Consider the following 144,179-nt stretch of genomic DNA (forward strand, 5'->3'; position numbering starts at 1 on the left):
AAGGAGCATGAGAGGACGGTGGAGGCTCCCTTATAGCCCATCGCGCTAGCCTACATTTCTTGGGGCCAAGACAGTGATCCAATCAGATCAAATCCAAAAAGCCCACATGAAAGACCAGATCCAAAGAGTTTTTACAAATAGTTGATTTAAGAGAGAGAGAGAGAGAGAGAACAATTCAACAGTTGATTAAACTTCTTGAATTCTTTTTTCCTTACTCTTCTTGAATACTTTCATTAAACTCGTTACGTTATTGAATTTCCAGTTGCTTTTTGTAGGTTTTATTGGCAAGTAGTTTACATAAATCAAGCTCTCTCTATTTACATCAGGTGGACACACATGGATACGTTTGATTGCATCTCATGTAATTTGTAATGGCGTGAGATGGAATGAAATGTGATTTGAAGTCATATGATTTTAAATCGCATATTCCACCATGTGATTTGGTATTCACTTCAAATGTGATTTCAAATCACATTCCTTTTCTGATTTGCATGAGCTTCCAAATCACATCACATGTTTGGTTATCTGCGCAAATGGCATTCGTTCTCTCATTCCAAACATACCTTCATGTCATTTAATTCACAAGGCACTCGCTTTTATTTTGTCTTTTAACTAGGCTAAGGGAAATACCTTCTCATCATTGACATGCATGCTGACAAGAGTAAAACCAACTTTGTCCTTGCAACAAGAAACTTCTCCCGTCGGTTTCGAACCGCAGTCATCTTTAGCCAGGAATAATAAGCCCATGTGAAAAACCATCAATGTCTGTTTCCATCCATCACCTGTGTTCTTTGTTTAAACAAGTGAAGCCACATTGATGCCAACCCTTGATCGCGTAAACAGACGATGACGATCTTCGAACACCAATAGATTTGGGAGATCATTTAATCTAAGCACGGCACTTGGGACCGTCGCCTAATATGATGGCATGACCCCATTTGTTGGCTTAGGCACGTGGGATGGCATGTTTTTTGCAATGTTGTGGGTATAGGCCGATACTTATCGTATCGATACCATACTAACCTGAATCGGTTTTTTTAAATAAATATAAAAAAAAATGTTTAAAATTACTTTTATAATATTATTTTAATAGTTTTAACACGTGTCATATTTTGATTGACACAACATATTTTTAAATTATTTTTTAGCCGATACAGAACGATTCACTTGAGAGCCTATTCACTTGAATCGCTGGCCAAACCATTCAGGTTGACAACATTGGTTTCTTGCATTAAGCACAACTGAATGAAGGGGCCTATACATACACCTAGTTAGGTGGGTCGGCTTAAGATGTTCAAAGCTTAAGGACGTTGAGAGTTTGATACTTGGAGTGTGCATTCTTGGCCACAAGGCAAAAGCAGCAGACTTCCTGTTAAGCTAAGGGTTAGCCGGGGATGGTGACCATAGCTCAACAAGACTTTCCATCATAGCAGGCCTCTCCGACTGGATTCGGATCCTCAGCCTAATAAACCAAACAAAAAATAGAAACCAAAGATGATACTTTGTAAGCGTGGCCAAAATTAATACGCTTGTGCTATGAATGGGGCCATGTAGATAAGGAAGGCCCTTCTTTCTGCCTTTCTTTTGGATAAAAAAAGATTGATAATTACCAAAGTACCATTCAAAGTAATGCTTCACTCAAAGAAAAGTGAAAAAGAGATGGCTTCCTTTACCAAAAGAAAAAAAAGTGTCAAGTTTTTAATTATACCGCAGTAAAAAAACGTCATTTCATGGCATTGGAAAGATGTTTAGGTCATCTAAGAAATGCAAAAAGTAGAATTAAGGGTGGCCATCGGACACCCGACTTGGGCTCGGGCTGCACTTTGCAGCCCAAGCCCCAATAAAGTCGGGCCAGGCTCCATCCTAAATACGGGTCATGTCCACCCCTAGGTAAAATACACAATATTAATTTCAAATTAGCATTCTGGCAGTTAGAAACTTGGTCCCCTCTTGTAATAATGTTAGATCATGGAAGAGAAGATTACAAGGGAGAATAGTATCATAGACCAACTACCTAACTGCTAACGTATAGCCAGTGGGATCTAGAGGGGTGGGACTTGAGATAGTAGTGTTGTCATACGAAATACTATGAAAGCAGGAATAATCAACTTTTTTTTTTGTTACCAAGTTACTTTTTGCGTAAGAAACGGCAGTAGCAAGTACCAACGGTGCGATGAGTGCATCAAACGTCTCTATTTTCTCTCTCTTGGTTGGTTTCGTCATCACATCAACAAAGAAACATGCAACGCATATAAAACGGAGAGTAGTGGGAGTGTGGTGCCTCCCCTCAGTCCAAGACAATTTATGGGTGTAATCGTCAAGGCTGTTGCGCCTCACACTCTCCCCTCATCTCCAAGGGCCACCACCACTCCCCCTCCTTCCATCTTTCTTTCTTCCTTACCCTTCTACCCACATTGCATACCCCAATGTAATTCTCCTAACCTAAGACAAATCCCCCATACCCCATTTCGTCTCGCCCAAAGGAATCACTAGAAAGAACTACCACTCATCTCTCTGTAACCCCTAATGGAGTTCCATTTCCTTCTATCGTTCCTTCTTATACTGGGCATCTCTAGAGGTAAGCAATTTGATGGGTAGTAGTTGTGTTCTCTTTTTCCTTTTCTTTTTTAACAGGTTTTGTAGATCCAACTCTAATGCTCCCTCCCCATCTGGGAATTTTGGTTTGTAGGGGCACAAGGAGCAACCTTCACGCTGGTGAACAGCTGCGACTACACGGTATGGCCCGGGATCCTATCGAACGCGGGCAACCCGAGTTTGGGGACGACCGGTTTCGAGCTCACGAGTAGCGGGTCGCACTCGATCCAGGCGCCGACGGGCTGGTCCGGCCGGTTCTGGGGGAGAACCGGCTGCGAGTTTGACGGCTCGGGCAAGGGGAGCTGCCGGACTGGAGACTGCGGTTCGAATCGGGTCGAGTGCGACGGCTCGGGCGCCGCTCCGCCGGCGACGCTGGCGGAGTTCACCCTGGGTGGCGCTGGCGGCCAGGACTTCTACGACGTGAGCCTGGTGGACGGGTACAACCTCCCCATGATGGTCGCAGTCTCCGGCGCCGGCCGGTCGGGGTCCTGCGCGGCGACCGGGTGCGCGGTGGACCTCAACCAGCGGTGCCCGGCGGAGCTGAGGGTCGGAGACGGCTCCGGCGCGGCGTGCAGGAGCGCCTGCGAGGCCTTCGGGCGGCCGGAGTTCTGCTGCAGCGGCGCCTACGCCAATCCCAACACCTGCACGCCCTCCCACTACGCGTCCATCTTCAAGTCGGCGTGCCCGAGGGCTTACAGCTACGCCTTTGATGATGCCACCAGCATCTTCACCTGCGCCAACGCTGACTACACCATCACTTTCTGCCCCAACAACTTTTCAAAGTAAATATTCAGAGGTTCCAATCACAATCACCACCATCATTACATTTGCTGCTTTTTTTTTCAGCAGTTGGGGGACTTTGGGTATTGGTAGATTTTTTTGGATTGTTGGTGAGATGTCTGAATCAACATGGTTGAATTAAACTAAATTTTGTGAGAGGGGGTTTGGCTTTTTGGGTCTTCTTAGAGCATTTACTAATGCTTCTGTTCTGTGTCTGGCGAGAATTTTTGGTATGTGTGAGCAGTGGGTGATGGTGTTGAATAGGTGGGGTGGCCTTGAATTATTGGCCAAATCAAGGAGTTTGGCTTCTGAATTCCCATCTTCCCTTACCAAGAGTAAAAACTTCTGATAGGAAGAAAAAATGTTTGTTTTCCAACACCAAACTTACGCACCTAACTTTGTGGCCTAATGATTTATGGGGACATAAATTAGGTGTGATATCATTAAAAATATGTCATCTTAGATCTGTGCTTCTGATTCGGTTTAAGTGATGTTTATTTCTTTAGTTAATCATCGAAGTTGAACTTTTCTTATTACGCCAGTCATGTCAAAATCTTAGGACTCATGGTTGGGGTCACCGTGAGATCTTATGGGGATGATGGTTTGGACTGATTAGGGGCAGTATAAGTCGTTTTGCAGTGTTAAAAGACCATGCTTAAAGTAAAGAAACTACTAGTCAATTCATTCTGCAGTTAGTTTACTTTTACTTTGGTTAAATCAAATGCAGCAATATAAAAACCCATGCTTATGGTAAAGTGACTACTTAGTTAAAGGATTCTGCAGTTGGTTTACTTTGGTCGAATCAAACACTAAATCTTGTGAACAAAACAAACTATTTTGCAGTCAGAAATCGTCAAGGGATTCATCATCTCCAAGATCAACAACGACAACAACAACAGGGGTGATTCTAAGTGATGCGGGTTGGTTAGCAAGCCTGGCTACTGCCGACGCATCATCAATCCGAGTCGTGTCATTGAGCTGCTTTGTCTATATTGCTACTGCTGCAATTATTAGTATGGTGGCCAACATGCTCTTGTAGAGGGGGGCTCACGTATTATTCTTTTTCCAAATCAAGAGGAGGATGGAGTTGAAACTTCTCCTTCTGGTGATGTGTGAAAATGACTCGGCAGCGCATGATGAAACTTCCCCAGCTGGCAAGGACTGGTGGCCAGGTATGGTCCATGAGAACCATGTACACTCATGAAACCATGTAAGGGAAAGTTAGGAGAAATGTAAATTATGTAATGGTAAGAAAATATAACAGCAGCTATTAAAAGCATTGTCTCAATAACAACCAAACTTTTCCTTTGAGGGGGGGGGGGGGGGGGGGGGGGTTGGTTGATTGGTATAATGTCCACTTCCTACTTCTGTAAGACTCATAACTTGCTTGGTAAAGGAATAAAGGGCGCCTTGAGACATTGACATAACCTCTCTCTCTCTCTCTCTCTCTCTCTCTCTCTCTCTCTCTCTCTCTCTCTCTCTCTCTCTCTCAGGGGTGTTTTGACATGAATGTGTAGCATGGTCAAAATAGTAGAAATGGTCTCTTGGAACATATTTTCAACATAAAACACGAACTTTTAGGGTTAAAAAATCGGCATATTATAGGCCGTTGATTTTTCAACTCCTAGAAAATCCCATATATATGTCGAAAGCATGTTTCAAAGGTCTTTTTCTACTAAACCAAACATGTAGATCTGGGAGGTAAGATGAGCAAAAACACTTTAAAAAAAATACAGTTTTTCTTTAAGGGTTCCTTACCGACGAGGTTAGCGAACATTATATATATATATATATATATACACACACACTATTGTTTACAGTAAGTACAATCTAGTTGGGAAATCATAGAAGTAAGTTGTATCCACTCAATCTGACCTTACAGATGATGTATTCAGCATGTCTTGTTCGCTATGTAACGTACCTTTGATCATATTTTTTCAATACAAAAATATGATTTTTTATTCTTGAAAAATTAGCACATTGTGGGCTGTTGATTTTTTAAGCCCTTGGAAAACCTGCTTACCATGCAGTAGATGCATGATCTAAAACCTATTTTCTACTAAACCAACTATATAAATCACATCTATAAGGTTAGATCCACAAAATTTGCAAACAAGTTGAGAAAAACGGTGTTTTCTGCTAGATTGTACGCATAAATGACTACAGCAAATATATATGAAAACTAAACATATTAGGCTCCTTTTTTTCGTTAGGTCGCATAGTTTGAAGTGTTTTATGATAGATTTGGACCGTTAGATGTGTTTATCATGCTCGATTTTAGTAGGAATCTATACATGTTCTAAAGTTTGATAAATGCTACAGTAAACACTCATGTTTGCATGGATTTTGTTACCATATGTTGGATCCAAGCATACAAGTATTTAGCATTTTTTAAAAGAAGAAAAACACCCGTGCAGGACAGTTGAGGATGGATTCACAAGCATGCCCCCTCAAGAACTCTCTCATAGATGTAAAACCTTCGAGTATTATGTCCATGCTCACCTGGAACGTCTCTCTCCTACTTAGCCTTGCAATGAGGGATGCACACCCCGGTATTAGACATTCTTCAAAGTGGAGCGCCCTAAGCTTAGCCGCTTAGCCAGGTGTGTGCAGCCCTTGTGAATGTTTAACATAGTTTATTTATTATGCTAGTGTTTAATCATCTCTAGTGTGGGATAAAGGTTCAATTGTCATGGTAGCGAAAGATAAACTCATGATCCTTGAAGACGAGGTTGATTTTAAAATAGCCCAAAATATCGTGTCGGATTCAATGCACGTGAAACTGGTAAACAGAGCATCCTAAACCAGATTCAAAGGTCAGATCTTACTTTTGCAGATCAGATATATGTAAACGAAGAGAACACCGCAATAAGTTATGGTGGTTCGGTACCACAGTTAGGGGTGTCAACGGGTCGGGTTTGGTTCGGACCCAAGTGGAACCAGACCTAGCCTCGATTTTTGGGTATGGTATCGGGTTCAGACCTGGGTCTAATCGGACCCACCATAAGAGAAACAATATCTGGACCCGATAAGAACTACATGAACCAGACCCGGGCCATACCCCGTAAAGCCATATTTTTTTATTATTTTTATATTGAAAATGTGTTGGTCTTAATCGGAACTCGGGTCGGGCCTAGATCTTGTATAAAAATTCACAAACTATACCGGGATCCATGTATTAATCGGACCTTCAGGTCTGAACCCGTGTCATAATTGGGTCTTCTTATTTATCACCATACCCAGACCCTATAAGGTTTGGTTTGGGTCGGGTCCCTGGTAAACCCGCTCCGTTGACACCCCTAATCACAGTAGACACGCAAAAATAAGGAAATATGGTTTGGCTTTGACATCAGAGACTTCATTATTTTTGTTTACGTGGTGTCAAGTTGAAATGTCTTGAACTTGCTATATGCCGGTTATGTATTGGTGATTGACATTTCAATTATTGTACAAGAGAGAGAGAGAGAGAGAGAGAGAGATTATGTTAGCTAGGGACATTTTGCTGATCGTTTTGATGGCAACATTTGTGGTACCATTTCTCTCATTCAATCGTTCTTTTTCCCCTGTAGCTTTGCAAGATGAGAGGCCTACTTTTGGTACAGTAATGAATTTATATTCCAATAAGCAATAGGTCTTAGGCTAAGACGTTTTCTCCAAAGTTCCTTGTCGGCACCTAGTTTTTCAAAATCACTGCTATGGTTTGGTCGTCCCATTATGGGTCAAGAGGTGTCATGTTGACCATGGATACGAGTCACCGTCCGCAGTGCAAACTGAGTACCTTCTCTCTGCCCAGCGGAACTAGTTTATCATTTGGCTTTGGCCTTGTGGCAAAAGATGCAGACCCTGCTTATCGAACTCTTAACCCCTTGCAACTTCAAAACCTTAAACTGACCAACCTAGCCAGACGTGCAGAGCCTCCGTGAACAGACTCGGCCAATTCTTATCCTGAGGGTCCAAAATGAACCGTGTGAGACGGCCAATAATTATATAAGTTACGTCTTGGCCTGTTTGGGTGCAGCAGGAGAATCCCATAGGCAACCAAAAGGCAGGCATTTGTGGAAGCAGATCAGGTCATGCTGAACATGAGCGTTTTTGCTCATGCTCACATCGTGGCCATCCGATTTGCATTTTAAAAAGCTCAAAAGTCAACAAAACCACGTGGCATTCATCCAAAATGCAAACAGACGACCACGATGTCGGCATGAGCAAAAACGCTCATGTTCAGCATGACCTAATCTGCTTCGGACATTTGTGGGATTTTACCACTTTCAACCGTACAAAATCCTCACAACCTCCTCCAATTTTGGAGGTCAGCAGTTATCCGATCGGATAAGTCATGCAAATTCCACCAAAAACAAGAAGTCGGTGGCATCCAGAGGCCTGCAAAACTCTCTCTCTATCTCTATCTCTCTCAAGTTTTGTCCTTTAGCATTTTTACCTACATAAAGACTAGAATGGAACACAGCATCTACTTTTAGCAAAGTGCTCAGCACCACTTTATACCCCACCTTGAATAGAAGAAAGGAGAATCCTCATATCTGCAAGCATATCTCTCCATATCCAAATCATAATAAATGTCAAATAGAACACATTAGTTAGGCTTAAACAAGTAGTTGTGGCAGACAATCTCCATTAGCAAGCGAATCCCTTCAGCAGTGTCCTAGGATGCAAACAATCTTGGGATCGAATGTGAAAAAACAAAGGAAAAATGTCGATTCCAACAAGCATATAGAGGTGCTATGCATCTAGAAGTTTAGGTGAATATATTTTCCTATATTAAATTGAATCTATTTCCGTATCAGCAGAGGCACTACAAGTTTCACATCTACTTCCAACTTGACAAAAGGCAAGTTCTCATCAGCTCAAATTTAGAAGGTTATCCGTATCATCAGTGGGTAACAGTGATCTGCAGCATAGTTGGGCCAAGAAGAACCCTCACCATTTAGGAACTTTTGATGTAGACCAAAAACTTTGCTGTCATAATTCTCCGCCACATGAACTTCTAAGCCCAACTTCCTCACTTGCTCTAGAAACATGTCCAATGTATTGCCTCTCCTGGGGCTGAAGAAAATTGCCTCAGAATTCTCTGAATCTTTTAACAAGCATCTAACTGTATAAGCAAGATCAGCATGGAACTCCTTAAAAAAGGTGCTGTAGCAAGACAAGGAAAAGAGTAACGATGTGTAAATACACATGCAAGCAGTAACAGAAACAGCAAACGATAATTTTATCCAGATAAAAGCAACATATTAGCAATCAAATATCTGTACCTATTTAGATGGATGAAGACATGAAACCAGGAGGCTTTGAGCAAGCAATGTGCATGCAAAGGACATGTTCAACACATCTAACACAACATATCTAAGTTAAACTGTTATGAAAATTTTTAGCTAAGAAATAAAAATAATTAGGCAGAATGGTCTTCACAAATGGAAAAATGCCAGATATAAATGGTTTTACCCCTCCACCACCGCGCAGATCACCTGCGTGGCCAGCGGGTGGTTGTGAAAGTGTTGAGATGAAGGTTCCCGATCAAACCCAGCTGGCACACAGGTGTGTCTGAAGCTTTCGAAGGTGGGCCATGTAAGGCAGGTGATTGTGGGCCCCACCCAGGGCTCGCCTCGCTAAGTGGTGGGTCTATTGATTGACTGGTTATCGGTGAAGATTCCTCATCATAAAAAAAAAGTTTTACCCCTCCATCGCCAACCATTTTAAATCTTTACCAGTTATGGCAACTACAAAATCTAAATCCAAAGCTCGTGTACACAGTCGGTGTTTGGGAATTAACAGAAAGAAGAAAGGAGACTTTGGGGAAATAATGTCACACCTTTACATGGGGCAGTGAATTCTTGTTTTAGCTAGATTTCAATCACAAAAAGCAGTCAAGTAGATCCCCTGTCTCTTACAATGGGAGATCTTGATAAAAGGACGTGTTCCAATAAATAAAGGAATTCTCCTAACATCTTGAGGTAATATGTACATGCAGTGACCTATTTTGTGTCTCATTTAGATGTCATACATGATCATTGTTTTGCAAAGAACTAGTTGAGGTGCCATTCAAGGATCCTGTTATACTGGAAATACCTAATCATATATACCAAAAACCATATTATTATGCACTAAAACAGCTTTAGCACATCCTCAGTATAATATGAATGAAGGAAAACTGAAGAAATCATCTTCTATTAGAACTATCTGTATGGACGCTTAATGGCTGAGTTTTGTGCATGCAATATGAATTATCACGTGGCCTTATCATGATACCCTGCCAACATGAAATTTCACCAAAGTTTATCAGGCATCAATCACACACATACACGCACATGCACTCACATTCCATGTTACAGATTGTCGACAGCATTCATAATGATTTTCATATAAAATTGTGAATTCAGACATCTCTAGTTCTTTGATTTGTGCATGACAGAAGAACCAATCAATCACTTGTGGAATAAAATATAAGATGCATGATGAACCTTCCAAAAGAAATGGAAATACCAGTCACTAGCAATGATGATATCAAAGTGGTTGGATATATCTGCTGCTTGTTTTTTACCCCAGTGCAATACCAATGATTTTACTATAGTATCACCAAAGCTATTTGAATTGGCACAGATATTACACTGGATATCTGTATGCAAAGGACTAAGGATAAACAAAGGATAATATTAACCATTTTTAACAAAGATTCAATGCAATAACAGGAAGTAGGCTTGAGCAAGCAGACATTCAATATAACGAGAGCAAGATCATAAAATGAGAGAGAGAGAGAGACTTTGAACCAGAGTTACCGGAAGCGCCTAGGTAAGTGGGGAAGCGCACTTCCCGGAAGCGCGAAACGTCGTGCTTCCGAAACGCGCGGGGAAGCACCATTTTTTAATGGGAAGCATGCTTCCCTTTTATGGGAAGTCTGCTTCCCAATGTTACCGGAAGCGCCTATCCAGTAGGGGAAGCGCGCTTCCCCGATACACATTTCAAAAGCACGAAACGTCACGCTTCCGAAACGTGCGGGGAAGCGTTTCCTTTTTTTGGGAAGTGTGTTTCCCTTTTATGGGAAGTGTGCTTCCCTTTTATAGGAAATGCGCTTCCCTCATGCTTCCCCCTCGCTTCCCTCTTTTTTTCATTTTTTCCCATTTTTTTAAAATTTGTTTTTCGCTTCCCCCTCGCTTCCTAGGTCGCTTCCGGTTCGCTTTCGAGACGGTTCGTGATTCGCTTCTAAGTCGTCCCACGCTTCCCACTTCCTAAATTTTTGAAAGTACCTCGCATCCCGCTTTCGCTTCCTCGACTGGCAACCATGGCGCTTCCCATCACGCTTTCCCGCGCTTCCCCATTTTTTCAATTTTTTCGTTTTTTTGTTTGTTTTTTTTCGCTTCCCCCTTGCTTCCTAGGTCACTTCCAGGTCGCTTCCGAGACGATTCCTGACTCGCTCCTAAGTGGTCCCACGCTTCCTGCTTTCTAAAATTTTGAAAGTGCCTCGCTTCCCGTATCGCTTCCTGCTCCCGCTTCCTCGACTGGCAACCATGCTTTGAACTACAATAATAATTGGTGGTTTACTCTTGTTTGCATATATCAAGTAACTGAAAACTAGATCTAACACTTTAGTTACATTTGCATGGCCTATGCAAGCAGGCATAGACCTGATTTTGCCAATAAGCTAGAAAGTAAGAAAATAAATGGCCCACACTAAACAAAGATAATCATGGTTCATAAATAGCGCATGTTGTCTTATCAACCTTAGCACAGAAAAATAGGAATGAAGTCATGCCATAGATGTATCAAGGGCTAGTTTTGGCTTTTGGTGATCAGATTCATGAAAACGAAATGTGGACCATGAACATGTATTATTGCTTAGCACCATAGCCAAAAAATTATGTTATTTGAAAAATAATTGAACACTAATATCATATTTTCAGATACCTCTGGCTCTGGTTGTGAATCATGAATTAAACTCCAGTTTTTCAAATATTGCAATTTCAACATGTTAAAAAACGTTTAGTTGTTTTAAACAATTGTTGTGTAGTCTTTGTGTACACTCTTACAACTTATCATAGATTCTCCTATTTGTATATGTAAATTTTTACTATCATTCTAAGTTCTAACCATTGCTTACACATCCATATACAGCATTATTATCAAATAGATGATGTCTTCAGACGAATTCAGACCAGGGAAAGTTCAACTCCACAAAAAGTTTTGCTCTTGATTCACCTCATCTCATGAGAAACTGATCCACTAAAAACAACTTTTACATAACCATAAGAACACAAATTTTCTTCCTCATCCACAATTAGATTATTAATTTCAAGATGATCAAAGGTTGTATTACCTTAGTGTTTACAAATAAAAACCTTAACTCTCCTAGACTTCTCAAGAATACTCATTGGTGGATAAAGGAAACAATAATGAAAGAAATTATGACGGTGTAAGTGATGCCAAAGGAGAAGGTGGCTGCTGCAAGAGTAGAAGAAAATTGACTGAGCTTCAAAAGCTAGAGTTTAGTACATTTGGACATTTTCAAAGAGATCACAAACTTTGAAAGAGATCAACTTTATCATGGATATTTAAATAGAACAAATATATCATCCAACTAGAAATTAATGATGTAACTAAATTACACTAAACTTTCCCCTCACTTTGTAATTGAAATGGTCAAATATCTGCAACTATCCTTGAGAGAGTTTCAAACGAGATGGCTGGATAGAAATGTCATAGCATCTTAGCCAAGGAATGCATATTTCAATCATATCAAGGGACTATTCTCCACTCCATCACATTATATCTGAACCTAGCTTGTTGTGTACCATAGCAGGTTGATTTTGTAGTTCATTGTCGAGTGAAGGGAATTAGTGGGTTGAATAGGGTGGTATTTTCTTTTCACTAAGACTGAAGGGTATATTATTTTACAAGAACAAAAAGTAGCATAATGGAACCAAGAGATATTTTCTTTATGTATATGCTACTAGCAATCAAAACTTGTTCAAGCTTAACTAGTATTTGATCTAGAAGTATGATGTATGATAATTTTCCATCATCATATTCATTGAACTTGAAAATACAGACTTCAAGATCACCAAGCAAAATACCTAGGTTTCCATCCTATTATGATAATTAGCATTGACTAACTGATTGAGAGTATCTATCATCAGCTGAAAGATCATAAAGTTTAGAAGCAACATCATCACTAATAAAACCTCCCCAGATTGCCTAAAGTTGTTTCACCTTTTCTCCCATTTTTTGCAGCAAACCTCTTAGGAGCAAAAGAATAGTTGTACCAGACTGAAGAATTAACAGGTTCTAAAACCATACAAGGTAACATGTTTAATCTGGCAATCCCGGTAATCAACTTCTAACTGATCCCTTACAAAAGTTGTATCTAACATCCAATCACTGTCAGTCAATTATGAGGATACAGTCAACAACTTGAGGATTCCCATCAGATATGATAACTTCATATGCATCTGTGCTTGCTGCAACAGCTAGTCCAGCTAATCCATATCCTGATCCAAGTTCCAGAATTCTTTTAGAGCTGCATGATTTTTTATGAAGAAATTAAACTAAGTTGAATGCTAAATGGAATAGCATAAAAAAGATTATCAAACAAGGAGAGGATATTTAATGAACTATAGCCAACTGATAAGATAGCATTTACATAACCATTGGCCCACCTGAAAATATCTGCATGAGTCAAACAATAATATGTTAGGACATCCTCTGATGGCCAAAGACCTGAAAATATCAATAAAGATATCAAATTGTATTAAAATAAATCATGATTCATTTGGATTCAAGTGTCATGGCCATCACACCACCCAATATTTTGTATCCATAATCTAACCCAAGAACATCATTTTCAGCCTTGACCAAACATGTGTCTGTAGTATCAATACCATCAATCAACTGTATGAGTAGATTTATAATCCATGAGTTTGAAAATCCTGTAACTTGAATATGCATTTTCTGTTTGTAATTTATATCTTTCTGTGGACATTGTTATTACTATTGCAGGGATACAAGATTTAATAAAGAGGAACAGCAATTGGTGGTGACCATATCCAAGTATCTGGTTTTGATATGAGGAAACTTGATGATCAATATGCAAAAACACTAGTGAACTTTGAAATCAGCATTATGCAAATTTACAACAATTAATGTGGGTGAAGCAACTGTGTCTGAAAGATTTCTGTTGGTTGATAAATCCAGTTTGTACTGTATCACAATGTTTAAAATCAGGTGGCTAAGTGTTACACATCAGTTAACAAGATTTGAAGTTACAGAAAGTTAATCTTTCTCAAGAATGTTACATACAGCTAGTTTGATAGATGTTAGGATGGTTGAATCATTTTCTTGTATGAATCATTAAAGATATGTATGAAGGAGTAGTAACCAATGTCCGCACTTGTGGAGGGGTGACAACCAATTTTCCAATAACGGTTGGGTTACATCAAGGATCTGCTTTAAGCCCTTTCCTATTTGCGATAGTGATGGATGAGCTTACGAGATCAATTCAAGAAAATGTACCGTGGTGTATGTTGTTTGCTGATGATATTGTTTTGATTGATGAGTCTAGAGCTGGGGTTAATGCTAAGTTAGAATTATGGAGACAGACATTGGAAGCTAGAGGTTTTAAGTTGAGTAAGAGTAAGACTGAATATATGGAATGTCGGTTTAGTAAGCAACGAAGTAGTGATGGGAGTGTAGTGAAGCTTGGTGAGCAAGATATACCGGTGAATGATTATTTCAAATATTTGGGATCCATCATTCAAAAGTATGGAGAAATTGATGGAGATGTAAATCATAGGATAAAGGTTGGGTGGATGAAATGGAAAAGTGCTACTGGAGTGCTGTGCGATCGTAGAATGCCATTGCGGTTGAAGGGAAAGTTTTATAGGACGACTATTAGACCCGCTTTACTATATGGTACGGAATGTTGGGCTGCCAAGAGACATCATATTCAAAAAATGAGTGTAGCTGAGATGCGGATGCTTAGATGGATGTGTGAAAATACAATAAAAGATAAGATTCGGAACGAAGAGATACGTAAGAAGGTAGGTGTTGCACCCATTGAAAATAAGATGCGAGAGAATCGTTTACGGTGGTTTGGACATATTCGGCGAAGGCCTAATGATGCTCCAGTTAGAAGGTTGGAGAAATGGGAAAATATATTAGTTAAAAGAGGTCGGGGTAGGCCTAGGAAGACTTGGATGGAGATGATAGGAAAGGATATGAATGCTTTGAACCTCACCAAGGACATGGCGTTGGATAGAAATGATTGGAGGAAAAGGATTCATGTGGAAGACCCAAAATGAATTTCTTTTTTGGTTCATATCGCTGACCCCAATTGTTTTGGGATGAAGGCGTAGTTGTTGTTGTTGTTGTTGATGATGCAGAACAGGCTGTACCAGAGCAGGTTGAACCGCGCGACCGTGGCACGGCCAGGGAACCCGACCCATCACAGGGAATAGACGATTGGATCCAGCAGCAGGATCCGCTCACAGGTGAGGGGACCCGATGCAGAGATGTAATACGCACCTATTCCAGAAGAGGGAAGACCCGGTTCCAAATTGAAACGGTCTCGGGTCCGGATCCGGATCTGGACCCGAGACCCGGACCCGGATCCGGTGATCAGCTTTAAAAACCCTGTCTAGGGTTGCGTGAGGGGACCTTTTTTTGAAGAATAAAAAGGCAGTTTCTTTTCAGCAGCATTCCTTTCTTTTTTTTTAGTCATTCTCTTTGCTTCCCTGTTACTGTCAGTATTTGTCTTTACCTTTCATTTTATTAAGTACCTAGTTCATTGTTATTGAGATTGAAATAAAAGGAATCCAGCCTCGCCGTCGTGGTTGGGCATTGTTACTCCAGCCAGTTTAGTGCACAATCGTGTGGGTATTACCTTTCACAGCCACCATCTGCAAACGTGAGGGCTGAAGACTGCATCATGTGGTTGTGCCTTCGCTACCTTCGGCAAAACGCGTGAAGGCTGCATCAAAGTGGTATCAGAGCCGGCGTCCACCTTCATCAGCGAGATGGCTCTTGAAGCAGGGACCGATCCTGCACGAGGCGAGGAGCGTGAGGAGACTGGCAGCGAAGATCCAATGCTGCGCGTGATGGACGTGCTGACGAAAATCTAGGAGAATATGCTGCAAATGAATAGAGACATCGCCGGCCTGTCAAAGCGACTGGACGGGTTTGATGAGCGTCTAGAAGCCCTTGAATCACCCAGGGAACAACACGCAGCAACAGGCGCAGATCTGGTGGACGGCACGACTGCAAGTTTGAGCCCCAAATTTTTTTAATCCTGTCAACCGACGCAACCCCAGCATAGTCGTGTCGCTGCGCTCTCGTCGGCTACGATGCCCACCACCGATCCGGGTATTCTCCAGCTGCACCAGGGAGTTTCGATAAGCGACACCTCCCTTGTGGGGGTACCACAACCAAGGCAGCGAACCCATGTGGCTGCGTCACAGGTCGGACCAGCCCTGCAGGGGCCCAGCGTCCTGCTGGGTCCACCTGTAGGTTCGGGCTCGGTGTATCAACACCCTCCGATCACGTCGCGGGTCGGCCCGAGCCAGAGGGACCCCAGCATTACGCTGGGTCCACCTGTAGGCTCGAGCTCGTGGCATCCGGCTGTACTTCAGGCCAGGTCGGGACGACAGGGCCCCAGCGTCATGTTGGGTCTCTCGTCGAGCCCAGTTCTGTCGGCCCAACCTGAGAAGGAAATCTTATACCCCCCTGACTCAGCGCGTGGAGGCCCAGTGACAGTGTACCCGCGCACTGGAGCAGGAGGGCCCCTTTTGAGTGGGTCGAACCCAAGAGGGTCCGGTCCAGCCTTCACGTCTGCAGGGCACAGACCCAAATCGCTGGGACCATCCATTGGGTCTCAGAGAGCGGGTCTGGGCGTAGAACCCCTTCACCCGGCTTACCCAGTTGGGTCCGGTTCGCGGGCTGCCCCGAACCAGATCCAACCCATTATTTTTTTTCCCCAAAATGGATCCAATGCCGACCCAGACCCATATCAGACCCGGACGGAGCTCCAGTTTGGATTTGAGTCGGGTCACAACCAGACCCATAACCATATGGATCGCAGGTCGAGTTCAAGCCAAGCCTCTTATCCCCACAACTCGATCCTCGATCCTCGATCCAACCTATCCATATCTGGGTCCGACAACTAGTCTAGGAATAGATCCACATCCCATCGGGAGAATCAACCCAACAATATCCCAACCAGACCCTGTACCCAAACCCGAACTAACCCATCAATCCAACCCTAACCCAGAATCCAATACCATACCTGATCCAACACCAGTATCCTAACCCAAACCCATATTATGCCATTCCTACTCACCTAGAACCCGCGGCCCACCAAACCCATCCACCTTACCTTGGACCTCCTGTCATCCCGGTGCCCCAACGCCGGCCGCAGATGGCTCCCGCCCACGGGCAAGCCAGACCGAGGCAGAATCAGCAGGGACCGGCTCGACCCAAGCACCGACCACCCATCGGTGGAGTTCGTCAGCATCAGTATCCAGGTGAGCAGTACCGCACAGAGGGCGATGAAGCAGTATGGGACGACGATGTTTTCTGGAACGAGTATCCTACAGGAATGGTGGAGACTCGTCAGCAAATAGCACCCTTCCACTTATGGGGTGAAGCTGGATCTCCCAGAGTTTGCGGAAAGGTTCGATGCGGAGCAGTTTTTCGATTGGTCTTATGTCGTGCAGTTCTTTTTCGACTACCACACTGTCGTGTCTCTCTAGCGTCTACTCGGTTGAGAGGCCTAGCACAGACATGGTGGGTGGAGCTGCAGCGATCGAGAAAGAGGCAGGGACTCGAGCGCGTACAATCGTGGGAGGAGATGCAGAGATTAATACAGTCAAAATTTGTGCCTTCAGATCACGCCGAGAGGGCCTACAAGGAGTACCTGACCCTGCGTCAAGGCACCCGAACTGTGGCGGAGTACACTGCTGAGTTTCATCGTCTTTCCCTACGTGTGCAGGTTGAGAAAACTGCCCGCCAGCAGGTCACGAGGTACATCTCTGGTTTCCATTCTGCTATTTCTTACGATTTTAATTGTATCACAGTTGAGACGTTAGATCAGGCAAGCAGTTATGCCATGAACGTCAAAGAAAAGTTAAAAAGGAGGCAGGAATATAGGACCTCCAGTAGTGACCAGTCCAGTCGACCTAAGTCGAGTTTCCCAACCAGGGAAGCAAAACCTAGAGCAGACCTTAGCAAACCAGACCAATCAGGACCTGCATACAATACCCGGTCCAAAGTCAAACCTAGTGAGTCGATCATTCGTTGTTTTAGGTGTCAAGAGTTAGGACATGTCGTGTCTAAGTGTCCCACTATGAGCAAGAACACCCATCTCGTAAAAGGTATTGTGGAGTCAGCATCTGAGAGTGAGAACGAGTCTTTGGTTGAGGACGAGAGGGAAGTTGTAGAGTTCGACGGTAACGTCAAAAAATTATTGTTCATCCGTCATGTGTTGACCGCACCCCGAACATCGGCCCCATCAAAATGGTTGAGGAATAAAATTTTTAGAACACGGTGCAACTGTGAGGGTCACGCGTGTGATGCTATCATTGATACCAGGGCATGTGAGAACATGGTGTCCGAAAGCGTAGTGACTACCTTGAAACTCAACACCGATAAATTGTCCCAACCCTATAAGATGGCTTGGTTCAAGAAGGGAAACGAGGTCCCCATCACCCAACGATGTTTAGTCCAGTTTTCCATGGGAGAACACTACCACAATGAGGTGTGGTGTGATGTAGCCCCTATGCACGCGTGCCACATCCTTTTAGGATGTCCCTGGCAGTTTGATCGCAAGACAATTCACGATGACTGCAAGAACACATACTCTTTTATCTTTAAGGGCCATAAAATAGTCCTTCTCCCTATCAAAGAGACCGGTTTCCCCACTGTGGATAAGCCTGAGCGAGTCCCCAGGCTCGTGGGCCTCTCTTACCGATCTTTCTTAAACCATTGTCAGAAAGATGGCTATTGTTATGCCATGGTGGCTAAGCCGTCGATGAGTACGTCTTTGTCCGTTCCCGCGGACGTTGCCCCTCTTATTGAGGAGTTTTGCGACATTATGCCAGATGACTTGCCTAATGGGTTGCCTTCGATGAGGGTGGTCCAGCACGCCATTGATTTTATGCCGGGATCGAGTCTTCCTAACCTCCCCACATATCGCATGAACCCCTCTGAGCATGCCGAGTTGTTGAGGCAGCTTCAGGAGTTACTGCAAAAGGGTTTTATTCGTGAGAATGTGAGACCTTGAGCAGTACCCGCCCTACTCACCCCTAAAAAAGATGGGCCCATGCACATGTGCGTTGACAGTCGTGTGATCAATCACATCACGATCAAATACCGTTTTCCAATCCCTTGCTTAAACGATATGTTTGATATGTTGTCCGGTGCCTCCATTTTCTCCAAAATAGATTTAAAAAGTGGGTATCACCAGATTCGTATCCGGGAGGGGGATGAGTGGAAGACGGCATTCAAGACACGTGATGGGTTGTATGAGTGGTTAGTCATGCCCTTTGGGTTATCTAATGCCCCAAGTACTTTCATGAATACGATGACCCAAGTGTTGCGTCCGTGTATAGGAAAGTTTGTTGTTGTCTATTTTGATGATATTTTGATTTATAGTTCGTCTTTATCAGATCATTTGAGTCACATGCGCCAGGTCTTAGAAATTTTGAGAGAAAAATTGTATGTAAATGCAAAAAAGTGTGAGTTCATGACGTCAAGTGTCGTGTTTCTAGGTTTTATAGTGTCTTCTGATGGAGTTAAAGCAGATCCTGCGAAAGTCCGTGCGATCATAGATTGGCCTACCCCAAAGACTATCGGAGAGGTCCGTAGTTTCCACGGGTTAGCCACTTTATACCGTCGTTTTGTGCGAAATTTCAATACCCTCATGGCCCCTATTACAGAATGCCTAAAAGGTACTAGTTTCCATTGGACGTCTGCCGCAGGAAAAGCCTTTACGATCATCAAAGAGAGAATGACTAGTGCCTCTATCTTGGTTCTCCCTGATTTCAATGCAGTCTTTGAGGTCGAGTGTGATGCCTCTAAAGTGGGAATTGGTGTTGTCTTAAGTCAGAATCGCCGACCTGTGGCTTTCTTTAGCGAGAACCTGACTCAAGCCAGGTGTCAGTATTCCACTTATGATATTTAGTTTTATGTCATCGTACAAGCCCTTCGTTATTGGAGGAATTATCTCATTTATAAGGAGTTTGTTTTGTACACGGATCATGAGGCATTGAAGTACCTGAACAGTCGGAAGAAGCTTAGTGCCTATCATGCCAAGTGGGTCAGCTTCTTGCAAGAGTACACATTCACGATTCGTCATCAGTCGGGTACTCTGAACAAGGTGGCTGATGCTCTTAGTAGGAAAAACAACCTTCTGATGACTATGTCAGTGCAGGTCATTGGGTTCGAGGAGTGCAAGGAGTTATACCCGACGGATCCTTATTTCCAGCAAGTCTGGGAAGGGTGTCTCTCCTCAGATTGCACCATAGACCACCGTTTTAGTATTCATAATGGTTACCTCTTTCGTGGGAACAAGTTATGTGTGCCTGATTTTTCTCTTAGACTTCAGTTGATTTCTGAATTACATGAGGGAGGGTTAGCTGGGCATTTTGGACATGATAAGGCGTTCGCTCTGTTAGATGAATGATACTTTTGGCCCAAAATGCGCAAAGATGTCAAGTTCCTTCAAGGTTGTCATGTGTGTCAAGTGTCTAAGGGTCATCGTCAGAATAGTGGGCTGTATACCTCGTTACCCATTCCTGAGCGACCGTGGGAACACGTGTCCATGGATTTTATCGTGGGTCTTCTCAGAACTCCACGTCGTTTTGATTCAATTTTAGTCATTGTTGACCGATTCTCCAAAATGGCTATTTTTGTTCCGTGTAAGCGAACCACCGACGCTTCATTAGTAGCTTCCTATTACTTCAAGGACGTCGCCCGCTTCCATGGTTTACCCCACACGATCACCTCCGATCGTGACATGCGTTTTATGAGCCATTTTTGGAAATCCTTGTGGGCCTTATTGAAAACCAAGCTTCAATTCAGTTGTGCGTACCACCCACAAACTGATGGCCAAACCGAAGTTGTAAATCGCACCTTAGGAAACTTGTTACGGAGTTTAGTAAGGCAAAATGTCAAAACCTGGGACCTATTCTTGCCTCAAGCCGAGTTTGCATATAACAGCTCCATCAACAGATCCACGGGCAAATCTCCTTTTCAAGTTGTTTATGGTCGGTCGCCCACTCATGTCGTAGATCTAGCTCCAGTGTCCAGGCTTTCCGACCCAGCCACAGACGCCTTTGATGTCGTTGAATACATGTGTGATATACATAGGCAAGTCTGAACCAAACTCGTTGAGAGTTACGAAGCGTACAAAGCTTTCGTTGACCAAGGTCGTCACGACAGCCAGTTTCAATTCGGTCAGTTAGTTTGGGTTTACCTACGTCCAGAGTGTTTCCCAGTCGATACTTATAATAAACTGAGCCCTAAGAAATATGGCTCCTTCAAGGTCCTCCGGCAATTGGGTCCAAATGCCTACCTCCTTGAACTGCCCGAAGCTTGGAACATTTCTCCGATTTTCAATGTGTCTGATCTATATGCTTACCGTGGGGACAACAAGTCGTCAGAGCCGACTTCTTCCCAACCAGGGGAGAATGATGCAGAGCAGGCTGTACCAGAGCAGGTTGAACTGCGCGACCCTGACACGGCCAGGGAACCCGACCCATCACATGAAATAGACGATCGGATCCAGCAGCAGGATTCGCTCACAGGTGAGGGGACCCGATGCAGGGATGTAATACGCACCTATTCCAGAAGAGGGAAGACTCGGTTCCAAATTGAAGCGGTCTGGATCCGGTGATCAGCTTTAAAAACCCTGTCTAGGGTTGCGTGAGGGGACCTTTTTTTGAAGAATAAAAAGGCAGTTTCTTTTCAGCAGCATTCCTTTCCTTTTTTTTAGTCATTCTCTTTGCTTCCCTGTTACTGTCAGTATTTGTCTTTACCTTTCATTTTATTAAGTACCTTTTTCATTGTTATTGAGATTGAAATAAAAGGAATCCAGCCTCGCCGTCGTGGTTGGGCATTGTTACTCCAGCCTGTTCAGTGCACAATCGTGTGGGTATTACCTTTCACAGCCACCATCTACAAACGTGAGGGCTGAAGACTGCATCATGTGGTTGTGCCTTCGCTACCTTCGGCAAAACGCGTGAAGGCTGCATCAATGGATAAGGGCACCAAGTTGTTAGCTACAATGGGCACTATTAGGTATCCAACATTGTAGGCTCATCCAGACTTAGCTTATGCATTTTTTATTTGATTGTAGATATAAAACTGATCTTAGGGGTGAACACTAATGGTAATTAATTGTGTCTCTGACATGAAGAAAAAAATTGGACATATTTTGGGTGCTTTTAACTTTTCCAGAAAGGAATTTTGATCCAGACACTAAATAGCCCATGTATGTTTATTTTTCCTTGTAGGAGATGCTTTCAAAAGTTTGAACCATTACAGTCATTGAAAAATATCAAAGCTTAATACACAGAATGCCTCCATGAATCGGAAAGGGGCTATATATGGAGACCCAAATGATATTTATCAGTTACACTTTAGTATGAAGGCAACAAGCTTTTAGATATTCACATCATAACTTGAAAATAGACCTCTTCGAAATAGCAAGCCAATATAGGTGAAAAGTAACACAAGAATTAAGTACAGCTTACAAACAAGTCCAGTGTTGTCAACATCATGTATGTTAGAGATCTCAAAATCCTGGAGTCCCACACGATATTCTAGCCTTTGGCTGCAATCAAACACTTTGGCTGTTAGCAGCGGCTGATGATGACAGTGAACATACATACATACATAGGGCCACTAGAATATGAGAACTAGAGTGTGAACCGAGATTTTCATGGGTTTTTTTTTCTTAAATCTGACAGTACACATGTGATTTACTGTGAAAGATCCTTGCCAATAATGAAGTTTTGAAATAATTTGATACTTCAAATACTCAAGACATATGATAGCATAAAATAGCATTTAAATGCTTTACACCACAAAAGAAGAGAAGTGCAACAAATGCACTGTTTTTATAAAAGGAGACAAAACCCCTCTATGTTATTCAGTTACAAATGGGCTCACACCCTTATTTATAAAGCCTGGCAACCTATGTCACATGGGTGCGGGTGCGGGTGCGACACGGGTGCGGCACAATTTTAAAATTTTTGGACACGGGGACTCGGCAAAATATATATATATATATATATATATATATATATATATATATATATATATATATATATATATATATATATATATATAATTTTATTTTATTTTTAAAATGCCACAGCACAGTCTGTGTGACTGTGCACAGTCCTGTGCACTGTGCACACTGCACAGACTGTGCACAGTCTGTGACTGTGCACAGTCACAGTCTGTGACTGCAGCACAGTCACAGTTTTTATATATATATATATTTTTAAATAAAAAATATAAAAATTTGGTTTTTTAGGGACATTTTTGGACTCGGTCAAAGTTGACTGAGTCCAAAATGTGGACGGACTCGGCCTGGACTCGTTGACCGAGTCCGACTCGACGTTGACCGAGTCCGGGCCGAGTCCGAAGCCACACCCGAGTCCGCACCCGTGTCGGGGCGTGTCGACTCGGGTGCGGCACCTCCTTAGCTGAGTCCGTGTGACATAGCTGGCAACTGTGTACAAACTGTTGTACACCTAACTGTACAGAAATAGTACATAAAAAAGATAAAAATGAAAAGTTACAAAAATAAGAAAAATTGAAAAAAGGAAGAATTACAATCATATTCAAAAACATGAATATGCATAAAATGTAAAAATGACTAAAATGCCCCTACAGCTAATACAAAAAAGAAATATATATTTTATATATATAAGAGATGGATACATGTACATGTATATGAAATATATATGTATATGTATTTTCTTTTATACATATAAAATATATATAGAAAATACATTGTCTTATGAATTTCAATTTAGTACCCCCCTCAAACTTAGGGCATAATGACCGAAAGTTTGCCAAGAAGGAAGTTGAATCGCGGAGAGCATAACGATTTGGTGAAGAAATTTGTCAGCTGATATTCTGAAGTTATATATGGAAGATCTATGATTCCTTTCAAATATGTGTCTCGGACATAGTGGCAATCCATCTCAATGTATTTGGTCTGCTAATGAAATGTGTAGTTTTTGGCAATATAAATTGCATTCTTGTTATCGTAACATAGCCTGGTGGGCCCTTCTACATTAATCTCCATATCTTTTAGTAGCTGATGAATCCATACAATCTCCATGATAGTAGCTGTTATGGCTGGGTATTCAGCTTAGGTAGAGGATAACGATACATTTTATTGTTTCTTACATCTCCATAAGATTAGTAAGTCTCCTAAAAACACACAAAAGCCAATGATGGAGTGACGGTTATTTGGATCACCTTCCCAATCAGAATCAGTATAAGCTATTAAATTTAATTCAGAGAAAGAGGATAAGAATACCCCCTTATTCAACGATCCCTTTATGTATCTGATGATCCGCAGAATTGCACCCATATGAACGAATGTTGATGCATGTTAAAATTGGCTTGCAGTATAAACTGCATGTGAAATATCTGGTCTAGTAATATTTAAATACATTAAGGAGCCTATAAGTTGTCTGTAGGGAGTGGGGTCTTTGAGAATAATTTTATCATCAATTTTCATTTTGGTTCCTACTATTGCAAAAGTTTCACAAATTTTATCATCTGTAATACCTGACCTGTCAAGAATCTCAGAAGGAAGTTTAGTTTGAGATAAAAAATAACCTCTATATGAATATGTAACTTCAATTCCCAAAAAGTAGGTCAAAAATCCTAAGTAAGACATTTGAAATTTATCTTTTAAAATAGATTTTATGCTCTTAATTCCTTTAGAATTGCTTCCAGTTATTAGCATATCATCGACATATAGAAGCAATATTACTAGTCCTACGTTGAATTTTTTAACAAATAAAGCGGTGTCGGTAAAACATGAGGAGAAACCATTTTTCAACATTACAGAGTTAAATCTATCATACCAAGCCTTGGGCGGTTGTTTTAGTCCATAAAGTGCTTTCTGGAGACGAAGTATTTTTCCTTTAAAAGTCTTCATTCCTGAAGGAGCATCCATATACACTTCTTCATTAAGATCGTCATTTAAAAAGACGTTTTTAACATCCATTTGGTAGATGTTTCATTTTTTAATAAAAGCGATAGTAATGAGGCATCTAACAGTAACCATTCGTACAACAGGGGCAAATGTTTCTTCATAGTCAATCATTTATTCTTGACTATATCCTTTGACTACTAGACGAGCTTTATATCTTTCAAGAGATTCATCGCTCTTGGTTTTGACCTTAAACACCCATCTACACCCTATGGTTTTCTTACCCTTAGGAAAATCTTAAAATTCCCAGGTCTTCGCTTTTCTGAGAGCTCTAAGTTCATTATCCATAGCTTTTATCCATTCAATACTTTTTTTGGCTTCATCAAAGTTTTGGGGTTCTACATATGAGCGAATGGCACTAAGGCAAGCCCTATGTTTAGGTGTGAATGAATCATAAGAAATGAACCTAGAAGGGACTTTTCTATTTCTCTTAGTTCTTCGTGAATTTTCCTCATTTGAAGAGGTAGTTCCACTAGATTCGTTATATTTTTCTATTGTACTTCTAAAACTATTTTTATCTCTATAGGAATATGTGATAGGATCATTAGATGTTCCTTCATCAATATGTTGATAAGTAGGTGGGTGTAATAAAGAGTTATTTTTCTCAACTTCATTATCACTAGAATCATTATGTGGGAACTCATCATCACTAGCATCATCATTTCTAGATAATAACTTAATAAAAAGGAATAATCCATATTTTCTTCATGAGGTTCACATCTTTCAAAACCACTAACATTTTTCAGAAAACTCATATTTCTGAACACATATAATTTGTCGTTTTTATTATCGTAACATCGAAACCCCCTTTGAGTTTTGCAGTAACCAAGAAAAGCACATGTGATAGCTTTTGGTGAAAGCTTATCATTCTTATCCGTAAGAACAAAACATTTGCATCCAAAAATTCTTAACATATTATGATCAGGTTCTTTTGTGTACAACATTTCAAAAGGCAAAATTTTGTTTAATTTTTTGGATGGAAGCGATTTATGAGATAGACAGATGTGAGAGTTGTCTCGGCCCAAAAAAAATTTGGTTTGTTTTGTGAAATAAGAAAGGTTTGAGTAGTTTCAATAATATGTCTATGTTTCTTTCGGCTAATCTATTTTATTGAGGTGCTTTCGGACAAGATTTTTTATAGAAAATTCCTTAACTCTCAAGATATCTTTTGAATTCATTTGATAGGTATTCTCCTCCAGAGTCAGTTCTAAGAATTTTCAAGTCACCATTAAATTGGTTTTGGATCATCATATGATATGGTTTGAATGTCGTAAATGTGAAGAATCCTTGCAAACAATCAAGTTTTCAAATAACTTGATACTTCAAATACTCAATACACAAAATAAATTCACAGTGTATATAAGCTTTACACCACAAAAAAAGTGCAATAAATGAACAGTGTTTATAAGCTTTACACCAAAGAAAGTGCAATAAATGCACAGTGTTTATAAGCTTAAGGAGAGAACTCCTTACTGTAATACATGCATACAATGGGCTCACATAACCCTTCTTTATAAGCATACTTAAGCGACGTTGGGCTATTCCCAATGGCTCTTATTAGAGACATTGGGAATCAGCCCAACGTCTATCTTTTTAAAATTGTGTACACAGTCAGTGGCTGACTATTGTACATTGTACACAGCTATGTCACAAGGATTCGGCTAGCAGGGTGCCGCACCCGCGTCGAGTCGCGTCGGGTGCGGTCAACCCGATCCTAGGTGCGTTGACCGCACCCAGGATCATTTCGATCCATTTTTGTTTGGATTTTTTAAAAAAAAAAATTGCCCTACGAAATGGGCTGCAGAATTAAAAAAAAATATTCTGGACAGCTGCTTGTTGCTGCTGCTCTTGTTTTATAAAGGGGCACTTGTGTCCACAACATCTGACGAGCTTTGTTGGCATCCCATGCTATTCCTGCCTCCAAACAATTAATTCACAGCGTTGGAAAACATATTGTTAACTTGGAAATGATGATCCATCTTCCTCAAAAATTAAAACCAAAATTCAAGAGCCTTTGGAAGTCTTTATGCTTCAACCAACCAAATCCTTTTTCGTCAAGGATTTTCTCTCCATAATAAATGATAATAAATGATAATGATGGTGGTAGAGTAGAGCCTTGGTGGCTATTAGTATTCACTTTTCTCCTAACGAGGTGCTCTAGCCGTAGCCTTGTGTAGACCTCTCTTTTCCACATGTCAAATCCAATAAATTTTTTTAGCTGTCATCTGTGTGCAACTGTATATAAAATGAAATTTGAAGAACCCTAGGCGTGGCGTGGCAGTGGCGTCGTAGGCCTCGTGAAGACTCTCTCTCCAATAAACCACGTCAAACCTTTCGCTTATATTTTTTTTTGTGAAGACCAGAGAGTTTCAGACATGATTGAATCATGACAGTCAGCAGAACGCAGCAGGCTGGGTCGATCAGATTGCCAATCCTTTCGGTTCATCAATTTTGTCCCGTTGAGCTAAAGTACACAAGCAGAACGTGGGTAACAAGTCTTCACCATATATATATATATATATATATATATATATATATTACATTTTTGCCCCTGCCGCACCCCCGCACCCGGGTTTTTTGGAAGTGCCGAATCCCCGCACCCGCACCCGCACCCATGTGACATAGGTACACAGTCAACCACTGACTATGTACAAAAACATGATATAAAAAAAACAAAAATAAGAAATGAAAAAAAATATAAAAATAAAAAGGAGGAATTGCAATCATATTCAAAAACATGAATATGTATAAAATGTAGAAATGACTCAAATACCCCTACAGCCAATACAAGAAAGAAATATATATTTTATATATACAAGTAGATGGATACATGTACATATATATGAAATATGTATATATGTATCTTCTTTTATATATATAAAATATATATAGAAAATACATTGTCTTATAAATTACAATTTAACACCCCCCCCCTCAAACTTAGGGCAAGATGACCGAAAGTTTGCCAAGGAGGAAATTGAACCGCAGAGCACACAAAGCTTTGATGAAGAAATCTGTCAACTGATATTCTGAAGTTACATATGGAAGATCTATAACTCCTTTCAGATACGCTTCCCGAACATAGTGACAGTTCATCTCAATGTGTTTAGTCCGCTCATGAAAAGTATGATTTTTGGCGATATATATTGCACTCTTGTTATCACAGCATAGCTTGGTGGGCCCTTCTATTGAGATCCCCATGTCTTCTAATAGTTGATGAATCCATACAATTTTCATGGTAGTAGTCGTCATGGCACGATATTCAGCTTTTGTTGAGGATAGAGACACTTTTTGTTGCTTCTTACATCTCCATGAAATCAGCGAGTCTCCTAAAAACACAAAAAAAAACAGTGGTAGAGTGACGGTTATTTGGGTCACCTCCCCAGTTAGAGTCAGTATAAGCAATTAATTTTAATTCAGAAAAAGAGGATAAGAATACTCCCTTGTTTAGTGTGCCTTTTATGTATCTCACAATCCGCAAGATGGCACTCATGTGAACTGATGTTGGTGCATGTTGGAACTGACTTGCAGTATGAACTGCATGAGAGATATCTGGTCTAGTAATACTCAGATACATCAAAGATCCCACAAGCTGTCTGTAGGGGGTGAGATCGGAGAGAGGAATACCATCATCAATCTTCATTTTGGCTCCTACTATAGTAGAAGTTTCACAAACCTTATCATCTGTAATACCTGACCAGTCAATAATCTCAGAGGCAAGCTTAGTTTGAGATAAAAAAATACCCTCTATGAGAGTATGCTACTTCAATACCCAAAAAATAAGTTAGAAATCCCAAATCAGACATTTCAAACCTATTCTTCAAAATTGATTTTATGCTTTTAACCCCTTTAGAATCACTTCCGGTTATAAGCATATCATCAACATATAAGAGCAGAATGACAATCCCTGCATTGGTTTTTCTAACAAATAAAGCAGTGTCAGTGAAACAAGAAGAAAAACCATTTTCTAACATTACGGAGTTAAATCTATCATACCAAGCCTTGGGGGCTTGTTTTAAACCATAAAGTGATTTTCGAAGACGAAACACTTTCCCTTTGGGAGTCTTCATTCCTGGTGGAGCATCCATATATACCTCTTCATTCAGATCACCATTTAGGAAGGCCTTTTTAACATCCATTTGATAGATGTTTCATTTATTGATTGAGGCAACGATAATGAGACATTGGACAGTGACTATTTGGACCACAGGGGAAAAAGTTTCTCCATAGTCAATCCCGTATTCTTGACTATATCCTTTTGCAATTAATCGAGCCTTACATCTCTCAAGAGATCCATCGCTCTTAGTTTTTACCTTAAATACCCATCTACACCTTATTGCTTTCTTAACCTTAGAAAGATCTTGGAACTCCCAAGTCTTTGCCCTGTTGAGAGTTGAAAGCTCACATTCTATTGCTTTCAGTCATTCATCATTCTTTTTGGCTTTTTCGAAGTTTTGGGTTCTATATAGGAATGAATGGCGCTAAGGCAGACTCTATGTTTAGGAGTAAACGAATCATATGAAATAAACCTAGAAGGCATCTTTCTACTTCTCTCAGTTCTTCGCAGGTTTTCATCATTTGTTGAATTAGACCCACTAGGTTCACTGAATTTTTCAATTGCACTCCTAAAACTATTTTTATCTCTATGGGTATATGTTATAGGATCTCTCAATGCTCGTTCATTTCTATGTTGGGAGATGGGTTGATGGGAAGAGTCATCTTCTTTATCATTGACGTCATTATGAATGAAATCGTCATCACTATCATCATCATGTGCTAACATTTCAAATAAAAATGAATAATCCATGTTTTCTTCAAAGGGTTCACTCCTTTCAAAACCATTAACATTTTTCAGAAAACTCACATTTCTGGAAACATATAGCTTGTTATTCTTAATATCATAACAACGAAACCCTTTTTGGGTTTCAAAATATCCAAGAAAAGCGCAAGCAATGGCTTTTGGTGAAAGCTTATCGTTCTTGTCAGTAAGAACGAAACATTTGCAACCAAAAATTCTCAACCGACTATAGTCGGGTTCTTTGGTATACAATTTTTCAAAATGCGAGATATTGTTCAAGTTTTTAGAAGGTAGCCGATTTATCAGATAAATAGATGCTAAAGCCACTTCAGCCCAAAAACCTTTTGGAATGTTTTGAGAAACAAGTAATGTTCAAGTTGTCTCTATTATATGTTTATGCTTCCTTTCGGGTAATACATTTTGTTGAGGGGTTTTGGGACAAGATCTTTGGTGAAGAATATCGTGACTTTCAAGATAATTTTTAATTCACTTGAAAGGTATTCTCCACCAGAGTCAGTTCTAAAAATTTTTAGATTTTCATTGAATTGATTTTTAATCATCATATAATAGGTTTTAAAAATCGAGAAAAATTCATATTTATGTTTAAGAAAATAAATCCAACAATATTTCGTTTAGTCGTCAACAAAAATGACATAATATGCAAAGCCTCCTTTTGATAGGACGGGTGTCGGTCCCCATACATCCGAATGGATAATTTCAAAAGGTCTTGTTGTAAACATAGATCTTTGACAAAAAGGCAATTTTTTCATTTTCCCAAGAATACAGTCATTATAAGTGAAATCACTTTTACATAGATTTTTAACAAAAGGTAAATGAGAAATTTTTGCAATATTTGGATGTCCAAGTCTCTTGTGTCACACATTAATATCCTTTTGTTGGACAACATTACAAAACGGGTTCTTTGGAATTTGAAGGGAATCGACATAGTATAGATCGTTCTTCCTAGAGCCTTCCCCAATCAATCTCCCGGACCGGCGATCCTGTATCCAACATTTGTTAGATGAGAACTTTATATCACACCCATGATCCGAGAGATGAGAAACAAAAAGCAAATTTAAGTTTAATTTGGGTATAAATCTAATTTTTGGAATAAAGAACCCTTGTTTTTTAAAATTTCCTACTCCTTTTACTTCAAGAGATGTTCCATCCGCGGTTGAAACAAAAGATGGAGAGAAATTTTTTTAGTATTCGGAAAAAGAACTAAAACTTGGGGTCATGTGAAAAGAAGCACCCAAATCTAAAAGTCAAGAGGTCTTACCGGGAGGAGAAGAGGTTGACATGGCGGCTCCGGAAATAACCCCTTTTAGAAGAGGTTGAAGTGCATCCACAATTTGTTGCAATAAAAGAGCTTCATTTGAAGATGACGAGCACTCTTCCTTTTGAGGTTGGGATGTAGTAGCTATGGCAAGTAACTTTTTCCACTTTGGGCAAATAGGCTTGATATGCCCCGGTTCCTTACAAAAATGGCATAAAAGCTTGCTATAATCCTTCTTCCCTCCTTTACCACTTGAGTTTTGATTCTTGAAGTGAGGAGGCTTGTAGGTCCTTAAGTTGCTCCCCGGTCTTGAGACGGCATTAACTCCTTCATTTTCTTCATTATAGGAAGGTGTAGCTAGAACACTGGGGTTGTTCTTGCTTATACCCATATAAGTCTCTTCCCCACTTAGTTTAGTAATTACATCTTCAAGAGAGGGAGAAGTGAAGGCGGATAAAAGAGAAGATCGGATTTGTTCGAATTCAGGCCTAAGCCCATTCAAAAAATTAAAAAATCTATCTTCTTCCAATTGTTTATGATGAAGCTCTATGGCTTCTCCACTCCACTTGGGTTCGAGCATAGCAAAGCTCATCCCAAATAAAAGAGAGTTCCGCAAAATACTCCCTTATAGTCATCTCTCCTAAATGAAGAGATAGAGCTCTCTTTTGGAGGTAATATTTATGAGACAAGTCTCTAGAGGTGTACATCTTCTCAAGGTACTCTCACGCTTGAGAAGTCTTCTTAAACTTGATAATATTGGCATTAATTCTTGTTTCTACGGATGAGAAAATCCATGAGAGGATTTTAAAATTTCTCATCTCCCATTCTTCATGCTTTTTGGTGTAGTTTTCAAGAGCCTAGGCTCTTTCTTCGCCTTCAAGGATTTCTATTTCTCCTTTCTCCATCAAGGTTATCCTTGACTCTGGTTCGGGAATCGAACCTTGAACATAACCCCAAAGCCCTTTTCCTTTAATATGAGCCTCCATGTTTCCGGCCCAGACGTGATAGTTGGACCCATTGAGTTTGAAGCCGAGAGAAAAATGAAAGTCTTTTTCACCCATTAGAGAGGAGAGATGATGAAAAAGAATACGTACCACAAAGGATTTTTAGACCTTTCTTGATAGAAGAGTCTTCTAAAATATTGGATGAACAAGCGAATCCACTTTAATCACCAAAAAATTGAGGGCACGCTATTCGAGGCACCCGAAAAAGTGAGAATCCACACGATCTTTTTTTTCTCCAACCTTGTTCTGATACCATGTGAAGAATCCTTGCAAACAATCAAGTTTTCAAATAACTTGATACTTCAAATACTCAATACACAAAATAAATGCACAGTGTATATAAGCTTTACACCACAGAAAAAGTGCAATAAATGCACAGTATTTATAAGCTTAAGGAGACAACTCCTTACTGTAGTACATGCATACAATAGGCTCACATAGCCCTTATTTATAAGCATACTTAAGAGACGTTGGGCTATTCCCAATGGCTCTTATTAGAGACGTTGGGAATCAGCCCAACGTCTATCTTTTTAAAACTGTGTACACAGTTAGTGGCTGACTGTTGTATTCAAAAACATGAATATGCGTAAAATATAGAAATGACTAAAATATCCCTACAGCCAATACAAAAAAGAAATATATATTTTATATATACAAGTAGATGGATACATGTACATATATATAAAATATATATATATATGTATCTTCTTTTATATATATAAAATATATATAGAAAATACATTGTCTTATAAATTACAATTTAACAGTAAAAACCTCATGTTTGTGCTTAAGAAAAAATATCCAACAATATCTAGTGTAATCGTCAACAAAAATCACATAATACGAAAACCCCTCTTTTGATAAAACAAGTGTCGGTCCCCGTACGTCCGAATGGACAATTTCAAATGGTATTGTCGTAAACATAGATCTTTGATTAAAAGATAAACTTCTCATCTTTCCAAGAGTACAACCATTACAAGTGAAATCACTTTTACAAAGATGTTTAACAAAAGGTAAATAAGAAATTTTAACAATATTGGGATGTTCAAGCCTTTTATGCCATACATTAATATCTTTATGTTGGAAAAAAATTCAAAAAGAGTTTTTTGGAATTTGAAGGGAGTCGATATAGTATAGATCTCCCTTCCTAAAGCCTTCCCCAATCAGCCTCTCGGACCGGCGATCCTGTATCCAACATTTATCAGATGAGAATTTTATCACATCTATGATCTGAGAGTTGAGAGACTGAAAGCAAATTTACGTTTAATTTTGGTATAAATCTAATTTTTGGGATAAAAAAAACTTGTTTTTCAAAATTTCCAATTCCTTTGATTTCAAGAGAAGTTTCATCCGCGGTTGAAACAAATGATGGAGAGGAATTTTTTGAATATTCGAAAAAGGAACAAATACTTGGAGACATATGAAAGGAGGCACCCGAATCTAAGAGCCAAGAAATCTTATCGGGAAGAGAGAAAGTTGACATAGCGGCTCCGAAAATTTCTCCCTTGAGAAGAGGTTGAAGCGCTTCCACAATTTGATGCAAAGAGAGAGCTCCATTGGAAGAAGATGAACTTTCTTCCTTTTGGGGTTGGAATGTGGTAGCCATTGCTAGCAACTTCTTCTATTTTGGACAAACCGGTTTGATGAGCCCCGGTTCCTTAAAAACGTGGCACATAATTTTGCTGTAATCTCTTTTTTCGTCTTGCCCACTATTTTCCCTTGCTCGTTGAATTTGATTTTTGAAGTGGGGAGGTTTGTAAGTTCTCAAATTGTTTCCCGGTCTTGAAACGGCATTAACACCTTCGCCTTCTTCTTGGTTGAAAGGTATTGCAAGAATACTTGGGTTATTCTTGCTTATACTCATACGAGTCTCTTCCCCACTTAATTTAGTAATTACATCTTCAAGAGAAGGGAAAGTAAAGGTGGATAGAAGAGAGGATCGTATTTGTTCAAATTCGGGTCTAAGCCCATTTAGAAAGTTGAAAAAACGATCATCTTCTCATTGTTTATGCCTAAGCTCAATGGCTTCACCACTCCATTTGGGCTCAAGCAATGCGAGCTCATCACAAATAGAGGATGTTAATTTATATCTTTCTGTGGACATTGTTATTACTATTGTAGGGATACAAGATTTAATCAAAGAGGAACAGCAATTGGCGGTGACCATATCCAAGTATCTGGTTTTGATATGAGGAAACTTGATGATCAATATGCAAAAACACTAGTGAACTTTGAAATCAGCATTATGCAAATTTACAACAATTAATGTGGGTGAAGCAACTATGTCTGAAAGATTTCTGTTGGTTGATAAATCCAGTTTGTACTGTATCACAATGTTTAAAATCAGGTGGCTAAGTGTTACACATCAGTTAACAAGATTTGAAGTTACAGAAAGTTAATCTTTCTCAAGAATGTTACATACCAGCTAGTTTGATAGATGTTAGGATGGTTGAATCATTTTCTTGTATGGATAAGGGCACCAAGTTGTTAGCTACAATGGGCACTATTAGGTATCCAACATTGTACACTCATCCAGACTTAGCTTATGCATTTTTTATTTGATTGTAGATATAAAACTGATCTTAAGGGTGAACACAAATGGTAATTAATTGTGTCTCTGACATGAATAAAAAAATTGGACATATTTTGGGTGCTTTTAACTTTTCGAGAAAGGAATTTTGATCCCGACACTAAATGGCCCATGTATGTTTATTTTTCCTTGTAGGAGATGCTTTCAAAAGTTTGAACCATTACAGTCATTGAAAAATATCAAAGCGCCTGCATGAATCGGAAAGGGGCTATATATGGAGACCCAAATGATATTTATCAGTTACACTTTAGTATGAAGGCAACAAGCTTTTAGATATTCACATCATAACTTGAAAATAGACCTCTTCGAAATAGCAAGCCAATATAGGTGAAAAGTAACACAAGAATTAAGTACAGCTTACAAACAAGTCCAGTGTTGTCAACATCATGTATGTTAGAGATCTCAAAATCCTGGAGTCCCACACGATATTCTAGCCTTTGGCTGCAATCAAACACTTTGGCTGTTAGCAGCAGCTGATGATGACAGTGAACATACATACATAGGGCCACTAGAATATGAGAACTAGAGTGTGAACCGAGATTTTCATGGGTTTTTTTTTCTTAAATCTGACAGTACAGATGTGATTTACTGTGAAAGATCCTTGCGAACAATCAAGTTTTGAAATAATTTGATACTTCAAATACTCAAGGCATATGATAGCATAAACTAGCATTTAAATGCTTTACACCACAAAAGAAGAGAAGTGCAACAAATGCACTGTTTTTATAAAAGGAGACAAAACCCTTCTCTATGTTATTCAGTTACAAATGGGCTCACAGCCCTTATTTATAAAGCCTGGCGTGGCTGAGTGTTGTACACCTGACTGTACAGGAATACTACATAAAAACGATAAAAATGAAAAGTTACAAAAATAAGAAAAATTAAAAAAAAAAAAAGAATTACAATCATAATAAAAAACATGAATATGCGTAAAAATGTAAAAATGACTAAAATGCCCCTACAGCTAATACAAAAAAGAAATATATATATATATATATATTATTTTATACATATAAAATATATATAAAAAATACATTGTCTTATGAATTACAATTTAGTACCCCCTCAAACTTAGGGCATAATGACCAAAAGTTGGGCAAGAAGAAAGTTGAATCGCGAAGAGCACAAGGATTTCGTGAAGAAATCTGTCAGCTAATATTCTGAAGTTACATATGAAAGATCTATAACTACTTTCAGATATGCTTCTCGGACATAGTAACAATCTATCTCGATGTGTTTTGGTCCGCTAATGAAATGTGTAGTTTTTGGCAATATAAATTGCATTCTTGTTATCACAGCATAGCTTAATGGGTCCTTCTACATTAATCCGCATATCTTCTAGTAGCTGATAAATTCATACAATCTTCACGGTAGTAGTTGTCATGGCTCGATATTCAGCTTCGGTAGAGGATAACGATACCTTTTGTTGTTTCTTACATCTCGATGAGATTAGTGAGTTTCCTAAAAACACACAAAAGCCAATGATGGAGTGACGGTTATTTAGATCACGTTCCCAATCAGAGTCAGTATAAGCTATTAAATTTAATTCAGAGGAAGAGGATAAGAATACTCTCTTATTCAATGATTCATTTATGTTGATGATCCGCAGAATTGCACTCATATGAATGGATGTTGGTGCATGTTAAAATTGGCTTGCAGTATAAACTGCATGTGAAATATCTGGTCTAGTAATATTCAGATACATTAAGGAGCCTACAAGTTGTCTGTAGGGAGTGGGGTCTTTGAGAAGAATATCATCATCAATTTTCATTTTGGTTTCAACTATTGCAGGAGTTTCACAATATTAATCATCTGTAATACCTGACCTGTCAAGAATCTCAGAAGGAAGTTTAGTTTGAGATAAAAAATAACCTTCATATGAATTTGCAACTTTAATTCCCAGAAAGTAGGTCAGAAATCCTAAGTCAGACATTTCAAATTTATCTTTTAAAATAGATTTTATGCTCTTAACTCCTTTAGATTTGCTTTCAGTTATTAGTATATCATCGACATATAGAAGCAATATTACTAGTCCTACGTTGGATTTTCTAACAAATAAAGTGGTGTCAGTAAAACATGAGGAGAAACCATTTTTCAACATTACAGAGTTAAATCTATCATATCAAGCCTTGGGGGCTGGTTTTAGTCCATAAAGTGCTTTCTTGAGACGAAGTACTTTTCCTTTAAAAGTCTTCATTCCTGAAGGAGCATCCATGTACACTTCTTTATTAAAATCGTCATTTAAAATCGTTTTTAACATCCATTTGGTAGATGTTCCATTTTTTGATAGAAACGATGGTAATAAAGCATCTAACAGTAACCATTCGTACAACAGGGGCAAATGTTTCTTCATAGTCAATCATTTATTCTTGACTATATCCTTTGGCTACTAGACGAGCTTTATGTCTTTCAAGAGATCCATCGCATTGGTTTTGACTTTAAACACCCATCTACACCCTATGGTTTTCTTACCCTTAGGAAGATCTTAAAATTCTCAAGTCTTCGTTTTTCTTAGAGCTCTAAGTTCATTGTCCATAGCTTCTATCCATTCAATATTTTTTTTGGCTTCTTCAAAGTTTTTGGGTTCTACATATGAGTGAATGGCACTAAGGCAAGCTCTATATTTAGGTATAAATGAATCATAAGAAATGAACCTAGAAGGGACTTTTCTATGTCTCTTAGTTCTTCGTGAGTTTTCCTCATGTGAAGAGGTAGTTCCACTAGATTCGTTATATTTTTCTATTGCACTTCTAAAACTATTTTTATCTCTATAGGAATATGTGATAGGATCATTAGATGTTCCTTCATCAATATGTTGATAAGTAGGTGGGTGTAATAAAGAGTTATTTTCCTCAACTTCATTATCACTAGAGTCATTATGTGGGAACTCATTATCACTAGCATCATCATTTCTAGATAATAACTTAAATAAAAAGGAATAATCCATATTTTCTTCATGAGGTTCACAACTTTCAAAACCACTAACATTTTTCAGAAAACTCATATTTCTGGACACATATAATTTGTCGTTTTTAATAGCGTAACATCGAAACCCCCTTTGAGTTTCGGAGTAACCAAGAAAAGCACATGTGATAGCTTTTGGTGAAAGCTTGTCATTCTTATCCGTAAAAACAAAACAATTGCATCCAAAAACTCTTAACATATTATAATCAGGTTCTTTTGTGTACAACATTTCAAAAGGCAAAATTTTGTTTAAATTTTTGGATGGAAGCGATTTATGAGATAGACAGATGTGAGAGCTGTCTCGGCCCAAAAAAAAATTGGTATGTTTTGCGAAATAAGAAGTGTTTGAGTAGTTTCAATAATATGTCTATGTTTTCTTTCGGCTAGTCCATTTTGTTGAAGTGCTTTCGGACAAGATTTTTGATAGAAAAATCATTAACTCTCAAGATATCTTTTGAATTCATTTGATAGATATTCTCCTCCAGAGTCAGTTCTAAGAATTTTCAAGTCACCATTAAATTGGTTTTGATCATCATATGATATGGTTTAAATGTCGTAAAAACCTCATGTTTATGCTTAAGAAAAAATATCCAACAATATCTTGTGTAATCGTCAACAAAAATCATATAATACGAAAACCCCCCTTTTGACAAAACAGGTGTCGGTCCCCGTACGTCCGAATGGACAATTTCAAATGGTCTTGTTGTAAACATAGATCTTTGATTAAAAGATAAACTTCTCATCTTTCCAAGAGTACAATCATTACAAGTGAAATCACTTTTACAAAGATGTTTAACAAAAGGTAAATAAGAAATTTTAACAATATTGGGATGTTCAAGCCTTTTATGTCATACATTAATATCTTTATGTTAGACAACATTATAAAAAGAGTTTTTTAAAATTTGAAGGAAGTCGACATAGTATAGATCTCTCTTCCTAAAGCCTTCTCCAATCAACCACCCGGACCGGCGATCCTGTATCCAACATTTTTCAGATGAGAATTTTATATCACATCCATGATCCGAGTGTTGAGAGACTGAAAGCAAATTTAAGTTTAATTTTGATATAAATCTAATTTTTGGGATAAAAAAATATTGTTTTTTAAAAGAAATCAATTCCTTTGATTTCAAGAGAAGTTTCATCCGCGGTTGAAACAAAGGATGGAAAGGAATTTTTTGAATATTGGGAAAAGGAACAAATACTTGGAGACATATAAAAGGAGGCACCCGAATCTAAAAGGCAAGAAGTCTTACTGGGAGGAGAGAAAGTTGACATAGCGGCTTCAAAAAATTTCCCCTTAAGAAGAGGTTGAAGCGCTTACACAATTTGATGCAAAGAGAGAGCTCCATTGGAAGAAGATGAACTTTCTTTCTTTTGGGGTTGGAATATGGTTGCCATTGCTAGCAACTTTTTCTATTTTGGACAAACCCCCATTCCTTACAAAAGTGGCACACAATTTTGCTATAATCTCTTTTTCTGTCTTACCCACTATTTTCTCTTGCTCCTTGATTTTGATTTTTGAAGCGGGGAGGTTTGTAAGTTCTCAAATTGTTTCCCGATCTTGAAATGGCATTAACACCTTCACCTTCTTCTTGGTTGGCAGGTGTTGCAAGAACACTTGGGTTATTTTTGCTTATACCCATACGAGTCTCTTCCCCAATTAATTTAGTAATTACATCTTCAAGAGAAGGGAAAGTAAAGGCAGATAGAAGAGAGGATCGTATTTGTTCAAATTTGGGTCTAAGCCCATTTAGAAAGTTGAAAAAGCGATCATCTTCTAATTGTTTATGCCTAAGCTCAATGGCTTCACTACTCTATTTGGGCTCAAGCATGGCAAGCTCATCTCAAATAGAGGACAACTCCGTGAAATACTCTCTAATAGTCATTTCGCCGGCACAACAAGAACGGCAGGGGGATGTAGAGCCCCCTGCCGACAAAGTGAATGGCAAGGGGACGGAGCATAAGAGAGAGAAGGGTGGTGGCGAAAGAGGGGCCGACGATACTGTCGCCGGGGGCTGAGGTTGTCGAAACTCGGGGGTAGCCGGTGGCTTTCGTCGCCGGCATCCTGCCACCACGAGACGAAGACGAGAGAGGAGGAGAGGAGAGAGAAGGGGGCGAGGGTCTTTGCCCCTCACCCGAGGCGCCTGCATCTTTTAAAAGACGCGGGTTCTCAAGGCTTCGAGATCCCAGGTCCGGGTCAGGCTCGAGTCTGGTTCAGACCCGGATCCGGGCCCGACACAGCAGACCAAACCCCGACACGTGTCCGACACGTGCATGGCACATGTCTGACACGGTTTTTTTTTCAAGGCTTTACAATCGCAATAAGATGAACCATCCTAGGGGAACTCATAAACTGAGTGACCACATGAACAACGTAAGTGATATCTGGTTTGGATATAGTCAAATATATCAAGCTCCCAACTAACTGCCTATATTGTGATGAAGTATGCAGAATTACAAGAACAAAGTGCAAAAGTACATACAAGTCCAAGAGTCGACAACAAGCACAAAAGTGCATAAGCACAAGTCTGCTATGGGACAATACAAAGAGTTAACACAGGGCAATAAAACAAGTAAAAAATATAATGTTTATTGAATATATGCTTGTGAAAAAGCATATAAAGAATAAGATGATAAGATCCCCAAACAAGAGAGGAAAACCGTTGGGAGCTCCCAACGACTCTATGGTCTAAGAGCCCCTAATGGTTCCCTAATTATATTAGTATGAAAATAAAAAAGCAAAAATAATAAAAAGGAAAAATATTGTTTTAATAAACAATATTTATTGTATGTGAAAGGACATAAATGCCCTTATAAGGCATTTCACTATTACAAGACTGAAAAATAAATATATGAATATATGTATATGTACATAAGTATATATACACACATACATATGTTTTAACACCCCCTTCAAACTTACAGCGATGTAACCGAAAGTTTGTTAAGGAGAAATATAAACTTAGGAGCAGGAGGGGCTTTGGTGAAAATATCAGCGAGCTGATACTCTCATATGACATACGACAACTCAATGGTCTCTATCTGATATTCATCACGAACATAATGACAATCCATTTCAATGTGTTTGGTTCGCTCATGGAAGGTGTGGTTGCTTGCAATATAAATTGCACTCTTATTATTGCAACACATCTTCGAAGGTTTTGAGATTATTGTCCCCATATCTCTGACGAGACTTCTTAGCCACATAAGCTCCATAGTTGTTATAGAAATTGTTAAAATATGTTGTACATATATATATTTATATATATAGATCACGACACATACACATATATATATTAATTATATATATGTCTATGTGTCTATCTACATATATAAATATATATATATATATTTATATCTTTTGTAAATAGACCCATATAGGGGTAAAACAGTCTTTTTACTTCTTATCGCATATTGTATTTTTTCTCCTTTTCTTTTATTTCTTTTTTTTCTTTCTTTTTTATTTTCTTTATTCTTTTCCTTTTCCTCCTTGGAATGGGCCCCACCTAGGGGGACGTTGGAGCATCCAACGGTCATATTTATGACCGTTGGAAGGGCTCCAACGTCCCTCTAGGAGCCCTTCCAAGGCCTCCTCTTTTGTCTATAAATAAAGGGGTTTCTCCCCATTGTAGAGAATGCTTCTTTGAAGCCTTTTGAGTGGAATATATATTTTTCCTCTTCTTTTGGGTGCCTTACCACTTTAAGTGGTTGTGTTGTTCTTTTGCCCATTAGTGGCTATTTGTGTATGTGCGTGCTCTCTTGTTTTGCTCTTGGAGACTTCATCCGGCACTTCATTACATGGTATCAGAGCCTTGGTTGATAAAGCTTCATCGGATCTTCTTTTGACAAGTAATATCCTTCTCTTTCGTGCATTTATATTCCTCTTCTACAAATGGCCAACAAGGATGCAAAAATCGACCTCTCATTCAAATTGGATGGGACCAATTATCGCATGTGGGCGGCCGCCATGGAAAACAATCTCAAAGGTAAAAAACTTTGGGGTTATGTATGTGGAACCATTCCGGAACCACAATTGAAGTTGACTAAGTTTGAAGGTAATGAGGAAAAAGCTTTGAACGAAGAGGAAAAAGAGAAGGCTATTCTTGATTACTCTTCTAAATTAGAAGATTGGGAAAGTGAGCATGCTAAAATTTTAGCATGGTTCATGAACAATGTTGAATTAAAGATTTGTGCAAATCTCGCCAAATTCAAGAAGGCTAATGAAGCTTGGTTCTTTATGAAAGGCATGTACACTCAAAGAGACCTTGCTAGGCATTTCTTCCTACAAGAAAAGGTAAGAGCTACTAAACAAGGTGATATGAGTATTAGGGACTACTATAGTGCCCTATCCTCTTTATGGGATGAACTTGTCCTTCTCGAACCCCAATGGGAGGGTAGTGCTATTGCTATGAGGCAAGAGCAAATGGAAAAAGAAAGTTTTTTCCAATTTATTCATGGGCTTCGCCCCAAATTTGAGCAACTTAGAGGATCCCTTCTCCATAGGGCCTCTACTCCTCTAAGTGATATTTTGGCCGACTTATGTCAAGAAGAGACTCGTTTGGCATTAAAACGAGATGTTGATGAAGTTCATGCTGTATCTAGACCCGGCAACAATGTAAGGCCATACAAACCACCTCATTTCTTCAAAAATAATGGTGGTGGAGGAAGGAAAATCATTTGCCATAATTGTAATGAACCGGGCCATATTCGTCCGGATTGCCCAAGATTTAAAAAGGTGGCCTCCGTTGGTGAAGTTCCTCCAAATGAAGACTCAAAGAAAGATGGTGACATAAAAGAGTCTCTTGCTCATCTTACCGAAACTCTTCAACAATTCATGAAGATGAGCTCCTCTCAGTTTTCTTCTACACCATCCACTTCCGGCGCCGCTATCTCCTCCTTCCCAGGTATGACCTCTTGGATTCTTGATTCGGGTGCCTCCTTTCATATGACTCTGAATGCATCACTCTTATCAAAAACAAGTCTCAACAAATTTAAATCTTTTGTCTCCACTGCCGATGGAACATCCTTGGATGTTGAAGGCATTGGGAATCTTGAGAAAATTTATAATGAAAACAAAGAATTTTTTGTTCCCAAAATTCGAATTATTCCAAAACTTAATTTAAATCTATTTTCCGTTTCCCAAATTACCGATTTTGAATGTAATGTCACTTTTTCACCTACCCATTGCTATGTGCAGGATCTCCGGTCCGGGAAGCGGATTGGGCAAGGCCATAGAAGAGGGGATCTTTATTATATGGATTTTTTGTCATTGCCAACCAAATCATTTTGTAATCATGTTCAATCCAAAGATATTGAGACTTGGCATAAAAGACTTGGACATCCTAGTGTTTCTAAATTGTATCTCTTTCCTTTTTTGGAAAAATTTTGTAATACAAATACATTCACATGCAATGACTGTATCCTTGGAAAAATTCATTCGCTTCCGTATTCTCATAGTAATTTTGTGTCAAAAAGACCTTTTGAACTTGTGCATTCCGATGTATGGGGACCGGCACCCGTTCTGTCCAAGGGAGGCTACTCTTACTATGTTAGTTTTGTTGATGACTTTACTAGATATACATGGGTATACATTATTAAAAATAAATCCGATGTCTTTAATAATTTTAAAGAATTTCATATTCTTATTCAAAACCAATTTCAAAACAATATAGCTATATTTAGATCCGACTCTGGAGGAGAATACATGTCTAAAGATTTTCAAAAAATTATTTCAAAACAAATGGAATTTTACATCAACGATCTTGTCCTAAAACCCCACAACAAAATGGTCTTGCGGAAAGAAAACATAGACATTTAATTGAAACTACAAGAACACTTTTTGTTTCTAAAAATGTTCCTAAAAACTTTTGGGCCGAAGCGCTTCTTACCGCAACATATTTAATCAATCGTATGCCCTCTGCTTCTTTAAAAAATGTATCACCTTTTGAAAAATTATTCAAAATTACTCCAGATTTTAATAGATTAAGGATATTTGGATGTAAATGTTTTGTGCTTGTTCAAGGACAAGATAAACTATCACCTAAAGCTATTGAATGTGCATTCATTGGATATGGTGAAAATAAAAAAGGTTATAGATGCTATGACACTCGAAATAATAAACTCTATATATCAAGAAATGTAAATTTTCTTGAAGAACAAAATGGATTTGATGTTCACACATCTAGAGAAAACCTTGACTATTCCTTCCTATTTGATCTTGCTCCTAGAATTGAAACACCAGATGCAAGTACTTGCGATAATACTTGTGATGGCATCTCCCATCATAATGATATACTTCAGCATGGTAATGATTCTCAAGTTGAGAATCTTAATGAAATGAATGTATATACCCGGCGGTCAGGAATTGAACATCAACCTGCTCTTGAAAGATATTCTCAAGATCTCTCATTAGAAGAACCTATTAATGCACCTAGGAGATCTTCTCGTAATAGTAGACCTCCACAAAAATTTGTATCTTATGAATCTTTCTCACCTAATTATAGGGCTTGTCTCATGTTAATTCATTCATATCATGAGCCTACTTCCTTTAAAGAAGCTAAAGATCATCCACATTGGATTGAAGCAATGAAAGTTGAATTAGAGGCTCTTAACAAAGCTCAAACTTGGAGTATTATTCCCCAACCATCAGGAAAAAAGGCAATTGGGTGTAGATGGGTATATAAAGTTAAAACCAAGTGTGATGGATCTCTTGAGAGATACAAGCTCGTTTGGTTGCAAAAGGCTATGCCCAAGAATATGGAATTGATTATGAGGAAACCTTTGCTCCCGTAGCTAGGATGACTATTGTGAGAACTTTAATTGCCTTAGCCTCCATTAAACAATGGCCTATATATCAACTTGACGTTAAAAACGCTTTTTTAAATGGAAATTTATATGAAGAAGTGCTTATGGATCCTCCGCCAGGTCTTGAAATTGGTAAAGAAAATATTCTAAAGTTAAATAAAGCTCTCTATGGTCTTAAACAAGCACCTAAAGCTTGGTATGATCTTTTTAGCAAAGTAGTTCTTGATAATGTTTTCTCCTCATGTTATACTGATACTGCTTTGTTTGTTAAAAATTCTAATGATCACATTACAATTCTGTTATTATATGTTGATGACATGATTATCACAGGTAATGATAAGAGAGGTATTAACCTTATTAAGAATATTCTCAAAGAAAATTTTGATATGTCTGATCTTGGTTATCTAAGATATTTTTTAGGAATTGAAGTTGCATACTCTCCCAAAGGGTATGTCCTCTCTCAGATGAAGCTTGCCTCCGACATTATTGACAGATCTGGACTGACTGATGACAAGAAGGTGGAGACGCTAGAAATAATCAATGCCAAGATGAGAGCTAGTGATGGCACTCCTTTAGCTGATCCCACACCTTATCGTCAATTGATTGGGTCGCTCACATACTTATCCATCACTAGGCCCGATATTTCTCATGCAGTTCATAGTGCAAGTCAATTTCAGACTGCTCCCTCCACCATTCACATGGCTGCTGTCATGAGAATTATCAGATATCTGAAAGGCACCATAACAAAAGGATTATTCTTACCCTCTTCTTCACCTCTTACTTTACTTGCTTATACTGACTCTGATTGGGGTGGTAACCCCGATGATCGTATTTCTACCACAGGGTACTGTGTGTTTCTTGGAGAGTCACTTATCTCTTGGAGGTGTAAGAAGCAACAGAAAGTTTCACTCTCTTCTACTGAAGCAGAGTATCGTGCGATGGCCACTACCACCACGGAGATCGTATGGTTAAGAAGTTTGCTTAAAGATATGGGAGTCTCATTCTCAACTCCCTCAAAGCTGTGCTGCGACAACAAGAGCTCTATCTACATTGCCAACAATCACACCTTTCATGAAAGAACAAAGCACATTGAGATGGATTGCCATTATGTTCGTGATGAGTTCCTACGAGGCACCATTCAATTGCCTTATGTTCCAACCGAGTACCAGTTGGCGGACTTCTTCACCAAAGCTTTGCCATCGCCTCGTTTCTTCTTTCTCCTTAGCAAACTCTCGGTGATCTCACCGTGTGTTTGAGGGGGGGTGTTAAAATATGTTGTACATATATATATTTATATATATAGATCACGACACATACACATATATATATTAATTATATATATGTCTATGTGTCTATCTACATATATAAATATATATATATATATTTATATCTTTTGTAAATAGACCCATATAGGGGTAAAACAATCTTTTTACTTCTTATCACATATTGTATTTTTTCTCCTTTTCTTTTATTTCCTTTTTTTCTTTCTTTTTTATTTTCTTTATTCTTTTCCTTTTCCTCCTTGGAATGGGCCCCACCTAGGGGGACGTTGGAGCATCCAACGGTCATATTTATGACCGTTGGAGCATCCAACGGTCATATTTATGACCGTTGGAAGGGCTCCAACGTCCCTCTAGGAGCCCTTCCAAGGCCTCCTCTTTTGTCTATAAATAAAGGGGTTTCTCCCCATTGTAGAGAATGCTTCTTTGAAGCCTTTTGAGTGGAATATATATTTTTCCTCTTCTTTTGGGTGCCTTACCACTTTAAGTGGTTGTGTTGTTCTTTTGCCCATTAGTGGCTATTTGTGTATGTGTGTGCTCTCTTGTTTTGCTCTTGGAGACTTCATCCGGCACTTCATTACAGAAATCACACGATATTCAGCTTCTGTTGAAGACAAACATACTTTTTGTTGCTGCTTGCATCTCTACGAAATCAAAGTCACATAAAAATACACAAAAACTAGTGACATTGAAACTTTGCAGAATTTTGAGGCCTTGTATTAGAGCTTCATACTCGGCCATATTATTTGTGCATTGGAAACCAAGCTTGAGAGAATAAGGGATCATTTCCTTTTCTGGAGTGATTAACAGGACTCTGATCCCTATGCCAGACATATTTTTAGAGCCATCGAAGAATAGATTCCAAACTGGAGACTATTGGATACTGCAGATGTGCTTATCAGGAAAATCATCCTCTGCTTTAATTTCTTCTGTCAAATAAAAATTTGTCAATTGATCTGCGATCGCTTGGCCTTTAATTGACTTTTGAGAGACATACTGCAAGTCATTGGTCAAGGCCCTTTTTTGAATATAGTACTTATGGGACAAGTCTCTTAAAGTGTACATTTTTTCAAGATATTGCCATGGTTAAGAGGCTTTTTTGAATTTGATAATGTTGGCATTGATTCTTGTCTCAACGGATGAGAAGATCCATGATAGGATTTTAAAATTTCTCACCTCTCATTTTTCATGTTTCTTACTATAGTCTTCAAGCGCTTTGATTCTCTCTTCACCTTCAAGAATCTTTATTTCTCCTCTTTCTACCAAAGTAATCATTGGTTCCGGTTCCGATTCCGGTTCTGGTATTGAGCCTTGGACATATCCCCAAAATCCTTTACCCTTAATATGGGCTTCCATATTTCCGGCCCAAACATGATAATTTGAGCCATTGAGTTTGAACCCAAAAGAGAAGTGAGTATTTTTCTCCCATTTTGAGAAGAAAGGAATATAGAGTGAAAAAGATCTTACCACATACGAGTCTTTAGAGCTTAATGTGGTATGATTCTCTCGATATATATTGCAAGAAGTCTCCACACCAAAAATCAAGAGAAAGGTAGGTGCACGCTTTTCGAGACACACGATCTTCTTCCATAATCACCTTTCTTCTTCAATAATAACCTTGCTTTGATACCATGTGAAAAATCCTTGCAAACAATCAAGTTTTCAAATAACTTGATACTTCAAATACTCAAAACATATGATAGCATTTAAATGCTTTACACCACAAAAAAAGAGAAGTGCAACAAATGCACAGTTTTTATAAACGTAAGGAGACAAAACCCCTCTCTATGTTATTCAGTTACAAATGGGCTCACAACCCTTATTTATAAAGTCTGGCAACTCTTAAAGAGTCGTTGGGCTATTCCCAACGGCTCTAACTGTGTACAACAGTCAGTGGCTGACTGTTGTACACTGTCCTACTGATTGTGTACAGAAATAGTACATAAAAAAAGATAAAAATGAAAAGTTATAAAAATAAAAAAATTTAAAAAGGAAGAATTACAATCATATTCAAAAACATGAATATGCATAAAATGTAGAAATGACTAAAATACCCCTACAACTAATACAAGAAAGAAATATTATATATATATAAGTAGATGGATACATGTACATATATATGAAATATATATGTATATGTATCTTCTTTTATACATATAAAATATATATAGAAAATACACTGTCTTATAAATTACAATTTAACAATTTACATGCTCGGTTTTAAAGGGACCAGATCCTGAATCATCCAATTGTAATACATAAGTGTAGACACCCAATTTTTCATGATGCCCAAATGCTAACATCCTTGGGAACACACTTTCTCAGGTTCTAAAGCAGAAATCCCAAAACCTAATCATTTTCTACCCTAGTTTAGGGAAAGCCTCAAAAAGTAATGTATTATCCTTAGAATTTTAGGAAAATCTCACCAAAAATGTCAAAAACACCCAAAATAAAAAAAAATCCCAATTTTCAGGCTTTGTTGTCCAGCATCTTGGACGGCAAATAGATTTGTCGTCTGGTCCATTGGACAACAAATTTCCCAATTTTTAGGTCTTGTCGTCTGGCACATTGGACGGCAAATAGGTTTTCCATCTGATTCATTGAACGGCAAACATGTTTGTCATCCAATCCTTAGACGGCAAACAGGTTGTTGTCCGTACCCTTGGACGGCAAACAGGTTGCCATCCGTACCCTTGGACGACAAACAAGTTTGCCATCCGTTACCTGAGACGGCAAAGTGTTTTGTCATCCAGTCCCTAGGATGGCAAAGTAGTTTGTCGACCCGTCCGAGACGACAATACACTTTTTCGACTATTCCGGGGACGTCAATCCAACTTTGTCGCCCATCCCATCGAATGTAGGGATAAGTCTTAAGAGATGTGTCTCTATCCTACTTAAACTTCTCATGTGAGTTTCCCAAGCAAGACTCTTCTTGTATGAGCTTTATCTCCTCTTTGGAATAAGCACGAATCCATTTGGGTTGAATTGGAATCCAAAAAAAAACCTTGATTTGTATCATGTCCTTGATTCCTATAAATAGGGGTTGACCCCTAAAACCTGGAGGATCAGGAAATCCTTTGTCTGAGTGCTGGCCTTAGAGAGAATGCATACCTTAGCCTTGTCCTCACTCTATCCCTCTTTAGTCCTGAATCCTAAAATATCATACCTATGCGGAGGAGTTACCGAAATCATTGCCTCAACCATCGTACATACGCGAAGGTGCAACCAGACCGAGGAGGAGTCGCTCCTAAATCATCATACATGCCCCAGGAATGAGCCTAGGCCAGAAAAAGACTGCCCATTGAAGCCCAAAAGATAGATGGACCCCGAGCTTGAAAAAGGTAATTTTCAAATCCATTTGGTTGTTTATTATTTTTATTTTGGTTTTTATATTTATTTTTTATTAGTCATTCCATAAGTGCTTAAGTACCCTATTGAATTGAATTGTGTATTTCATTTCAGGGGGAGTTTGGACTTTGAATCCTTATTTTCCTGATAGTAAACTTTGACTTGCAAAGGTCGAACCTACTTCTACTTTACCTTCTTGAGGAGGACGATCGAGGCTTGAAACAAGCATCAGACATCTTTTAATCAATTTTGGAAAAAGGTTTTGCGAAATCCAAGTGAGTGCGTATTTATTTTATCGCAAATTTTTTGTTAACAATAAGCAGAAATTTTTAAGGCTTGAAAATCGATGGCTCTGAATTTTGTAAATATTCAAGCATCCAAAAAATCATGTTTTTTTGTTTAAAAAGCATGATGAACAGTCGATTCCAAGAAAATTGACCTTGTTGAATGCATCTACAAGATCAAATTTTAAAAAAAAACATCAAAAATGCCTAGTTCATACTCTAATTCTAATATTTCCAGTTCTCTTCTAGTGGCCCTATATATATATATATATATATATATATATATATATAGAGAGAGAGAGAGAGAGAGAGAGACTCAAGATATTATAGAATTTTTTTATCTCAAGAAAATCATATATAAAAATACAAAATTAAGAAAATAAACATTTTAGCAATATCTATTTGCAAAACATATGAATAAAAGGTTAAAAAGCCTTTCAGAATATTAAAAAGATTAAGAAAAATCATACTTAAATATAAAAAAGAAAAGTATAAATATTGAAAATATAGTGATATATGAAATATATATTAAAATTTTGATATTCAAGAAATACACCCATATTATACCCTTTATTAAGAAATCCAAGTTCAAAATTGAATTATACACAATCAATGACAGATTTTAAAATGAAAAGGTGAGTAACTGCATAACAAAGATCAAGGTCATAAAAGTGCAAAATTGAAGGACAAGGTGTTGACCATGCGGTCCATGTCTGATATAAGTTTGACTGTGAAGCAACATGGCATGTCCAATGTCCACATCGGTAGCATGTCATGTGTACATGGGGACACCATGCTGAGTAAAGTGTTTGTGTGACGATGAAAAAAGGGATGCATGTCGCTGCTAAAATATGTATATATAAATATATATACATATACTTATATATATAAGTATATATATACATATATGTATATATATACGTATATACTCTTTATTTTCTCATTGTACATTCAAATACCCGGTATTTTCATAATTATTCTGTACTTTTTTACTTTTTGGTTTTTTCCTTTTTGATTTTTTCCTTTTTGATTTTTATTATCTTTTTCCTTTTTTTATTTTTATTTTTAAACCTTGTAATTTGGACCACTAGGGGCCCCACCATCTAGTCGTTGAGAGCCCCAATAGTCATATTAAGAAAATACCCCTATCGAGTATTTGAATGTACAATGAGAAAATAAAGAGTATATATGTATATATATACTTATATATATATATATATTTATTTATATATATATATATTTATATATATACATATTTTAACACGCCTCCTCAAACTTTATAGGGAGATGACCGAAAGTTTGCCAAGAAACATAAAATGCAGAGTTGGAAGCGCTTTGGTGAAGAAGTCGATCAACTGATATTCTGAAGTAACATATGAAAGTATGATGGTTCTTCTGAGAAATTCGTCTCGAACATAGTGGCAATCCATTTCAATATGCTTAGTACGCTCGTGGAATGTATGATTGCTTACGATGTAAATCGCGCTCTTGTTATCACAACACATCTTGGTGGAAGAAGAAATGAGGATGCCCATATCACAGAGGAGACTTCTAAGCCACACAATTTTCATAGTTGTCATCGTCATGGCCCGGTATTCAGCTTCAGTGGATGATAGAGAAACTTTTTTATGCTTCTTACATCTCCACGAAATGAGAAATTCACTTAAAAAAATGCAAAAACCAGTAGTTGAGATTCGATCATTGAGATTTTTCCCCCAATCTACATCAGTATAAGCAGTTAATTCAAGAGATAAAGAAGAGGATAAGAAAAGCCCTTTGGAGATGGTGTTTTTGATATAGCGCACAATTCGCATCATGGTCGCCATGTGAACTGTAGTAGGAGCATGCTGAAATTGACTTGCAGCATGAACCGCATGAGCAATATCCGGACGGGTGATGGATACGTAAGGGATCCAATCAATTGCCGATAGGGGTTAGGATCCTCAAGAAGAACGCCATCCTCAAGTCTCAACTTTGCATTTATAACTTTAAGAGTTTCAACTTTCTTTTCATTTGAAACTCCTGATTTGGTACATATGTCTGCTGCTAATTTCATTTGAGATAGAATGTATCCTCGAGGAGAATATGCCACTTTAATACCTAAAAAATATCTCAAAAACCCCAAGTCAAACATATCAAAAGTTTTCTTTAACATAGACTTAACATTATTTACTCCCTTTTTGTCACTTCCAGTGATATCATATCATCAACATACAGAAGTAGAATAACAATGGAGTCACCTATTTTCTTAACAAAAAGAGCAGTGTCAATATAACAAGAAATAAAACCCAAATTGATTAATACATTACTAAACTTGTCATACCAAGCTTTGGAGCTTGCTTAAGGCCATATAATGCCTTTTTTAATTTCAAAATTTTACCATTTAAATTCATGCCAGGAGGTGGTTCCATATAAACTTCTTCACCCAGATCTCCATTTAAAAAGGCATTCTTGACATCAAGTTGAAAAATGGGTCATTTTTTAATAGAGGCTATTTCAATAAGGGCTCGAACACTAGTCATTCGAGCAACAGGGGCAAAAGTCTTATCATAATCCACCCCATATTCTGGGGTATATCTTTTGGTTACTAATTGAGCCTTAAATCTTTCTAAAGAACTATCACTTTTAGTTTTTACTTTGAAAACCCATCTACATCCAATGGGTTTCTTGCTAGTAGGAGGATCAATGATTTTCCAAGTTTGTGCTTTATTAAGTGCATTAAGTTCAAGTTCCATTGCTTCATTCCAATGAGCATATTGTTTGGCATCATTATAATGGGATGGTTCATGGAAAGAATGAAGAGCTAACAAACAAGTTCGAAAATTTGGAGAAAAAGAATCATAAGATACAAATCTATTAGGTATTTTAGAAATACGATTTGATCTCCTTTGAGAGGATTCTTCTAACGATTCGTTTTGAGAGAAGTTTTCAAGGGCACACGGAAGATTATTTTCATTTCTTCTAGTATAAACTTGTATATGACTTGTTATATTTTCATTTAGGTTTTCATGTGGATCATGTTGCTCATCATTTTGAGGTTCAATATGATCCTCAATGGCAGCTACAGGAGGTTCAATAGTTTCAACATGATTGTCTATGCATTTTTCTTGAGATAACAAGTCAAACAAAAAAGAATAATCAACATTTTCATTTAGGTTATGCGAAAAAACATTTTTTTCTTCTAGAAAAGTGACGTCTTTTGAGATATAAAGTTTTGTTATTTAATAGGTCAAAACAGCGGTAACCTTTTTGTTTTTCGTCATATCCTAAGAAAATACATTCAATTGCCCTTGAAAAAAATTTATCATTTTTGTGAGTTAGAACAAAACACTTACATCCAAAAACTCTTAGTTTTTTATAGTCGAGAGACATATTATAAAGTTTTTCAAACAAAGAAAGATTTTTCAAAGAAGACGCGGGTGTTCTATTAATTAAATATATTGAAGTCAGAACAACTTCGGCGCAAAAGGATTTTGAAATATTTTTGAAAACTAATAGAGTTCTTGTTGCCTCTAGCATGTGTCTATGGTTTCTTTCCGCAAGACCATTTTGTTGCGGAGTGTTTGGACAAGAACAATGATGAAAAATTTCATTTTCTTTCAAATATGTTTGAAAATCATTAGACATGTATTCTCCTCCCGAGTCAGATCTAAGAATGGACAGGTTTCCTAAAAATTGATTTTTAACCATTGCATGAAATTCTTTAAAAAAAGAGAAACCACAAATTTACGGTTTAGGAAGTAAATCCATGTAAATCGAGTAAAATTGTCATCAAAGACAACGTAATATGAGAAACCTCCTTTAGATACAACAGGAGAGGGACCTCATATATCGGAATGAACAAGTTCGAACGGCCGTGTGGGAACATAATTTTTTTGAGGAAATGGAATAGCTTTAGATTTTTCAAAAATGCAATCTTTACAAGTCATGTGTTTGTCTTTACAAGTATTGTCCAAAAAAGGAAACAGAGACACATCTTTAATTCGGATGACCAAGTCTCTTATGTCAAACTTCAATACTTTTGACATTTACAAAATTACAAAATGACTTGGATGGAAGAGTCAAAAAATCCATAAAATAAAGATCGCCCCTCCTATGGCCTTGACCAATCAACTTTCTTGACTGGAGATCCTGCACAGTGCAATCTTTAAGTGAGAAAGAGACTTGGCAACCATGCTCGGTAATTTGAGAGACCGAAAAAAGATTTAAGTTAACTTTTGGAACAACTCTTACTTTAGAAACAAAAAAGTTTTGAGAGGAATTTAAGTCAAGTGTTCTAATACTTTCAATTTTTAAAGATGTCTCATCGGTCGTTGAAACATACGAAGATATAGGGTTGGAGAAAACATTCGAAAAGGAATTTTTATGAGATGTCATATGAAAAAAAGCACTGGAGTCTATGTCATAGGGATTCGGCTAGCAGGGTACCACACCCGCGTCGACGTGACTCGACGCGGGTGCGGCACCGGGTGCGGTCAACCCGATCCTGGGTGCGTTGACCGCACCCCAGGATCATTTACGTCCATTTTTTTGGATTTTTTTTTTTTAAAAAATTGCCCTATGAAATGGGCTGCGAATTTTTTTTTTTTAAATTCTACTGACAGCAGCTGTCTGTCAGCTGCTGATGTCTGTTAGGGCTGCGAATTTTTTAAAAAAAAAATTTGCTGACAGCAGCTGTCAGCAGAAAAACCCGCGTCGGGAAACCCTCGACCCCCTTTATATATATATATATATATATATATATATATATATATATATATATATATATATATATATATATATATATATATATTTACATTTTTGCCCCTACCGCACCCCCGCACCTAGGTCTTTTGGAAGTGCCAAATCCCCGCACCTGCACCCATGTGACATAGACTGGAGTCTAGTATCCACATACCTGGAGGTGATGATGAATAGGCTATGGCGGCTCCAGAAGTTGATGTTGAAGAAGTCTTAAGAAGATGTTGGAGAACTTCAAAAATTTGGCAAAGAGTTTCTTTGATATCTCCTCCATTGATATTTTCTTCTTCCTTCTTTGGAGTGTTTTCTCCAACCGCGGCCACATTTTCTTTAAGCTTTGGACAAACCGGCTTAATATGTCCATGTTTATTATAATAGTGACAAATCACTCCCTTTCTATACCCATTATTTTTTGAAAAATGGGGCGGTCTATATACTTTTACATTGGTTCCCGGCCTAGTAATAGACAAAATTTCATCATTCTTAAGGCTTATGACAAGACGAGTTTCCTCTTGGCATACTTCGGCAAGAGCATCTTCCATAGGCAAGGCTTTACTTCTATGAAGAAGAAATGCCCTAACTTGTTCAAATTCGGGCCTAAGCCCATGAAGAAATTGAAAGAAATGCTCTTTTTCAATTTGTTCTCTTCTAAGCTCAATATTTTTCGGAGCCACCCACTTAGGCTCAAGAAGAGCGAGTTCATCCCAAAGAGGGGTTAAAGCACTAAAATAATCACGGACACTCATGTCCGCTTGTCTAGTAGATCGAATCTTTTCTTGACAAAAAAATTGTCTAGCTAGATCTTTTTGGGTATACATACCCTTAAGGAAGAACCATGCTTCATTGGCTCTCCTAAATTTAGCAATGTTGGCACAATTTTTAATATCAACATTGTTCATGAACCATGCCAAAATTTTGGCATGGTTACTTTCCCAATCTTCTACATTGGATTGGTGCTCATTAATGGCTTTGATGCGGTCATCTCCATCTAGAGCTCTCTCAACACCTCCTTCAATTTTGGTGAGCTTTAAGGTGGGTTCAAGAGTGGTGCCCATCACAAAGCCCCATAACTTCTTACCTCTTAGATGATTTTCCATAGTCGATGCCCACATAAGATAGTTTGTGCCATTGAGTTTGAAGGAGAGCTCAACTCTTGATTCATGCTCCATTGATGACGGAAAAGATAGAAAATGAAGAGCCCCAAAGATCTTTCAAGAATATTGAAAATCCAATAGCTTTGATACCATGTAATGAGAATAGCAGAAGCACCAATAATCCAAATATCTCTTTAAAAGAGGCAAACAAAGAGCCAAGAGCACAAGCACGTAAAGTGCACAAATAACCCACTAAGGGGTGAAGAGCCTAAGAGGCAAAAAATATTATTGAAGAGAGAGACAAAGTGGGTTGAAAAGCCTTACAACACAAGAGGGAGAGCCCTCTTTTTATAGAGGAAAAAAGTAGGAGAGAGAGGGACCACTTCGGGCTCCTTTCTAGTCGTTGGTCCCAACGACTAGAAGGGAGCCCCAAGTGGTCCCTCTCTCTCCTACTTTTTCCCTCTATAAAAAGAGGGTTCTCACTCTTGTGTTGTAAGGCTTTTAAGCCCACTTTGTCTCTCTCTTCAATAATATTTTTTGCTTCTTAGGTTCTTCACCCCTTAGTGGGTTATTTGTGCACTTTAGGTGCTTGTGCTCTTGGCTCTTTGTTTGCCTCTTTTAAAGAGATCGTTGGATTATTGGTGCTTCCGCTATTCTCATTACAGCCGCAACACACACACACTTACATGGAACTTCTGAAGTTTATACCATAAGAATCATCTTTTTTACAAAGATATACCATAAGGTTTGCCTTCAAATTGTCCCAGTGGATGCAGCACAAGGATGCTGCATTTAAATCCTCATCCAAGAAGTTACTTTTATGTCCATCAATAAACATTAAAAATAGAGCTTATTGACCTTGAATTTTTATGTGTTCCCTATAGATCAGGCTTGAATATATGAACCCATTTTATACCCACCACAATGCCATACGTTGATCTATCAAAACTTCTCATCTTCCACATTTATGTAAGGTGTCGCATGTCATTCTTTACTTGTATCTACCATTGATTCTAGCATGCCAAATTCAGTTAGATATCTTTTGATTCTCCAGCAAAAAAACTTGATTCCCAATAGAAAATATTCCATGGCTCAACCATTTGATAATGTGATGTCAAACTCATAGATAACACATGTCATTGTTCATTATCCTTGACCATTTGGAATTTACCCTCATTTCTCCTTTTATTTCAACAATATGAAAAGGGCCGATCAATCCTATGCCTCTGTATGGTTCAGGCACGAAACTGTTGTTGTTACTAGTAAGAGATTCTATATTCCTGGAAACATCATTTACAGTAGAAATTTCCCAAGTGATCTCCATGTGCTCTCTTGAATATTGGGAACCAGCTCCAGCTGTAGCTCATGTTTGCAATAATTCTTTTATCTGATGTTTTCATGAATTTGAAATTGGAGTTGCATAAATTTTATTAACATCAAAAAATCAAACTGACATGTAAATCTGCTATTGTTTAGGAGTATACTGCACATGTCACTAACAAATATGTACATCACAACCTTCTATTAAAGCCTGTCATTCAAATAATAGGAATGCGTGCATGTCACCATAGATATGGATTGCACAGAGATTACAATGATTTATGTATCACGACCATTCATGAAGTCATTTCATAACATACTGAACTGAACAGGAGGTGAATTTGCTTACACAATCCGTGTAAATCATTGAAACAGAGCCCTAACTCTATGATGGCGTTTTCTTTTCTTTTCTTAATCTTCCATTCTGGTATTTAGAAATTTATTATCTTAAAACTTTAACAGAAGGTCTACTGATGACAATAGAGTATTGGTTACTATACAAGAGCATTACCGCTATCTAGCAATATCTTGCCTGGCAAGCTTTGCTACCAGGAAAGGAACTACTAGATAAGGAAGACAACAAAAAAGATGAGATTAATTTCTTTCCATGATTAAAAGAAACATAACAAACAAGTAGTTATCTGAGTTTTGATGAATGCCCTTGATATCATGATTTATAAGCAAATATAAGATGCAATAATAAAACTCAACAAGTGATAAAAAAACATTATACATTTATATCCTAAATACAGGTGGATACATTCTTGTGCAAGATAATTGAGTGCATTCGCCTACCAAGATAAATTCCCATTTGTTTGTTATGGGTTCACTGCCAAAAGGACACTCTTTACGGCTGCAGACTTGCTCCTCCCTCCTAGTCCATGATATCCAATTCGTTAAATAAAGGCTATTTTCTTCCAATACTCATAATCCCATCTATTTGTCCATGTTTTCAAGGAGATCTTCTAATACACAACATTCTTTTCAACTAGCTGGTAGTTTAGTTAACTTTCTGTTGGCAAGACTGCCCATCAAAGCTGACCGAGACAAGCAAATTACTATTTAGATCCAAACCATAAGATCTCCAGTTCAAACAAAAAGTGAAGCTTATAGTAGTAGTGGTAGCAGCAGCAATATGGTAAATTGGTAAAATATCATAGGAGCAACCGTTCTAGGTGACACTGGTTAGTATATCATCGGCATCTTCCACATTCTTTTCACAACCATTCATTGTCTTGATCATGGTACACAAATGCTTCGTCTTTTATTCAATATACAGGAAAACAACCAACCAGAATCTTCTCATGAATGTTGACTCAACATGAATTCCGCCTTAAAGTGGCACGAAATGAATCCAAGGAGTGTTCTCTCTTAAAAATAAAATCACCCATAACTCGAGATACAGATTTCAACTACCCATCAATACATAAAATGGGCGGTCAATCAGACCATGAATAGATAGGATAAAAAACAAGATACCAACATCGCAATGCAAAACAATAACCAACCAGTCGAATCAGAAAAAAGGAACTCATTAGAACCAAAAGAGATTATTTCTACAAGATAAAGGAAGAAAACTTACGTCAGAGAAAGAATAGGAGTTCTACCGATGGGTAACTCATAGCGTATAACCGCATCTCTGTTACCGTGTGCGTCTTTTCTCTTGGTTGAGGAGATGGGTTCGTGGTGCCAGCCTGAGAACTCCCAAGGGATCAAGTCAAAGCCGTGAGTTGCTTTTCTAGAGACGCGCTGGATTTCCTTCTGCAGCGGGTCCTCTGCGAGAGGCACCAGCCCAAGATAGAAGAGTGCGTGAAGCGTGAGGATTCGAATCGCATCAAATTCTGGAAAGGAAGAAGATGGGTCGTACCACATGAAGATGATGGCGATGGTGTTGAACGGAGAGCACGACGAAGGATCGCCCACCTCACAGATGCAGCCGACGGACAAGATGGCTTCTCCATGTTGCCGTCTCTCTCTCTCTGATACGAGAAGTCTCTCTGTGTGATATGAGAACTAGGGAAGGCATGGATCGGGGAAACGCGGATGTGCAGGGTGGAGTTACTTTTCCTCTGCCCCGTCCTCAGTCATGGTCATGAAAATTATTAATATATCTTTAATATTTTATTAAATAATATTTAAATCCCTTATATATATTCATTTTCTAACCTTAAGTTACCACATCTTTCTCTTCTCTCTCTCTCTCTCTCTCTTTTTATTAGTCCAATTAAATCAGATTAATTGGATCCACGTGCTTCACAAATACGTTTGGATTTGTACCAGGGGCAATATGGGTCCAATAACAGGATTTGAAACCATAAAGGTAAGACTAGGTGGGTCATTTGTAGTAGGAATGAGATAGGCTTGGTACGGAAAAGGTTGAGTTTGAGTTTAGTTATGAAGTTCTGAAAGTCCCTACTTTATCTTTTTAAGGGAATGGCTGCAGCCCACAAGAGTTCTCATCTGCTTGGAGCGACTTATAAGCGTCACCAAATTGACGGTCTGTGATGTTTGGAACCATGAGGTCCTCCCTGCCCATCAACCAGAGGCCAGACAACATGCAGTCAGTGGCAGTGGGGTTTTCTCTTGAACTAACCAAAAGAAAAAAGGAAGAGGGCAGCCTTAGACTTCCATTGAACAAGAAAAACCTTGTGAAGCATGGATTGTGAAACCGGGTGAGAGACTGGGCCTACTGCTTACCGCCAACATTGGAGGGAGTTTTTTGCTGTATATGCTTAGGGTTACTCCGGCAACTCAGCTAAGCAATCAACATGCCCCGGAGTTAACGAAATCATTCAGAAATCCACAAGTGTTCATCTGAGTTCACCGTGAAGCCATGTGTGAAGAATGAAGATGGTAATAGAGGTGACATCGGTGGCAGCAAAGTGGCCATTGTATGGCAGTTGGATAAAATTCATGCAAAGCGCATTGGCAGAGGAAACAATACATTGTGGTTGTCCATCACAAAAGACTGGAAAAGTTGGTATCTTTAATAAGACTAATGTGTTCCCAAATCCCTTTGAACGTTCATTGATATCAGCAATAATGGATGAGTTTTGACACTCAAAATAACATCTTATGCACATAAGCTACAAACTTTGCACATTTTGGTCATAGAAAAGATGCTGGAAATCCCAAAGGGATCAATAAGATGATGGGACGGCTGGGGGTTTTCGGGCGAAGCCTTAATCGGCATCCCTGTGTGGCGGTGGCCCTGCATAAAAAACAGAAAAGCAGAGCGTACCTGAGGCGGCCATTATCGGAGGGCGGAGGACGTTGCCGGAGAAGGGCTCTCTTCAACTCAGCCGGTCTGCAGTCACCACAAGCGCAGGCCTTCGTATGCAGACGGTGAGTCGACCTCTTCTCTCCTAATCTCTATATTTTTGCACGCTCAAAGGGTTGCTCATGAAACCCTTTATAAGCTCAAAATGGGAACGGTTGAGTAACCATTCCCTCTGATTGCAGGTTTAACGAAAGGAACACATTCATGTGGGGAAGCGTTACCCACATCGTGGGTAACCACCACCAACGTGGTGGTTTAACCCAACATTCTCTCACTTATTTCGACGATAAACCCTTTAACCAGAAAACCTTATGGGAATAACTTGATGAATAGAATGACCTTTTTATTTTATTCTAAAGGTCCTTAGGTGAATCTCTAATCCTTAAGAGATTGACAACAACCATAATGAGAATAAAAAACTGAAAGTGATCACTTTATTTATATGCATATGTCAAAAAGAGTTTAACAATCTCATCCTCATTACATGTTTGGAATATAATCCCGGTGCTAGCCCTTTAGTAAGAGGATCAACGATCATCTCTTTGGTACCAATATTGACAATATGCACTAAATGATTCTTTGTCCTTTCTTTAACAACAAAATACTTCAATTACATATGCTTGCATGACATAGTACTTTTGTTGTTGTTCGAAAAGGACACCGCAGCTTCATTATCACAGTAAACCTTCAGTGGCTTCCCAATGAAATCGATCATCATTAACTGTGATATGAAGTTCTTTAACCATATAGCCTGCGAAGTAGTCTCGTACAATGTTATGAATTCTGACTCAATGGTGTAGGCAGCAGTGGTCGTCTGTTTTCCACTCCTCCAAGAGATCGCGCCCCCAGCAAGTAAGAAGACGTACCCAGTAGTAGACTTTCTATTATCAAGGCATCCTCCTAAATTCGCATCTGAGTAGCCAATGACCTCGAGGTGATCAACTTTATGATACGTTAACATATAGTCTTTTGTCCCTTGCAAATACCGCAAGACTTTCTTGGCAGCCTTCCAATGGGGTAAACCTTGATTAGACTAAAATCTGTCAAGTACCCCTACTGCAAAAGAAATATCTGGTCGAGAACATGTCTGCTCGTACTGCAAGCTGCCAACAACTGATGCATATGGATAAGCACTCATATGTGCTTTGTCAATATTGTTCTGTGGACAATCTTTCAGGCTCAGCTTATCACATTTTGATATGGGTGTAGAACTAGGAGAACAATTCTTCATTCCATATCTCTTTAACACATTTTCTATATAGAATCTTTGGGAGAGGCCTAGAAAACCTTTTGCTCGGTCTCGACGGATCTCAATGCCAAGAACGTAAGCAGCCTCACCCATATCTTTCATATCAAAATGTGATGCAAGAAGCTGTTTTGTCTCTGAAAGCAACTTTATATAGTTGGTTGCAAGTAAAATGTCATCCACATACAACATCAATATAATGAACTTACTCTCACTTTCCTTAAGGTATATACATTGATCAATAATGTTTTCTGTAAACCCGAAAGTCACAATGACTTGGGAAAATTTAATATACCATTGTCGGTAGGCATGTTTAAGTCCATATATTGATTTGTTAAGCTTGCAAACCAAACGATCATTTTTAGAGAAACCAAGAGGTTGTTCCATGTATACCTCTTCATTCAGATCCCCGTTGAGGAACGTTGTTTTCACATCCATCTGATGTAGCTCTAAGTCATAATGAGCTACGAGGGCCAAAATTATCCTCATTGACTCCTTAGTTGAGACAGGAGAAAATGTCTCATTATAGTCAATGCCCTCCATTTGGGTGAATCCTTTAGCAACCAATCTTGCTTTATGTCTCTCTATGTTACCTTTGGAGTCCTTCTTGGTCTTAAAGACCCATTTACATCATACAGACTTTACTCATTTAGGTAACGTGACAAGATCTCACACTTGATTTTTAGTCATAGAGTCTAACTCTTCTTTCATGGCTTCTATCCAGTGCGAAGATTGTTTGCTTTCAACAGCTTCATAAAAGTCAACAGGTCATCATCAATATCTATGAAATCACCAGGCTCCTGAAGGTATACCACATAATCAGGATGCATGGCAGATCTCCTAATCTTTGTGGATCTCCAAACAGGTCGTTCCTCAAGCTCAAATTGAACCTGATCATCATGTTCGTGTTCTTCTGCATTGTCCACAATATGTTCACTTTGGATTTGTGCATTAACAATCGAATGATCAACCACACTATCATTAGGAATAACAATGTGGTATCTTTCAATGTTTTCCTTAACAGGTGACGAAACTGGATCATGTACTTCCTCAAAACAAAGGCTTTGAAGTGCACTCAATCTTACTGAATCATATTCTAGGAATTTAGCCTTATCTGTTTCAACAATCTGTGGTGAGTGAGATGGGCAATAAAACATGTACCCTTTTGATCTTTTTGGATAACCAATGAAATATCCACTGGTTGTTCTTGGATCAAAGGCTTTAATGTGAGGGTTATACAGTTTAGCCTCTGCAGGACATCCTCATATGTGCATATAAGACAATGATGATTTCCTACATGTCCACAGCTCGTAAGGAGTTTTAGGCACAGATTTCGTAGGAACCTTATTCAAAATATGCACAGCGGTCCTTAAGGCTTCACCCCACAACTTTATGGGAAGTGTTGAATAATTCAACATGACCCTGACCATTTCTTTAAGCGTATGATTTCTCCTTTCAGCTACACCATTCTGATAGGCACTATCAGGCATGGTATATTGAGGCACAATGCATTCCACTTTAAGAAATCGCGCTAATGGTCTTTCCCTTTGTCCCATCTCAGTAAACATACCATAATATTCGCCACCTCTATCAGACCTGACTATTTTAATTACCTTATCGGTTTGTTTCTCTACTTCTTTCTTAAATTTTTTAAACATCTGAAAAATATCAGATTTTTCAAAAAACAAGTAGAGATACATATACCGGGAATAGTCATCAATAAAGGTGACAAAATATTTTTCGCCTGTGTAACAGGGAGAAAACGGTCCACATACATCCGTATGGACTATTTCTAATATCTCACTACTGTGTTTGACACCCTTTTTATATGTGTTTGTATGCTTAGCCTTTATGCAATCAACACATGGGTCATTGTCAGTAAAATCTAGAGATTGCAAGATCCCTTCATTTACAAGTCTCTTTATTCTCTTTTCAGAGATATGACCCAACCTTCGATGCCAAAGCATGTAAGATTTATCATCTGTCATGCTACGTTTATTTCCATCCAATGTGTATTTAGAAGTCAGAGACTCCTGAGTTTGGATCTTCACATTCAATCTATATAAACCATCATAAATTAATGCAAAACCAATTTCAATTGAATTTCTGAATATGAACAATTTAAAATTTTCAAACTTAAAACAATATCCAAATTTATCTAACTTTGAAATTGAAATTAAGTTTCTACTATATGATGGAATATAAAAGACATCATGAAGATCTAAGACTACACCCGTATCCAGAGTAATCCTGCAGGTTCCAACATTCTTCACATGTGAATGCATCTTGTTTCCCGAATAGATGCTTTTCTCATGCATTGTCGGTTCCCTTCTGCTCAGAAACAACTGTAGACAATTGGAAATATGAACAGTAGTACCAGAATCAATCCACCAGCTATTTTCAGGAATGTGTAATAAATTACATTCATGAGAAACTAATGACAAATTACCTCTCTTTTTCAACCACTTCTTGTACTTTATGCAATTTGCCTTCATGTGTCCCTTCTTCTTGCAAAAGAAACACTTTATGAGAGCAGAGTTGAATTGCTTGTCTTGGGATGACTTATCCACAGTTGGCTTCTTCCTAGCATTTCTCTTAAATGCATTCTTCCTTGGTCCTACCTTGGACGTATGAGAAGCCATATGTGCACTCTGCACCTTCTCACCTTTCATCCTCTCTTTTTCTTCAACATACTTGGACATGAGTTCATTAAATGTTCATTCATCATTATGTGTGTTGTACGAGATTTTGAAAGGTTCGTATTCCAATGGTAAGGATGTTAGGACTAAATGCACTAGGAAAGAATCAGAGATGGTGAGCTTCATGTCATTCAGCTGAGATGCTATGTTCCTCATCTCCAAAATATGGTGGTGAATGTTTCCCCCTCCAGTATATTTCATAGATATCAGTTTTGACATCAGAGTACTGGCTCTGGCCTTGTTTGAACTCACAAATTATGCCTCAATGGCATTCATGAATTCTCTCACTGTTCTGCATTGTGGGATAGCACTTTGAATGTTCTTAGCTACTTTAGATTGCAAAAGCAACAAGCTAAGCCTGTTCGAGCGCTCCCACTTCTCAAAAGCAATCTTTTGATCAGCAGTGCTCTGATCAGTGAGGACAGCGGGTTCATCTATCCTTGGGGCCAGATCTAGATCCATATACCCTAATGCAAAAAGAACAGTTTCTTTCCAATCACTAAAATTAGATTCATCTAGAAAATGTATAGAGTTAGAGTCATCTAAAATCATAGAACTAGAAGCTGCATGACAAAAGACACGTATCAAGAAACATTCATACGAGACTAAAACTTTAGTGGAAAAAGCAAAATAATAAAGGCCCTTGATGTGCTTCTTTCCAGGCGAGTGTAGGGGGTCATCGGAGTCCTACTTTGGTAAGAGCTCCAACACACGAAACCACTTCGCCTACCGACCATATTCGGTAAAACTAAGGTTCTTGTGAAGTTATATCATCAACACAAGGTACATTTGGATACTCATGTATGATGTATCTCGACACATTTACCTTATTCTACCCTACTTAAATTTCAAACACGATAAAACTACCTTTGGGTCGTTTATCGTTTCATGAATATAAGTACAACAGTAATATTGATTAAAACCGTATGATAGTACAATATTTTTGACAACATACGTGTATTCAATCACTTTGGTGACATGAATACACTAAGTTATCTGACCATCCTTAATGTCAATATTATATACAAAATAATATCTTAAAATAGTTCGTAAACTGAATGAACCAGACATATAACTCTTGAAATGGTTCTAAAACTGAATGAACCTAACATATGTTTCACGAACCGGTCTTAAAGCACTCTGAACCGGCCTGAAACAACCCAGAACCGGTCATTCGAGGGTCTGAACCGGTTCTGAACCTTATGAACCGGGTCAAGTATGAACAAAAGTTCATAAAAAACCCTATAACCGAATGTCAAAATCCATGTATTTTCTTATATTTAAGAAAATAGAGTCTTAGCATCTCGGAACCGGTGAGAAACTGGAAGGAACCGGCCAAAAACAGCTCTGAACCGGTCCCGAAAAGGGTCTGAGTCAGTCTTTGATCCGGTTCAGGCCAAATAGTGCCTGGACCCTTCTAGATCTGGGTCAGACCCAACTGTAACCGAATCCGGGTCAGACCCGAAATTATCTGGATCCGGGTTGGACCCGGTACAGGTCAGATCCTGGTCAGACCCGGTAATGACTGGATCCGGGTCGGACACAGTAATAACCGGATCCGGGTCTGACCTGGTACAGTTTGGATCCGAGTCAGACCCAGTAAGATCTGGATCCGGGTCGGACCTGGTAATAACTGGATCCGGGTCGGACCCGATTTTTACCTTATCCGGGTCGGACCCGATACTTACCGGATCCGGGTCTGACCCGGGGGTTCCTTGATCCGGGTTGGACCCGGTATAGACCGGATCCGGGTCTGACCCGGTAGCTACCAGATCCGGGTCTGACCCGGTAGCTACCAGATCTGGGTCCGACCCGGGGGCTCCTTGATTCGGGTCGGACCCGGTACATACCGGATCCGAAAAACGGATCCCGTTAAAAACGTGAAATACGAAATAGGGTTTTCAAAACCCAATTTCGCAGTTTCACTCACCGCCGCCGCCTACCGGCAACCAATGCTTCCGCTTGATGGCGCCTCTTCTCCGGCGAAAGCAGCCATCCGCCGACCAAAAACGCAGAAACCCCTACAAAAAAAATTCGACGACTCAATAGTCGTCGGCGACGGTTCTTGCAGCTTTTTAATGGCGGATGGAGAAGGAACCGCCGACGGTGTCCTCGCCGACAGAAAAAAAACCCTCAAAAACAAAGGTAAGATAGTTTTTTTTTTAATCAGTCTGTCGCCCAATGGCCACAGTCGCCGACTTCTGGCGACCAACAGCAGTGTCACCCCACGGTGACCTGCTTTGCTGGACGACACAGAGCACACCCCGCAGCGGAAGCGGGGTGTGGGCCCATAACCCAATTGTTGGGACGACTCGGGGTTTTTCGGCGAAGCCTTAATCGGCATCCTTGTGTGGCGGTGGCCCTGCATAAAAAACAGAAAAGCAAAGCGTACCTGAGGCGGCCATTATCGGAGGACGTTGCCGAAGAAGGGCTCTCTTTAACTCAACCGGTCTGCAACCACCACAAGCGCAGGCCTCCGTATGCAGACGGTAAGTCAACCTCTTCCCTCCTAATCTCTGTATTTTTGCACGCTCAAAGGGTTGCTCATGAAACCCTTTATAAGCTCAAAATGGGAACGGTTGAGTAAATGTTCCCTCTGATTGCAGGTTTAACGGAAGGAACACATTCATGTGGGGAAGCGTTACCCACATCGTGGGTAACCACCACCAACGTGGTGGTTTAACCCAACTTCAGAAGCTTGGTGTATGCTTGTAGTTCAAGCTTGCAGCCTTCTGTCTGAGCGAAACGAAAAGGTGGATAAGAACTAGGAAGAAAAACTCACAGCTGGATCTTTGGGCCCTGAATTTGGTCAAGTTAAAAGGGAAGGAGAAAAAGCAGGCTGAAACATTTTAACCAAAATACTTGAAACAATTAAAGTCGTATGCTTGCCATATTTATACTACAACATAATGACAGATCAACCGCAACCACGGGAGAAAACAGAGAACGAAACATAGGATGCCAGCAAGCATTGAGCAAGATTTGGTATAAGTTGCTGTAGCTTAATGATTGCATAGAGATGATTATATTTTGTAGAAGTAAACAAGCAAGAGCACTAACCGGGAGAAGAAATTTTACTTAGCGTAAATCCAGTCAAAACCACCATGAAAATTCTTGGCTGACAAGGGCACTAGTACAGTTGGGTTAAAATCTAACCTACACTCAGACTTACGGTTCAACGATTTTATGGACTATCAAAATTACCGAGCAGAAACAACCACTCTGCTAACAAACTACAACTCATCCTTGACATCTTCTGGTTCCTTAACATCATCATCACTCTTTGGCTTTTCCTCCATGGCATCAGCCTCCACCTCTTCCTCCACATCATCTTCCTCTTCTACGGTTGCATCTGGGCTGATATTCAGACCCGCTTTCACGGAACCGTAGATTCTGGAAGCAAAATCTTTTGGATCATTCAGCATGAAACCACTCTCCATCAGTGCAGTCTGGTACATGAGACGAGCAGTCTGTTTCACACTCTCATCCTACAGTTCCAAGTTACAATACGTGAGACCGACCACAATCCCAGCCAAGTGAAACAGAAAATCAAGCAGTGAAAACAAAACCACTATCTCTCACAGCAAAACAAACAAAAGGAATGAATTGGTAAAAGTGCAATAAGCAGCAACTGAATGATTGACCATCAATCAGTGATAGCGACTGAATTAGTGGGCACTGGGCACCATTTCTTGTGGTTTCAATCACTTGTTGCAGTTGAAACCAATTAGAGAATCATTAAAGCCTGTGACAATAACTCATCTCACTCCCGCCCATTCAATCATGACCAGTATTGGCCAAAAGCTGCCTTTATCAATGCACTGTGCTAGTTATTATTGATCTTTAGCGACATTTCAAGAATAAACCACCATGGCTTTGCAGATAGGGACACCAATACTATTCAAAAGGATTCAAATATCAAGCCTAAAACCATACCTCCGGATCCTTGACAACTCTCTCCCTCAGTTCCTTGATAATGGGATGCCTGGGGTTGATCTCAAGTACCCTCTTGCCACGCATATATGCCTGCCTACTGGCATCCGAAAGAGTCTGTGACTGCATGATCTTCTCCATGTTGGCACTCCAACCGTACTTAGATGTAACCACCACACAAGGGGTCTGATCCAATCGGTTGCTGACCTTTACACTGTCGACACCCTCGCTTGAAAGATCATCCTTCCACCACTTGGTTAACTCTTTGAAGGATTCCTTGAGATCCTTGTCCTTCGATTCCTTTCCTAGTTTCAGGCCCTCCTTGGACACATTCTGGAATTTCTTGTCCTCATAGTCCATCAAGTATTGCATCAGGTATTCATCCACTGGATCTGTGAAGTAGATAACCTACAAACAAATGGAACAAGTGAATGCAAGCATAATGATATGCAAGTTGATGGCTTCTGGATATCAAACCAAGAAGCAAATCCATCTCTGTGAAACGAATTTACTTCCATCTACCCGGAATAAAATGAAATTTTCCATGTGTCAAAAATCTGCCTTTAAAGTAGAGAAATAAACAGAAGGGGGTAGTAATCTTCTATTCCTGCATGCAAAATGGCAATGTATGTGACAGCTTTTTCCTTAACAAGAGCAAAAGTCTTTCAAATTAGTAGAGCATAGTAATGAAAGGCATTCCTAGTTTATGATTTTCAAAAGTAGGTTAAAATTTCCCCGACTTTTGGGAAAAATCAAAAAAATTCTGAACAGAACTTTTCCAGCAATACCTCGTAGCCTTTCCTTGTAAGCCTCTCAAGGAACGGTGACTTCTCTAGCTGTTCCTTGTTGGTTCCTGTTAGGTAGAAAATGTCCTTCTGTCCCGGTTTCATTCTCGATATGTACTGATCTAGTGAAGCAGGCTTGCCTTCAGACTTTGTACTGCAACCAGGATGAGGGGAAGTGTATCAGTTATTTATAATTCAAAATATGCACACACAAAGATTATTTACTAGGGCAATGAAAGCAGGAATTTGACCAGTTACCTTTCAAATCTAAGAAGTTTTGCAAGTCTGTTCCTGTTAGACGCATCTTCGATTATGCCAAGTTTAATAGACTTGCCAAACTCTTTCCAGAACTTGGCATACTGGCCCTTTTTCTCATTATTCTCAGATTCTGCTACAGCATCTGGTAACAAAAAAAATACCCTCAGATAGGTATGATATAGATAATAGCATAAACAGTGTCCACTAAATCTCAGCAGCATTTCAGACTCTAACCTGTTTTATCCTTGTCATTGGACTCATCAGGATCCTCATCTGCAATCCGACGGATCATATCAAGAGCTTTGCGGATAAGTTTCTTCTTGATAGTTTTCAAGCTGCCGTGCTGTTGAAGCATTTCACGTGAAACATTGAGCGGTAAAGTGTCGGAGTCAACAAGGCCCTGTGAAATACAAATGGATAAGAAATTCAGATCCCCATTATAGAATAAGAACTAAACTGCACTCAAACAAGTTATATAGTAATATAAATCTGAGAGACTTAATGATGGCAAAGTGGGTCTGAACCTTGAGAAGTGTGCTTTCAGTATTCAGTCATCTTGGTTCAAGAATTGAAATGCTCAGGCAACACAGTAAGTGCAAGGAGACACCATCAAAATTCAGTGATGGATATGATCCAATGCAAGACATTTCCTATCCCTGATTGGGTTACACAAGCTCTAAGCAGTTGAAAACTGATAACACAACATATAATTACCTTCAAGAAGTTCAGGTACTTTGGTAGAAGTTCATCAAATTCATCGGAGATGAACACACGACGAACATAGAGCTTCAAGTTTGACTTGTTGTTGTAGTAGCTCTCGTATAGGTCATGAGGAGCCTTAGGAGGCACAAACAGGACAGCCTTGAACTCAACATCACCCTCAGCAGTAAAATGGCTCCATGCTAATGGCTTCTCCTCACTAATGTCCTGGTTAAACAAAAAGAATATGATTAGAATCAAATGCAACTTTCCAGGGCATGATTCAAAGAAAACCTTCAGCAAGTTATTTTATGAAATAGGTGTAGATTGATCCACCTTTGCAATGGAATGATAGAATTTTGCATATTCTTCATCAGACACCTCCTTTGGACTCCGTAGCCATATAGCTTTGACATCATTCAAGCGATCCCATTCATAAGTTGTTTCCTTCACTTTTTTCGTCTTTGGCTTCTTTTCAACATCTTCCTCTTCAACTTCTTCATCCTCTGAGCTGCTGCTCTCAGCTGTCACATTGAAAAAGTGATCAGATTAGAAAGAAAATCGACTATGAGGAATGACCTAAAAATCCAAACTGCAGCAAGAAGACTTGATGCAGAATATGGAGAAGATGACATACTAGTCTCCTCTTCATCACTGGACTCATCTTCATCAGCTCGAACTTCTACATCAACCTCTTTGCTAGACCAAAGGTATATAGGGAAGTTGATGAATTCCGAGTATTTCTTTACAAGCTCCTGCCACCATATGAAGAAATAGTTACTAAAATTGAGTTGTATGGAAGTCACAAATAAGAACTAAAAACTCAATATTGCACCCAAAAAGAAAATCAAATTCATCTGTTCTCATATACAATGCAATGTCAATGGGTAAGCAATGTCAAGCAACAGCTTATATTTGTAAAGATTTTTGCCTGAATAAATTGATTGAATCAAATGCATGCTATCTGTGATAAACCAGATTGAAGGAAGCCAGCCAAATAAACTGGATTCTCGGAAATACCTAATATTTAAGCACCAGAGAGAGATCCTAACCAGCCTCTGTGAAAGGTTTTCATACTTGACTAAGCAAGCAAGGTAACAAGAATGATAACTGAAATTATTTGCAATAAAGAAACCAAATGATAGTGATATGAGCACCTAAGCATTTACATTACTATAAATACATAGGTCCCAATCCAGTATAAACAACCATTTCATGATGTGAAGGCATCATGACAATATTTTATATAATGTACAGAATTTAGGGTGTCTTGATTCTTGAAGCAGTATAAAGAACACAAGAGCTAGCTATTTTGAAAAAGTAAAGACACCAAATGACAGTGGTACAAGCACTTAAGCATTTATGTATTTATAAATCACATAAGACCCAGTCCAATAATACTGAACATATCATGGCGAACAGGCAGAATAAAGTCATGAAATGTACCGTACAGAACTCAGTCTACTTTCAGTAATTGTCATGAATGCCATGCAGCAGTTTAGGCGCATGGTGCAAAGAACATAGTCATATATCCACATAATACAGTAAAATTCAATGCTGCTTTAAATGTTTAACCCCACTATCAGTCACGAATGGCATACTGCTAGTCCCACACATCATGGCATTGAAGAATAACACATAAAAAAGATTAACAATAAGCCAATAATTACTAACGAAGTAATCAAAGCACCCACTTTTAATTTTTCCTCCTGCAAGTATTCACCGGCCTCTTCCCTGAGGTGCAGCCTAACCTCCGTCCCACGACCAAGTGATTCATTCCATGTATCCTCAGAGACTGCAAATGATCCATCAGCTTTTGATTCCCACACATACCTGGAAAAGTGAGAGAAAACCCAAATGGAATAAGAAATGTATAAAACCAAAAAACACAAAATAATTATCCAAAGTCGTCAATTTAAAAATCAATACTTACTGCTTATCATCATTATGCTTGCTAATGACTTCAACATAATCAGCAACGAGGTAGACAGAGTAAAACCCAACTCCAAACTGTCCAATCAGATTAAAGTCACCTCCACTCTGCATTTTCTCCACAAAAGCTGCAATAAAATGGCAAAATCAAACTTCATCAAGAGTTCACCAGCTACTGCACATTTAAAATTGATTCAAATTTTCAGCAGCACAAAAAGTACCTGAAGTCCCTGACTTAGCTATGGTACCCAGGTTCTTGATGAGATCCTCTTTTGTCATTCCAATACCTCGGTCACGAATAGACAACACTTTTTTCTCTTTGTCCAATTTAATCTACATGTAATCAAGAAATATAAAGGTTAAACATCATAAGACAACCAGTTACTTCATCAATTCTTATTCATGAACGGGCTTGATTGTTATATCAAGAAAGCTAAGTTGCAAATGCACCCAAACTATTAGTATTTGCCCCTATTTCAAAGATGCAATTAAAAAAATTGATCATTTTCTCCCAAATTTAAAAGATGCATGTAAAGAAATTTATCATTCTTTTGAACTATTGCTCTATCCTCTTTTTTTGAACTATTGCTCTATCCTTTCATATTTCCGTAACATAATTCTGATTCAAATTAATATATCAAACTTTGTCATCTTAATATGTCCTCATCATAAAACAATTGCAAGGCTAACCTGGATTTCGAGTTTAGTGTTGTCACCTTCACCCAAAATCTCTTTGTCTGTGAGGGAAAGGAACCTGATCTTGTCCAGTGCCTAAGCCAAAAATGCATCACTCATAAAAGTCAGAAAACTCATTCCCCGAAAAACAAAATAAAGCACAGAACCAAAGCAGCAAGATAGTTGACACTCACATCAGAAGCATTGGAGATGAGTTCCCTCAAGAAAATGTCTTTGTTACTGTACAGGGAGTTGATGATAATGTCCATAAGCCTCGACACTTCGGCCTGGAACTCAAATTTCTCCGCATTGTTTCGTAGGGTTTTCCGGGAGATAGACTCCGACTCCCTGAAATCTTACTAATTCAATACTTGTCTGACCCTATAATCTTACTAATTTATGCATTCAAAATTGTCTAAAACACGTACACAAGAAAAGAAAAGAAAATGGCATGAATGTTTCACCGACCCTGCACCCCCATCTCTAAAGCAAAACAGATCCATACAGCTAACTACAAACTAAGAACCGAAATCACCAACATTAGAAATACAAGCTGCCAATTATTCGATAAAGATCATAGACATCAGATCGACTAACTGATCCAAAACACGCAAACAAACTCCGCGACATCGCAAAACAACAAACCGATAGACATATGTTCTTTCCCTTCTCTTCAGATACAAACACAAACACAAGTTCCAAAAAGGATCTGGCCCCAATTACTTCAATTTCCTCGGAAAACAACCGTAAAAGATACATATTATTCAGATCTCGTCCTATGAATACGAGCACAAGCTAACAAAAGCTAAATGCATAGCAAGAGGGAACGGATAAAGAACCTCTGGACGACTTCGGAGTCGGTAGACAAGGCGTCAGGGATCGCGCCGATCTTCTCTTCCACCTTCGGCAGACTAACGGCCTCGTCGGACGCATCGTTCTCCTCCGCATTCGCACGTAAATGTCGCCCTAAAGATCACGCACAGAGACACGGAAAAAACGGAATCTCAGAAACAAATCCACCAGAAATCGAGATCGGGAGCCACAGAAGCAAAACAAGAGATCAACTCGGAAAAACAGAGAGAAATCCTCACGAGATCCCGTCCATCCATCAGCCAGATCCAACTAAAATCAACAACAAGAAAAACAATACTCAGAGAGAAACAAAGGACAGAAAATGCACCTTGATCGGGAAGCAGAGAGAGGAGCAAGAGCAGGAACAAGGCGACGGGAACACTCCACTTCATCGTTGCTGCTTCTTTCAGAGGAAACCGCACGGTGGGATTGGAGCGATCGAGAGGTCACGCCTCACCCGGCGCCACTCCACGGGGCTGCTTAAAATGGGAGCTGCAGCTTCGACGTGCGAGACGGGGTGAGGGTGTTGAATTGTTAAAGTTGTGCCACCGTGGAAGATCCGACGGACCACCAACCTTCTCGCGATGTCACGTTTTTTATCCGACGGCTTCTTTCTTCCCAGCAGGAACGAGGTGATTCCATTCGTCGATGATTCCAGGTGGCCTGGTTTCATTGGCTACCTTCTCCTGCCGTGATATTGTATAGCCTCCGGTGGGTCCGACTGCTTCTAGCGACTTCCATGAGTGAAACTGAGTAGTGATTATTGACCAATGTGGTCAGTGTCGGTATCGTTTGGCCAACGATTCAGGTGAATCGGTCGATCCAGATACTCAAGTGAATCGTTCTGAATCTGCCAAAAATAATTAAAAACATTATGTGAGAACGTAATATGTGTTAAAGTTATTAAAATAATATTATGTATTTTTATATTTATTAAAAGTAACCTATTCAAGGTTATGGGTGGGCAACGGCAGCCCAATGGGACAAGCCGACCCAGTTCACCATGAGCTGGGTTTGGGCCACGATTTTAGACCCAGGCTGATTTGATGGGCTTGAGTTATTTATTATTTTTTTAATAATATAATTTTTTTTAAAATTAACTATTCTATAGTAATTTGTATAACTATTATTATTTACTTAATTAGTTGCATGAAACTTGATATTTGTTAATTATTACTATTTACCTAATTAGTTGCACTAATTAAGAATTAATTGAATAGGAACTTGCTATTATCTCATTAAATCATAATTTCAGTCAAGCATTTATACATTTTAAGATTGGGCCAGGTCGGGTCAGACCCAGCCCACTTCACATTGGCCCATTGGGCCAATGGGCCAGGTCATGGGCTTCTCTTCAAACCTGAGCTTGTTAAGAATAGGTTCAAAACCCAGCCCATTACCTGATGCCCACCCCTATTCAAGGGTGAAGCGTATTGATTTTCTACAAATAAGTATAGAACGATACACACTGATACTGACAAAATTGGTATTGACCGATAAGTCAAGATATTAAAATAGCAGGAAAAGAGACAAATTGAGATGCAAGATAAGCCGATAGAGAAACTGAATTTTTATTTATCCGGATAAGGGGCTTAAGAGGTAGTCACTAGTCACGCTTTGAACCCACTTATTTATATAGAGAACTGGGAAAAGTTGAGAAATTTGCACGCTGCATAACAAATGCATAATCTGAACTTTTTTTGTTTTTTAAAGGCAAGCCGGAGTTAGTCAGACCACTATCAGTTATATAACTATATCATTGGGTTTTGAGCCTGCAACGTCCCAACACAAGGTGACCTGCATTAGCTGCTTCTACCAGACAAGCGGAGGCCCCCGTTGATAATCTGAACTTATCTTGCTCAATATAAATGGGCACATTAAAGTAGGGGTGCAAACGGATCGGATACGGACCCAATCAAGCCTGATTGGAAACTCAATCCTTTTGATTTGCTGGTATATCAGAATCTGTGTTTGGATCCATATATATATATATATATATATATATATATTCTATGCATTCTTCTATTTATTTATTAACTAAAATATATGTTACACAAAATATATACATATTTTATCTGTACGCCGAGCAAAGCAGAGGACCCTGTGTTCGAGCTTGATTCGTTTAAGCAGTGCTCGTGGCTGGGCTCGCTAGTTACACGAACCTACCAATCATGAACAAGTTTGTGACAAGCCGTGTCACGAACTGCTTAGTTGGTTTGCCAGCCCTACAAATAAGGTCTCATGATATAGGGTTGAGACTTAAGTGGTAATATTGCATCCAATAAAAGAAGTGCAAAATCAAGGTTTTTGCATGTAAAAAGTGCAGACGGATCGGATCATATACAAAAACACTTGTATCAGTGAAGTCTCATGTTCTTCAGAACATCAGGTCTCAGGCACCCGTGATTTCGAATAAGGTTCTAAATCACGGCAACCCGTGAGATTTCAAATCTCACTGGTTGAACAGGGATTTGGAATCAGAAAGATTTGAAATCATTCAAATGCCATGCCAGTTGAGGCACCCGAACGTACCCTATATGTAAACCCAAATCCAATCTGAGAGTACTTTAGGAACTTATTTTAAGCAAATATATATCCTTAAAATAAAGTTCTTGATTCAGGTGAGAGGTTCAACTAAACCCGATCCCCTATCACTTCCTGTTCACCACTCGGTACAAAACTGGGAAAGTTGGGGAGAAACGGGCACTGTGGGCTACACAACTTGTCATAAAGTAGTTGTTAATCTCAAAATTATATAAAGAATTTTCTCAAATCTCCTTAAGTATTCCTTCCAAAAGGGTGAAGCTTCTGTGAAGAAAGGCTCAAACTTCAAATTTTCTGTTGGTCAACCAAGAGGATGAAGAAAAATCTTCTACATGACCGGTAAAAGAAATATTCAATGATGCTGAAGAGCCATAAATGAGCTGATATTGATCATAGCTATGGCACATTCTTAAAGATTATTCTTTGGCAGTAAGACAGTGGAAATATCCTGGGCAGTCAGAAAAGAACCTACCCAATTCATGTCTCCTCAAGTCAGCTAAGCTGCAAATCAAATATCCGCAAAAGGAATCTCTCAATTGTCGTCAAGATGAAGGCGAATTAAGCGAGTAGACCCTTGGGGCCAAAGAAGATTTGAAACATCTCCAAGATGACGGAGTTTGTGACGGATTCGTCTAGGGAAAGTTCGGATCACCGTCGAGATGAAGGCGGATGTGATGGACCTACCGACAAACCCTAAAAGATATTTGATTTCAGCTATCATCTAAAGACCTTTGAGCCAATACCATCATATATAATCTCTGAGATAAAAGAAGGATCGAAACATCTCCAAGATGAAGGAGTTTGTGACGTACCCTTCCCCGAAAAAGATAGAAAAGTCAGGACATCTCCAAAATGAATGATGATGTAAAAGCCCAAGAAAGCCTCATGACTCAAAAGAGTGCAAAAAAATCAACATGGGAAAATACCCAAGATATCAAACTGCCCAAATTGCAAAAGAATCTTCTTTATCTATGTGAAATTCTTCTATCAATATCTTTTTATTCAATTACTTTTATGAAGCTAAGAATATTTCCTCTCCTTTCATATCAAATAAATTGATAGCATCCTTGAAGAAAAACCAACAACAAAAATTTGGCTTTGATTCTGGATTCTATAGAGTTAACCTAGTTGGGGGTAATACTCTAGGTGGAAGAAGGAACATCTTTCAAAAGTGCTCACATTCAAATACCTTAAAACAACTATAAATTTTATCATTTTGGCAAAATTTTCCAGCTTTCCTGATAAGAAATAATAACTTGACATCCGTTTTGATACATTTTGGTGTTGTCTTCTCCGTCTTTCACTTTGTCGAGAGACTCACATTCTTCTTGTTAAAAGGTTTGCCTTCTCCGTCTTTCGCTTTGTCATTATATTGGTGCGAATAGGCCTGAATCGGCTGATTGGTATCGTATCAGCAGAAAATCGATAGATACTAACCTGAATTGGCTAGTTTTTAATAAATGTAAAAAATATTTAAAAATTAATTTTTAATATTATTTTAATGGTTTTAACACATGTCACATTCTGATTGTCATGGAATATTTTTTAAACGATTCATTTGAGAATCAGCTGATTAGCCTGAATCTTAGGCCAAACGATTGGATAGCCGATACTATTTTGACATTGGTTTGAATACATTCTATATAAGTTACAACACATTGGGTTGAAGTAGATCCAGAGAATGTCAACAAATATCATGGACCAAATATAGGTTCGAATAGCATGGATCCAGAAAAGGAGATGATTCGGTCATGTTTGGGCCGCTGGAAATTAGGAGTGGCAAAACCTGACACGACCCGCCAACCCGCCTCTTAGGCGTGTTCGGGTTGGGCTTATGCCAACTCGTTTAATAAACGGGTCGACCCGCGTAACCCGTTTATTAAACAGGTCGGGTTCGGGTTGGGGGTATTGTTACGCCACTGAAGCCGTACATGATACTTCAAGTACAAGGTTTTGATGACGAGCAAGTGAAATCAATTGCATTTCAGCTAAGCAAATGAAGAAATTAAAGAATTCGATGAAGAATCTTTGAAGACTAGTGTGCAAATGTTAAATTCATTAAAAGTCTTAGATTCTTGTAAGAGCCTTACTTAGAGTGCATATTTAGGTTGCATTTTACTTAAAAAGTCTTTAGAAAAACTTTTCTAAAAGAACCATTCTTGAAAATCTTTTTAAAAAACTCTTTTCTTAAATTTTCGTATTTATTAGTCGACCAATAGACTCACCAGTCGACTAATCCTTTCACGTCATATTTTCTAAAAAGTCATTTTTGTCAAATTAGTTGACCGAAGGTTTTATCAGTCGACTGGACAGAATGTATGTTTTCTGGAAAATTTAACAGCAGTCGACTAATGACTTTATCAGTCGACTGGACAGAACATGTATTTTTTGGAAATTTAGCAGCAGTCGACTAATGCTTTTATCAGTCGACCGAACAGAATGTATGTTTTTCAGCAGATTTTAGCAGCAGTCGACTGAAAGGTTTTTCAGTCTACTGATGATATTATCAGTCGACTAATATTATCTTTAGTCGACTAAGTTTCTAAAGTTCAGATTTTTAAACGGCTTGATAAACAGATCAGTCGACCGACAATAACTGTCAGTCTACTAATAACTAACTATTAGTCGACTAACTACTGTTCAAGTCGACTAATTTTGCCGTTTTTTCTGAAACTTTAAAAAGACGTGTCTTTTCATTTTTCAAACATTTTGATCGTTCAAAATGGACTGTTTTGACACCCTTTCATACCCTCAACGTATGGAAACTTTCAACTATAAATATGAGTGCATTTTACACTCAAAAGAACTGCAATTCAATCAATTCAAATCAATTATTCTTTGCTTTTCACTCATATTCATTTTCTCACTCACGTGATATTTTTCACTTCAGTTTTTTCACTCAAATTCTTTTGAGAGATAGTGAATTCGTGAGTAGAGTATTTCAACAACCTCAAAAGTCAATTGCATCTCATTTGCATTCAAAAGAAGGGCTCATAGGTTGTATTGTAAGTTGTTACTTATTTTCTGTAAAAGGAAGGACTCCTTGGTTTAAATGAGTTGTTTGCTTTTAGTAGGCGTGTTATTGAAAGTGAGACCGGATTTGGTCTGTATGATCTTGTAGTTACACAAGGTTGATAGTGGAAATCTAAAGCGGGTTTTGGTTGGGGATTGGATGTAGGTCGGGAAAGACCGAACCAGGATAAATTTTGTGTTCTTTGTGTGTTTGCTTTTCAAATTGCAAAATCTGACAATATTCCGCAGACAATTTTTAAAAGCACTATTCACCCCCCCTCTAGTGCTAGTTGCATCGATCCTACTGCACTTTCAGGTATGGCAACCCATCAATCCGGCTGACCCGTTTAATAAACGGGTTAGGCGGGTGGGTCAACCCGCCAACCCGTCTGCCAACCCGCCAACCTGACCCGTCAACCTGACCCGAGAACCCGTTTACCCGACCCAACCCATTTATTAAATTGGTTGGCGGGTCGTGTCGGGTTACCTGTTTATTAAATGGGTCGGGTTCGTGTTTGCCACAGCCGACCCGTTTAATAAACGGGTCAAGTTCGGGTTGAGGTATGCTGACCCGCCAACCCGTCCGATCTACCCGCCAACCTGACACGATTGCCACCCCTACTGGAAATGGCTCATCTCGGATATTGTTAAAACCATTTAAGAGCCAATAGAAGGTCCAAGTATGTTAGTGATCTTTCATATTTTACCATTCCATAGGATCTGGTTCGTATACTTTAACCCAAAAAAAAAACAGAAAAAATAAACATTCGAACCTTCAATTCATAAAATTGGATTTTTCTAATTATATTTCATTAAAACAATATCTCCCAAACAACATCTATTTGTTTAATAAAATAGTCATAAACAGATTAACCAAAAATTGAATACATCCAAAAACTATTAAAAAGAAATGATCCTATGTAACTTTCTTCCGTGGTAAATTTGCCATCATGTAAAGCTTGACCCAGTTCATGAAATTTAGTTGAATGGGTCATCTTGATTATGACATGCAAAAACCAAGACAAAAATGGCTTGAATTTCTCTGACTCAGTTGTCCCACTAGTGCATTTCACACATTGGAACAACTGGACCTATAACTGGACATTGAAGTGCAGGGTCTCTTCTCCTTGGTAGAGGGACAGGGTTGAGTTCACCAACTTGGACCCATACCCAGCACTTAGATGGTATTCCCCCAAGAAGCCCTCAAAGTTGAAGCAGCCATGCTCATCAGTTTGCCCCTCCACCTCCCCAGTGTACCATTCCTGCAGAAGCATGTCAACCACGTCCCCTGCTGGAAGGTTTTGGAGATTGTTGTCCGTAAGACACATTTTGTAGCACCCATTGGGATGAAGTGCAGTCCAAAGCATTATCCCATTTACTGAGGGATGGGAGAACCCTTCCCTCAACACCTCTTCCAGATAAATTGCCTGCGCAATAGGAAAAAAAACAAGATCAGCCTGATAAATGCTTCTTAAGGGGTTTATATTTGGTACTAATGAAGGTACAGTACTAATGAGCTGGAGATCATAGGTTCAATCCGACCACATAGATGTGTTTAACATAGTTTTTTTTTTGCTAAAGACCAAACCCTGAAACATGTTTTTAGATGTAAAAATTTGTTTTTTAATGTTATAAAAATTCGGTATAAATTGTAGATCATTTATTTTTTAAGCACATTGCTTGTTTTTTTTACTCAGAGAAACTGCCTCAGGTGCAGAGACCTAGCCGCGTTGGCTCAGCTTGTCATACTTAGGGTCGCTGTCCTGTCAGTGTAAAACTCTGAGGGCTTACACCCTTCGACCCCAGGGAGTCACCCAGCTTTGACTTACATAGGGGGTTGACACACATGGGATTTGAACTTAGACTGCTCGTCAAACAGTCTAGGCCCCATCCCACTATGTCAAACCCCTTGGGTCTCCCATTGCTTGTTATAATCACATATTTCAGAACACCTTTGCTACTTAACAAAACATGTACATCACATCCATAGGGTTTAATCTACAGAAATACTCTAGCAAAATATATATTAAAAGGTGTTTTATGCTCAATAGTTTTGTACCTTCATTAGTACCCAATATTTGCCCCTTTTTAAGTGTATATTCAATACACCCAAAAGTAGGGATGCAAACAGGTTGGATCTAGGCATTACTGAGTATGACTTTATCATATCCAGCATAAGTGGTATCTCATGTGGTAAAAGGGGTCATGTGCCAAGCTGAAGGCCCAGGTTAGAATCCCTCTGCCACATGGGGCTTAAGAGATATCTGGTAGGGGTCTGCTTAACCCCAGCTTGCCTTTCAATATATATGTGTGTGTAGCATAATTGGATGCCAATTGAGATTTGGAGCTGGATGGGGTTTAGCTAAAACCAAATCTAAAATGCGACTAGCTTAAAATACGATATCTACATGTACTCAGATTCCGATGCAAAAACTTGATACTGATTCCAGATCCAATTATTAATTGGATCCAATTTTGGCTACCGAATCCGACTAAAGATATTTGAATTTGGTCAAATATCCGGCCAGAATCCTAACCATTTACATCCCTAACCCAAAGTGGGAGTGAAAACCAATATGTTTATATGCATGCCCTGTGACACTCTAACTCACCTGGGCTTGTTGGCCTAGGGTTTTGCTGATGTCTACTTCAGTGAGCCATATAGGAATGCCCAAGGTTGCAAGTTTATCCAATGTAGCTCTCATGAATGGGATGTTTGGTTTAGTGAAATGTGATTCAAGACCTATCCCTTCCAGCATTCCACTGTTCCCTCTTAGTCTCCTAAGCATGGACACATAGGCATCAACGGTCGAACTAACATCGTTGCAGGTCTCCACCACATTGAACTCGTTCATGAACAGGGTTGCCCACGGGTCGGCCCGTTGTGCCGCCTCAAAGAACTGGGCTGACGCATCCGGGCTGAGCCGGCTCTCGTAAAATTCAAAGTGAAGCATCTCATTGCTCACATCCCAGTGCATGAATTCACCCTTGTACTTGGTCATTAGGCTCTCAATGCGCGAACTGACCGCATTCACCAACTCTGACCCGGTGAGGTTGCGGACCCATGCCGGCGTGTAAATCGGATCCTCCCAGAAGATGTTGTGGCCCCTGACCGAGATTTGGTTCTCTCGGACGAAGCTCAGCATCTGGTCAGCTAGGGTGTAGTTAAGTTTACCTGGGTCTGGTTCGGTCACGTACCATTTGAGCTCGTTCTCGAAGACGGCCGAGTTGAATCGCTCCACGAACCACTTCTGATGTAAGAAAGTGAACCGGCTCATTTTTTCCTAGCACTTGCATAACCAAAGGAAAGATGGTGGATTTTACCTGGTACGGCAAGTTCCCAATAATAGTTTTGGCAATTGCTGAACCAAACGGGAACTCCTTGGATCTCTGTTTGAGAATCACAGATGCTCCTTGTAAGTGGTTGCCATTCAAGTCTGTCACGTGTATGATCACCCTTCTTTTTCTCTTCTGTAGAGGTTTATGATAGTTGTATAAGCCTCAGTAATAAGCTTTTGCATAGGCACAAGTTAAAAAAACATGAAAAATCAGGAGGAACAGAGGAAGCATAAAAATGGTTGTTTAACAATATATTATTAACAATTGATAAATTAATATTAACAGAAAATGTAAAATCAGCCGTACCTCTAATTCAAAAAGAAGTCGCGTAAACTATTTAACACAGTGAATCTTCAACTTGTCCTCGTGTCGTGTCTCTACTATTTTTAGTATAAAATTGCAGAAAAATGGCATATCTCTATCTTTTACCCGTGTCCTTGTGACATAGTTAACCAATAACCACAGAGAGCAATAAAGACTACGCGGGTGTTTTAGATGTCGCATATCAAAATCTGACTTTTCAGTAGTCCAGTTTTTTTTTTTTTTTTGCTAGGCCAAGGGAAACATTCTCGCCCCAAGGAGGGGGTGGGTTTGGCATAGTGGGATGGGGCCTTGGCTGCTAGACGGGCAGTAAAGGTTCAATTCGCATGGGCATCGCCCCTCTGCGCAAGCCAATGCATAGCATAGGTCCCTGCGGTCAGGGGTCCTAGCCTCGGAATTTTATGCTGCCGACACGACGACCGTAGGTATGGCAGGCTGAACGTGACCAGGTCTTCGGGTGCAGTTTCTTCAGGTTATAAATTCAAAATAAAAGAGAAACCTGTTCTCAACAAGTGCACATTGGCAGGCCTCATCCTTTGAATTTCCCTTTGCCCACTGAACAGTGTACAGGAGCAGATCAGGTGATCAGGCCTGGGGACTTTACAAAGTACTTGGACCATACAAAACACAGAAATTTGTCACACGCAAAGCAATTTTTTGTGTTGTGTTTTACACAGAAAATCACTGCAAGAGTAGAGATTTTGTGTTTGTGTTTTACACTAGCGATTTTTTATGTTTTATGTGGCCCAAGTACTTTATAAAGTACTTGGTCAATCACCTAACTGCACCTCAGAGTACACCCAGCTTCTACTCTGTGGCAAGGCACGCTTCCTGTGGATTTCGAACTAATGACATTCCATCAACTTGGAAACATCCCTACGAGATGAGCAGAGCCCTTGTGGACTAATAATTTGGGTTTCGAATAAAATTGAAGTTGACTATTTTTAAGTGTTTGGATGAGAACTTATATAATTCACCGTTTTAGTTGTTTTCTGACCATCCGATATTTGTCCAAAAAAAAAAAATTGTGTAAAAGCTAAAAAGGAAGAGTGCAGTTTTTCAGTTTTTTTTCAGTTGCCACTAATAAAAAAAGGTCAGGAACTCGGGATGTTATCATCCACACTGGATGAAACTTAAGCTTGTAATTTGTAAAACCTGATTTCGTGTCATCAAATCAGTGAACAAAATCAAGTATTATTGAGTATGGTATTTTGCACAGAAAGCTTGGATTAAAACCAAGTTTTCAGCATCATCCAAATAAATCAAAACCAGGATTTTGAAAACCTTGGTTCGGGCTCAACCCAGGCAGGTGGGTCCACGGGCCTCACACTCTTGTATACGGGCAGGCTGCAGGGACAGGTAAGACCAAACTCGTCCGAGCTCATTTTAGACCAAGCTGACTGGTCCATTGACCGATGGATGCAAATTGCTTCATCAGTTTGCGAACACATTGTTCGAGACAGGTCAAGTTCGAAAATAGTGGCCCAAGCCCAGGCCTGGCTACAGCCATGCAAACCAAACCGACTATGTTCCTTACCATTGAAATCCAATTTTGCTGGTGCCTTCTCCATTCTTCATCTGTGAATGGTTGCAGAGAAACACTTGAGACTTGAATATCAACATTGGTCTCCCCAGAATTCTGCGTAATGGCAAGAGATTTCCTTAAGAAAGAAGCAAAACATTTTCATACAAAAGACATGAAATTAAGGAGATGATCAGGTGCAATGTGATTGCACACTTTTAGTGTGCTGCTGCACCTCCTCTCCCACCATCTTTTGGATACAACCTGTCAGCTGTGGGGCCCAACAGCATATGGTGGGTGGTCAGGTAAAGCACACTTAAGGTGCACATTGCACCAGATTTCAATCCAAAATGAAGGGATGCAAAAGCATAAATTTGATCACCTCAAAGTATAGAATGGCATAGACAATGGACGTGTAAGGAACAAAACCACCCTTTAGAAAGGACCAACACCCTCTCTGGGCAACAACATTTCCCACACATTGGATGGAAGCATTACCAACTGAAAATTTGGCCTTTATTGTAGCAGAATCTGCCCCTCCAATTTGAACCCAAGCTGCACACACGTTTGTGCATTGTTCAGCAGCCAACCATATTTTGTACAATACATAAGGATGCAACCAAAAAAACTCCACAATCTCTAATGCTTCCTGCCTGCTAGCCGGAAGATACATACTTGACAAACTGGCAGAGTCGACGCGGCAGCTTGGTGGCTCGGTTTGAGTCATGCATCACATGCACGGGTCAATGAGTCAAGAAAACTCAAGTTGGACCTAGGCTTGGTCCAAAGACTATAACCCAGTTTTTGATCTGTTTTGGTTCAACTAATGTTTCATCTAGATGGAGGTAAACAACTAAACAGATGTCGCCTATATTTATTCTTTTCTCTTGTTACCCTCGTATCTATAAAAAAGGAGACGTGTGGTTGATCGCCCTAGATATATAGGGCTACATAGATGGTGGACTGTATCAAACTCTTTTCATTAGTGTCCCTATAGAGCCAAAATCTGTGGTATCCCTATAGGCCTGACTAGGTCCCGTCCCTACTTAAATTCCCTCTTAGTGTTTTTGGGCCTTGAGTGCCGTCAGGTTAAGTTATTTCTGTGTGTTTTATGTTTGATACTAACGAAAGTACGGAACTATTAAGCTAGAAATCATAGGTCCGAGTTGTATCAATCTGACCACATGAACGTGTTAAGCATAGTTTTTTTTTCACTGGATGGTGTTATTTGAATACAGAAACATGATTTTAATTTTTGCATGATGAAATTTTGGTACAGGCATTGATTTTTAAAGCCATAAAAAAACCAGCTTATGTGTCATAATGAAATGATTTAATATTTATTAAAAAAAACCTTGTAAAGCACATCCATAAGGCCTCATTTAGAAAAATAATAATAAAAAATGAAAAAATGTGATTTCTACTTAATAGCTCTGTACTTCCATTAGCTCCAAACATTAACCCATATATATAATCACTAGAATATATGAGAACTAGAAATATGGCCATTTTCAACACTTTTTTTGCAAATCCAACCAGGTGGATGTGCTTGACATAGTGAATTTGCTAGGAATCAACCATTGGATATGGTATTTTCGATGAAAAATGTGTTTTTTGAATGCTTGAATATTTATAAAGATTATGAGCCATTGATTTTAAAACCTTAAACAAATCTCATTTATGCATTAAAATCAGACGATTCAAGAGTGGGTTCTTATAAAACCAAGCACGCATATCACATCTCTATGGGTTAGATTCAAGAGAAAGGAACAAAAAATCCATAAAAATCACGGTCCACACATTACTTATCATAATTTCAGTTCTCATATTCTAGGGATTATATATATATATATATATATATATATATATATATATATATATATATATATATATATATATATATATATATATATATATATATATATGTGTGTGTGTGTGTATCAAGTTCTCGTATTTTTGTTATGGGCATTTTCAACACTATTTTTGCAAATCCAACCACGTGGTTGTGCTTGACATGGTGAGTTTGCTAGGAATCAATTATTGGATCATGTATTTTTTATGAAAAAATGTGATTTTTGAATGCTTGAATATTTATGAAGATTATGAGTCATTTGATTTTAAAGCCTTAAAAAAATTCTAATTATGCAGTAAAACCAGATGACCAAGTTCTTATAAAATCAATCATGTAGATCACATCTGTACGGTTAGATTCAAGAGAAAATAACAAAAAAACCTGAGTGAGCCAAGTTAATCGAGTTGACTGGCCGAGTAAGGAGGTGGACCCCAAATGGGTTTGGTCCATGGCTGGCAAAGTATGAGCAGAAATGTCCAAAAATAGAGAAATCTGGAATTTTGGCACAATCCAAAAATGTGTCTGAAATATTGGAATTTTCTATGTTTTTTCCACCACTCGAAATCTCGAAAACCCAAAGAAATTTGCATTATTTTTGTCTTCCAAAGATGGCTTGGGAATAAGTATGTCACACGAAAAAGAATTCCACACGCGACCTAGTCATATTTACAGTTCCCATATCTTGCTTTTCAATAATTAGGGATGTTAACAGATCGGGTTTGGATCCCAAAATACATTAGGAAGTGTCGGTTCTGATTCTTGGTTTTTCATCTCTTGAAACATTAAAGAGTTTTTTTTAATCCTAGCAATAAACTTATAATCATTCAAGATCTTGCACTTTTAAGGGGGGTGGTAACCCATAAAAATATTTGGAATGCCAAGATAGTGAGGATCAATCACCAAAAACATAGGCTCAGATCTTGGCTCTTCAATATGATGGATCAATCTAACAGTTTTTTTTTACCAACTAGAGGTTTGCCAATGTGCAGTCGGTAATTGGGAAAGGGGCTTAGCTTGGACACTAAAAAAACTAATATAAACATGTTCATGAACTTTGTTCAATTTCACATGACGCCCAGCCATCCTTGAGTAGTGTATATAGCGGAAGCAGATTAGGTCATGCTGAAAATGAGCGTTTTTGCTATAGCGGAAGCAGATTAGGTCATGCTGAAAATGAGCGTTTTTGCTCATGCGGACATCGGGGCCGTCTGTTTGCATTTTGGATGAATGCCACGTGGTTTTGTTGACTTTTGAGCTTTTTAAAATGCAAATCGGATGGCCACGATGTCAGCATGAGCAAAAACGCTCATTTTCAGCATGACCTAATCTGCTTCCGTCTATAGCCCATACCCATCATCTGTTCATACTACAATTATAAACATGAAAAAAGAGACACACGAACAAGGTAATGAGAGCATAAACTAAGGGCAAATGAGAAAGGGAGGCCACTTTTTCAACAACTCAACTTCCATGATGCTTTTAAGAATGCCTCTTTTTCAACAACTCTTTTGGGTACATTCACACAAAGGGAATGTGTGAATTTGCAGAGAGAGAGGTGAGGCCCACAGGCTTTCACTCCTACTACAAGGATGGGCCCATCCTATCATATGATCCACGGTAGCTATGAATGGGTTTGGTTTGTAACGGGAACCCAACCCAACCTGAATCCGAATTCTTGGGTATGGGCACCGAAAGTGCCGTCCCGAATAATATTCGGGTTAACCCGAACCCGACCAGAGCAATATGCGGGCCAGGTTCGGGTCACGATTTTTTCTGGGTACCCAACTGACCGAGATTTTTTGCCCAACCTGACTCAAGTATTATATATATATATAATAAATTTATAAATTTATGCAGGTTCCGGTTTGAGATTCAATTTTCGTGACTTGACAAAACCCGAACCCAATCATTAGTTACTTGGGTAGGTCTGGATCAACCCTGACCCGAGCCGACCCAATCTGACCCGTTGACAGCCATAGGTTATACTGCATTGGAGCCCCCCTTACGCTAAATGGATCCTTTAACAGGAAAGATAGATAACATTAATGTGAACTCCATTAAATTCATTCTAGTAGAGGCTGGCATTTATATAGTTGAACAGGAAGGGTGACATTTTTCAGCACACACCGCCACAGAGACTGATGTTGGTGTCTGTTTCAATAGGTCAAGCTTGTTTAGGAAAAGTACACTCATCACAGGCACTTTTTATTAACATTTAAAGCCAAGACTGTTGCAATCTACAAGAGAGTTTACTAAAATCTTTACAAATATAATATGAGCCTTAGGGATGGCTGTGGAACAAGGAAAAACGGGCCCCACCATCCCCGTCTCGCCCAGTTTGGACCGAGGATGAAGGACATGACACGGGGATGGAGGTGGGAATGAAGGTTAAAATCAAAACCTGTGCAGGAATGGAGGTAGGGATGAACTTACGCTTTCCCAGCCCCACTCTGTCCTTTTGATCCTCGTCCTGTCCTGTCCTGCCCCATCCCAATCCTTCTTTAGAGATGACAGTGGATCGAGGGGAAACAGGGCCCCGTCCAACCTTTCCACGTTTGAACCGGGGATGGAAGACATGAAACAGGGATGAAGGTTAAAGTCAAAACCCATGTGAGGATGGAAGGTAGGATTTTGAGATGTGGCAGGGGTATTGAACACCGCCGCCCCCGCCCCCGCCATCCCTAATGAGCCTTAATCCATTTGACCTCCTAATAAAATTATGTTTTTTTTAATAGGCTAAGAGAAAACCCCCTTCTCATTGGTTGCAACAGTGTGAAAGGTGAACCTAGCTGGCCCTAATGCGATGTCTTTCAACTTGGAATCTTGGACACTACACCCGACTGAGCACCACGCGGCGCTCAGTCGGGACCTACAGTGCGTGTTCCGGGGGTGCACATATAACCTGCCCGTGCTTTCTTCATTGTATTTCAAAAAGAAAAATGGAAAATGAATTTTTAATTTAGGAGAAATGAATATTAAGACTATAACAAATTATTTATTTTTTAGTGTGGTAGCTTATTTGGAAATTTTCTCCGAATCACAAGGGAGATGAAATTTTTTTGATGAGATGAAATTTTCCTGAATAACTCCCAAAACCAAAGCTACCACCAAATGGGTACTTTGAAAAGTATAACTTTGTTTATTAGAAATCTCTTGATATTGTTCCCTAGTCTATATAAGTAGCTAATGCTCATCCACTTGCATGCTTCGGAAATACCAAAAAAGTAAGTCATTATATGCCACCATTAAAAGAACAAAAAGTTGGTCATAACTCATTCCTCTTCCTGTTTTTAATGGCTGTCCAGTTCATACTTGGAATTTTGGCCTAAAACTTTTGCACGCACCCACATGAAATTACCCCACCCAATCACCTACACATACGCGCGCGCGCACGCACACACACAAACCAAGCAAAGAAGAAACTCACCGGAGAAGGCATACTTGGTGTCCTTGGTCAGGTTCTGCATCACATAAGCTGGCTGATCAGTGGTGTTCATTGGATTATCTTGCATCTTAGGATCATAACCGTTCAGAATCCCCCCATTGTAGAGGGGTGGCTCTGGGTACTTTTTACACTGCACCATAAATACAGAAATCAGTGAAACCAATCCTTCCAATGTAATTGAAAAGAAGAAGAAGAATGGCCACAATGTGGAAAGTGGAAACCACCTCAGTGTATGCAGATGAATCATACCACGGCCCCTCTTCACAAAGGAAAGTAAGAAAAGGGAAAACAATCAGAAAAAACTGAAGAAAACAACCAGTAATGCAGAATAGGTTCTTCCCAAAAGAATGAAAGCAAAAGGCTTTGCAAAAGCATATTACCATAAGATGCATGACAAAGAGTTATGCCCAACAGAACACAGAGAAGGCAAGAGAGCTGCCTGATTTCCATCGATTGTGTGTGAACAAAGGCTAGAAGGAGAGGGTGTGGGAAAGGATTTAGTTGAAGCAAAGAGAGAGGAAAAGAAGGATGGGGTTGGCAATTGGAAGGTTGGGGGTAAGATGGGCTGCAGTGACTAAAGAGGGAGGGAATATATGACAAAGTGTAGTGAGAGAGAGATCACAAGGTGAACAGTGTGGTTGTGCAGAGAGTCACGTGCATTTCTATAATAAGAGTCATTTTCTTCTTGTGGTTTGATGCACCGTCGCATATGAAGGCAGCCGCTACCGTTTGCTGCCGAGTCACGCTAGCCACTGGCTGTTTTTTGTATAGGAAAAATTTCAAAAACTCACATAAGGTTTGGTCATTAATAAAAAAAAAGGGCCTAAGTTTTGAACTTTTTTAAAAAGCACCCAAATTTTTGCACAATCGAAACAAGCTTTCATTCATTTAACCTAAGCTATCATTAATTTACCAGTTAACCCTTCAAAGACTCTTTCCTTATTCTTTAGTAGCATATTTTAAGATATAATTTTGAGAGTAAAATGGTAATTTCATATCACATTTAACATAGGCTCGTAGACTCTTGTAACCATGTTAGTTTTTTGGTGTATTTTAAAAAAAAATCAAAACTTAGTAGTTTTTTTTATTAATGCCCAAACTTTAGGTGCCTTTTTGAAAACTTTCCTTTTTTATAGACACAGGATATAGTATATAGGGGTGTCAATGGGTTGGGTTTGCGACGTGACCTGAACCAAACTCTATAGGTTCAGGGTATGGTAATAAACAAACATGTCCGAATAGAATCCAAGTCATATTAAAGGGTCTGATTAATATATGGAGCTGGGTATAGTATGTGAGATTTTATACCAGACCTGGGCCACAATTTTTCAATATAAAAAAGATAAAAAAATACTATTTTATCAGGTATAGACCGGATCTTATTCCATGTAACCCTTATAGGATCCGGGTATGGTTTTTCTTATAGTAGGTTTGACTGGACCTAGGTCTCGACCTGATACCAGTATCTCAAATCAGATATGGGTTTGATCTCACTTAGGTCCAAACCAAACCCGATTTGTGACACACCTAATCCTATGATGAACACGGATCAACTAACTAAGATGCATGTTATTTTCACAAAAGTAGCTAATGGCATCGCTAGGGTTTCGTGTTTACAAAACTCGCTTATAACCAAATCACTTCTCCTTCATCTTTCCATCAAGCAATGGACATTTGTTGGACTTGGAACAAAAAGAAAGGAACCAACAAAACTAATGTTGTCATCCTTTTTTATTGTCCATTTCGTCCAATCCTGGACATGCCATCAAACAACCTATAGGCTCGTAAGGCCATCCTAATTGCTAAAACTGGAGTAGTACTATCATGATCGACTCCCTCAGCTTGCTTATCAAAAAATATATATAAAAACTTTTCAAGGGAAGTTTTGTACCAATGTAATTAAAATTGTTTTAGATTGAAAAGGATGGATGAGAAAAAAGGTGCCGAAAATGCGTTACAATTAATTAATATATAATTGTAAGGACTCGCATACATCCAATCGGATGTCTTCCAATCAGCTAGGGCCATTTGGCCTGATCAGGACCTTTGGTAGATAGGTCTTCTTAGAACAGGGACACATGGAACTACTTGTATTTAATGAATGACTGCTGAGCATCTGCTAACCCGCACCCCCCACCCTCTCTCAATAAATTCTTTCTTTTCGATTGCTTAAAAAAAGAAAAAAGAAAAATAATTAATATATACGGGTTTATTTTTTGTTTTGCTTATATAAAATGGAGAGAAGCTTGTATGTGTGTGCTGTGTCTGTGTGTGCACAGTTTTCTTGACAGCCCAGCTAGGGTATAAGGCCATGAAAATTGGATCCAAGACTCGATGTGACTCCAATCTATGAGATCTAGTGGAGGCAAACATATATTAGTCGAGTTTTTTTATTCTTCATATTCCAAATATAATTTTGTACTTTTTCACATTTCTCAGCATTTCGAAATGCTAGAGTTTGGTTTATTTTATATTTTCAAGTGGATCATAATTATAATCCATATTCTGAGCAATATATCTGAATTGGGATCCAGATCTTAATAAAACCAGACAAAGTAGAGTTGAATCCAGATCTGAATTCTATATGATAATGCTGGATCTAGGGAAACTAAGAAGTCTCCCAAGATCATCATGAGCCTTTGAGAACACACCATCCACCAGTGAGGCGTGCTTGAGCTGGGTCTGCCCGGCTGGCCCACAGCCTCAAACCTGCTAACCCTGTGATGCATTATTGATAGTATTGGGCAATGCTTGTGAACTAAGCATTGCTCAGTTCACTCCAATCCATAACGAGAATGCTTACTTTTGTTAAATTATTGGGCCATGTGCCAGGCATTGCCCAACAGCACTGCTTTTTCCTTCATTTTTTTAACATGAAAACAAACAAACAAACAGAAACCATCATTATGGTTTGGACTTCAGGCTAAGAGGTGCCACATTGACCCTGACCCTGTTTCAGTATCCATAGTGTAAAACTCTACTGGTAGTCACACTAGATCTTCTACTTGGTTATATGAAGAACCGTATATTACATCACAACTGGTGCATCAAGTTTCATATATAGTATTTTATGACAAAACATGAGTTATTTTTTTAACATAGTCAAGTGAGTTTTTTATCATTTATTTTCAAGTACAAGGTTTTCACACATACTTAAGGTTATTTCTTACGTAGTCGTGTAGACCTTTCTATAATTTATATTCAAGTATCAGGTTTTCGCACATGCTATAAATTATTTTTAGCACAATTATGTGCACTTTCTTTCAGTTTTAATTATGATGTTTTTTCACACATGTTATATGTTATTTTTCACATAGTCAGGTGGGTTTTCATTTCTTTTAACATATGGTATGGGTTTACCATGACATCATCATTTCATGCACTCATTTGACATAACTAAATGCATTTTTTTTGTCACAGTTTAACTAATAACCCTTAATATGTAATATCATATTAAAAAAAATAAATCATACTGTGGGTCTCACTTTTTTAGTTAGTCATGAGGTTTCATATTGCTCTTTCATGACCATCGCATAGGGAATCATTATCGCATGCAACATGTTTTAACTCTTACCAAGTTAACCACCACCTGATCATTTTTTGATTGATATATATCCAAATTCAAACATTCATAAAAATGACTACTAAAACATTAACATGCATAAAACTTATAAAACATAAAATATATCTTTACGCATTCATACAAAAAACCTACAAGAAGTATGATTTATGATGATTATTTATCATCATATACAAAACTATAATTCAGCTCTTACTTTTCTAACGTACTGCAATTAAATAATATTTGCATTAAAACATCACAAACTAGAAACAATATGCATTAGAAGTAAAACATAAGTCTTAATATCCATAGCTAATTTGGATATGCACCAGATCCATATATAATGTGAGTTATCCTTCTCTGTCTCATTATTATTTGGATATGTCAAACATGATAAGTTTGTTCATTTTTGAAGATTTTAATCTTATCAAATATAATAAAAAATAATTAAATCATAATTATGTCAACATATAAGTTTATATCTATTATTGAATCCACTCGAAAAATCAATTCTCATATCCACAACTGATTAAAGATTTTATCATCAAGTTCAACACGATCCATATTAAAATAGATCTATATGCAAGCTTAAGCAAAACCATGGATCATAAAAGATTTGACCAAAGTCCAAATCCATATCCTCATGCTCCAAATTCAAAAGAATTCATACCTCATATCTGGTATTATACTTTTCTAGATCCATTCAATAAGAGGGCCCAATATGAAACTATCCAAAATTATACATACATTAAACAATCATTAGTCTCACGTAACTAAGTTAAATAAACTTAATGTCAGTATACTAATTTAGAACCACAATAAATCCATATATAATAGCACCAAGCAAGCATATCCATAAGCACATGCAATGCAATCATATAAAATGTTCTTAGATCTTATATGGATCCAACTCACCTATATCATGTACAAATTTTATTCTTACCATAACTATGTTCATGTTCAATAGGTTCACCAAATCTAATGGTGTTGTTTAGATCCAAACTCATTCAATTGAATCTATTCAGATCCATACAAGTTCAACTATAACCAATATATTTTACCGGATCCAACCAGGTATATTCGAATATTATATGTTTCAACTTGATCTAACATGCTCACATATCAGCTTTATTGATCTAAGCAACTGATTCAATAGTATCTGATCCAATCCAACTTAATTCATAAAAAAGGAAAAAATACTAAGCCATATTGGATCCATATATTCATAGGATCCAAACATGAACAAGTTATAAAGCATATCAAAATATTGTGCAACTATCTAGATCCATCGTAAAACTGGATCAAAACTAGATCCATATTAAAATATATTATTAAATCCAAAAATCCAACTCAATACTATCCATATCCACCATAAAATCTGAACTCATACAATCATAGGTTTCAAAGAGGTACCAAACAAAGTACACACACAATTATGTTAAAATAAATTTTTCATCTCAATATGCTAATTTGAGTTTAAACTCACCCTTCTTAAGTAGATCCCCAATCCAGATCATAACTAGATCTAAATCAACTTTTGTGTCAAAATAAATCATTGGGAGGTTTTTAGCAAAATAAAAATAAATTTTCCATATAATAAAAAAAGTTAGAAGATTGTTCTAGACAAAAATAACAAATCAAAACCTTGAAACTGAATTTTCACTACAAGAATTCTGCGGATTAGTGATGGACGTTATCCGACGCTAATCCATTGTTGAACTATTTAGCGATGGATTGGCGATGACTTAGCGATGGATAGAGTTCGTTGCAATTTCTTGGTCGCTAATCAGCGACAGAACTGATATGTTACTAATTAGTGACAGATTAGTGAATGCCATGATCTGTCGCTAAATAAGCACTGATTTGGTTTTGCGATAAATACGTATTTATCGCTAATCTATCACTAAAATTTAACGATGAGTATGTATCCATCTCTAATATCTGTTGCCAATTTAGCGATGGATTACATTCTGTTGCAAAACATCTACTAATTCAATTTTTGAGACAGATAAATATCTGTCTCTAATCCGTCGCTAAATTGGCGACATATATTATTCATCGCCAAATACCATCACCATTTTGTGACTGAATTTCTTTAGAAAATTCATTATTGAATATTAGTGACCGATAATATATGTCGCTAATCCATCGTAAAATTTAAAAAAAAAATAAAACAATTTTGTTTAAAATATAAATATCGAAAAAAATTCTCATTATACAATTTATATAACCTGTGTATAAAAATAAAGTATACATAAAAAACACACATACAAAGTAGGTGAAACAAATTTAACACAAGTTATAAGTGAAACAAATTTAACAACCTAGTATAATTCTTGCCAAGTTCTAATTAGTTATAAGTGAACATATACAAAGAGTTTTGTTTAAAACAACAACTATGTGAAACAAGTTCAACACATGAAGCTAATTCTCGCCAAGATTCAGAGCATCATCCTCTTCATTGTCTAGATCTGCCCCTCCATCCATGCCTCCATCAACTCCTCTACGTTGATCATCTTCAACACGCTACAAGAGAACCAAAATGTTAGTATTGATAAACAAAACATAATTAAATAAATTATATGCAATGCACCTAATCTAAGGCAATCAAAGTAACATGGCTGAATGACACATAAACTAGCAATAAAGTGAAGGACATTAACAAAATTCAGAGGTTGTCAAAAAAAATCATAGTAATGAAATCATGCTTATATGTGTTCGAAGGTTGTCAAAAAACTTTTATAGTGATTCAATCATGCATATATGTGTTATAAGGCAGTCAAATTTTTTTTATAGTGATTCAATCATGCATATATGTGTTCTAAGGTTGTCAAAAAAAAATTATAGTGATTCAATCATGCATATATGTGTTCTAAGGTTGTCAAAAAAAATTATAGTGATTCAATCATGCATATATATGTTCAAAAGGTGTCAAAAAAATTACATAGTGATTCAATCATGCATATATGTGTTCTAAGGTTGTAAAAAACAAATCATAGTGATTCAATCATCATATATATGTTTTAAGGGTGTCATAAAAAATTTATAATGATTCAATCATGCATATATGTGTTCTAAGGTTGTCAAAACAAAATCATAGTGATTCAATCATGCATATATGTGTTATAAGGTTGTCAAAAAAATTTCATAGTGATTCATAGTGATGAAATCATGCTTATATGTGTTCTAAGGTTGTCAAAAAACTTTCATAGTGATTCAATCATGCATATATGTGTTATAAGGCAGTCAAAAAATTTTATAGTGATTCAATTATATATATATATATGTGTGTGTGTGTGTGTGTGTGTGTGTGTGTGTGTTCTAAGGTTGTCAAAAAAATTTCATAGTGATTCAATCATTTATATATATGTTCGAAGGCTGTCATAAAAATTATATAGTGATTCAATCATGCATATATGTGTTCTAAGGCTGTCAATTTTTTTTTATAGTGATTCAATCATGCATACATGTGTTCTAATGCTATCAATAAAATTTTATAGTGATTCAATCATGCATATATGTATTCAATTATCCATATACGTATTGAAATCTAACGACATGAAACTAATGACATAAAAATTTAGGTATGTATTGAAATAAACGTTATACGTATCTGATGGACAACAGAGCTCATGTTAAAGGCAGATGAAGTTTTCTTGTCCTGAAAGAAATTGCACAACTCATTATGGATAAGGTTGGAAATAGTTCATGTAAAAAGTCACACATTGTGTCCTGAAGAAGCTGACAGACACCATCCTAAGAAATAGCAGGGTCAATTGGACGTTGGGAGTTGAAGCTGGCGGTAAAACTCTGAGAGTCCTGGCTGCAGGAGGCAACGACTGCTGTTGTGTTCATAGTACTTCCAAACCCGAACACATGACTTTTTTTGGGTTCACCGGTTGCAGTCACCCATGTTGCAGGATCAAAAGGCGAATGCTGAGTAGAGTCATTATCATATTGCTCTACCATCTGCTGCTCGTATGACTCCTACAAAGTAATGATTACAGTATGAATTAATAATTAAAAATTATTAATTCATACGATAATATAATTCATAGTAACTTATATATTATAATATTTATTAATACAATAAATACATACCGGTGTCGCTCTTACCTTCTTTGATAAGAACTCTCCTGTGCTCTTACGTTTATGTGTTTCAACAAACACATCCTTGTAAGTTACAAGGCATCTTTTTTTGACTTTCTGAAAGGTTAAATGATAAAAAAATCAATTAAAAAGTATGCAAACATACTTATATATATATATATATATATATATATATATATATATATATATATTGATGAGTTACCATTATCTTCTGGTGGCTCCCAAAAGTCCTAAAACCACCTGTGTGTAGATGGACATCAAAAATCTTCCCTCGGTTTTGTGCAGCTTTTGCTGAACGGTTTCAAAATTCATGGCTCTCCCACTTGTTGCACATTGTATTCCAATAATCTGACTTGATAGTAGAAGACTCATGATCGTTCCACTATAGTAGATCATCTATCCAACCAGCTGCTTTTATTGTTGCAGTCTTCATATTGTGAAGCATGTCGGCAAATCAACTGGCAGCCACCTTCTGCCATACTAGCCTTGCGTCTTGCTCCTCCTTGGCAGTCGCGAAGCGATTTGAAGCCTATAAATAATTTCAGAAAGTTAGTATATATGACTTTAACAAAAAATTAAATATGAAACACATTGGCTATGATAAACGATTGTATACTATGAATGAGGACCATAATTTGTCCAACACCTCCTTCAGGTACTCTTTCCATTGAGTGATCCATCCTGGAAGATGCTGAACTAGTGACTTTCATGCATAGTTATAAAACTGATTCTTGTAGAACCTTTAAATCTTTACATTTCATGAATATGTCATGTTCATGTTAAGATCAAGAGTTATGTAACTGATCCAAATAATATTTTTATTTGTTAGAATATAGTTCATGGAGGTCACAATGGTCAAGCACCCAGTGGTCGAGGACCAAGTGATAGTCAGTCTCAGCCTTCGTCTTTACGTAATGCTTTGATAGATATATCGTTTAAATAATTGTATACTTGATTACTTTAAATATGCTTTGTGTGAATTTCTAACTCATTTTTTTATAAATGATGTTTCGCCTGCACACGATCCACCTACACCAGCTACTTATACACATCACGAGTCAATGTCGGTTGTTAGGTCTTCTCAGTCTGACACACGATGACTCATTTAAATAGTGTATATTGATAGTCGATCGTAAGTATTTCTTTATCACTTGTCCAATACTTATCTTATAAATAGTATATATTAATAGTTGATTGTTAATGTGTACCAATTCATATATAGCGTGAGGTTTGAGCCACAAGAAGTTATGCATGGAATGTAACATGATATGCAAGATATATTGTGCATGTAGATGGTGCATATGAGAAAGTGATGTGGTATGTATTACAAGATGTATTTCACTAGCTCAAGTATGCTTCCTCATCACTTGTTTGACTTTCATATTTTTCTTCTTCCTCCTCTTAATCTTCGTCATCTTCATTTTCATATTCATTGGGCGACCATCTATTTGGTATATCATTTGGATCATATTCTTCCATACGTGTGCCATCGGACAATAGAGATGTGACATGCAGATCATGTGTGACATCATGACTATAAGAGAAGTCATACATATCATCTGATTGATAGTAATTACCCTCTTCAACAATCTTGTCTTCTTGTAACTGATCATACTCGGGGTATAGTTTAGACTTCACCTTGCAAACCGTCCACCATTCATTTTTATCTAACTTTCATGTATTCAGATATGAAGTATAGTAAACTTATTGAGCTTGCGATGCTAATATGATTGGTTCATATGTTCCAAACCTTGATTTATGATTCACCTCCATAATGCTTGAGGCGTTGTTGACTCTTATTGTTGTGGGATCAAACCAATGACATGTGAATAAAGTTACCGTGTTATTTATGCCTAAGTAAGTCAACTCTATTATTTCTTCAATAATACCGTAGTAGTCAAGTTCATTTTTACCGTCACTACTACCCTTGTTACGCATGCCACTATTCATCGTTGACTTGTTTACATCATAGTCTTTGGTATGGAATCGATAACCATTTACGATATACCCGTGGTAACATTGCATAACTTTCGTCGGACCATTTTATAAATCACATATTCCTTGATCATTAACATCACCATGGCAGATCTACAAGCATAAACAATGACTGTAAACATGACCAATTAACATATTATTATTTACACGGAAAGAATGCATGTTATTGTCCTTACCAACTCTTTTAACCATGCCCAACTTATTTTTATGTTCTTTTTGTACTTCTGAATCAGTGAGATGTGAAAGTTCTCTTCGCAACTCCAGATCAAATTGTTTGCACTTAACAAATAATTATATTACCGAACCATGTACGTAGAGAACTTAGTGTAATACATTATGTATACTTACTTGATGTAGGGATCGATCTTTGAGCAATTAAAAATGATATAGATTTGTGCTGTGTCTTATGCTCGATCTTCCAAGTGTCTTGACTGACAACTGCAAAAGGCATTCATTTATTGTTTAAATATCGATAGTTTGTTAGACACAATAACTTGTTCTCTATCATCATTATAAGGTGGACAAGTGTAACATGTTAGAATGTGAGGCTCAAAGTACATAGATGAGAAATTTGAAATCTCTTCTAAAGTGTATGCCTCACAAATTGAACCCTCCACTCTTGCTTTATTCTGAACTTTTTTTTAGGTAAAACATACATCCGTCAAAAATATACATCTCGTAATATAATAAATTCTCAATAGCATTAAAGAGAACAATATAAATAAAAATATACCTTTCAAATAGGTACATCCACCGATATTGCACAGGACCACCAACTCTAAGTTCATATGGCAAGTGTATGATCACATGTTCCACAACGTCAAAAAATACTGACAGAAATATCTTCTCTAGCTGACAAATAATAGTGACGACAAAATCCTCAAAATTCTTTTTCTCAGTTACTATAACTTTCGATGCACATAATGTTCTAAAAAATTGACTCAACTCGGATAATACTCTTCATATAAGTTTGTCTAACATATCATGAAATGCTAGGAGAATCAACTGTTGCATGATGACATGACAATCATGGCTCTTCAACCCATATAATTGTCCCTCGTCTATTTTTATAGCCCGAGCAATGTTAGAGACATATCCATCTAGTAATCTCAACTGTCTCAACCACTGACATACCTCTTTACTTGATTTGGTTCAAGCATATACCTTGCCTTTGGTTTCAATATTTTGCCATTGTACTCTTGGAGTTCCGATTCTGGTCTTTTACATATTACTTTTAAATCTATACGGCCTTTCGATTATCCCTTATTTTTCTTTTGACATTCATTATCGTATTGAACACATTATCAAACACATTTTTTCAACATATATCACATTTAAATTATGTCGTATCAATAAGGTCGGTCAATATGGTAGTTCCCAAAATATAAATTTCTTTGTCCAATTATAATCTTTCTCAAATCCAATAAAGGGCGTCGCACTACAGGCATCTTTTAGTTCATATGGAAAGTATCGTAATCGTCTTAAAATCTCTATGCCAGACAACCGTGTAGGTGGACCTTCTATTTCAGTTGTGCCTGCTCGAAACATATTTCTTTATCATCAGAACGGATGGTCACTGGGTAGAAATTGACGGTGACAATTAAACCAACACCACTTCCTTCCATGCGTTAATCTAAAAGATTTTGTATCCTCCATGCAATACGAATATGCCAACTTCCCATGCATGCTCCAACAAGATAACATATCATATGCAAGGAAGTCACTAATTGTATATAGAACAACATACTTCATATTGAAGTTTTAATTTTTGTGGGCATCATGCATGAGAACACTGTTATCCCACAATATTTTAAGTTCATCAATCAATGACCTTAAATATACATCAAGATTTTGGCCCAGAAACATCAAACCAGGGATCAATAGAGAAATGAAAAGATTTTGACGCTTCATACACAAGCTTGGCAGAAGGTTGTATGGAGTGATAAATACCGACCAACACGAGTATGGGGTTGATCGAACCTTAAATGAATTAAATTAACCTGTGCATAAACCGCGCCTAACATTTCTCACTTCCATTGTGAAGGTCTGATGACTACGATCAAAGTGATTTCAAGCTTCTGTGTCAAAAGAATGTGTGATCTTGTCTTCATCATGTCAAACTTTATTTGCATGCCATTTCATGTGTTTAGTTGTCCTTGAAGATATATACAATCGTTGCAATCTAGGGGTGAGAAAAAAGTAGCGGAGTGACTTGTATGTCACTTCTTTTGACTTTGTGCTAGCATTGCCCCTTGTTTTTGTCTTAAATTGAGGATGCTCGCATGATGAACATGATCTGCTATTTTCTTGATCTTTGAAATACAACATGCAGAGATTTGGACAAGCATATATCTTTTGATACCTCATACCTAGAGCGTTGACCATAACCTTCGTACAGTAGAAATTTTGTTTTCATCTTTGGGTAACATACTCTTCACAATAGAGCATAGACGGTCAAAACATGATTGACTCAAATTATACTCTGACTTCAAATTCAGTAGTTGAAGAACTGCAAACAAGATAGTGTGACTCTCACAACCATTCCATAGTGGCTCATCAACATCTCTAAGTAAGTCATAAAATTTACTAGCTGCATCGTTTGTTGTTTCTTCCTCTACCCTAGTTGGTACATCACTAGGACCCATAGTAGAACCCAGTTTTGATCCTACGACATCAAATATCAAATCCATATATGGATTATCGAGCACCACATTCATCCGTGCGTAAAAATTGTTTCAAAATTTTTCATCATGAAGCATCCAATTCTGATAACCACTAACAAAACTCTTCCTGTAGAGGTGATGTCTAACGTCATGCATTTTTACAAATCGATTGTTCTTACACATCATGTAGGAGCACATGATCCGACCGGTGGGATTCTCTGTATTGACACTTGCCATTGCAAATTCAATAAAACTGTCAACACCATTCATATATTCAAGCGACACCTTATTATCAACTATCCTACGATACATCCATTCATGGTTTGCAGTCATTTTGTCCTATGATGTTATGGATATTATCTTAACCAGTTAAAAGAGAATCATAATAATGTTATAATAAAAAAATATCTAATTTATCATGCATTTATGGTGGATATAATGATATATATATATATATATATATATATATATATATATATATATATATATATATATATATATATATATATATATGTGTGTGTGTGTGTGTGTGTGTGTGTGATTCCATTCACCTCCAAGAAAACTATTGTCAAGCAAAAGTAGTTTTTCACACATTCGGATGAAATTACAAAGTAGGTTTCATTTTTCCAAGTTAATGGGAATGAAATAATTGATTCATCCTTATTGGTTTGTGTAAACACCCCAAATTTTCACTCACCTTCTCGACATTTCCACCAAACATCACATTTCAGTTCTCCGGAACCAAGGAAGGGCAAAATAGTCATTTTTTCAAGATGGAACCTTACAGAGAGTCCTAAATTCCATTCTCGAGTCTCAAGACTTCTCCATTTAGACTCAGATACACCCTCAAATTGCAAATTCTCAAAATCTCATGCTTAACCAAAAGTCAGAATTTTCAAATTCAAGTTCAGAATGACAACTTTGTAGGACATGTCTTTTGCATAGCATTGCACGAACATTTCATATCATTTCACTGCACAGCATGTCATTTCGAGGTCCAGAACTCTTGATTTTCCAAAATTGTCAATCCAGATTTAATTTTAAAACTTTTCAAAATTGATTTCAAAACCCTGGGTTTTCAAAATTATCAATTCTTCCCATTTTACCCCCAGGACCCCGAATTACGAAAAGTTTTTTTTTTTAAGAAAACAATCTGGATGGTTTTGACATTTTCAAAATTCCGTCAGTTGAAAAGAGGGAGACACAATTTCAAAGGGCATAAGACCTTATTTCAAATTTTTACAAAAAGGCTCCGAATTTCCCTACTTCTTTCAAAATTTTGCCCTGAAGAACCATTTTTTTAAAGTTTTGAAATCAAACAAAAATTCACTTCGTGTTTTTCAAAAAACCAACCTAATATTACGAAAATTTCAAAAAAAAAATTTTTCCAGTTTGTTCCTATTTCAAATAAAGGACGTGGGACCCTCCTCGAGGTGGGGTCACACTCAAATTCTCAAAAATTTCTCCTATTTTTCAAAACAGTACCCACCCAGAAGTGGCACCGATTTATAAAATTCTTTTATTTTAAAATTTTAATAAAATATTTAGTGGGCCCACGTAGGTGGCACCCCACTAAGACTCTTTGCCAAAAGAAAGATTTTTTTTTTTTTTTTTGAAATGGCACACCAAAACCAAATCCGTCTTCTACTCATTTTTTTTTTATTACTTTCAAGCCCCAAAAGGGTGCCACCGTAAAACCCCATTCTACCTAAGTTTTGAAACTCAAAAATATCCTTCAAAAAAGAATGTCGCCCTCTTCCAAACATGGCGAGTTTTCAAAAATTTTCAAAAGTTCTTTTGAAGATTTTCAAATGTTTTCGAAATGCAGTTCGGATGATTTCAAAAACACCCGATTTTTCTGTAAAAGGGGTGAAAAATTCTTTAAAAGAGGGGCTTGTGGGGAGAAGAGGCCATTGGGTGATTTCCTGGGCTCCGGCTTCTCCCATCTCCCAAAACCGTCCGTTCTTCTTCCCTAACTGATCGCCCGTTTCTTGAGACCAGGGTCGATTCCCCTCGTCTAGCAGAAGACCTCCTCCTCTCTCGGCTAACGGAAGACCATCGGCTTCCACCTTCCTACAAGGAAATTCCAAAGAACCCTTCAGCGCCCTCTTCACAGCCTCCCCTCTCGGCTAGCAAGAAAAAAAGACTCTCGGAGATCCCTTTGGCAAAATCTCTGATCTCCCCCTTTCGCCTCCTTCCCCCTCTTGGACCAATTGCAGAACACCGTTGTAACCAGAAGAAGGCAGATCGAGCAGACCTGTAAAGCTTCAAGGAAGTGCACTATCTTCTCATCTCCCTTGAACATCGAGTTTCTTGTGTTCAAGACAAACGTTTTCAAGGATTGGCATCCAGAAGGCATCCAACTCAAGTAAACAGGTAAGAAATCGTCTTACATTTACAACCTCTGTGATTTATGTATCGTGCTCTATCACATATATCGCAGATCCATTGCAGCAGATGATGTGGTTTGCATCCTCTTTTGTTTAAATATACCAGGAACCGATAACACCTCGCAATGGTGTTGTCGATTCATTTGAACATTGTGCATCAATCACACTATTGTTTTTTCCTTAAGATTTCATCAGATTTATTTCAGTATCATAAATATTAGGGAACAAAGTTTTCATTTCAACTCATTGATTCCACGTGTGTGTCCAGATTATCCCACATTATGTACCATTGCTCATATCAAGGTTTAAGAAAATCAGTTTACAATAAAACCTGTTTTTTTTTATGCTTCAGTCTTCCGTCAATACAGTGAATGCAAATTTAGGTACCATGGACAGTAGCCCATTTATTTTCATATACCTGTCTTTATCTCTTCATGGGTTTTACTTAGTATTAAGTCCAAATTTTATACCTGTCATGGGGTTCCCTACGTTTGCAGGGTTTTGACAAAATTTTTTACATAGCATATTGTGGGAGTAAAACGAGATCCGATAGGATTCATTGTACAATAAAGAGTGTCATGAACAAAGACACTACAGTTTGATCTATTATCCCCTTTCATTCTGCCAACATCCCATTCCATGTTGCATCTTGTTCTAGTATGTTTTGTCATCCCCTGATTTTGTGTTTTTTGCATTTCCCAGCTTCATATTACATATTAACAAGGTTCTTCCTTCATTAGTTACGAATTTATTAGGAAAATCATGTAGCATTATAATATCGATGATATGAGTATAAGGATATATTTGCTGATGATTAAACAGTGAATGAGTTAAGCGTGATAGATTGAAGTCCGGTCACTTTTGTAGCTTGCTTGTATCTGCCTATCATCAGAGATAAGGTTCAAGTCAGTTTGCAGGGAAGGATCTGTAACTAACGGCTCACCTGAGTGATATTCCATCATCATTTATGCACTCTAGAACATCCAATGGTTTCATTATTTATGCACGGGTTCACCTACATTTGAGTTGTCTTTCTTCTAGTTGCAGTTGCTCATATTAGCATTGTTAGCCACAGATCTTTATTGAAATGCTAAGTCTGAGTTATGATAACTGGTATAGTGGCTCACATGGTTATTAGGCTAATAAACAATGAGTGGGCATCATAAGTATAGATATGCAGCCAGTTGAGAAATGGAAGAGGGTATGTAATATGCTGTGCATATTCAGATCTGAGCTTATGCAAGTTTTGCAGAAAATCTTGATTGTGACAGAGATAATTCATATTTGCGCCATTATGAAATTCTGTTTTTTTGGTGAGATTGAGTCCCACAATGCAAGTGCTGCATATCAACACATACAAAAACCTGGGCCTGTGTATTTGTAAGCAGCTGCAAGAGTAATGGCAGATTTCATTTAATCGCTTTTCCTACATTTGCAAAACCTATAGCAGGGGCAACATGCTGTAGATTTCTGTATATTGGCACTTCATCAGCATTGTCATGGCTGACTCCACCGATTTCCCTGTGCTTGCTGTAGCATATTAATGTCTTCATTTAACGTAGCAATAATCATATCCTATGCTCATTTTAATTCAGCATTTATGACAATATATCTTTTTGCTGCAAAAATTCGGGCTACCCTTACCTCTGTACCTTTGTTCAAAGCTACTAGCTGTATATTAACATGTCATTCATGTATGTAATGACAAGTAATCATTTCCCTGCACCCTTGACATCCTTCCATGATACCTTTGCATCATATGTCATGCACGTTTTGTATATCATGCATTTAGCCATTCTCTTTTCTGCGGGTATGCAGTCTTGATAATCGGCTATGTTCATGAACGGATATATCCATATCCGTTCATAATCTCTATGTTACCTTTTGCACGCTTCATTATTGGTATATGGAGAAGCTTCATACCCGATTTCACTGAAAAATATGTTATAATTTAGAAATTACAGCTTTGTGAAATCCCCTACAGAAATTATATATACCTGTATTTTCTGATTTTACCCATTATATGGAATTTTCCTTTATATGTATATTTTCTTATTATAGGTATATATATATATATCGATATCTATTGTATATCTACCTATATGTATACATATATATGTATGTATATATATATGTATATATATATGTATACTTATATATATTTATATCCCTTCATGTGTATTTGCTATTACATGTATTTTTCTTTTCTCTTACTTTTGTAAATATATCTTCATTATCATATATCATTCATCATAAATTCAAATATTTTTATATCTACATGTATATCTTTGTTGTATATAGTATATATATACCAATTTCCTTGGTTATCTTGTACTAACTCTCATTTTGCAGGAAAATCTAGAAGATGCTGATTCCTTGACTCCATTTCATTTTTTTTTACTTTATGTTAGCAATGTAACAATCCAATGTAAACCTTGGAATAAGATTTACTTTTACTGCTTAGATTAGGCTGCATTTCATATAGTTTGATTTCAGCAATATCTTGATTCTATGATTCATATATCTCATTATTTCAAAAGCACTATGGATGTACACGAATGGCACGTGCACCAACTCTTAGGGAGTTGATGAACTCGGTAGAATCCATATTTACGGCCCTAGTCGAAATATGGATGAGACCCAGATCCATCATCTTTCTACTAGTCACATTGAGCCTACACTCTTAGGCTATCTTAAAATGCACATCATATTTCCAATGTTTTCAAAATCTTGTGTATTAAATCAATTAAACTCTGAACATATTCATGGCCACAGTCAGGATATGTGAAGGATTTATTTTGACTTAATGCACATTTTCCAACAAATTTCTTAGAAAACCTTTCAAAGTGTATTCTTTCATTCATATCATTTGCATCATGAAATCATTGGTTTTCTCATGATTTTCTTAAGAAAATTTCATTCTCAAGAAATCGATTTCTCAAGAAACTCCGAGAATTTTTCAAAATCGGTTTTCTCAAGTCAAGTTTTCCCACAGTTTTCCATGGGAAAAGGTCATTTTCCCAAGATTTTCAAGAGAAGTCTCTCACCTTTCTCAAAGTCAAAATCGATTCTCCAAATATTTCAAGGTCAAGATTCCCAAGTTCTCAACTTCCCAAGTTTCAATTTTCCTTTTCCATGAGGGCTTCCCAGTGAATTTCCATCATTTTCCTAAGAAAACTTTCACAGTCCGAGTTTTCCTGAGAAGTGTTTCCCTTTTCAAATGTTCACTTTTTTTCTCAAGAATCACTTCTATTTTCCCAGGGTTTTCATCTATTCATGACTTTCCCAAAATTTCATAAGTTTTCTCGAAATTTTAAACCCTTTTCATCTGAGTTTCCTGAGAAATTGACTTTCCACCATTTCCCTGAGAAAGGCTTTTTAACTGCAAATGTTTTCCAAGCATACATCATGTCTTTCCAAGCTGCATTCTCCAAAATCTCATAACACATGCCTGAATTCTCTGTGCATTTAGGATAGAACATAATTTTGATGATTTAACCAAGTCAAGCACAATTTTGGTCCTTGGTTCGATTACCCCTGTTAAAGGCGGCAGGAACGGTCGAACCTCGTACCGACAGGTCGAGCCCCATCCCATGGATTTTCCCGCAATTTTCAAAATGGAGGCGAGTATTTCAAAACAATTTCCAAAATTCGGTCAAGTTTGAATCGCGAAAGCGTTTCCTCTTTTTCTCTTCCGCAAGAAAGGGGAGACGGGAAAAAATTTTGCGACGATAACAGGTTTGGCGACCGTGATGGGACCTGTCCTTGTCTGGTCAAAAGTGTGCTTGACTTAGTTCAATTATCGAAATTATGTTCACAAAATGTCAGCTCTTTTACTTTCAATATCATGTGAGCCTAGGAGCCTAGATTCTGACCTAGCTGACATTGAATGCATATAGCTTAGGCATGGTTTGGTAGGACCATATTGAGGAGAAATATTTCATGCTCACATAGACTTAGGTCTAAATACAACTCTCATCAATTTAGGATCTGAATGCAAACAATGTATGCTTCTTCAAAGATTTTTAAAAGTCTATCTCTCTAGGATTTAGAGCCCTCTATTTCTTGCATGTAATCATTTTTCAAAACCTCAATTACCTATTATTACCTGGTCTTCACGTTGCTGGGCTCTCTTCCAGAACCCTAGTTCGGGACAGAGCCTCACAACTGGGCCAATTATTTGGGTTAACACCCCCCTACCACGTACCGCGGGCCACAGTCCGAAGTATATCGGTAGGCGCTCAAGGATGTTGGAAAACCTTACCTTAGAACTGAAGTTGAAATTCTATGCCGCGTACCTCAGATTTCGGTTCGAGTATATCGGCATAACTGGATTGGACAAAGATGATCTGAACCTAGAGTTAGGATTAAGGTCCTACAACTGTTTTCAAAATTGATGCATCTAGAGTCAGCCTTTTAGGGAGTGCTGAATGCGCATAAATGTTTGTGCAGGATGTGATTGTATGTGTATGATTTCCTTAATTTTTTATATTTCCCAATATTTTCCAACTTATTTGGCCTTTTTCAAAACATCCTTATTTTCCACAAGATGTTTTTCTCAAACCCTGGATGATTTTCTCAAATATCCCATTTCTTTCAAAACTCCAGGCGATTTTTCATTCTACCATTCCACTGGATCTCGAATTTTCAGCTGCATTTTTATCCTGCCTGCAAAAATTTTTTCAAAAATTTCCCACATTGTCCTAAATCTCATTCTAAGTCTTTCTCTGTTTTCAGTTCGATGGCATCCAGTCAAGTCGATCCTATCTTTCCTAAAGGTCACATCTCCTTCGAGGTGCGACAAGGTCGTCCTAAACATCGAGCCCTTAGCACCGAAACTTTCATTCCCCGGTGGTACTATTCCTGGCTAAAAAGCTTTTCCCGAATGTTCCCGGACCATTTGAGCGAGTTTGGATTAGAGCTGACGTCAGCAGTCGGAAAGTAGACCATCAATGGCAACCTGATCCATGCAATGGCGGGACGATGGAATCCTCGAACGTGTACCTTCTGGTTCCCATGGGGAGAGATGACCGTTTTAATGGATGAATTTTCAGAGATCATGGGGTTGCCAGAGCCAGCCAGTCAGCCAAGCGACCCATTAGAGCATCAATTCCTTATCAATGTCAAGGGTTTGGACCCCCGAGATTCATTAGCTCGTATGACAGTCCGCCGATCCTGGCCCCTGATCCAGTTGGAGGGGAATGAATATGTTGATCTGCTTGAGTTATACCGCCAGTACGGGACCTTCGTCGAAGTCGGCTCGCTATCAAGGACAGCTAAAGAAAGGATTCAGAACGCAATGGTTCTATGCACTGTAGGATTATCCCTCTTCCCAGATGGACAAAACTACACGGACATCAGAATAATCCAGCTTATGAGAAGATGGGGAAGTCGGCAAACCAATCGCCTCTCTATAGCCATGGCAGCGCTCGCCTTCCTATATCGAGGTCTGACTCGATTCTCACTTGGAGAATCCATTTTAGTTGAAGGATGCATCTACGCACTTCAGTCCTGGTTTTTCTAACATGTTCCAGTTCGAGCAAACTCTTTTAGATACAATGGACAAGAACTCCTTCCAGTGGCGCAGTACCGAACCATGATCAACAACATTCAAGAAGATGACGTTGTTTGGGATTATTTTGATCGGCAGCTATCTCCTCCCATATACATATACGCTTATGGCAAGCGGTTCAAGTTGCTAGGACCATTCTTCTACACTTACTACCAACCAGAGAGATGTGTTCGGCAGTTCTCCTAGAGGCAGCAGTACGTTGAAGCCCGCTTGTTATCAGGAGTTATGGCAGAGTTTGATCTCACTTCCGCACAATGGTCCGGAGCATATCATTCTGCCCGCTACAGCTGGGATTCTTTTGTTTCTCTTAAAATCTTTCATGGTCCTAGAGTGTCTGCCGACTATCGTGAATGGTGGCAAATCGTCTCTCCTCTACCTCTTTGTCAAGATCAATAAAATCTTATTCTTCTCATTTTTAATAAAATTCTCTTTCTTCCTATTGTGGTTTGATGACCTCGCCTAGGTAACAAGGCATATTTCTATTGTTTATTTCTCTTGCAAAAAGAATAACAACGCAATTGTCGTGATTCCCGCGACGACTCAGTCCCTAGTAATTAGATATCTTTTCAAATTGTCTGCCATATTTTCAGCAAATATTTCTTCCAAAAGCCAATTCCTTCATAATCTAATCAGGTCTTTGCCCTGCAGAGAGCATCCATACCATTTGATGGTTGAGACAAGATCAGGCAAAAGAACCACGGCATCCCAGTACTCGTCAGCCTCGGAAGAAGAGATGGGTTCCCCTCAATCCGAGAAGAGTCGAGAGCAGCAGCAAGAAGATGATGGCATAGACCCTCAAATGTATGCCATGTTTCGAAAAATGATGAACAAAATGATGAATGAGCAGCCCGGGACCAGCTCAGAAAGGAATCCATTTAGAGAAAAGTTCCATGGTCGCAGGAGTAAGAAGGCTCCCAAGAAGCAGATCCAGCCAGAAGAGATTTCAGATGAATCAGACTCAACTAAAAATACAGATGAAGAATATGAGGTGCCTCCGGCATTTCAGAAGCATGGACAAAGTAAAAGCCGCAGATCAAAGAGCAGAGATAAAGAAGAGCCTTTGCAAGCGCAGTTCAAGGAAATGGCCCGAGTTGTCAAGGATCTGCAAGCCCGCGACAAGGGCAAGAAAGTCTTCACCAGTGAGGACTTCTATGACGGTTTAGAAGAGGACGATGATCTGAAGAATCTCCCTCGTAAATTTATCAAGTTCGATGGTTCTAGCGACCCAAAAGCACACCTCGCCACGTTCTTTGCTGGATGCTCTCGGTTCAAAAGGGATAACCGAGCATTGTTTCTATGCTTCCCCCGCAGCTTGGAAGGAGTTGCAGCCAAATGGTATGCTGAGCATATCAACCCCATCGAGCTCAAGGAGTTCGACAAAGTTGTGAATCTCTTTATTGAACGCTTCTTGTTCAACACAGAAGCGCTGCCGACATTAAGTCATCTCTGCAATTTAAGGCAAAATGAGAATGAAAAAGCACGGGACTTCATTCACAGATGGAGATCAGCCTGTAATAAGATGAGAGATCCTATCTCGGAAAGGCATGCATTGTCCCTGATCCTCAACAATTTTTTGCAGCCATTAAGAGGATTGATCTCCACAGCACCATCCAGGACCTTCATTGAGTTGACTGAACGAGCCGAATGGCTCGAGCTGAGTGTGGAAAACGGAGTCTATGAAGGCTTCACATTCTCTAAAAACAACTCCCAAGGTGAGCAGAAAAAGAAAGCTTACTTCACTTATTCTGCCAGCAACAAAGGCCAAAAACGACACAAAGGGCAGAAGAAAGATTACTGCTATGGCACAGGCAGTTTGAACAACAAGGATAAAAAAGCAAAGCCTGCTCCTCAGTACAACAAGCCTCCTCAGCAGGATCAAGGGCCAAAACTGCGTGAGAAGACCAAACATGAAGGATGGAGCTACGACAGAAAGTTTACTCCTCTTGACCAATCACTCGAAGATGTGCTCGAATACATGCTATCAAAGGAAATGGTTAAGTTGCCCAGATTGGCCGATCCCCCTGTACCCATGGAGAAATGAAAAGATCAGTTCTACAAGTTCCACAGGACAGTGGGACACAACACTGAGAACTGCTTTGTTCTAAAAAACATCATGCAAGATCTCATTGAAAAGAATCTATTAGTAGAAGGAGAAGAAGAAGAGAAAATGGACATTCTCAATCACCCCTTTCCTTCGCACACCGCAGCGGTAGTGTCTGCACAGCCATTTCTGCCGCATGAGCACATCAAGCCGTGTTCTGCACAAGATCTACAAGTTCAGCATCAGGTGACGGTGCTACGACAAGCAGCTCCAGATTCTAAGAAGATGGACTTAATTTCAGCATTCAGTAAAATGAAAGTTGCGGAAACACCTGTGAAGCTAGTTCCCAAATCAAAAGGAACTCCTGACTTCTTCAAGCAAATCGTTAGACCAAGGCCAGAAAGGTCAAGTCAGAAGCCCCTGACCGCCTTATTCAATGTCTCCATCCTTGACTTGACCAAGAATTCTAGCAAGCATCAGCAAGTACTGGATGATCTGCTCAGGAAAATCAAAGTTAAGCCCAGTACCACTCCTGAAGACATGGCACAGATTGTGAACTCTGCCATGACCAATGCGCCAATCACCTTCTCAGATGAGGACCTTCCAAAGCCTCATTCCTTTCATAATAATGCTCTGTACATTGTCGTTCGAGTCAGAGGAATGACAGTACCCCATGTGCTAATAGATGGAGGCAGCAGCCTCAATATATGCTCTGAAATGACTGCAAAAGCATTAGGAATCAAGGATGAAGAATATATTCCGGATCCCATCACTATCTATGGGTTTGACAATCATGGTCAAACGGCCAAGGGCAAGATATTTCTGGAAGTGTTTATCAACTATTCAGTGCACTCCGTCCTCTTTCACGTGGTTAATGTACCACCAACCTACAACTTATTGCTCGGAAGGACGTGGATTCATAATGCTAATGCAGTGCCTTCCACCCTCCATCAATGTGTGAAGTGGTCAAAGGGTGGAATGATAACCACGGTACTGGGAGAAGACCCAGAAAAAAGGCTCCCGCAGCCAATGATTCCTCGGCCCTCATTCAATGCAGATATTCCCAGCATCAGGGAAAGTGAAGAGATCAATCTCAGAGAGAATCGAGAAATCCTCCAGGCATCATCAGAACCATCTCTGCACACAGTAGCCATGGCCCGATGGAAAGGTCCTCAATTTTTCAAGGTTGGAGGCCGGATCAATTACAGCGCCATTAAGGATCATCCCTTGTTTCCTCAATTCATGAAGTCAAGAAGGGGATTCGATTTGCTCCTGAAGCATGGTTATCAACCCTTCAAGGGACTCGGCAAGAATGAAGATGGCCGCATCGAGCCAATGATCCAGAAACATCGTCCCCACAGAGCAGGACTAGGGTTTGCCGGCGGAAGCTCGTCAAAGGAGACTGTTTTTGTCAAAGGGGCACAATGAAGACCATTTGTTATTTTCTTTCTATTCTTTTCCAAATAAATGTCTCATTTTACCAATGTCATTGATCAATTCAAGCAATAAAATTCCAAGTTTCTTTGTCTATCCGAATGACATCTACTCCCTTCCTGTCTATCTCTTCATTTTATAATTCGATTGTATGCATGGTTCTCTTCAAATGATTGCTTGTCTTACTATAGGCCGATTTATCTGAACCAGATTTCTTATCCAAAATTTCAGAATGACTTCTCGGACAATCAGGAAGCTCGTTTTTAATCCCAAGGCTTTTCAGAAGCCAGCAGCAATTCATAGAGTCAAAGCAAGCACCGAAGATGGCAAGAGTGCAAAGCAGTCAGATGATGGTACAGAATTTGATCCGTCTCTTCAGGAATTACCAGAGTTCGCCTCAGTTCAGAAGCAAGATGAACCATCTGCTCTAGTACAAGATCCTACTGAAGATATCAATATCAGTTCAGAGGAAGATCCCAAAATTCTCCAGATCGGAACCAGTCTGAGTCCGAAAGAAAAGAAAAGGCTTACAGATTTTCTCAAGCGGCATGAAGAAGTGTTCGCATGGACATATGAAGACATGCCAGGCTTAGACCCCAAATTAGTCGAACACCGTCTTGTCTTAAAGCCGGATGCTAAGCCAGTCAAGCAGAAGCTGAGAAAAATGGATCCCAGAATAGAACAACAAGTCAAAGAAGGACTTGAAGATTTGCTTAAAGCAGGATTTATCCGAGCTATTGACTACCCGGATTGGTTAGCCAATATCTTCGTTGTCCCAAAGAAAAATGGCAAAGTGAGGATTTGCATAGACTTCAGAGACCTCAATAAGGCAACTCCGAAGGATGACTATCCACTTCCAAGCATCGATCTTCTAGTCGATAGCACGGCAGGGCATGCCATGTTCTCTTTCATGGACGGATATTCCGGCTACAATCAGATTAAGTTGGCCGCCCGCGACCAATCAAAAACTTCCTTTACTACGCCTTGGGGCACTTTCTGCTATACAATTATGCCTTTTGAGCTCAAGAATGCCGGAGCAACGTATCAACGGGCAATGGCTGTCATCTTTCACGATCAGATGCGCAAAATCATGGATGCATATGTTGATGATATTCTCGTGAAATCTAAAGAGGAAGAAGATCACCTCGAAGCGCTCGATCAAGTCTTTAAGAGACTCATTCTTTACAAGTTAAGGCTTAACCCTCAAAAATGTGTCTTTGGAGTCGAATCAGGCAAACTGTTGGGTTTTCTGGTCAGCAAAAAGGGAATTGAAGTTGACTCAGCCAAAACAAAGGCTATCATTGATATGCCACCCCCGAAGAATCTCAAAGAATTACGTAGCCTTCAAGGACGTATGCAGTCAATCCGGCGATTCATTTCCAATTTGGCAATGAGATGTGAGCCCTTCAACCACTTACTCAGAAAAGGAGTGAAGTTCGAATGGGGGCCAGAATGCCAGCAATCGTTCGATCGAATCAAGAAGTATCTTCTTAATCCTCCCATCCTGAAGCCGCCAGAATTGGGAAAACCTCTTTTATTATACATCTCAGTTAATCAAGTCGCATGCGGTGGATTCTTGGTGCAATACAAAGAAGGCAGCCTGATAGAACACGCCATTTATTACGTGAGTAAGACTTTCATAGATTATGAAAAGAGATACTCTCAAATAGAGAAGACCTGCCTAGCTCTGGTATGGATGTGTCAGAAGCTAAGACACTACCTGTTGGCATCAGAGGTCAAAATCCTGTCTAAACTCAATCCTCTCAAGTATATTTTAGAGCAGCCTTTCCTCAGCGGACGAGTCGCAAAATGACAAGTCTTACTAATGCAGTATGACTTGGAATATGTCTCGCAACAATCACTCAAAGGCCAAGCAATTGCAGATCAATTGGCGGATTTTCCTCTAGCCGAAGAAGTGAAAGCCGAAGATGACTTCCCTGATGAGCAACTTTGTAATATCCAGCAATTTCCAGTTTGGAATTTATTTTTTGACGGTTCTAAGAATATGGCGGGAATAGGCATCAGAATCCTATTAATCACTCCAGAAAATGAGATGATTCCGTTTTCTCTCAAGTTAGACTTTCAATGCACTCACAATATGGCTGAATATGAAGCCCTGATTCAAGGTCTAAAGATTCTACTAGACTTCGATGTTAAGAGAGTGCATGCCTACGACGACTCATTACTCGTTGTTAATCAAGTTCGAGCCGAATGGCAGGTCAAAGATCAGAAGTTATTTCCCTATCAAAAAATTTTTTCAGCGCTTGTTAGCAAGTTCAAAGAATTTCAGTTATTCCACATCAAGAGAGATTTTAATCAAGTGGCCGATAGCCTAGCCAGTTTAGGCTCCATTATGGCATTCAAGAATGGAGAATCTTGTCGCTCTTTTGAAATTGGCAGACTTGACCAACCTGCTTTCATTCCAGCGGAACAGGTAAACCAGGCTGAGCAAAGGAAGAAGCCTTGTTATTACAATATCAAAACTTTCATAGAAACTAGTGAATTTCCTCCAGAACTCTCAAAGAAAGAGCAACGAGCAATCCAGCGTATGTCTACTCGATACTTCATTTTGGCCAATGTCCTCTATCGTCGAGGATTCAGTTCAGAGTATTCCAGATGTTTAGACGAAGACGAAGCCAAAGAAGTCGTGCGAGAAGCACACGAAGGCATCTGTGGTGGTCACATTGGCTACCAAACCCTTGTCAAGCAAATCATAAGAGCAGGGTACTACTGGAAAACTATGCAGCAAGACTGTTATCATTATGTGAAGAAGTGTGTGCAATGCCAGATACACGCACCTTCTATTCATGCTCCGGCAACTTATTTACAGTATGTTGTCTCTCCATGGCCATTTTCTATGTGGGCCTTCGATGTCGTAGGTCCCATCACTCCCTCAGCTTCAAATGGCCATAAATACTTCCTTGCCGCAACAGAATATTTCACCAAGTGGGTAGAAGCTATCACTCTTCGCACAGTTGAAGGCCGACACGTGGTCTCTTTTATTCACAAGAGCATCCTTTGCCGCTTCGGCATCCCGCATGACATCGTGTCAGATAATGGTAGTCATTTCAAGAATGAAAGAGTGAAGACATTCTGCTCAAAATTCAAGATCTATCACCATTTTTCCGCCCCATATTATCCTCAAGGGAATGGTCAGGCAGAGGCTACCAATAAGATTTTAATTCGTATCTTGGAGCGAACTGTGGAAACAGGTCGTGACTGGCATGAGAAGATCCACGATGCACTATGGGCCTACCGGACCACTATTCTCACTCCAACGAATGCTACTCCATCAGAATTGGTCTACGGAACAGAAGTAGTGTTGCCGCTACATGTTCAGAAGCCCGCTTTGAAATTTGCGTCACTGCTAGAATTACCCCTTGATCAATACCAGCAGCAGCGACTAGTGCAGCTAGACTTACTCGACGACAGAAGGCTAAAAGCAGCAGAACATGCTCAATCCTATCGCCAGAGAGTAGCCAGGCAGTATGCGAAGTCTGTCATTGAAAGAAGATTCAAAGTCAATGAGTTGGTGCTTCGATCCACAGCCTATCACAAGCATCATTCTGGCGGTAAATGGTCGCCAAATTGGGAAGGCCCCTATGTCGTCAAAGAAGCATTACCCCGCAACTCATATCGGCTCATCAACGCCGATGGGGTAGAATTGCCAGATCCCATTAATGCTCGACACTTGAAAAAGTTCTATACTTGAAAATTTTAGTCTCCTCTTGTAATCTTCCCGTTTCCTTCAAATAATGATTTAACTTTCTTTCCCAGTTACACTGGGGCATTTTAAAATTTTGTTCCGTTTGCAGGCAGGATAAACAAATTCCTCATTTCACGCACTTATGCATTCATACGCTTCAATTCACATTCATTTGCATTCAACTGCATTAACAACAATCCGGTCAATATTGGGATTTCAACAAATAGTCCCATCACAATTCCTAAATGATTCAAAATTGAAAGGTAATCACCAATACCGAACCAAAACCAAGTGCTCGAACTGGTATTATTTCAAAATCCAGTGTTCAAACTAGTACATTTTCAAAATCCTAACTTTTCGGAAAACCGAGTTCCAACTCGGGTTTTTATTCAAATCATTTTCTTCTATTGATCCGGGTTCCGACTCGAAATCTCTTTATGCATTCGAGCTCATATTCGAGCTCTCCATTTTCCTTTGTTGATCCGGGTTCCGACTCGAGATCTCTTTATCCATTCGAGCTCAGATTCGAGCTCTTTATTTCCCTTTGTTGATCCGGGTTCCGACTCGAGATCTTTTTATCCATTCGAGCTCAGATTCGAGCTCTTTATTTCCCTTTGTTGATCCGGGTTTCGACTCGAGATCTCTTTATTCATTCAAGCTCAGATTTGAGCCCTGCATTTTCTTTTGTTGATCCGGGTTCCGACTCGAGATCTCTTTAGTTACTCGAGCCCTGACTCGAGCTCTTCATTTTCTTTTGTTGATCCGGGTTCCGACCCGTGATCTCATTACATCATTTGAGCTCTGGTTCGAGCTCTTCATTTTCTTTTGTTGTTCCGGGTTCCGACTCGTGATCTCTGTATTTTATTCGAGCTTTGACTCGAATTCATTATTCTCCTTTGTTTATCCAAGTCATTTCAATCATCAGAGTCTGTCAATTGCTCAAAATTTGATGTTTTGCCCTCCAAATTCCAATATAAATCTTCAAATCAGGCAATTCTCCAATTTCGACCTTAGGGGTCACCCAATTTCCAATTTCAATTCTCAACTCTCAATTCTCAATTTTGAACTCCAGGTCATTTATTTTTTTCGACCTTCGGATCACTCAATTCTCAATTCCGACCTTCGGGTCACACAATTTCGTCCTTTCGGTCAACCAATTCCAAATTTTCGACCTTCGGGTCAATCAATTCTCAATTTCGACCGCCAGGTCATCCAATTTCGACCTTCGGGTCATTCAATTTCCAGCAACCAATTTTCCAATTTCCAATTTCCAATTTCGACCTTTGGGTCAATCAATCTCAATATCCAATTTCAATCATTTTCTCTTGCGAGAGACCCTTTTTAGGGAGAGTTCGAGGGAGCTCGTTCTTTTTGCATGCTATCCAATTTGTTCATTTAGCCCCTTTTTAGGGAGAGTTTGAAGGGACTCGCGTCTTTGTGAACCGTTTGCAAAACAATTTCCAATTTCACACAAGAAACCCTTTTTAAGGGAGAGACTCGACGGAGACTCGTTTCCTTGTGACCCCCCAATTTCATACTAGGCCATTTTTCGTCATGAAAGACCCTCTTTGCAGGGAGAGTGTGATGGACTCGTTCCTTTCATGACCCAATTTTCAGACCTCACTATTATCGGCCCCCTTTCCATAAGAGAAGCCTAATATTAGGGAGCTTTGACGAAAGCTCAATTTCTCTTCGAAAGTTCGTTTTGCAAACACCTCCTCTTCAGGGAAGAGAGGAGTATTTCCCATCTCCCATTCAGGTAAGGGCTAAGCCTGAGTCTCTTTTTTTGGGGAAAAAGAGAGGAGAATTTTCGTCACGGATGTATTGAGCCGGACTTCAAATACTCACTTTCACCAAGAATTCAAGAAAATTTTATCAAATTTGTCAGTCAATTGTTGATTTCAGAATCTTTATTGCACTAATCTCTATTTACCTTCAGCATCACTTCCAAAAGAGTGAAGCTTTTGCGAAAAGAGATTCAAAACTCAAATTCTTTCTATTGGCCAACCAAAAGGATGAAGGATAAATCCTCAATATGGCCAGAAAAGAAGATTCAATGTTATCGAAAAGCCGTAGATAATCGATATTGATCGCAGTCAATGGCGCATCTTTAAAGGCTATTCTTGTAAAGACGAGGCAGTGGAAATATCCTGAGCGCTAGAAAAGAGAGCATTCATCAAAACCCTCAGAATCACCTAAGCTGCAATTAAATATCCGCAAAAGGGATCTCTCATCTGTCGTCAAGATGAAGGCGAATTAGGCGAGTAGACCCCCAGGGCCAAAGAAGATTCGAAACATCTCCAAGATGACGGAGTTTGTGACGGGTCCTTCCAGGGAAAGTCCAAAGCACTGTCGAGATGAAGGCAGATGCGATGAACCTCTCGACAATCCCTAAAAGATATTTAATTTCAGCTGTCTCCAAACCCATCGTCCAAGAAGGATCGAAACATCTCCAAGTTGAAGGAGTTGGTGACGTATCCTTCCCAAAAGAGAGAAAGAGAGGAAAAAGAAAGAGAGAAAAAGTCAGAACATCTCCAAAAGGTAGGAGAATGTAGCAAAACACCAGAGGGCCAAAAGAGTGCAGAAAGATTACCATGAGAGAAGCTCTCAGGATATCAAACTGCAAAATTTCTCAAGAATCATCTTTAAATTTGTGAAATTCTACTATCAATATTCTTTCATCAATTGCTTTCATAATATCAAATTCTCTTTTCTGCTCATATCAAGAAAATTGATAGCTTCCTTGAAGAAGGTCAATTGCAAGCAATTTGGACTTCAAGTCTCGATTCTACAAAGTGAACCGTGTTTGGAGGTAATGCTTTGGGTAGAAAAGAAAGAATATCTCTGCAACCATGTGCAACATTTTCAAAAATTTTGAATCAACAGCAAAATTTCCAACATTTTGACAATATTTTCTAGCTATCCTGACATGAAGTGAGAGCTTGATATCTGTTTTTGATACATCCTGACACCAATTTTAAATCCCTCCTAAGGACTTGATTCCTTCCCTTTTTTGAGAGCAGGAACTCTCAGATTTGCACACTTCCCTGTGTCCCCACTGTCCAACCATAGACAGTCCCATTTCGGTTTAAGGTCGAACCACCAATCATTTCTCGCAAAAGGCAATTTCGAAAGCTGATTTTAGTCTCAGCAATGAGACGCCCAAGACCAATCCCTTTTCAAGCTTTAGGGACCCCATTTTCCTTCCTTTTGCAAAACCCCTGTCGGATTTATTGTGAAAAATCCGAAGGTTCCATCATGGTCTCTTCTTTCGAGGATTCCATTCATTTTCCGCCCGATCAGGATAAGGGTATAAACCTGAGCCTCAATCAAAGAGGTATTTCATTTTCTGCCCGATCAGGATAAGGGTACAAACCTGAGCCTCACTCAAAGAGGTATTTCATTTTCCACCCGATCAGGATAAGGGTACAAACCTGAGCCTCAATCAAAGAGGTATTTCATTTTCCGCCCGATCAGGATAAGGGTACAAACCTGAGCCTCACTCAAAGAGGTATTTCATTTTCCGCCCGATCAGGTTAAGGGTACAAACTTGAATATCATTTCGATGAGATATTCCACTCCCCAATCAGGTTAAGGGTTAAAACCTGAGCTTCGTTCCAAGCGAGCTATTTCTGTCCCATCCAGGTCAAGGGCATAAACCTGAACTTTGCTTTCATAGAGCAAATTTTTCCTCTTCATTCTCCATTTCATATCTACCATCTTCATCAGGGTCAATTTCCTCACACCCAGTCAGATTCTTCTAACTGGGGCACTTTTTTTATATATATATAGCCCAAATTTGGTGTGTTTTCTTTGCCACTAAGCTCGACCACGAGCCGGCTTAGTAGCAAAGAGGGGCCTCTGTAAACACCCCAAATTTTCACTCACCTTCTCGACATTTCCACCAAACATCACATTTCAGTTCTCCGAACCAAGGAAGGGCAAAATAGTCATTTTTTTCAAGATGGAACCTTACAGAGAGTCCTAAATTCCATTCTCGAGTCTCAAGACTTCTCCATTTAGACTCAGAGACACCCTCAAATTGCAAATTCTCAAAATCTCATGCTTAACCAAAAGTCAGAATTTTCAAATTCAAGTTCAGAATGGCAACTTTGTAGGACATGTCTTTTGCATAGCATTGCACGAACATTTCATATCATTTCACTGCACAGCATGTCATTTCGAGGTCCAGAACTCTTGATTTTCCAAAATTGTCAATCCAGATTTAATTTTAAAACTTTTCAAAATTGATTTCAAAACCCTGGGTTTTCAAAATTATCAATTCTTCCCATTTTACCCCCAGGACCCCGAATTACGAAAAGTTTTTTTTTTTAAGAAAACAATCTGGATGGTTTTGACATTTTTAAAATTCCGTCAGTTGAAAAGAGGGAGACACAATTTCAAAGGGCATAAGACCTTATTTCAAATTTTTACAAAAAGGCTCCGAATTTCCCTACTTCTTTCAAAATTTTGCCCTGAAGAACCATTTTTTTAAAGTTTTGAAATCAAACCAAAATTCACTTCGTGTTTTTCAAAAAACCAACCTAATATTACGAAAATTTCAAAAAAAAAAAAATTCCAGTTTGTTCCTATTTCAAATAAAGGACGTGGGACCCTCCTCGAGGTGGGGTCACACTCAAATTCTCAAAAATTTCTCCTATTTTTCAAAACAGTACCCACCCAGAAGTGGCACCGATTTATTAAATTCTTTTATTTTAAAATTTTAATAAAATATTTAGTGGGCCCACGTAGGTGGCACCCCACTAAGACTCTTTGCCAAAAGAAAGATTTTTTTTTTTTTTTTGAAATGGCACACCAAAACCAAATCCGTCTTCTACTCATTTTTTTTTATTACTTTCAAGCCCCAAAAGGGTGCCACCGTAAAACCCCATTCTACCTAAGTTTTGAAACTCAAAAATATCCTTCAGAAAAGAATGTCGCCCTCTTCCAAACATGGCGAGTTTTCAAAAATTTTCAAAAGTTCGTTTGAAGATTTCCAAATGTTTTCGAAATGCAGTTCGGATGATTTCAAAAACACCCGATTTTTCTGTAAAAAAGGTGAAAAATTCTTTAAAAGAGGGGCTTGTGGGGAGAAGAGGCCATCGGGTGATTTCCTGGGCTCCGGCTTCTCCCATCTCCCAAAACCGTCCGTTCTTCTTCCCTAACTGATCGCCCGTTTCTTGAGACCAGGGTCGATTCCCCTCGTCTAGCAAAAGACCTCCTCCTCTCTCGGCTAACGGGAGACCATCGGCTTCCACCTTCCTACAAGGAAATTCCAAAGAACCCTTCAGCGCCCTCTTCACAGCCTCCCCTCTCGGCTAGCAAGAAAAAAAGACTCTCGGAGATCCCTTTGGCAAAATCTCTGATCTCCCCCTTTCGCCTCCTTCCCCCTCTTGGACCAATTGCAGAACACCGTTGTAACCAGAAGAAGGCAGATCGAGCAGACCTGTAAAGCTTCAAGGAAGTGCACTATCTTCTCATCTCCCTTGAACATCGAGTTTCTTGTGTTCAAGACAAACGTTTTCAAGGATTGGCATCCAGGAGGCATCCAACTCAAGTAAACAGGTAAGAAATCGTCTTACATTTACAACCTCTGTGATTTATGTATCGTACTCTATCACATATATCGCAGATCCATTGCAGCAGATGATGTGGTTTGCATCCTCTTTTGTTTAAATATACCAGGAACCGATAACACCTCGCAATGGTGTTGTCGATTCATTTGAACATCGTGCATCAATCACACTATTGTTTTTTCCTTAAGATTTCATCAGATTTATTTCAGTATCATAAATATTAGGGAACAAAGTTTTCATTTCAACTCATTGATTCCACGTGTGTGTCCAGATTATCCCACATTATGTACCATTGCTCATATCAAGGTTTAAGAAAATCAGTTTACAATAAAACCTGTTTTTTTTTTATGCTTCAGTCTTCCGTCAATACAGTGAATGCAAATTTAGGTACCATGGACAGTAGCCCATTTATTTTCATATACCTGTCTTTATCTCTTCATGGGTTTTACTTAGTATTAAGTCAAAATTTTATACCTGTCATGGGGTTCCCTACGTTTGCAGGGTTTTGACAAAATTTTCTACATAGCATATTGTGGGAGTAAAACGAGATCCGATAGGATTCATCGTACAGTAAAGAGTGTCATGAACAAAGACACTACAGTTTGATCTATTATCCCCTTTCATTCTGCCAACATCCCATTCCATGTTGCATCTTGTTCTAGTATGTTTTGTCATCCCCTGATTTTGTGTTTTTTGCATTTCCCAGCTTCATATTACATATTAACAAGGTTCTTCCTTCATTAGTTACAAATTTATTAGGAAAATCATGTAGCATTATAATATCGATGATATGAGTATAAGGATATATTTGCTGATGATTAAACAGTGAATGAGTTAAGCGTGATAGATTGAAGTCCGGTCACTTTTGTAGCTTGCTTGTATCTGCCTATCATCAGAGATAAGGTTCAAGTCAGTTTGCAGGGAAGGATCTGTAACTAACGGCTCACCTGAGTGATATTCCATCATCATTTATGCACTCTAGAACATCCAATGGTTTCATTATTTATGCACGGGTTCACCTACATTTGAGTTGTCTTTCTTCTAGTTGCAGTTGCTCATATTAGCATTGTTAGCCACAGATCTTTATTGAAATGCTAAGTCTGAGTTATGATAACTGGTATAGTGGCTCACATGGTTATTAGGCTAATAAACAATGAGTGGGCATCATAAGTATAGATATGCAGCCAGTTGAGAAATGGAAGAGGGTATGTAATATGCTGTGCATATTCAGATCTGGGCTTATGCAAGTTTTGCAGAAAATCTTGGTTGTGACAGAGATAATTCATATTTGCGCCATTATGAAATTCTGTTTTTTTGGTGAGATTGAGTCCCACAATGCAAGTGCTGCATATCAACACATACAAAAACCTGGGCCTGTGTATTTGTAAGCAGCTGCAAGAGTAATGGCAGATTTCATTTAATCGCTTTTCCTACATTTGCAAAACCTATAGCAGGGGCAACATGCTGTAGATTTCTGTATATTGGCACTTCATCAGCATTGTCATGGCTGACTCCACCGATTTCCCTGTGCTTGCTGTAGCATATTAATGTCTTCATTTAACGTAGCAATAATCATATCCTATGCTCATTGTAATTCAGCATTTATGACAATATATCTTTTTGCTGCAAAAATTCGGGCTACCCTTACCTCTGTACCTTTGTTCAAAGCTACTAGCTGTATATTAACATGTCATTCATGTATGTAATGACAAGTAATCATTTCCCTGCACCCTTGACATCCTTCCATGATACCTTTGCATCATATGTCATGCACGTTTTGTATATCATGCATTTAGCCATTCTCTTTTCTGCGGGGTATGCAGTCTTGATAATCGGCTATGTTCATGAACGGATATATCCATATCCGTTCATAATCTCTATGTTACCTTTTGCACGCTTCATTATTGGTATATGGAGAAGCTCCATACCCGATTTCACTGAAAAATATGTTATAATTTAGAAATTACAGCTTTGTGAAATCCCCTACAGAAATTGTATATACCTGTATTTTCTGATTTTACCCATTATATGGAATTTTCCTTTATATGTATATTTTCTTATTATAGGTATATATATATATCGATATCTATTGTATATCTACCTATATGTATACATATATATGTATATATATGTGTATATATATATATATGTATACTTATATATATTTATATCCCTTCATGTGTATTTGCTATTACATGTATTTTTCTTTTCTCTTACTTTTGTAAATATATCTTCATTATCATATATCATTCATCATAAATTCAAATATTTTTATATCTACATGTATATCTTTGTTGTATATAGTATATATATACCCATTTCCTTGGTTATCTTGTACTAACTCTCATTTTGCAGGAAAATCTAGAAGATGCTGATTCCTTGACTCCATTTCATTTTTTTTTACTTTATGTTAGCAATGTAACAATCCAATGTAAACCTTGGAATAAGATTTACTTTTACTGCTTAGATTAGGCTGCATTTCATATAGTTTGATTTCAGCAATATCTTGATTCTATGATTCATATATCTCATTATTTCAAAAGCACTATGGATGTACACGAATGGCACGTGCACCAACTCTTAGGGAGTTGATGAACTCGGTAGAATCCATATTTACGGCCCTAGTCGGAATATGGATGAGACCCAGATCCATCATCTTTCTACTAGTCACATTGAGCCTACACTCTTAGGCTATCTTAAAGTGCACATCATATTTCCAATGTTTTCAAAATCTTGTGTATTAAATCAATTAAACTCTGAACATATTCATGGCCACAGTCAGGATATGTGAAGGATTTATTTTGACTTAATGCATATTTTCCAACAAATTTCTTAGAAAACCTTTCAAAGTGTATTCTTTCATTCATATCATTTGCATCATGAAATCATTGGTTTTCTCATGATTTTCTTAAGAAAATTTCATTCTCAAGAAATCGATTTCTCAAGAAACTCCGAGAATTTTTCAAAATCAGTTTTCTCAAGTCAAGTTTTCCCACAGTTTTCCATGGGAAAAGGTCATTTTCCCAAGATTTTCAAGAGAAGTCTCTCACCTTTCTCAAAGTCAAAATCGATTCTCCAAATATTTCAAGGTCAAGATTTCCAGGTTCTCAACTTCCCAAGTTTCAATTTTCCTTTTCCACGAGGGCTTCTCAGTGAATTTCCATCATTTTCCTAAGAAAACTTTCACAGTCTGAGTTTTCCTGAGAAGTGTTTCCCTTTTCAAATGTTCACTTTTTTTCTCAAGAATCACTTCTATTTTCCCAGGGTTTTCATCTATTCATGACTTTCCCAAAATTTCATAAGTTTTCTCGAAATTTTAAACCCTTTTCATCCGAGTTTCCTGAGAAATTGACTTTCCACCATTTCCCTGAGAAAGGCTTTTTAACTCCAAATGTTTTCCAAGCATACATCATGTCTTTCCAAGCTGCATTCTCCAAAATCTCATAACACATGCCTGAATTCTCTGTGCATTTAGGATAGAACATAATTTTGATGATTTAACCAAGTCAAGCACAATTTTGGTCCTTGGTTCGATTACCCCTGTTAAAGGCGGCAGGAACGGTCGAACCTCGTACCGACAGGTCGAGCCCCATCCCATGGATTTTCCCGCAATTTTCAAAATGGAGGCGAGTATTTCAAAATAATTTCCAAAATTCGGTCAAGTTTGAATCGCGAAAGCGTTTCCTCTTTTTCTCTTTCGCAAGAAAGGGGAGACGGGAAAAAAATTTCGCGACGATAACAGTTTGCTATAATTTGCATATTGTAGGTCATAAAGTCTTTATTTTGCTTGTTGCTTGTATTGAGTTGGTTAACACTTTGTTATGGATTATAAATTTATTAGAAATTCTTGTTTGGTGATTGTTGGTGAGCAATTTTTTTTTCCAGTTAATGCGTAATTTTTTTTCTTCTCTCTACCACAAACGTACTTAACATAAAATGCAATTTCATGAACTATTATGCATGCATTGATAATTCAATATTTTCATGTGTAACACCATTACATCATATTTACATACATCACAAGGATATTTAAAAAGATGAAATCACATTCATAAACATGATACATTCATTTTAAGCATATTTTTATGATACAATTTCACATAGAATGCATAATCAAATCGAAAATAACTTCATGAAAGCATGGATAGTCATGTCAAGAATTGCAATACATTCAATCATTCATATCACAATAATGTCAAACATGTACCTACAATAAACACACTCCAATATCCTGCTAACTACAACCATAACTAGCATGAAATCCGAACTACAAAAATAAGAACACTTCTATTCTCATACATTTAAATCATGCTCAGCATGATCTCTAAACTCCAGCAAAACAGTCATAGATATCCACAACTAAGTGAGTGTGTGAGCAGTAAAGTGTTGCATCTAAGAAAGTAAATAACATGTGATGCGCTTGCATCACTTACTCACTACGAGTATTTACTCGATTTGCATATTTTTGCATTTACATTTTTCTTGTTTCTTTTTGCATGGCATTTTAAGTCGCATACAAAGCTTAGCATTAAGCATCACGCATTTTGCTCTGCTACACACCTGCAATGATAAAAACTGTCAATCAAAGACAAAGATACAGGCATGGGGCTTCGCCCTGCCCTGCCTGACGAAAGGGGAACACGATATGGGGTAGAGACCCCTCACCCTGTTGGCAAAAGAACCACTAAGGTAGGGGCTTCGCGCTCCCTACCCGACGAGAAAAGACAACAACAGGGAGGTAGAGCCCCTGTCGACCAGAGAAACAAAGTGGACAAGGGTGGAGGGGCTCCGCCCCCTATCGACTGAAAGAACCAAGGATGGAAGGCTCTGCCTCCTACCAACCAAATGAAAATAAAGAAGGAATGGGGGTGGGGCCGAACCCCTCCCTCGTAAGCCAAGCAACAAGAAGGGGGTCTCAGCCCCTCCCTTACAAAGAAAGACAAACGGGAGGGGCCTGAGCACCAAGAAAAATAAGACAGGGAGCATAGGGAGGGGATCTCGGCCCCTCCCTTACGAAGAAGGAGAAATGGGAGGGGGTTGCGCCCCTCCTTCAAAACCAAAGAAAAAGAAGACAGGGAGAGAACTCGACCTCTCTTTGGCGAAAAGGAAGGAATGGGTGGGGCAAGGGCCTTGCCCCCGCATGTCAGAAACACCCAGACAGTAAATATAAATCCCCCGTCGACCGGAAGGAACAAGGAAGAAGCCCAAAGCCCCTGTTGAAAACTTTGTCACAGATGGCAAGGGGTGTCTCTCCTACCGACCTGTCGGAAAAACTGGCAGGGGCTTTAGCCTTTGTCGGCTGGCCATGGTTTGCCAAAAAAGAAGAACGATAGGCCCCTGCTGGTCGACAGAAAAGAAAGAGAAGGAGAAGAATAAGTAGAAGAAGAAGACACAGGAGAAAGAGAGAGGGGGTGAGAGGTTACCTAAAAAGGGGTCGATGAGAGGGAGAGCACCCACGTCAGGTGCAGGCAACAAGCGAGGTGAGTGAGGGTTCGATTATGAGAGTCGAGCGAGGGAGAGAGTTCGGGGGTCCGATCAAAGAGGGGATGGCATGAGCGACTTCATAGTGCTGTCCTTCACAACCCTCACTGGAGCGGTGGAGACAAATCATTGAAAGCCGGAGGGCTTGGTCCTGAGAGCGGGGAGGGAAGGGGTTTAGAAGGAGAGGGAGGAGTTCTCCGGCGTGCAGATGATGGTGGTCACGGTGGCGCCCAGCTCCGACCGATCGACAAATGGGGAAGGAAGGAGGATGCTACTCTAGTAAGGTCGCAGACGGAGAAAAACAAAAGCGAAGAGGGAGGAGGTGGCACCGCATATGGGGCTCTCGATGGTGGCACACAGCGGTGAGAGAGATGGAGTGAAGGAAGAATAAGAGAACTCAGGCGGTGGGCGACTGCTGCGTGCGAGGGATGAAACAAAAAAGGAAAGAAAGGGCCTCATATTAGGGTTTTACGGGAAACATAGCGACAAAAACATTCTGTCTCAAACACTGCCGCAAATTAGCGATGGCGTAGCAACAAAAATATTATGTCGCTCATCCATCGTGAAGTTGCGATGGAGTTTGAGACAAAATGTTTTTGTCGCTAAGTAGCGATCCATCGCTAAGTAGCAGCGGATTTTGAGACAAACATTTTTTGTCGCTAATTCTGCAACTAATTCCAATTTTAGAGACGACTAGTTTTCTCTAGCTAATCCGTTACAAATTTACGATAGATTATTTTCGTCATAAATTTGCGATGAATTATTTCTGTCATAAATTTCTGTTGCTAATTAACATTTTTCTTGTAGTGTTTTAGGACTTGCTTAGTTAAACAAAAAAAATTTAAGTGGTTTTCTAAAATTTCATGAAGTTTGATAGTTTGTTTTTAAAAAACTATAGACTAAAACCTAGATTCAGATATTTTGAAGAGAATATGTTTATTTCTGAAATTTTCCAAAAACAGAGCCCTTTAAAAAACTAAAGGGCATAGGCATAATTTGCAGGGAAGAATATGAGCATTCTAGCAATCCACTTTAAAGGGATACATAAGGAATTACTAGAAAAAAGGAAGGGCATATATGTAATATAATATATAGTAAAAAATTTAAAAATATAAAATGGAGAGAAGGGTGTCTTGACCCTTTTCAAACCCTACTTGAATCCTCTTTTTCTCTTTTTCCCTTTTCTCTTTTGATTTTTCTCTTTTCCTCTTTATCTGTCGCCACACTCCAGTAGCAAATGTCACCATAAACGTCCGACAAGATAGCTTTTTGATGTCACGCCATCTCTCCACTACAATCGCTTCCCTAAGGCGAGAGAACCATCGCTAGTGGCCCTCTTTCGGCATAACCATCGAGTAGGCTGACCGACGGAGGGGATTCCTTCACTTCCCTTAACATCAACATCAAATGGTCGTCGGACTCAATCGACCATTGGAGGCTCAACTGTTTGGCGAGCAAGCCCTTCTGATGGAGGGCTCTACCATGCGACAACCAATCTTCAACAACACCGTTAAGAACTTATGGCTCCTCCTCTCGTCTGAGACTCAATCAGGCTTAGCCAAACGTTGATGTTCGGCTATCTGGCGTCTGCAACCGTTTTCTTGAGTAGCACCACCAGACCCAACTGACGGTTCTTGGATTTTTGGCGAGACCACTTGAAAAAAATGGTTTTGCCGATAAAGGGGTTCCAAAAAAAAAAGTGTCCAGTTTTGATGATTCACTCGAAGGAAAAAAAAAGAATGGTTGTGTCGTTCCTCCTGATTCTGCTAGCCAACACCCTCTAATGATGGATTCGATCGATTTTTTATCACTAGAGATAGAACAAGTACAATGTCTTTTATCTTTTTCTTTTTGTACATTGAAATCACATTATTGCTTCGCCGATCACAGTTTCTCGCTGGTTGAGATACCGATCACAAATTTTGGAGACAGTGAGGTTGTAGCTTTTGGTGACTATGATATAAAAAAAAATACTGAACTCTACGCGATCGACGTTGAGTCTCTCCAGACACTGATAACCCTGCTCTGATACCAATGTTGGGTTTTTTTTTTTTTTCAGGGTGTATAGTGAGGGAGGAGAAAATAGAGAAAAGAAAAGAGAAGAGAATTGGTGTTTGAAAAATGACCTTCGTCAAGGGGGATCATATTTCTCACCCTCTATTTCAATCGTACTATGTTGGGATAAACAATAATCCCTTGGTGTAGTTGTTTTCATCCCAGACTTTACTATATTTTAATATGTGTATATATATTTAATGCATTTCAATACAGAAGTTTTGTGCTTTCCATTAGTCACAAGCTCATCATTTTGTGGTTCTTAGGTTTCCAATTGTGAGACTCTTATGGTCACACTGGATTTGATATCCTGATCCAACATATCAACTTCTCAGTTACTGGTTTGACTTTATTGATCATTTTATACACATGTGCATGCAAGACATATATGTATGATTTGTGTGTTCATAGGGGTGTAACTGCATCGATTGAGGTTGGGTTCAGGTCAAGTTTTTTGTTGGCATATGTTGTATCATGTAACACATATTCCTTATGGTCAAACATTTTGTTATAAAATATTATCGTTTTGAAATCTAAATACACACGGTTTTAGAAATAAAAGCTCATTGTCATTTTTTCGAAATCACAAGCATCACATGCATAGATGGGGCCATTGAGTGGGGGTTTATGTTTTAACAAGGATAGACTATTTAAGGCAATAGGAAGAGAGTTAATAACCATCCCCATTTTTACTGAAAGAAAAATGTCCACCTAAATAGTCTTAGTCCTTGCCAATTCAAGGTCCAATGACACTCCAAATTACCTACCCAATTGCCCTTGTCTGAACTCATTCCTCTGAATACCTGTGACCAACATTGGTATCAGAGCATTGTACAGAACGTGTTCTTTTGTGCATAGGTGCCGATAGAATCACACGATATCATACACTTCCAAAGAGCATCACCAGACATTAACTTATGGTTCTCTACACCGGTGAAAAATTTGTTTTTCGACATTTCTGTGAACACGGTGAAAAATCCAGCAACCTACACACAAAAAAGCATTTTTTTATTAGTGTTTACGAGTGCTTTTCACTTTTTGGCTCGTTTCTCTCCATATGTGATCTAGTCGATGTCGGTTGGATAAGGAGAGGAACATAACATTTCCTCTCCCTCTTTATTTTTTAACTCAATTGCTGAATTCATCACAGGGTTGTGTAACCCAGTAGGATTAATTAACTAATTAAAAATATAAAAAATAAAATATAAAAAGAGGAGCAAACCCTCGATCCTTCACTGGAATGACCTGAGTCTTGTATTGATTGGAAGAACTCCAGTGTCTTTAGTTGGCACACTTAAACATGCCCTTGTCGAGCGGAAGAGATCTCTGACAAGATCATCGTCAAACGACCTGAATGCTGGCGAGCCTCCTTCATCGACAGAACTAAATCCCTTTTTTTGCTAGACTTATCTGTTGCAACCCTCTTCGGGCCACCTGGAACCTCCCTTATCTCTTTCGATCTCCCCTCTACATTAACAGTCCTCGCGTGGTGTACCCCTAATCAACTGAATGACAATCGATCTCCCTCATGCACATGTAAGATTAGCTTGACATTCTCTAGTTGTCAACCCTTGCCTCCCTCTGTCTCCCCAATAGCCCTCATTTCCCGGCATCCTCCATCATCGAATCATCTGCCCAACACCTTCAACACAAGCTTTGTCATCCTCTAGTCACTACATTTGACTCTGCTTTACGATGTACCTCTATCATTGGCCCTACAGGCTTGCCCCTCGTGGCTGTTCTCCCTCTTCTAGTGAACCTATATCACCCAAGGTTGAGGAGAAGGGGTGAGCTTCTCTCATTTTTCTCTCGCATTCTTCTTCTTAAAAAAAACGAGAATCAAAACAAACAAAAACAAAATAAAAAGAAATAAAAGAAACCCTCCATTGTCGCTTTTGTCTTGTCAAGTCAAGTCATTAAAATTTTCAAGAACAATCCACTAATTTATGTTTATTTGCTTTATAGTATTTCCAATTCCAGTTATTTACATTATCAGACTTGGATAAAGATTAGTTATAATCTAGTTAAATATTCATTTATATTTAAAGTAAGGTGGTTCACAGTTTTTTGAATTCATTAAATAGTGGTTCTTTGTTATTGATATTGCATAATTAACTTTTATGTTATGTTGGAATTAAAAGTTGCATAAAAGTGTTGTTTATTTTGCTTTGTGTGATTGACTATTAGAACATCAACACTAGTTTTTTTAACATGGTGAAAGCTAAGGATATGGCAACTGAACTAGCCAAGACTATAAAATTAGATTAAACAAATTTTAACATGTGGAGTCGTAGGATTGAATACATTTTAATTGATAAAAAAACAAATTATGTTCTTAAAATTGATCCTCCTATCACAAACGACAAATCATCTAAAGAGGATAAAAAGAAATATAAAAAAAAAATTAGAAGATGATTTATTGGCAAGGAACACAATGTCAATTTATGCAAGATGACTAAATTAGGGTCTTTTAAGATTATAAGACTGCAAAAAAATGATGTAAGCTATAAAAGACAAATATTATACTAGGTCTGAAACTCATTCAATTGCTTCTTGAACATTATAACTCACTCAAAATAAAAGAAGGGGATAACTTAGTTGAACATGTTAATAAGATGTTTGCTATGGCTAAGGATTTAGCTATAGCCGCTAACACCATTTTAGATAGGATGCAAATCTTCACTATATTGAACAGTCTTCCTTCTTCTTGAAAAATGGTGTCAATCACACTTAGGCTAAGTCATGTTCTTGTTAGCTTACTGGATCTACCATTAAAATTAACATTAGAACAAAACCACATAAAGAGAGAATTCAAGATCGAACTTCTCATGGCTCGTGATTCAAGAGAATTTAGTTGCAAACCATACAATAAAAACAAGGGAAAATTCCAAAAATTTTCTCATAAGAATAAGTTTTAAAATAACAATTATAGGCCCAAAACATAAACCTTCAAAGTCTGTAAACCTCAGCAGTCATCTGTCATGAATGGAAACTACTTCAAATATGAAAAGCTGAGACATTTCAAGGCCAATTGTCCATATCGACGTAATCAAACTAATCGTGTAGGTACATACAGAGAGGAAATATCTTATGTCATCATAAAATACTTCATTTCTAATCGAGATGTTGAAGGGTGGTGGATTGACTCAAAATCCACAAAAATATCTCCAAATCTAAGAATGGAATGATTGACATGAAATATTGCAACCCCAAAGAACACAGAAATATACATAGGTAACAATACCTATTGCGATGTAATAGGTGTTAGAACTTATAAGCTCTCAACTGTTGATGCAGATATCTTATTATCTAATGTGTTTTTTGTACCCTCTATGAGGCATAATATTTTGTTTGTGCCTATTCTGGTGAAAAGATGCTATGTTGTGCATTTTTGATTGAAAGGAGTAACCATTAGAAAGCATGGGTGTGCCTTATTCACTGGAACATTTGCACATGAATATGAACTTTTTATGGTTGACCACACTAACAATTGATTCATATAAATGGCATCTTAGATTGGGACATATAGGAAAAAACAAAATGTTGAGATTAATCAAAATGGGTTATCTTCCTGACTTAATAAATGTAGAGTTTAACACTTGTGAGACATGCCTTTCAGAAAAAAAAGTGTAGACAACCGTTTTTAAAAGGTTATAGAGCAACTGAATTGCTTAGCATCATACAATCAACTATATGTGGACTTTTGAATATTGAAACACATGGAGGAAATATATATTTCATCAGCTTCATAAATGATTTTATTAGGTTTGGATATGTTTATTTTATATCTACAAAATCAAAAGCTTTAGACACGTTCATTGAATACAAAAAGAAAGTTGAAAACTTATTGGGTAGAAACATTAAAATATTAAGAAGTGATAGAGGGGGTCAATATAACTCAGATGAATTTAATGGTTTTTGTATTCATTATAGAATTCAAAAACAAACCGCTATGTCTTACACTCCTCAACAAAATGATGTTGCTGAAAGACGTAATATAACACTTTTAGACATGATTGGGTCCATGATCGCTCATACCTTACTTCCAAAAACTTTTTGGGTTGAAGCACTTAGTACAACCATGTATATTTTTAATAGGATTCTAACAAAAGCCTTAGAAGTTAAACCCATATGAGTTATGGACTGGTAGACAATCGTATCAAGATCACTTTAAAGTATGGGGTTGTGTAGCCTATGTACATGTGCCTAATCACTTCAGAAAAAAAATTAGATGACAAGAGTATTAAATGCAACTTTATAGGTTATTTAGATAAATCGAAAGGCTATAGGTTTTACCATAAAAATAAAGGATTAACGGAAAGTAGAGATATTGTCTTTTTAGAAGATCTTAAAGAATTAGAAACTCCATCGGGCACAAGATTTTTTTGTAGTGTCAGATGAACCTGAACCATCTAATGAATTTGCCGAACCATCAAATGCATCAGAATCTAATGAATCAGAACCCAACACATCTCATGTTGAGCGGTCAAAAGAGGTCTAGAGCTCCTTGTTTATAATTTCTTTTGAATGAGAAATAAATAGAACTTACTTGAATTTGATGAAATCCTTTTGAAATTGTATAAGACATCATATACAAGCCTCGTTCATCCTTCGCCTAACGAAAAGGTTCAATCTAGGCAAGTTTTTGATCTTTGTAGCCTGAATTATATCATCGAGACACTCAAATATGCAATGAAGATAAAAAGTGTAAGTATATGTTCTTTAAAATGATAAAAATCGAAATAAAGAATGAATGATTAATTTGAAAATCACATTTTTCAAGCTCGAAAGCCCGTTAAGCTTTTATGTTCTTTCTTGATCCTTACGACGCTCCTATGTTGGGATGGAGATGGTTGCAACTTCGGTAGTACTTCAGCGATAAGAGGCTATTTTGAAAAAGGATGGTATGAAGAGGCTATGGCTCATTCTCTCTATGATCAAAGCTTAGGCAAGGAAATTTTAGGTGTTTGGGTTCTGGGGGCCACCCCTATTTATATTACTTAGAATGGGATATGAGTCATGGGATTTTTGTGGATCCTGATCCAATCTTAGTGGATTTGAGTTTATCCCCATATGGGGATAAAACTTATCCAAGAAAGTTTCCTTAGATGAAGACGCATCCAAAAGAAGTCCTCTCGCCCTAAGAAATGCGTAGAGCGGTTGAGAGGAGATAGAGATAAGTCAAATGGCTTATCCACATGTTCGGTGCAATGAACAACAAAACATTTATGTCGTTTGATACCGAACAACATTCCTTTTGTGTCATCCCATATCAGACAACATTCCTTTCTGTCATCTCATAATGGACGACAGTTATGTGAGTCATCGTCTAGATTGATGACAAAATCTCTCTTGTCGTCTGAGTCTGAGGATGCTTGATACCCGTTTAACACTTGCAAAACATTTCTCTCTAAAAGATATTAGTAATTGGGCATCATAAAATTTTTGGTGTCTACACTCCTCCAAATTATTTAATTGATTATTATGTTTATCTCGTTGAGAAAATAAATAAATGTTTTTTCATTGATTTGATAGATGATTCATTGAGTTATTCAGATGCTATAAATTACTTTGAATTAGAAAAATGGATAGAAGCCATGAATAATGAGATGAAATTCATCAAAAAGAATAATGTCTGGAAATTGATGAACTTATCGGCAGATAGAAAGGAAATAGGATGTAAATGGATATTGATAAAAAAATTCAAAGTAGACAGATCTATTGACAAATACAAAGCTAGGTTAGTAGCTAAGGGATTTTCTCAAATAGAAGGAATTGACTATTCTGATACCTTTTTCCCTATTGCAAGATTTGTTTCAATAAAAAATTTATTTGCATTAGGGGCACATTTTGATTTAAAACTTATCCAGATAGATGTGAAGATTGCTTTTCTGTATAGAGAATTAAAAGAAACCATTTACGTGCATCAACCTAGAGGATTTATAATTCAGGGACAAGAAAACAAGGTATATAAGTTGAAGAAATCCTTATATGGCCTTAAACAGTCTTCACAGTTATGATACCTAACTTTTCATAATGCAATATTATAATTTGGGTACAAAATGAATAACTATGACCAAAGTATATACATTGTGAATAATGAGAGTAAATTTACCATGTTATGTCTTTATGTAGACAATATCTTGTCGGTCAGAAATGATATTGATATGATCAATGTAACCAAGTCTTAGTTAAATACTCATTTTGATATTAAAGATATGAAAAATACATCTTATGTATTTGGAATTCAAATGATTAGAGAACGAACATCTAAAATTTTGTGTCTAAGTCAAAAAGAATATTTTGACTCAGTTCTTAAAAGATATAGAATGAAAAATTGCAAAGCAGAAACAAACCCAATTGCTAAGGGTACTAAATTAAGCAAAGATGACCAAACAAAAGAAAAACAAGAAAAACTTAATGTGCCACATGCTCGATGTATGTAATGATGATTACTAGATCAATTATTTATTTTTATGTGAGTCTAGTTAATAGATTTTAGAGTAACCCTGGCTTGTCTTATTGGCAAGCCATTAAAAGAATATTATGGCATATTAAGGAGACCATGGATTTAATAGATAAATTTGAAATTACAGGGTACTCTGATATTGACTTTGATGATAGCAAGGATGACAACAAGTCAACTTCTAAAAACATTTTCCTCTTTGGAGGAGGTGGCATTTCTTGGATGAGTAAAAAGCAAAGTTGTATCACGCAATATACATAATAGGTCAAATATGTTGCCTCTGATATAGCAGGAATGAATGTTGTCTGAACAAGCTGCTTCATAAAAGACTTGAAGCTAGAAGTAGCCGACGAGCTACCTCATATATAAAGCTGCAATTGCTTTGATTGATAGTGGAACAAGTAGTTTCAATGGCAAACACATTGGTATGAAAAGATGAGTTGACAATGAACTACATTCCATCCGAAGACATATTGGTTGATTCTTTAGCAAAAGGTATTACTACAAACACTTTTACCAAACATATCAACATAATGGGACTTAGACAATTATAGTATTCGTCATGATGGTATGAATAACCTTGTGATAGGATAGAAACATAAATGCTATTATAACTTTAAAGCCACTTAAGTGTAACAGTCACAGTAGGAGCTTTCGCAAATCATGGTTTACTCATTCGGCCCTCATGGCTAAGTAGAAGACATTGACATATGTGTGTACCATGGCACACATATGCATTATGTCCAAGATAGCACATCATCCATGTCTCGGACCGAGCCTTCAGGATTGGGGCAGGTGCAGTACGGAGCTCTACTAAGTGAAAAATGCATCGAGTGTAAAAATGTGCGATATGCGTTGGCTTGATTGTTGATGTGCGGTGATAGCATGGCATGTAGTAGGCAACAATATCGTTAGTGCATCGCTGTGTGGCGACACAGACGTAGAACGTTGTTTAGTTAAGTAGTGCCAACGGATCGGAAGATGTTGCTTGTGAAGATTTGGTTAAGAACCCCTCAGTTTGCAGGAGTTTTCCATGCTAGCGTTTAGACGCATGGGGGTACATGTGGGTTAGGGCTAATTCTTCCATGCATCACATGCATAGCCGGCGCCAATGTGTTGGGTTCACATTTCAGCAAAGATAGACTATTTAAGGCAGCAAAGAAAGAGTTGATAACCATCCCCACAAGTTCCCTACCCAATTGCCCTTATCTAAACTCATTTCTCTGCATACGTGAGACCGACAGATTTTGGCTAATGATTAATGTTCCACTAAATTTCGTTTATAACAGCCCACGCGTGGTTGGATGGTAGGATTTTTTATTTTTTTAAACCCGGGCTTCGGAAGACCCCTACCAGTTATACAATTATACCAACGGGGCTCCTCTTGTCTGGTAGGAGCACGCAAGTTGAAGAGCGTCGATACTCGGGGTGCACCAATTCTTGCTGTACCTAAGGTTTTGAACTTCTCTTCTGCTTTTAGGAGTTATTCATTTTCTTCATGACCATCATCGTCATGGAAGATTCCAACCTTTTCTTTATTATTGTTAATTGGAGCTCCTTACTGTTTCTATGATCTGTTTGCGGTTGTAGTGGCAGTTTACATCATTAATTTTTGCTTTGAGGATTTTGAAGATGGTGGTCTTTCGGTATTTCGTCAGTTTGGGATTTCCGGTTGTGCTGCTCAATGTGCTTTAATGTCACTTTTGAGTCTCATCAGGGATTTGGCTGGTGCAGCTGAATTTTGTGTTCAGAGATTATATTTTTTTTGGAAGAGAAGAAAAAAATCAATATATTCAGATATAAAATAAGAACATCATAACGATGAGGTATCATCATGGCATTTACAAATCGATCATCAAAATAACAAATAACACCTACCACTTCAGATGAGCTCTCGGTGAAGGTAAGGACACGACCTCTTTTCACCTATCCAAGATACGTCCATGCCATTTCAGAGAGAGGTGTAGACATCCAATTGGATTACCAACATCAGAGACTTAAGCCACTTCTTTTTTCCTTCAAATATCCTGCTATTTCTCTCCTTCCATAATCTCCACCAAGTACTACAAGAAAATAGGGTTTTACTGGCGCAGCGTTGGCGTCAGTTAAACACAGATTTCTTGTAGTGACGGATTTCTGTTTTGTAGGTTTCTATAGGGTTTGATTCTTTAGTTCTCTGAATGATTTTAGTTTGGATTTTTGTTTTTCACAATATCTTTCTTGAACTTAATAATAACTTAACTATTTATTAATGTTAACCAAATTATAAATAAGTTTTCAAGTTAGAGAGAGTGTGCGTGTGTGTGTGCATGCGTGCAATGCAAGGATGGGCCGTTTTCTAGTATACATAATAGAAATGGCTATCATTCAGTAAGTAAAAATATTTTTTGATGACCAAGTTCACGCCGAAGCGGGTAAACTCCCGGTGGGGTTACCGACACCCAAACCCTTACGGAGCCCACCAGTGAAAGGCTAAGCAAATATTAACATCGTCGCAAAATGCAAAAATAGAGCTCTTGCCTCTTAACACAAATAGAAATGACTATTAATAGATTCTCATCCAAGCAACAAAACCAGGATTTGGGTGTGTACGAAAACTAGGTTACTAAATCAGGTTTTTCAACGCATCATCCAAACACCCATCATGCATTTATGGGAGTAATCTTGCGGTGGATGTTTTTAATGTGCTCACCAAGCCTCAACCAAGAAGTTGCATCGTTAGTTTTGCCCCTAGCTAGTTCGCGAACCAAACGTAAGTCTTCATGAAGTTTAAGAGTGCATTTGAATGGAAGGACACTCTAATCTGCTGGGACAATGGGGTGTTGGACATTTTGGGTTTAAGGGTCCAACTCACAGTGTGACCCGGTTTGACACAGCCATTAGTGGGTCACGTAACTGGCCAAGTAATGAAGATAGTGGGTGGGAGTTACGTGAATGTGGAGAGACCACATTCACGTAACTGCCTAATCTCCCATTACAAATAAGGGGTTAGGGGCTACTGGGATGATGCCCTGCCCAAATTTTGCTCCGCATTCGGACGCTGCGGAAAGGGTCCTGCTCACAGTCGACATAAGGCCTGGGCTCATTGTGGGCGTCGACCGGTTGAGGAGAACGCCGAACTACCTACACGATAATGGTGAATCCAGGTACGCGCCCTGTCTATTTGTTTTCACAGGGATTTCGTCCAACAATGGGTTATGGGCCCACCACGCTTCGCGCAGACCTGCACTCGACCTGATATAGCATTTGCTGTGGGAATGCTTGGTAGATATCAGTCAAATCCAGGCATTGCGCACTGGAAGGCATTCGCAATGCCTGGATTTGACTGATATCTACCAAGCATTCCCACAGCAAATGCTATATCAGGTCGAGTGCAGGTCTGCGTGTACTGTAAACTCCCAATTGCTGAAGCATATGGGACAGCATCCATCTGAGCCTTCACAATATCATCCTGAGGACAGTCCTTCAAGCTCAATTTATCCCCTTTCACTATAGGTGCCGAACTAGGAGAACAATTCTCCATCCCATATCTTTTAAGAACCTTAAGGATATAGGATTTCTGAGATAGGCCAAGGACACCTTTAGTTCTGTTACGACGGATCTCAATTCCAAGGACATAAGTGGCCTCACCCATGTCTTTCATATCGAAATGAGAGGAAAGAAAATCTTTTGTTTCATGTAAAAGACTCAAATCATCAGTTGCAAGAAGAATATCGTCAACATATAATACCAAAATTATGAACTTACTCCCACTAGTCTTAATGTAAATACACTGATCAACAATGTTTTCAGTGAATCCAAAGTTCATAATTACCTGATTGAACTTCTTATACCACTGGCGGGAGGCCTGTTTAAGTCCATAAATTGACTTATTCAGTTTGCAAACTAAGTTATTTGAGTCATCTATACTGAAACCAGGAGGTTGTTGCATGTATACCTCCTCATCCAGATCCCCATTCATGAAGGCAGTTTTCACATCCATCTGATGCAGCTCTAAATCAAAATGAGCTACAAGGGCCATGATTATTCTTAATGAATCTTTAGTTGAGACAGGAGAAAAAGTCTCATTATAATCAATGCCCTCTATCTGTGTGAAACCTTTTGCAACAAGCCTAGCCTTGTACCTCTCCACATGACCTTTAGAGTCTGTTTTGGTTTTGTAAACTCATTTACAACCAACAGGTCTAACTCCATCAGGTCGAGGTACAAGATCCCACACTTGGTTCTTTGCCATAGAGTCAAGCTCTTCTTTCATGGCATTAATCCAATGTGTTGATCTTTCACTTTCAATGGCTTCTGCAAATGTGAAGGGATCTTCATCAATGTCTATGAAATCATTTGACTCTTGTAAATACACCACATAGTCCGGATGGATAGCAGATTTTCTAATTCTGGTGGACCTCCATACAGGTGCTACAGGTGGGTCAAAATGAACCTCTGTATCCTGTTGTTGTTGTTTATCCTCATCAACAACCAGATCTAGTTGGGATTGATGTTCATTGACTGGACTTTCTCTTACATTACTCGAAGGAACAATGATAGAGAAAGTCGGGTCATTATCCTTAGCAGGTGAGAAACCTGAATCCTGCATTTCCTCAAAATTAATATTTTGAGATGCATCTATCCCAACAGAACCATTTTCAAGAAATCTTGCTTTATCTGTTTCCACTATCTGTGGTGTATGAGATGGACAATAAAACCTAAAGTCTTTCGATCTTTCTGGATAACCAATGAAAAAACCACTAGTTGTCCTAGGATCAAAAGCTTTTATATGTGGGTTATACAATTTAGCTTCTGCTGGACATCCCCATATGTGCATATATGACAAAGAAGGTTTTCTACCTGTCCATAACTCATAAGGAGTCTTTTGAACAGCTTTCGTAGGAACCTTATTCAAAATATGCACTACAGTCCTAAGAGCTTCACCCCACAAGATTAAAGGAAGGTTTGAGTGATTCAACATCGCTCGAACCATTTCTTTAAGCGTACGATTTCTCCTCTCATCTACACCATTCTGATAAGCACTACCAGGCATGGTATACTGAGGTACAATGCCTTCCTCTTTTAGAAACCGCGCTAATGGACCTTCCTTTTGTCCCATCTCAGTGAAACGACCATAATATTCGCCACCTCTATCTGACCTGACAACCTTAATAACTTCACCGGTTTGTTTCTCTACTTCTTTCTTGAAGTCCTTAAAAACCTGAAAGACTTCTGATTTTTCAGATAATAAGTAGAGATACATATACCATGAGTAATCGTCTATAAAGGTGACAAAATACGTTTCACTCGTATAACACGGTGAAAAAGGGCCGCAGACATCCGTATGCACTATTTCTAACTTTCCATTGCTGCGTTTGGCATCTTTCTTATATGTGTTAGACTGCTTAGCCTTTATGCAGTCAACACATGGCTCTATATTCGTAAAATCAAGGGATCCAAGGATTCCCTCTTTTACGAGTCTTTGGACTCTCTCTTTCGAGATATGTCCTAACCTCCGATGCCAAAGCAAATAGGATTGATCATCCTTTAGACCACGTTTATTGTCAATCATTGTGTTCTCAATGGAGTGAGATTCCTGAATTTGGAGTTTGGTTCTTAATCGATACAAACCATCACACATATATGCAGAACCTATATTCATTGAATTTTTCATAATAATAAGTTCAGATTTTTCAAATTTAAACACAAAATCAAACTTATCAAGTTTTGAAATTGAAATTAGGCTCCGACTATAAGATGGAACATAAAATGTATCGACCAAATCCAACATGAATCCCGACTCCAACACAATTCTGCAGGTCCCAACGCTCTTGACATGCGAACGCATCTTATTTCCTGAGAAGATGCTTCTTTCATGCTCCGTTGGTTCCCTTTTGTTCAGAAATGCCTGCAAAGAGTTGGCAATGTGCACCGTGGCACCAGAATCAATCCACCAACTATGCAATGGAACATGAATTAAATTGCACTCATGAGAAACGAATGACTTATTACATTTATTTTCGAGCCACTTCTTGAACTTCAAACAGTCCACCTTCTTATGCCCTTTCTTTTTGCAGAAGAAACACTTTATAGAAGGGCCACCAAACTGGGATTTGACTTTCGCCTAAGAGTTTGAACTCTCCTTAGTGGCTCTCTTCTGATTCTTCTTTTTGAAGGAGCTTTTCTTTGGCCTCGACCTCTGTTTATCCTTATGAGAGGCCATATGTGCACTTGGCACCCTCTCACCCTTCAACCTCTCCTTTTCCTCAACACACTTACTCAAGAGGTCATTAAAAGACCACTCATCATTATGTGTGTTGTAGGAGATTTTAAAGGGTCCATACTCAGTAGGTAACGAGGTTAAGATCAAATGGACTAAAAATGAGTCAGAGATGGCAAACTTCATGTCATTCAGTTGAGTCGCAATATTCCTCATTTCCAAAATGTGCTGTCGGATGTGACTGTCACCAACATATTTCATAGACACTAATTTGGACATAAGGGTACTAGCCCTTGCCTTATTAGAAGTGACGAATTGAGCCTCAATGGCTCCTAGAAATTCCTTCACAGTCCTACAGTGAGGAATTGTGCCTCGAATGTTCTTAGCCACCCGAGATTGCAAAAGCAACAGGCTAAGTCTGTTCGAGTGCTCCCACTTCACAGAGGCAGCCTTCTGATCAGCTGTACTCTGCTCTGTAAGAGTGGGAGGTTCGTCAATTCTAAGGGCCAGATCTAAATCCATATAGCCCAAAGTGAACAACACAATTTCTTTCCAATCAGAAAAATTCGATCCGTCTAAGATAGGGATACTACTAGAACCGTCGATATGGAAGGAACCTGATAAAAGAAACGAAAAACGGAAAGATGTTACTATTATTGCTCAAACGAGACTCGTGTTGAAAAGGTAAAAGTGAGACCCTTTATTTTTACCTTTTCTGAGACAAGCATAGTTGAGCCATTATCGTTTCACTTTGGTGAAAACGATAATACTCATGATTGCTCCGTCTCTTCAATTCCCAAGGAATTGACTTCGGTTGGTGAAACTAGTAGATCATGAATTCAGAGGCAATTCAGCACTGTACCTTTGGGTACGAACATGCTTCATGGGTTGGAATGCATATCTACTATCACACCCTGTGTAAATTTGGAACACAACGACCTACCTTTGGGTAGAATCGATGTTTCATAAATTCACACACAATCATAATTATGAATCTTAATACGGTTCAAAGAATCCTCAATTAACACGACTCAGATCACTTTGGTGATTACATGAATCGGTTAATCAAAATCTTTTACCGAAAAATTTATTCGTATTATGGAGCACACCCATGCACACATTTTAATGCATGTATATTCATGACATAATATTAGTTTATACTACAACAAAAATGCATAAACTAATTATCATAAATTTAGTCATAATTCATGCTTAAAATCATCATGCATAACTTAACCAACGCTAAATACATGAATTAACATGCATAAGTCATGCATTATTCAAAATAAATACTTTATAAAGCATGAAAAAATAACAAAAGCATGCTCATATGGGTAAAACCCAGAGTCCACATCTAGGAACCGGTCTAAAAACACTCTGAACCGGTCTGAAACCGCCCCGAACCGGTCATCTAAGGGTCCGAACCGGTTCTGAACCTTATAAACCGGTACTTAATATGAACAAAAGTTCCATAAAACCCTATAACCGTATACCAAAATCCCTGTATTTCTTTAAATCTATGAAAACAGGGTCTCAGCATCCCGGAACCGGTGAAAAACTGGAAAGAACCGGTCAAAAATGGCTCTGAACCGGTTCTGGAAGGGGTCGGATCAGGTTCCTGATCCGATTCAGCTTCAATAGTGTTTGGATCTTGTTTTTATGGATCCAACTCAGTTTCAAATGGGATCCGGGTCTGACCCGACCCATACTTAATACGGGTCGGACCCGGCCCAAACCAAAACCCGGGTTAGACCCGGTCCGAAACAGATACCGGGTTCGACCCGATCCGAAATGGATACCGGGTTCGACCCGGTTCAGACTGGATACCGGGTTCGACCCAGTCCAACATGGACCCGGGTATGACCCGGTCCTACATGGACCCGGGTATGACCCGGTCCTCCATGGACCCGGGTATGACCCGGTCCTCCATGGACCCGGGTATGACCCGGTCCAAACCGAATACCGGGTTCGACCCGGTCCGAAAAGGACCCCAGGTACGACCCGGTCCCTTATGGACCCTGGGTCGACCCGGTTCTTAATGGGTCCGGATCGGACCCATTCCAGAATAGAGCCGGACCGGACCCGATCTAAATGGAGACCCGACCCTTTTTCGGATCAGACCCAGACCCGGTCCCATTATGGGTCCGGGTTAGATAAAAAAAATAATAGCAGGCCCGATCCATTTCAGGTTTGGATCGGTCCTGATATCGGGTCTTCACACGGGACCCGATCCGGTCCCCACATTGAAATTAAACAGAAACCCGATGGGTTTCTGTTTGAAATTTCAGGGAAACCGAAAAAGGTTTCCGCCCTTTTCGGTTCCACGGCGACCCACGTCGTCGTAACGGCAACTGACGCCGGTTGCCGGAGACCGGCGTTACCCCATGGTGACGCCGGTCCGGCGACAACCCTCC

At 38.6% G+C, this 144,179-nt stretch overlaps 4 protein-coding genes across 6 annotated transcripts; 1 reads left to right on the forward strand and 3 right to left on the reverse strand.

Moving 5' to 3' along the window:
- Positions 1-2,283: 2,283 nt before the first annotated feature.
- Positions 2,284-4,802, forward strand: LOC149832786 (thaumatin-like protein 1). 2 transcript variants are annotated; one of them, XM_090012585.1, is made up of 3 exons: positions 2,284-2,578; positions 2,690-3,377; positions 4,219-4,802. In XM_090012585.1, exons 1-3 carry the CDS (start codon positions 2,527-2,529, stop codon positions 4,412-4,414), a joined length of 936 nt encoding a protein of 311 aa, XP_089868711.1. In that variant the 5' UTR covers positions 2,284-2,526; the 3' UTR covers positions 4,415-4,802. The 2 variants fall into 2 exon arrangements, with proteins under 2 accessions (XP_089868711.1, XP_089868712.1); XM_090012586.1 differs by having other exon boundaries at positions 2,690-3,391; positions 4,219-4,354.
- A 3,109-nt stretch (positions 4,803-7,911) lies between these two features.
- Positions 7,912-58,180, reverse strand: LOC149832787 (S-adenosyl-L-methionine-dependent methyltransferases superfamily protein). Of its 2 annotated transcripts, XM_090012587.1 has the most exons (8): positions 57,986-58,180; positions 57,701-57,893; positions 34,639-34,725; positions 22,128-22,207; positions 13,041-13,101; positions 12,786-12,901; positions 9,874-10,006; positions 7,912-8,526 (listed from the first exon to the last, which is right to left on the reverse strand). In XM_090012587.1, exons 1-8 carry the CDS (start codon positions 58,077-58,079, stop codon positions 8,244-8,246), a joined length of 1,047 nt encoding a protein of 348 aa, XP_089868713.1. In that variant the 5' UTR covers positions 58,080-58,180; the 3' UTR covers positions 7,912-8,243. The 2 variants fall into 2 exon arrangements, with proteins under 2 accessions (XP_089868713.1, XP_089868714.1); XM_090012588.1 differs by lacking the exon at positions 22,128-22,207 and having other exon boundaries at positions 34,646-34,725.
- An 8,215-nt stretch (positions 58,181-66,395) lies between these two features.
- On the reverse strand, positions 66,396-72,974 carry LOC149832788 (endoplasmin homolog). The gene is made up of 15 exons (XM_090014713.1): positions 72,806-72,974; positions 72,465-72,591; positions 71,820-71,973; positions 71,641-71,721; positions 71,172-71,283; positions 70,952-71,078; positions 70,713-70,851; positions 69,656-69,773; positions 69,355-69,542; positions 69,034-69,246; positions 68,554-68,719; positions 68,320-68,461; positions 68,065-68,215; positions 67,280-67,684; positions 66,396-66,831 (listed from the first exon to the last, which is right to left on the reverse strand). Exons 1-15 carry the CDS (start codon positions 72,867-72,869, stop codon positions 66,577-66,579), a joined length of 2,442 nt encoding a protein of 813 aa, XP_089870839.1. The 5' UTR covers positions 72,870-72,974; the 3' UTR covers positions 66,396-66,576.
- A 5,879-nt stretch (positions 72,975-78,853) lies between these two features.
- Positions 78,854-99,804, reverse strand: LOC149832789 (Glycosyl hydrolase family 10 protein). Its single transcript, XM_090013305.1, has 8 exons — positions 99,715-99,804; positions 88,737-88,814; positions 88,495-88,642; positions 83,598-83,770; positions 83,231-83,332; positions 81,358-81,504; positions 80,646-81,284; positions 78,854-79,460 (listed from the first exon to the last, which is right to left on the reverse strand). The coding sequence occupies exons 1-8, from the start codon at positions 99,802-99,804 to the stop codon at positions 79,125-79,127; spliced, it is 1,713 nt and encodes a 570-aa protein (XP_089869431.1). The 3' UTR covers positions 78,854-79,124.
- Between the last annotated feature and the right edge of the window lie 44,375 nt (positions 99,805-144,179).

The sequence above is a fragment of the Nuphar pumila genome, chromosome 7 (genome assembly GCF_984573655.1).
Source record: "Nuphar pumila chromosome 7, dmNupPumi1.hap1.1, whole genome shotgun sequence".
Taxonomy (NCBI): domain Eukaryota; kingdom Viridiplantae; phylum Streptophyta; class Magnoliopsida; order Nymphaeales; family Nymphaeaceae; genus Nuphar; species Nuphar pumila.

What these genes read in the sequence shown, in the direction of transcription:
- LOC149832789 (XM_090013305.1), bottom strand. Translation starts at nt 99,804, where the DNA reads ATGGAAGGAAGTGGTGTTGGTTTAATTGTCACCGTCAATTTCTACCCA. An exon ending in TTGGGAACTTGCCGTACCAG is followed by an intron (nt 81,285 to 81,357) that starts GTAAAATCCACC and finishes TTCTTACATCAG; the next exon opens with AAGTGGTTCGTGGAGCGATT. An exon ending in CCCTAGGCCAACAAGCCCAG is followed by an intron (nt 79,461 to 80,645) that starts GTGAGTTAGAGT and finishes CCTATTGCGCAG; the next exon opens with GCAATTTATCTGGAAGAGGT.
- LOC149832788 (XM_090014713.1), bottom strand. Translation starts at nt 72,869, where the DNA reads ATGAAGTGGAGTGTTCCCGTCGCCTTGTTCCTGCTCTTGCTCCTCTCT. An exon ending in CTCTCTGCTTCCCGATCAAG is followed by an intron (nt 72,592 to 72,805) that starts GTGCATTTTCTG and finishes CGTGATCTTTAG; the next exon opens with GGCGACATTTACGTGCGAAT. An exon ending in TCTATCATTCCATTGCAAAG is followed by an intron (nt 69,247 to 69,354) that starts GTGGATCAATCT and finishes TTGTTTAACCAG; the next exon opens with GACATTAGTGAGGAGAAGCC.
- LOC149832786 (XM_090012585.1), top strand. Translation starts at nt 2,527, where the DNA reads ATGGAGTTCCATTTCCTTCTATCGTTCCTTCTTATACTGGGCATCTCT. An exon ending in TATACTGGGCATCTCTAGAG is followed by an intron (nt 2,579 to 2,689) that starts GTAAGCAATTTG and finishes TTTGGTTTGTAG; the next exon opens with GGGCACAAGGAGCAACCTTC. An exon ending in TGCCCCAACAACTTTTCAAA is followed by an intron (nt 3,378 to 4,218) that starts GTAAATATTCAG and finishes ACTATTTTGCAG; the next exon opens with TCAGAAATCGTCAAGGGATT.
- LOC149832787 (XM_090012587.1), bottom strand. Translation starts at nt 58,079, where the DNA reads ATGGAGAAGCCATCTTGTCCGTCGGCTGCATCTGTGAGGTGGGCGATC. An exon ending in TGACAACACTGGACTTGTTT is followed by an intron (nt 13,102 to 22,127) that starts GTAAGCTGTACT and finishes TGATATTTTCAG; the next exon opens with GTCTTTGGCCATCAGAGGAT. An exon ending in GAATCCTCAAGTTGTTGACT is followed by an intron (nt 10,007 to 12,785) that starts GTATCCTCATAA and finishes CTTTGCATACAG; the next exon opens with ATATCCAGTGTAATATCTGT.